This window comes from Cornus florida, unplaced genomic scaffold (genome assembly GCF_030987335.1).
Source record: "Cornus florida cultivar Cherokee Brave unplaced genomic scaffold, ASM3098733v1 CherokeeBrave_3.0.0_Hap2_Chr08, whole genome shotgun sequence".
NCBI classification, from domain to species: Eukaryota; Viridiplantae; Streptophyta; class Magnoliopsida; order Cornales; family Cornaceae; genus Cornus; species Cornus florida.
The window spans coordinates 77,385,639-77,529,817 of NW_026775578.1; the positions used below are offsets into that span (position 1 = coordinate 77,385,639).

The window sequence follows — 144,179 nt, forward strand, 5'->3', positions numbered from 1 at the left end:
AACTATAAAAGGACATTGTGAACTAGTCTAGTAAGGTTGATTTCATAAGAGACTGTTTTTCCTAGAAAGAATGATGTTTTATGTAGGGTTGTATTGTAGTGTATGTGCCTTATGTGTTTAATTTTTTTTCGTCAATTATTCAAGATTAGAGATGTGGTTTAGTTGGGGACAAAAGTGTGTGATCAACCAACTACTATTTTGGAGGAATAGCGTTAGTTACGCTAGGATTTTGAGTATGTGGTCATAGGATTTGCAAGATATATAAAATTCTAGCCAATCTATTGAACTTTTACACGCGTAATTATGGTATGTTTTTCGGATGGGATAATTAAATCAGTAGTACGAGTTAGATAATCTAGTACGATGGGTTTGATGTGCTTTAACGCTGTGATAGTTTATCAATGGTACTGACTTTGCTGAACATCTTCTTAGAAATTTCAAAAGTTGTTCCCAAGTTAGCAAATGGATTTTGTACTGGTTTAAGTACTTATCAGAATGACACAGACTTAAGATAGTAGATGGATTACCTATTCATCGGTCTATTCTTAATCAAGAATGTGATTCATGAGGGTGTGTCATTAGGAAGAGTTGCCGGGATTGCATATAGTGGAGTAAGTAAAGTCTCATTATTTGCACAAATAATGTGGAAATTTTTTTTTTTTAGGTCACAGTTCGCAACAGATAGTTGTTGCTAAGAAATTGTTGACTAATTGGAGGATGGAAAGTTTTCTTATTCTTTTACAGTTAGACAGGAAGTCTAAAAGACACTTACTGGTGTGAGAACAGTAGGATGTCAGAGTCATGAAAATATGACTGAACACCTAAATAAAGAAAAGCTACAGGATGTAGGTAAAAAATAAATAAAAGCTGTTTCTTATTGATTTCTGATAAATAGAATTACCGATTGACTTTCTATGTCGGTAAGTTTATCATGGATAGGAATGTATGGATATAGTTGAAAAGTTAGCTTTTGCTAATGCTCCAATTTAAACAATGGGTGCAGATGAAAGCTGGTGGTACCAGACTAACGGTACTTTCTGTAGCCAAATTTGGAAGGAGGATGTAAAAACTGAGTTACACAACTCTTAGTTTATTCTGTTGGACACATAATGCTTCACGAAATAAAGTAGATGTTGGGAGGATAGGCAGGAAGTGGGACACAGAGATTTTGTCTCAAAGTCTTTTATCTAGTAGATAATTCAGATGGACCATCAGAGATCGCTAGATTCTTGCAGCTATTTCTCATACTAGAGTGGGAATGACATAGTAGTTTCCACGGATTTAGTTGAGAGATTCTTGATTCTACGCAAGGGTCAGGATTCTGGTTGAGATAGTGCTTGACTGATAAAATTAAATCAGTTTCATTTGAGTCTATTTAGGAACTGATAAGATATAAGTTCATATGAATAGCACGAATCACGAGACGACTTGGATGCATAGAGGTGGTGATTCACACTTTACATTAAGTTTCATCTGGAGGAAGTTATTGGGAGAAGGATAATTTTATCAACCGATATGGTAATTAAACCTTCGGTGGTTATTGCGCAATCCGATGCATGTAAGCATTTGGAAATGATTAACACTTGCTATTACCAGGGGAATGGAGGTAGTCAACTTTGAATATTTGAGCTAACCCCACAGGAGGTAGTATCTTACTCAGTTGAGTTCAGGGTACTAAAGGAGGACGAATGGTTTGTCTTAATGATGTCGGGAAGGTTGGAGTGACTAGGATGTAAAATTTATAAAATTTTATAGGACAGTCAAATGGTTATGAGTTGTAGCACGACATACCAGGTTCATTTTGGTGAATCGATACGGATAGGGAAATGTACATCACTATCTCTAAGTGCATCACTTGTTAGCAGGGTTAAAAGTGATAGCTGGATATCACTGGAGGTATTAAGCACTTCGATATCAAAAGGGGAGTCAGCCTAATCAGGAGAGGATGGTTGATAGAAATTACCAACATTGATTGGAATTTTATTTCTATATGGATTATGAGTAGTGGATCAAGTAAGTTCGATTGTGGACATCATTGTTAGTCGTGGTTGTTTTGGCGTGTCATGTGAATGTTACATTGCACTGATAACGAAGTTATAGCATGTGCTTATTTCGTCTAGTCTATTAATGGTGTTGTGTCAAAGGACTTTTCTGAAGGTGGTGGAGCAACAACTATACTTCGCATCTCTAAACTGGAAATTTAATCGAGATATTATATTTGATCATGGTGAATGTGCTTAGGATATATGTCATTGGTTTGCACGGGTAATTAAAAGTGTTACTTCGTTTTTCAGTGATTGTTGTGCTATGGAGGGCATAAGGAGGTTAGTGCGACAAAGTTTGGGGTTTTGGTTATTACGTAGTGTAGATCTCTCACTGGTTGGTCTGCGATTGAAGCGAGGGTTAAATAAAAAGACCCTGACTTTATTTAAGGATACATCGGAGCAAAATACTCTCTTTTATAGAGGATTGCGCACGGTTTGAAGGTGGCAGTCGGATTTTGTTAATGGTTGAACTCGTGTATTTGAGTTTTCCAACCGGACATGGTTGGTTGGGATGTCTTCCATATTGGAAGCAATGTGTTCTGGAGGAAGGTCAGTTTTAAGTATTGCACTGACTTTTCACGGATTTTGTTTATCAATTTAGGCAGTAGCCTATTGCTTAGCGTTACCCATTAGTTTGCGCTGGATGCAAAGGAATTTTATGCGTCTGTTCTACGGAACTTGGAAGAATAGGGATCGTTACCTTTCACTAAATATTGGGTAGGATTGGCTCGTTGACAAATGCAACCTAGGAGTTGTACATGTAAGGTATTTCTTAAACATAGAAACCTGGTTATTGATGGTTGTGTTAGAATTTGGTGGAGCTCATATAAAACTGTCGTGCCACATAGAAACGGAAAAGAATTTTGTCAAGATATTAATTCAGAGTTTCGTGAATTCCGCAGATGGAATTCCTTTTGTTAGGGGGGAAGAATGTAATACCCCTAGTTTTCAAAAGGATAAAATGGGAATTTAATTTTGATTTTTATTGCATTTTTATTTAAATATGTGACTTATGTGTTTTGTTGCTTAATTGATTCAGTGTTTAATTGAAATGGTTTATTTGGTTTGCTTTAATTGTTGATTTGTTTTGCCGTAATTATTTAATTGTGATTTAACTTTATTTAAATTAGTTTTTTATTTGTTTTAATTTAATTAGTTGATTAATAATTTGTTTAATTAAATTAGTTTTATTTGTTTCAATTGTTTATTTAGGGTTTTGGTTCTGGGTAGTCACGTTTTTATATAGCCGACTTAGTGTAGAATTAATTATTTTGTCGATTGCATTCTTGTATTACATTTAGAATTAGGGTTGAGTTTTTATAAGCCTATATATATACATTTATAATCTGCCAAGGGTTTTAGAACCCTATACACGTACTAGAGGCAGAGCAAAACAGAGAGAGGTTTAAGAGGAAAACAGAGAGGAAACCTAGGGTTTGGCAAAGGAGTGTTTGCTCATGTGTTGAACCAAGGAGGAAACAGAGGAGTCGAGGACAGTAAGAGTCACTGGGGAATTTAAGAAGACGACGCAGAGGTTTTGAACCCAAACCTCAAAGGCAAGGTCTATTCCTAACTCTCTCCCTTTGGCTCATGTTCTTTGCATATCTAACACAATTCCAGGAACATATAAGGATTAAAAGTAAACTGGTTTGCATGTCTCTATTGTTCTAAAACTGGACGTAGCCATAAGTTATAATGCTTGTTTTATGATCTTTCGTGTTTAACTCTTAAATTAATTCACAGAACTGGATGTATAATGCAAGTGAGTTGATGTAAACAGAGTTAAATTAGCTTGTAACACATTGGAAAGTATTAATCTGGTTTGCATATTTAGGTTCGTCTGTTACTATATATGTTGGCATGTTTTGTGTTTGCTTGTTTTAATTCTTTCTTGTTTTTTTTCTGTTTTGTTGAGAGTGGATTAAAGATTAATGGTTTTAAAATATCTGGGATGTTGGAACTTAATTTTATTCAGTAAAATCATTAGAGCTGAAGACTGATCCAACTGGACGTCACCGGAGCAGGCGTAGTTGAAGAGAAAAAGCAGAGAGGAGGGAAGGAAGTTGGAGGCGGCTCCAAAATATTTTGGAGCTGGCTCAAAGTGCCTTGGAGGCGGCTTCAAGTGGTTTGGAGCCAGCTCCATCTTGTTTAGAGGCGGCTCCAACTTGTTTGGAGCAGGCTCCTTCAAGGTTTTTCCAGTTTGGTTCTTTTAGCGATAGTTTGGGCTACGAGACTTGGATTTTGGTAATTTTAGATTCTGTTGGAGGCTGAAATGGTGTGTTTAGTGATGTTCTAAAAGCTTATAAAAACTTCAAAGAACAAACTAAAACAAAATAAACCAGTTGAGGTTTATTCTTGAACAATAGGTAACATTTAACTAAACTAGATTACAGTTTCCGGATGTAAAAGGTGGTAAATTGCTGTGTCTTCATATGGCAATTCTAAATAATTTAGAATGCAGATATTATGGTTCAGAAATGCTACATAAGCATGCAAGCCTACAAATCTCTAATTTTGTTTGTTGTGGATAAATTGACAGTTGCATATATTGGATGTGTTAGCAATTATGAGAGGTTGTTGGAATAAACCTAAATCAGTATGTTCCTATATATATACTCTGCTCTAGTCTATCTTGTAGGGATTAATTGATGTTTGTATGCATGTTATAAATCATCAATTATTGGATCTTGGAAAGTAGCGTGTATAAGCATGTTAATTTACAGAATTGTATCATGCTTTATATGGAATCATTGATGCTTATACTTAATGTATTATTATCAATTGTGGATTTCCTGGAATGGTTGTATTTTATATATATATTTTGTATGACCAACACTGGATGGATGGTTTGTATGCACCGGTATGGGACGGTGACATACTTAGGGGATTAGCTCCAAAAACGCTAAGTCCTACTTACTCTGGATTAAGGAATGGATTAACTAAAAGTTAAATCCTATGGATTTGTAGTGTCATGGCAACAACTAATTGAGTGGCACTGCTATGGATTCTGATGGAATTTAAATATATTTTTATAGTGCCACAATATGAGCCTGAGTCTCAGAGTCGTTGGTTAGGGAGCGTATATACATTGGGATGCATAGCTAGCTATGATGGTTAGATGTGTATCCTGCTAGGTCTAGGTAGTCATGCCCACCTCAGGTGCGTTTTGCATGGTGCCTACTAGTCTGGTTCAGACGGGCCTGTAGTCCAGTGAGAGTCCTATAGTGTGAATATATATATATATATATATATATATATATATATATATATCTACGGACTATTTAGTTATTGTTGGATTGGTTAGGATATACATGCGTATCGAGTCTCTGTTTGGATTATAATAGGATAGAACTTGTTCATGGGCCTGACCTACTTCTATTTTTCGGGTGTTCGACAGTTCCAGTCGTAAACTTGATCGTGCTGAGTAGAGACTGTTACTCACTCTTCCGACTACATAGGATGTTCTTTCTTATTTTAGTTTCGGTTTTTAATTCTATAAATTTATTTATCGTTTGGGATTATTAGGGGTCCACTAGATGGATTCCCGAGTTGTACGGATTTGAAGGATTTAAATGATATTAATTTATTATTTAAAGTTTGGAGATTTTTATTTTAGATTTCTTTCAGCGTATTATTAATTTATGCTTAATTCAGTATCCAATACAACATTTAAGTCCTCTCAAGCCTGTGGTGGATTTTCATCTGCCAACTCTTTGCCATTCCCTGAAAAATGTTAAATAAATATGGGGTGAGCAAATTGCTCAGTAGGTGGTGCCTAAGACACATTTCTTGTGTCCCCGTGAACCCAAACAAGGAATAGAACAATAAGAGTCGGGATCATGCTAAGTCGGGATAGCACACATCATATCTAAGCTCAACATTAATAATTTATTGCAATGGAATGCAATGCATATCAATGTCGCTCCCCATTTTCAAAAAAAAAACCATTCATCTGTCACTTTTCAAACTGTTAATGTTACCCCCTTTGGTACCCCCTCAGCGCCGAGAGAAGGATTGGCTACTGTCCCTAGACTATTGGTGACTCCGCAGCGTCATTATGGGGCCCAGATAACTCAACCACGCTAGGGCAATCTCCCTAATTCCCTCTAGGTTACATCAACCTACCAGCCCTTTGGTGACTCCGCGGCGACCGGGTTTTCTAAAAATCTCTTTAATCAAAACTTCTTTTCCAAAATTCTCTTTTTCATTTCAAAACACTTTTTCCCATTTTCATGCCCAATGACATGCATGAACATTACATACTTTCTCAATGACATGATAATGAAAGACCTTTATACCAAATAATTTAACATGCTCCCATTCAACAATTCATAAGAAATTACTAACACCATAGATAAAAAGAATTTACTCATAAACATGTTTCCCACATAGCAAACTTTAACAAGGTTACAAATACTCAAGTATATAGATCAACAACTAAGCATGTTTTTCTCACAAATCCACATATACACATAATCATGAATTTCATATACAACACCAAATCATTTTAAAGGCATTCATCTCAAATCAAACAAGTTTAACTATAATTAACAAAGATTAATTCACAAAGGAGCAAGAAACTCATGGATTAGGAACCCCTACCTCAAAATTGTGCAAAACCCTCAAAATGGGTCAAGATTTTTAGAAATCTTAAGGAGCAGCAAAACTAAAATTGCTTGTAGGGATTCGAAGGCCTCGTTGTGGGCTTCGATTTGCCGCAAACGGCTTCCAAAATGATCAAGTAATGAAGGAGAAATCTTGATTCAAAGTTTGGTGTAAAATGAAAAAGAAAATGAAGGAGAAATGAGGGCAAGAGAGAGAACCTGCGGGAGAGTGAGTGAGAAATGAGACCATGTGTGGTCTCTAACTTGCTCTTAAGGGCTAAGGTGGGTCCAACCACTTTTGATTTTCTTTTCTCTTTTTCTTTAGCTTTATTTTACACCACATATGCATATACACATTTAAATGATGCACAACCTTATACAACACATTAATTAAATTAATTATGATGCAAATGGACTCAATTAAAATCCCCATGCACGACAATTCTGGTAACGGGTCCCACACGGGACCGTTCGGCCCAAAAAAATAGAAAATTGCAAAAACGACCAACCTTGCATTTCAAAGAGTGTCGAACTCAATGAAATGTCCCAAACAAATAACTGACATACCCGGCACACCCAACGGTGTCCGGTATGTGAAACGTGAAACGACGAAAATGCCCTTGTGGTGATAAAATTTTGAAAAAAGTGAAAAATGGTGAAAATTGGAAACATCACATAAAGTATTACACATTTTTGTGGTACACGCTCAAGTCACATCACCTGCCGATATGTGGGATTGGTTGGTTGCGACCTCTGCATTATCAGCATCCTATTGCTCTGGAGTAACGCGAGGTACGTTGAGGTTTGGTGGTTGTCAAGGGTCCTTGGTGGTTGTCGAGGGTCCTTGGTGGCTGAATGGGGTCGTTGACATGTTGGGCTAAAGGCGTTGGTTGTCGATTCTGTTATTTGTCTTACTACTCAAGTTGAAAGCCTGGAAGGGCTAACCGTACGGCTGTTGGGGGAGGGGGTGGCAGAGGTGCGATGACTTGCTAGACAGTGGCTCTGAGTTCCTCATTCTCCTAACGCAAGGCGTTGATTTGTGCTATGCTAGTTTTGCTGGCGTGTGTTAGGGCACTGATATGCTCGGCACTGGCTTCGTTGGCTTAACGCATTGCGTTGAACTTCTCCTGCATCTCTTCATGCATTTTCTGTATGATCTACAATTGCCGCATTTGAACGGCATCTGATCATGTTGCCATCCCGAAGCGATGTCGCGTGTATCAAAATTTAGAATGGAAGTGAGAGGCTTTTTGTAGCATTCCAATAGACGACGCTGAAGTGTAGGTGCGTAAAATCTCAAACCAAACACTAAGATTTAATCTAAGAATTTCAATGCCTGATCACTCAATCAGAGACAATAAAAAGTTGCTAAATATTCAAAAGTATACAGCAGAAAAGGAGACGAATCATGTGATCATGAGCCTGCCTTTATTTGGGTCTTTTGCCTATATTTATTTTTGTTTTATTGTTACTTACTAGGAGCCATCTCAGGGCTTTCCTTTTTGAATTGTAATACTGCTCCTAATCTCTTGCCTTTTTCCTCGTTGGTCATTACTCTTTACCGTGCTAGGCAATTTTTTGCTTTGGGTCATATGGGCCGTTTAAATGTTTATGGGCCTCTTTGGTGTGTGGAGCTTCCCTCTAGGCTTTGGGCTGGTTTAGAAGTTGGGCTTTCGCTCTCCAGTCTGAATCTTTAGGCTGTGTGGTAAATTTCCCTCCACACAATGAAATTTTGTGTTTGCACCCGTGTTGAGTAAAGTGTTCATTTGTATGAGTGTCGTAGTTTAGGCCTATGCAGCCTAAAAGATTGTTACGAAAACTGCTTCATTGCATTCCATTTGAACCTGTACAAGCTAACCTTGCCAGTGAAACTTGGCTATGCTTCATGGTGTACAAGCGAGGACGTTTATGCTAAGGCCATTGGGCAAATGTTGGGACAATGAAAAGGGTATGTCTTAAACAATTTGTCTTTAAGGCAGAGTACAAAAATCTATTGATAATATTTGTTATCAAAGATTGTATGTGATGCAGCCAGTTTTTTTTTTTTTTTTTTTTTTTTTTGAATAATGCTACCAGAATTATGATTGGAAGGTAACTAAACAATATGCAATGAAAAGGAGGTCATAGTTCATTAAAGCCAGCCATAATATACAATGTCTCTTGTGAGACTAGGACTCAAAATCTCAACCTCCCCCACCCCTTTGGATAGAAGAGGTCGCCCTTTGCTGTCAAAAATTTAATTTTCTCCACCATTCATCTCATAAAAATCCAGAACTAAAAAACAACAAATATACGAGAATTCATCCACTCACAGGTTAGAGCAACTCCAATGCAATGTTAAATGGGCTGTCAATTTCAAAATATAGCAGGTGGGTTTAACTTGGGCTCTCCAATGGGCTGCCAAAATATAACTTTGCCAAATCTTGTGCCAAATATAGCACAAACTATAGCTATTGCTATTACTTATGCCAAACTGAAATATATGGGTTTTGAACTTCTGATTCTTGTAGATTTTGTAGTTTGGTGTTGTGCTTGTGTGTATATATATATGTTAGTGTTGGTATATGTAATACCCCTAATTTTAAAAGGATAGTCCTGGTATTTTAATTAATTATTTTGTTTGCATTTTTAAGTATTTAATTGTCTTGTTGCTTGGTTAATTAACTTGTTTGGATTATTTGATTTAATTGCATTATTTGTTTTACTTGTATTGCTTGATTTAAAGTTTGGATAATTTGATTTAATTACATTATTTGCTTTACTTGTATTACTTGATTTAATTAAATTGTCTAAATTGTTTTTATTATTTGTGTGTCCTTAATTAATTAGTATAAAGGTTTAATTATGTTATTAGGTAAAATGAGTATTTAAATTACGTTAATAAATTCTTTAGAGATTCTGTTAGAAGTCTCGTAGGTGGAAGCAAACAAAGTTTAGAACGAGGGTTTTATCCTATGGGCTGACTAGGGTTTAACTTAGATTAGGGTTTCTGTCTTGGATTATCATTAGAATTAGGTTATACTTGTGCCTATATATGCACGGTTATAGTCTGTAGGAAGGGTTGGAAAAACCCTATTCACGTATCAAAGCACAGTGAGATACAGAGTGAGGTTTTGAGAGAACAGAGCACGTTTGGTGAGGATTTCGACTAAGGCTTCAAGGTCGGACCTAGGAGAAGGGAAGAGTAGAAGTAAGAGGAGGCTAGACAGTATTCCAGTGTTGCCGGAAACGTGGACACGACGCCGGGATTTCATAACTGAAATCACAGGCAAGTTCTTTTCCTCCTCTTTCCCGTTGGCCTGTGTTCTGTGCACCTAGATATGCTCTAGGGTTTTAATGGATCAATAACTGAATCGTGCATGCTTGTTATATGTCAAATTAATCATATGTATGCTTTGAATTAGTTTTGTGATGATTTCTGCAAGTTTGGTTACAGTATTTGTTTTCTTTAGCATGTTTTAATCAGTAAGTGTTAAAGAAGTTTAATGATGCAAATTGGTCTGAATAATGAAGTAGGATGATACTGGACACACTTAGGACTTCTAGGGTCAGTGTTAAAACAATCAGACAGGTTGGAAGCGACCGAGACGAAGCAGAAGGTCGCAGAAGTTGCGGAGGTTAAAGACGGCTCTCAGAGAGAGAAAGAGTCGGCTCCATGGAGGAGGGAGCCGGCTTCCTCATCTCCAGAGCCAGCTCTGGGGAGTCTAGAGCCGACTCTCGAGTTTTGAGAGCATGCTCTCCTATTTTGATGTGTACTGGGTTTTCGGGTGCACTGTTTGGATGATTTCTGAGTCTAGAACTGTGTAGGAAGTGGACTGAGGTATTTAACATGTAACATAGGTGTTTTATAAGCTCTCAATGCATAAGTGATACAATTATACAATTATGCAAATGGAAGGAACAAGAAGAACTTAAACAACTTTGCATGCTAGTTATGGATGGAAAGGATGTAACCGTCTAAGTCTAAATTAGCAATTTAATGAATTATAGCATGAGTTTAAAACTTATTTTAGAGGCACAGTAGGGTCTTCATTTAACTGACCTATGCATGATTGGGACTTTGGTTGCTAAGCTACTGTTCATAACTCTGTAGTTTACATGGTTAAGCAGCAAAGCCCTAATCACTAAGGATTTGCAGATATACTTCTTTTTATTTCCCTCAGCCATGCAGTGACCTTTATTTATATCTTAAGCTGCACTGAAAGATTTCCAAAATTATATTCCTAAACACTTTTCAACCTTGGAATAAAGATATACTAGTCTGGCTGTAATGCTAGTCTGCTTTTTTCCGAATGAAATGACAGAAACTACTAGTGGCTATAATGCTAGATATTTGCAGATATACTTCATGGAAGAAGTATCATTCAGTGAATGAAGTGGTCAACACGGCATGAACATGCCTTAGTGGACTGTCACATATAACAGGGGACCATAAGAGTTTTGTTTCTTGATGTAATGATAATATACATTTAAAACAGCATTAAATTAAATAGCACTTCCATAAAAACATATAAATGTATTTAAATGCATACACATATCCAACTTTTGGACACATATCTGGTACCTTGAAATTTGGATTCTAGTAGGTCGGACACCTAGACACACACCTGCATCCAATACAGTTACCCGAATCACCATCTAATTGCACCTAGAAAACCATGCATTCTCCCATTAAGACACTCCTTTTTGAAACAATAGAACTGATTTCCATCCCCATAACTCCCTATCCCTATCAACTAACAAAAATGTCTATGCCGAAAGTATTAACGCCATCTTCGGTTGCATAAAATTTGTGCCTTAGAATTGAATTCGAAGAAAATTTAGTTCAAATGCGTTTAATCACGAAAGCACCAATGAGTTCAGTCACTAGTGCTTGTTACTCTCAAATTCATTCTTATACTGGTCACTAGTTTGCAAATATACTGAGTTTTGCTGTAAAAATCAAAGTGTTCAGTCACTAGTTGAATTTCCTGCTCGTATAATTTTGGAAAATATACTGACCCTCAGGACTGGTTGGATTTCATGAACTACATAATTGTGGAGAATCGAATTTCACTAGAATTTACTGTTGGAATCGGATTTCAAATTTTCAAGGGCTTTACACAAACCCAGACCTTAAAACAAATTTGGTCAATTCAAATTCAAGATATTCTCACCGTTTACATACTCCTATATATTGTTAGAGGTATAAATTAAAAAGCAGGAAAACAGAGGAAGTTTTCATGAATTCATCTATAAATCTGGCTGCAAGACTAAAAATATATTCTATTTTGATCGAACACACTATAATTTTTCAAAAAACAACAAAAACTATGGTTAAAATGAAATAATCAGTAATACATTCAAATTAGGTTGTAAATTCAGTAACTTACATCAGATTGGAACTACACCAAAGTCTGACGATGACTCGCGAATTAAAACTATGGTTAAAATGAAATAATCAGTAATACATTCTCAGTCTGAGACCTTCTGTAAGCAATTAAGCAAGTTTCACCAAGGGCCTGTTTGAATTTCAATTAGAGGTTATTATTAATGGTTTAAGATTGTCTTACCCATAAATTCTGTTCGATCCAATAGACAAACTATTTTGACAAAACAAACACGAATAAGACAGCATAAAAGATGATTTCAGCTTTGGAACAACATTTCTAGATAAAGAATCAAAACAAGTGCAAGCAGCACACTACTTTGGTTGCGACTCACTGGAAGTGATAAAAGGCTCATCCTGTAGCCTCCAATGCGCCTGAGGTACCGCCTCCAATGTCTTGTAGAACTCCAGGGAAAGGACCTGGTTGGTGCAATGGAGCACCATTCTCCGTAACTTCACACTCATAGTCAGCAGGAAAACCCCACGGCCCACAGTAACCACTCTGCAATCCAACAAAACAAGAAATGCACACCAAAATGCAAGGGGGTTAGGGCTTCCAACCTTTGAACTAACTAACTAGGCAGCAATGTTAAAGCACATTTGGGCTCTATTATAGGTATATAGGTGCAGTGGGCGATAAGTTACCTGATGAAGAACAAATGCTTCTAGGAGCTGGAGAAAGATTCTGCAGCTAAGGAGGGTGGCATTCCATCATCTCAGAACTCTCTTCCATTCAAGCACCCTCACCAATTTTGAATGATACTGTTTCTTTGATGCAAAGATCAGGTTACTAATTAATAGTTGCACGTGCGTGAAGTTTGTGGTCTCAACTTCTTGAAGTAGTTTAAAGGTTCAAATTCCATGGACAAAATGAGTGAATGTGTTATTTTTCAGGAAAAAAATGATGGTTGCTTTTGTGCTTATAGGTGCTTCCTTATAATCATACTAATTTAGATTCATGACTACCGATACCAATTATTAGCATTTATGCAAAGGTTTGCCTATATTCAGTACCGAGAAGAACATGAGGTACAAAATAGTGAGATGAGTGTTTCTAGCTACAAACCATTTGAGGAGTACAAATTTGCATAACTCAACCAAATCTGGCTGCAAACAATCTTAACGTAACCCATGTGTTTTATAAATTTTAGAGATTGTCACACTTCCCAAGTCTTCTTTCCTGCTCTACTATGATATCTTCTTAAATTTTAGTTGTTAAGAGTATGTGTAGTTCAAATAATTTAAGAGCAATGAAATACAGGCCAACCACATATAAAGATGTACAATTAAAGGGGTACAATCATGCTATCTAAAGTAGCGATTTGAAGGAGTATTAAGTTTACTAAGTGCAGAGGTGGGTGTGCAAAACCCTAGGGGTTCAAGAGTGCACAAATGTTTACAAAGAGTTTATTAATTAGGTATGATTTTCATGTGCTAAAGAGTACATAAAAATAATGTATTATATGTATTGCATGAAAATTGTCAAAATTAAGCCATGGATGACCCTTGTGCACACTGAGATATATATATATATATATATATATATATATATATATATAATGTTACATTTTTCAAGAAATAGATAGGAGGAGCTAGTCATACATCTTTTTACTTCTGAAATCCTAGTCAAATTGATGAAGCAGAAGTGCTTATTAAGGGATTACTAATTCGGTAGAATTTAAAATTTGGAAACAGGGCATTAGGTTTAATCAAGGTCAATAATCCACAACTGCGAAGAGTACAAACATGAGATAGACAAACTATTTAATCATCAATCATCACACAAATGGTTCAAAATAAATTATGGAAGTCTTTAAGCACACACAAACTAGTTCCAAAATGAAATACATAAAAAATATTTATAAAATTATTTTCTTCAAGAAATACAGAAAGGAGGTAGCTGAACATAGATACCCAAAAGGCCGTTTCATGTTCTTCTAGAGGAACAAAAGCTCATTTTGTTGGGTGTAGTAGCTTGCACTGAAAAAACAGAGCAAAAAACAAGTAAAACAATGTTAGAATCAATTTAAGCAAAGTAAAAGCCGCCAACCATAACTAGTTCATAAACTGAGCAACAACTCTTTTTTATTCAGTGATAATCTGGTGGTGCTGTTATTAGTAGCCTTGACATCATGTAAAGCCTGAGATTTGAATGTGACATAGCCAAACAATGTTAAAATCAATTTAGGCATATTTAATTAGCCATAGTTTAAATTATGCAAAAGAACTACAGCGAAGCACACATTTGTCTGAGTTATGCAATATCAGATCCTAGTTTAGAATTTGAAAAAGTTCCTTTGACAACTTCACGTAACCCATAAAACAAAAGAAAAGAATAAAAGTGAAAAAGATGTTTACCAATTAGCTTTGAAGCCTCCTCTGCAGTCTAGCCATATTCACAGCTGCTGTCACATAGAGCCAATCTGTTATGTTGTTCAACAACTTGAAATAAGCATATCTCCATGTCCTTTTGAGCACTAAAGTCCCAAATAATCCCCCAAATCCAACACCAAAACCTAACCCCATGCTGATATAAAATTCAGGGGTTATGAAGCTGTCCTCTTGAATGTTGTTGTCTTTTTGGCAATCATCAATGGAAGAAGGATCTACAGCATCTGAATCATCTCCTGGGCACTTATTAGGTAGTGGAAGCCCGCAAAGTTCTTGATTCCCAGTATAAGAAGCAGCATCAAAGCTCTGCAGTTGAGTGCTTGATGGAATTTTGCCAGACAAATTGTTATATGACAAGTCCAAGACACTAAGAAAAGTTAGACGAGCAAGGCCTGAAGGAATCTCACCAGAAAGCTGGTTTTGGGACAAATCAAGAATTTCTAACTTTTCCAACTGCCCAACCTTTTGAAAAATGGTTCCTGTCAAATTGTTCCTCGATAGGTTCAAGAAGATTAATTCTGCAAGACTCGAGATTTCTTCAGGAATTTTTCCAGTCAATTTATTGCATGATAGATCAATGCCTCTTACTAGTCCTAGAGTATTTTGGTACTCATAGACTTGTCCTTTCCATAGCAACAATGCACTGTCCACATAATCCACATGATAAATACGATTAATTTGTGGATAAAGGATGGCAATTTCTTCATCATCATTATCCCTTTGAACCAAAGATGTGAAATTGTTGACGCATCGTGGTATATTTCCAGATATATTGTTTTGAGAGAGGTCCAAGATACGAATTTTGTTAAGATGGCATATATTAACAGGTACGCTTCCAGAGAACTCGTTCGATCGGAGACTAAGAACCATCATTTTTGTTAGGTTTGACCCTATCCACGCGGGTATTTTTCCGGATAATTTATTTTCTCCTAGATCCAAGTGTATCAAATTTCGGCAATTCTTCAAGGACGAAGGCAATTCCCCAATAAAATTATTGTTGCGCAAATTCAAGGTTTGAAGCTGATGGAGGAAGCCAATAGAGCTAGGAATTCTCCCAGTCAAATTATTGTTAGCAAAATCAAGAATGAGTAAGTTTTCCATATGCATCCAACAGTCAGGAAGCTCTCCTGATAGTTGGTTAATGCAGAGGTCTATAGCAGTAGTAAAAGACACACTTTTCATCTTGCATAAGGAAGAAACTGACCCTGAAAACGTATTGTTGTAGAGATGCAATGATGTCACACTGGGATCATAAAGTGGTATGGGACCTTCAAAATGATTACAGCTCAAATCTATCTCTATATGAAGTTGATCTCTATAGAGATTATTTAATGACAAATCGTACACCATTCCCTTGATCTGGTTGAATGAGAGATTTAGGTAAGCCAGTTTGGGGGATAAATCCCAAAACCGTTTAGGGACAGTATCTGAAATTCCAGCACCAGAGATATCAAGCTCAGAATAATTGTTTTGAGTTAGAAGCCAGTTTGGGAAACGAGGCCCCAACTGGCAAGAGCGCAACTTTATGACATCCAGCTGAAAAGGAGGAATCCAATCAGAGCTGAAGTTTAAAACCAACGAGTTAAAAGATAAGTCCAAGTGTTGTAAGTTGGAGAGATTGGAGAAGTGGGCTTCAGTTAGTGTCCCATTTATCTGATTGTTCGACAGATGCAACTCTCTCAATGATAAAAATACTGTAAGACGAGGCAATGACCCCGTAATACAATTTTCAGACAGATCTAGAACAACAATGGTGGAAATTTGTCCAAAACTTTCCGGGAAAGATCCATTCAATTGATTATAATCAAGATACAATTCCCTCAAGTTTGAAAATTTTGTAATATCCGGTAATGAACCACTGAGTTTATTCTCACTCAATTGCAAAATCTCTAATGTGTTCTCCACAGGCCCTGACAAGTTCTGAACAAACTTAGGAAGCTGTTCTGTTAAATTGTTTTGTGACAGATGTAATGTTTGTAAACTACTCAAGTTCCCAAAAGATTTTGGAATTCCGCCTTCAAGGTGATTGGAAGAGAGATCAAGATGGGTTAGGAACTTCAGGTTTCCAAGAGCATTTGGAATCAGACCTTGCAAGTTGTTCTGAGAAAGATACACTTCAACAAGACTGCTATTGAAGTTGCACAACCAGCTGAATATTGAAGATGTGAGAGAATTCACAGAGAGATTAAGGGAAGCAAGAGACTTTGAAGAATTAATCAACAAAAGAGTGGAGGGAATGACAGCACGCAGTCTACAAGAAGACAAGTGCAAGTCTGTTAAAAGAGGAAGATTACTAGTTGCCTCCATCCAATCAGTTGCTTCACTAAGGTCAACGGAACTCAGATCAAGGTATCTTAATGAAGAAAGATGAGAAAGCCACTTAAGATTTTTTACACTCAAATCATTACGGCTGAGATCAAGAGAGCACAATTCCGAAAGGTTCCCAAACTGAGAAGGAACTTTGCCGGAAAAGCCAGCCCCTGTAAGGTTGAGGTATTGTAATCTACTAAAGGAACCAATGAATTCTGGGATGCGGCTCCCTTCAAAATCATTGTAACTGAGGTCTAAATACTTTAAATGCTGCAAATCAAACAATGAAGGACTAATCTTACCTCTCAAAGGCTGATAAGCACCATACAATTCGTAGAGAGGGGGTGGGACATGAAGATCAAGCACAATGACATGACCAGTGCGGTTGCTACATTGGACTCCTCTCCATTTGCAGCAGTCTTTCTTCTCTCCTGTTGTGCTCCCCCAAGAAGAGAGAAGACCACAATCATCAATGAGCTCCTGCTTAAAATGAAGGAGAGCTTGTCTCTCCCTCTCTACGCATCTCACATTAGCATCATCTCCAATTCCCGAAGTGAATAACCCAGGAGCTGGTTTCATTTTCATGCATAGTAGAAGTAGCGCAACAACAATCATGTGGAGAAATTTAAGGAAACTCTCTCTATTGATCATTTTCAGTAACTGAAAAGATGACAATTGGGAATCAAAATAAAGCAGCAACAACACAAATTAATTATGGTTATGAACTTATGCACATATATAGAGCTGAGAAATGAAATACTGAAAATATAGCATTTTTCTTGAAGTAAATCATGGTTCCTAAGTCAAGGTCCTCGTCAAAGTCGTTTGTGGCAACTCAATTTCTTCATCAGTCATAGAAGTAATTTCCATTAACATGCCTTAATGGACAGTCTGTCACATATAACAGGGAACCAGAAGAATTTTGAGTCTTGTTGACGTCTTGTCGAACGACTGATATGCATTATATGGTAAACGTCTCAAGGATTTTCTAAGAAATCAAGTGGAAAGCATTTCTGAATTAATTCATGATGTCTAATCAATAAGTGGAAGATACGTATTGTAAAAGTGGATATATCGTACTGTTCTGATTAGTGCTTTGGAGTTCGAACTCTTGCTTTGGCTATGTATGACTTTGATTTTGTCACTTTTGCACAATTCTTCTATATTGGTATTGTTATCATCCTCTGCACGCTATTGCTCTCACAATGTTGAATGGGTATTTGGATCCTCGAGTTGCAAGGAATTGTTGTTTTGGCGTGCTGCAAAAATTTTCAACATATGCACTTAAAATATTCAAAATCTTATGTGTTGAATCTTTAACAAATGACTAAAAGATGTGTTGTATCGTAGTATTTTCTTTACTTCTTAAAAATGGAAGGTGCGAATTCAAGTACCAGTAAGAACATAAGAACATACAATGCCTGAGTTTTTGCCAATGAAAAATATAAAAATAAATAAATAATCTAAAACAAATGTATTGAAACAAAATTTAACTGTGTTAAAAGCTCTTTTTCATGATTATTATTTCGAGTTTCAACCATGGGCGTATTTTGAGGTGGGCACAAGCCCACCCAAAAAATAAAAAAAAAAATTATTATAGTCAATTTTTGCCAAACCAAAAAACAATTATTACTAGTATTAGCCCACCTAAAAAAATATTAGCTCATCCTATTGATAATTGTTGGACCCAAATGATTTTACATTCAAACACTTCATCGAAAAACATACAAACAAAAATAGAAGACTAAAAGATGTGTTGCTTTGTAGTATTTTCTACCCAAATGATTTTACACTCAAACACTTAATTGAAAAACATACAAACAGAAATAGAAGACAGGAAATTAGATCAAGGAAGAATAAGGGCTTATAGAATCGGGAATCGAATGCCTTTCCATTGGGTCTTGCCCCTGTATTTATATTCGTGGAGTGAGATTATTTTGGAGCCGTGATTGTGCCTTACATACAAATGGTATCAGAACCTGACCCAACTGAAAGTGTGTCGACGAAGACGTCGAGCTTCCAAGTGGGGTGGATTGTGATGACCTTATGGGCGGGTGTGCTGTGGGCGGGTGTGAGAGATACTGTCAGTCTACTACATTGGCGAGTTACGGGTGCACAGGTCCCACATCGCTTGGGAGAAGGAAAGGTGAAGTGCTTATATGTAAGTGTATCATCTCCAATTGGTATAAGGCTTTTTGGGGTGAAGTCTAAGAGCAAAACCGTGCGAACTCAAGTCCAAAGTGGACAATATCATACCATGTGGTGGAGTGGGTAGTTAATATATTCATTCAGCGTTACTCCCGACCATGTTGACCAAGGTTTTGAATTGGGCTGGTCTTTACTTTTTGGGTCGAATCTTCACTTGGTGTGATTCTTCTGGGCCTTTTATTATTTAGCTTGGTTTGGACTTCTCTCCTCGGCCCAATGCAGCTAACCACCCTTTTGCTTAGTTTGTTGCCACGTGGCGTTTTATGTGATGGAAAATTTTCCCTCCATATTGAAGTTTGAAAGTCGAACATGAGAGAGGGGTGTGTAGTCCACGACTTCGGCACTCCGTATCACCATTCTTCTGAAATTAGCATGCTTGTTCCATATATCATTCTATAATGAAACCAATATTCTTTTTTTTCTTTTTTCTTTTTTTTTCATAAGCAAACCAACATCTATTCAACTTACTCTTGGATGTGTCTAACCCCTCTATAAACCCTTTCCACACCAAATACACACACAAATAGTGTTAGAATCAATCAAGGAAACATTGAAGTCTTTACAAACCCTAAATCAATACGGCATTAAGAACATTTTCGAAGAGTCAGTACAGCATAAAGGCTAAAACATTCAAACATTTGGATTCAAATCTTGTTCCATTTTACGATATATATTTATGTATTTTTTTAACCTAATAAATGTGTATAATAATGTATATTTGCATCGGTTTGCAAATTTAGACCAAACCCATAAAATAAAATAAAAAAACAAAAATAGTGTACTACAAAGATTACACTATGTACAGATAGATTCAAGAATCAAGACTAAAAAGATAAGGGAGGGATGAGAGGAGAAACGTAGAAAGATAGAGAGAGATAGGGATAATTTCGGTAAGTTAAAGACATGAGTAATAGTAGGTTATCAAATCCCTTCAAATCCTCTCTTTTTTTTTTTCTTTTTTTTTTTTTCTGAATTTGTCTACGTTATAAAATTTCCAGTCAAAAAAACCCCATTCATTCCATACACCCAAAATCTATTTCAAAATTCAACTGCTTATAACTGATAAAACATTTACTAGGAATTGCATAAGTCAACCATAAATATGACTTAAACAAACAAACCAAAGATCGGACGTAGAGAACCCCTTGCTTTGAAGTCCTTAAAGCCCTAAATCAAGTCTGGTTGTCGGAAGAAAAGAGAAGACCAAAGTACCATAAAATAATTTTATATCACTGCTTGTGTTGCAGATGTACTGTTTTTCTTCAGAGGTAAAAATCATAGCTTTGAGTTTTACTTGTTTTCTTAAACGAGCCGAGCCTAAGTTTTTTTAAATCAAGAAGAGCCTGAGTCCTAGCCACAGCCTGTGCCCGAGCTCAATTTTTTGAACTCGTCACGAGCCAAGCTCGGCTTGACTTGATTCCTTTGCAGCCCTAGCCATGGACCATGATTTTGATCCCTAAGACTACCAAAAATTGAAAGACTATTAACCCCAAGGGGTTGACTCCAACAGTGAAGTCTGGGACTTAGTGCGTCATGAAACATTAAGTCTCAGATTTGAGTTCTCTCGAATGCGATCAATTTCTTAGGGGTTGCGGACGCAAACATAGTCCAATCCTTACCTGATGCGTGTGGAGAGGTACCTTTGCACGGATCCACAAAAGCCTCGGACACCCGGTTATCCAAATAAAAAATTGAAAGACCATTTGGTTCAGAAAATAGAGTTTTTGAAAAACAATTTTTTAAAAACTGCCAACCAAATAAATTCTGTACAAACTAGGGAGGAAAAAAAAAAAAAGTTTCTGTAGAGTTTTTAATTTTCATGTTCTCTTCTTCAAACAGAAAACTATTCTAGAATGCTGAACCAAATATGCCTTCGAATTTTTTCTTCAAATGGATTTTAGTATTAGTATTATTTTTGGAAAAGTTAAGCAAATGTAATGATATAAGAAACTGTACAAAGTCCAAAATTTGTCCAGGGAACATTGTGCCAGAGAACAAAACATGGGAGGGGAGTTCAAATGGAAATTTCAATAAATAAAAAAATTACGAGTCATTTGGCAACCAAAGTTGCTTTGTGTTTTTGCTTTGACCCAAAGCAGAAATAATGTTTCCGCTTTTAAAGTGTGTTCAACACAATTTAGAAGCTTGTTTGGTAACGTAAATTTGTTACAAGATTTTTAAAAGTAAAAACATGAAAGCATATTTGGTAAAAAAATGTTACAAGTTTGAAAATTTGAATGGTTAGTTTAAAAAGTTATTTTTAGAAAAAAATTTTCCTTTCTAAAATAACATTTTTAACTAAGCATTCAAATTTTCAAACTTGTAACACTTTTTACCAAACATACTTTCATGTTTTTACTTCTAAAAATTCTGTAACAAATTTACGTTACCAAACAAGTTTTTAAATAGTATTGAACACACTTTAAAAACAAAAACATTATTTCTGTTTCGGGTCAAAGCAAAAGCACATATTAACTGTGGTTGCCAAACAGGCCTTTTAACCAAACAAATTCGTGACTTTAGTGGGTACATACTTGTGTCCCGATTCACACAATCAAATAGAGTGTTACATGTGCCTAAGTTGGATTAGTCTCACCTGTAAAGTGTGGGGGGTTTTACCTCTTATGTGAGAAAAAAAAAAATTGGGAACAAATTTTATAATAAGAAAGTTTCAAATACAAGTACATATAATAAACTTAAATCAAAAGAATAAGCGTATTTATGCACACATCTCATAGCATGTTTAAGTGCTTGTCTGATTGTTTGACAATAGTACATGAAATTAGAATTCAAGTCAACTTGAAGCTCACCCTCTGATGGATCTGCTTCAGAACATGTATCAATTTAAAACATTAAAACTACACAGACCAAAGAGAAAAATAGCTAACACATCCATGAGCAAAAGAACCAAAACAAAGGACCAACATCAATAATATAAGATATCAATTGTTTGATTTTTCATGTTACAGTTTTATCATCCATGATAACAGAATATGAAAATGCTCTCATCTCAGGTAATAAGTTTCACACATCAGGTAGTACAATGATCCAACATGTAATTACATTTCATGTTCATTGCACAATCCAATGATGCCAACCAGAAATTTTTCCCCTTCAAGGAGGGAATAAGGATGGTTGGAGATATGGATTTACTGCGAGTTGCTGTCTGGTATCAGCACAACAGATCCGGATGTTTTCCGACTCTCGAGGTCGGAATGTGCTTGTGCTGCCTGAGATAATGGGTATGTGTGGTTTACACGGGCTCGTAGGATACCTGATGCAACATTAGCAAATAACTCTCCAGCAGCTTCCAACAGCTCCTCTCGTGTTGCAGTGTATTGCATGAGGGAAGGCCTAGTCAAGAACAGTGATTTTGGCGCAAGTGCTGACAGAGGAAGAGGGTCTGGTGTACCGGATGACTGCCCAAAACTCACCATATATCCACGAGGCTTTAAGGATGCTAATGATCCCTGAACACAATAACGTCTATATTAGAGACTACTACTCACAGAACTTAAAATCCAACATGCCCACCTGATCCATCTGATCCTGCTTAATGTGGGTCGAGTTTTTTTATGCCACCAAGCTGGCTTTTAAATTGAGAAATATGAAGTACAAATGAATTCTATAAGCCAAACCAAGCCTAGCTGAAATTAAGAAAACCAGGTTCGATTGATTAGGACCCGGGTTAAAAAGATAATAATTCACCAGGCCTATATGATAGTTCTTGTGTTTGGATTGTCCTTTAGTTGACGAGTCTTTAGTTGATCCTTGATTTACTTTAATTAGACGTAAAGCCACCTGGCTAAAACCAGTTTTCACCATTGTTAGATATATGCTAATAAGGTTAGAATAGCCATTACCTGAAAGGTGTCTCTTCCAACAGAATCATAGACAACGTCAACCCCTTTCCCGGAAGTTATCTCGTTGACACAGCTAACAAAGTCCTCTTCTTTGTAATTTATGGGATGGTGGCATCCATCATCTTTGGCTTGAGCAGCCTTCTCTTTGGTTGAGACGGTTCCAATAACAATGGCACCCAGGGCATTTGCCCACTGGCACAATAGAGACCCAACTCCACCAGCTGCTGCATGAACAAGGACTGTGTGTCCAGGCTCAACCTGTAATACCAGGAAATTTAGTATATCTTACAGGAACTGCAAACAAAGGCTGCAGTTTCCCCATTAAAAAAAATTAGGGTATATTGATAAAAAATAAAATAATAAACAAAACCTTGAACTATCATGATTTTGCAATTCAAAATATGCAAATCAGGCCAGGGCGTTAGATTTCCATTACCAATAATGCGAAATTAAATGTATGACTTTTCTTTTATTTAAATTAAAAAAAAAAAAAAAGAAGAAGAAAAAAGTAAAAGATCAGAATTTGTGAAATTAAAGTTACACCAGTAACTTATACTTGTATTTCTGATAAAAGATAGTGAAACCTGCTTCCTCTCTTTGCTGTTCTTCTCCTATCATTTTTCTCTTGGACCGACACCACCTCCCCTCACAACTATCACCCCTCCCTGTGCTATTTCAGCCATCGCCCCCACCTTGATTCACCACCATCGTCCATGTCCTTATCTTCAACTCCATATCAGCCGATTGCCATTGGCAACCAGAATTTTCATGTACACATCAAACAATCTGGAATATGTCTCCCTTGGAGTTTTGGAATAAAATCCTTTGTTTGCGAATGGCTACCAGAATTTTCATGTACACATTAAACAATCAGGAATATGACTCCCTTGGAGTTTCGGGGGAAAAAACCCGTTGTTTCAAGGCATACACTCCCAATCCATTCACTCAATTGAACTGCAAATTGCAAAGGATGGACTGTTAACACAAGCAGACAAGTAGATACTGACGTGGCTAAATAAGTAATTGGAGATTTGTGGCAGAGACTTGCTGGCTGAATTGGGCCAGTACATGAGTCAGAATGGTTGTTTCAGCCATAATAGTGAGTGCTTTCTTTGAGAAATGTGAGGTGCTTTGCTTTCTTTGAGAAATGTGAGGTGCTTTCTTTGAGAAATGTGATGTACAGTGGTGGTTGGATCTGATCAGGTATAGCCGTGTGATGTTGATGGGATAGCGAAAGTGGTATTGGATGCCGTTCCCATCTCCATCAACCACCATCCAGTACTTGCCCACTTTCAAGCGTAACCAAATTAACCTCCCTCGTTGACAACAATGCGAAAGTTATTTGCTGATGATCATAGTTATTAAAGGCCCAAGGTGCTAGAGGTCCTTTGGAGCCTAGGCGCATGGCGAGGCGCGCACCTGAGTGAAGTAAGGCGCACAATTGAAAATTTAAGTACCATACTAACATTCATATCTCATAAGTCATATCAATATTCTAAAAATTAATATCAAATATAAAAAAGTAAATCCATCAACTATACAAGCATCCAACAACCATAAAACATAGCACAAATTTGTTTTCTTGAAAGGCAAAGCAAAATGTGTTTTTTGAATGGCAAAAAAAATAAATAAATAAAAATAAAAATAAAATAAAAAATAAAAATTTGTTAACAAAAAAAAAAAAAACAGAGGAGAGAACTAGACGAAGAGAGAGAGATGTAAACAAAGATAAGAAGAGAGGAGAGATCTAGAGGAGAAGAAAGAAAAAAAAAAAAAAAAAAAAAAAAGAACTGATGTGGCTTCGTCATTCATCTCTGCAATTAGGGCTTCGTCTTCGTCTCACAATCTCATTCTATCGTTGTTCGGTTAACACTTTACTCTTGGGCTTTCTTTTTTTTTTTATTCTTTTGAACAAAAGTTCCTTATATCGTATGGTTGAGCTTTCTTTTTTGTTTATTAAGTTGCCAAAAGTACCCTTTTTGGCTTGAGAAATAGAACAATCGTATTTTTTTAAACAAATATCAGTGAGGCGCACCTCACAAACAGGACGAGGCGCAACCGAGGCGCGCGCCTAGTAAACATCAGTGAGCCTGGGATAACAACAGGCGCTAAACCTGAGCCTCAAGCCTAGGCGTGCCTTTAACAACACTGTTGATGATATTGTTTTAGTCGATGAGAGTAGAGGAGTTAATGCCAAATTGGAGGTTTGGAGAGAAGGTTTAGAATTAAAAGGGTTTAAGATAGGTAGAAATAAAACTAGATACATGGAGTGTAACTTTAATAAATTTAGAGGTACAAATGAGAATGTAGTGAGGATTGAGAATCAAGAGGTACATAAAAAGTGAAAATTTTCGATATTTAGGCCCAATAATTCATAATGAAGGAGAAATGACATTAATCATAGAATTATGGCAAGATTTGTCCATCGACTACGCCTTTCGGCCTGGACTAATGGAGGATTACATCTAGCATATTGTGTGATAGGCATGTCCCTTGAAAGGAAAGTTCAATCGAACAACTATTAGACTTTATGGCATAGAATGTTGGGCAGCTAGGAAACAAAATATGTAAACTGAGTGTGGCAGGAATGCAAATGTTGAGATGTATGGTAAGACTAGAAAGGATAGAATTAGAAATGATCACATTCGGAAGATAGTTGGAGTAGCACAACATGGAGATAAAATGAGAGAATTTAGTGGCAGATGCACCCTCCCGCATTCCAGAGCAAGCCGAGCTCCATAGCATATATCTACACCCACATGGTCTACTCTTGAGTTCATTAAGGAGGAGCAACAATGTGACCCTGAGCTTCAAAAGATTGTTCAGAGACTGACCTATGATCCCTCATCGGTCCCACGTTACTCCTTGGCTATGGACCATCTCCGCTACAAAGGGCGCATTATCTTGGTCTCTCATTACATGCAGCCCCTGGTGCCGGTCATTCGGGGTTCCTCCGAACCTATAAGCGTATCTCCAGACTAATTTATTGGAAAGGGACAAAGTGTGACGTCAAACAATTTGTGGCTGAATGCAAAATTTGTCAACGACAGAAGGGGGAAACCGTAGCAAGCCCAGGACCCTTGCAACCATTGCCTATTCCAGCCGACACTTAGACAGATATCTCGATGGACTTCATCAATGGTTTACCATCCTCCCATGGTAAAACCACTATCTTTGTTGTGGTGGACTGCATAACGAAGTATGCTCATTTTTGTTCCATCGGCCATCCCTACACGGCCTCAACTATTGCCCATCTCTTTATGGACAACATTGTCAAATTGCATGGAGTTCCCCAATCAATAGTAAGCGATCGAGTTAAGATTTTCACCTCTAACTTTTGGAAAGAGCTTTTCCGTTTGCAGGGCACTCTGTTGAAGATGAGCACCTCATATCATCCCTAGACTAATGGGCAGACTGAGGTGGTGAACCGGTGTTTGGAGAACTACTTGCGCTGTTTCACGGGAGATAAGCCCAAGGAGTGGGTACGATGGCTTCCATGGGCCGAATGGTGGTACAACACCACTTATCACTCTACTATCAAAATGACTCCCTTCGAAGCAGTTTATAGGCGACCTTCCACAATTCTCCCAACCTATACTCAGGCTCATCGCTGGTGGATCAAATTGACCATGTTCTTCAACATCGTACTCAAATTTTGCGGCTTCTTAAGGATAATCTTACCACCGCACAGTCTCGCATGAAGCATCAGGCTGATAAGCATAGGAGTGAACATGAATTCAACATTGGTGATTGGGTATTTCTCCATCTGCAGCCTTACCGTCAAATCTCTATCCAAGTGCGGTCGTCCATGAAGCTCTCACCTCGTTTTTATGGGCCGTATAAAGTACTGGAGCGCATTGGTCCTGTTGCCTATCATCTCGTCCTTCCACCGGACTCCAAGATTCATCCAGTCTTCCATGTTTCTTGCCTGAAAAAGAAGTTGAGCGAGCATGTATTTCCACAACATCATTTGCCCGATATTACTTTTACGGGAGAGGTCCATGCTCAGCCCACTACCATTCTGGATCGTCGACTTCTCAAACGTCATAACCGGGCTGCCATCGACATTCTCGTCCAGTGGGCACACATGCCTCCAGAAGATGCCACATTGAAACAATCAAGGAGCGATTTCCTGATTTCATTGGTGCTCAACCTTGAGGGCAAGGTTGTCTTTAAGGGCGGGGGAATGATAGGATTCTCAAATCTTCCCCTTTGCTTGGTCCTTACGCTTAGCGTTAATTTCCTTGAATTATGCTTAGCGATTGATTTCCTTCTTTCATATTTAGCTTGATTTGATTTCCTATTTCCATATTTAGCTCTATTTGATTTGATTTCCATATTTAGCTTTATTTTCCTCTATAAAAAGCTGTAGATGCCATATGGCTAAATCATCAAGGAAAATTACATTTGCTTGAAGCAAATATTGGAGGCCAGATCCCCTCGAAGTGATCAATCATTGTTCTCTTTTCTTATTTTATTGTTCTATTTTCTGATTTCTCTTGATAAAATCCCTTGGATCCTATCATTAAGTAGAAATATAAAAAGGAGAGAATTGTGTAAAGGCTTGAATGAGATGAATCACTTATTCATAGCTCTAATATTTATAGATAAAAAGAACACATGCTCTTATTACAAGAAAGGAAACTAAATCAAATCTAAATCAAATTACAACATATTCTAAAGCATATTCTATAGCATAGTCCAATCTCTACAATAATGGTAAGTCATTCTATAAATTGTGGCTATCATATATGCTAACACTCCCCCTTAAGTTGGTGCGTGGATATCTGAAACACTCAACTTGGATAATGCATTCTCAAAGACAATCTTGCTGACGCCCTTTGTAAAAATGTCTGCAAACTGCTGAGAGTTTGTGACAAATGAAGTGCAAATTTGACCAAAGATGATCTTCTCTCGAAAGAAGAGTCAGTCCACCTCCATATGCCTAGTCCTGTCATGCTGAACGGGATTTGCTACTATGCTAATGGCAGACTTGTTGTCGTAGTAGAGTGAGAATGGAAGCGAAACTGGAAGGCATAGGTCTATCATCAAGGTTTTCAGCCATAGCAACTCACATACCCCAAGAGCTATAGCCCTACACTGTCCCTCTGCACTAGATCGAGAGACGAACATCCTGCTTCTTACTGCGCCAAGTAACCAAGTTACCACCAATAGTGGTAAAATAACCCGAAGTTGACCTCCTATCTGAAACTGATCCTGCATAATCAGCATCTGTCCAAGCCTCAACGCGTAAGTGACCATGATTAGCAGACAAAATACCACGGCCCGAACACCCTTTTAAGTAGCGAAGGATCCAAATAGCTGCATCAAGGTGAGGGGTACGAGGAAAGTGCATGAATTGACTCACGACACTCACGGCATAAGCAATGCCAGGTCGAGTCATGGATAAATAGATGAGCTTCCCCATAAGTCGCTGATAATAACCAACATCAGACAACTCCTCCCCCTTAGAATCAGCCAACTGATGATTCTGCTCAATCGGAGTATCAACAGGACAAGCGCCAAGCTAACCAGAAGCAGAAAGCAAGTCAAGAACATACGTGCATTGAGAGATGAAAATGCCAACCTTGGAGCGAGCCACCTCAACGCCCAAGAAGTACCGTATGGACCAAGATCCTTAATCTCAAATTGACGGCTAACATAGCTCTTAACCTCAGCAATTCCGGTAGTATCATCGCCGGTAAGAACAATATCACCGACATACACAATGAGAGCAACTGTCTTACTGTCTGAATGTAAAAACAAGGTATGATCAACTGTAATTTGATGGAAACCAAACTTGAGCATGGCAGTGCCAAAGCGATCAGACCAAGCTCGAGTAGACTGCTTGAGGCCATACAGAGAACGACAAAGACGACATACCATACCAGAATGAGCAGGAGAATGAAAGCCCGGAGGAGGAACCATGTACACCTCCTCCTGCAAATCACCATTGAGAAAGGCATTCTTGACATCTATCTGAAATAGAGGCCAAGATTAAATAGCAACAATGGAAAATAATACATAGATGGTATTCATCTTGGCAACAGGGGCAAAAGTCTCCTGATAATCTATGCCATAAATCTGAGCATAACCCTTGGCAACCAACCGGGCCTTGTAACGAGCAACTGACCCATCTGAATTATGCTTAACTGTAACGACAACGCACAGCCTTTCGTCCAATAGGAAGCGGAACCATGTCCGAAGTCTGATTTTTCTCAAGTGCTTGTAGTTCTTCTGTCATAGCATCACGCCATTGAAGTTGTGCTAGTGCATCTACAACATTAGAAGGAAAAGAAATCGAGGCAACAAAAACAAGAAAACTCGGATAGGAGGGTGAGAGAGAATAATCAGAAACAAAATTAGAAATAGGATATGTACAAGAACGTTTACCCTTTCGAAGAACAATGGGGAGATCATCAAGCGAAACAATAGCTTGAGACGGCGGAGCTGGTGCCGAAGCAACAGGGTAGTCGATCATTGGAGTAGAAGTTGTCTCCGACTATAAACCTGTGAAAAAGGAACAATTCCCCCTGCTAGAGGGGGTATCACGAGGAAGAATCATAGAAGACGAAACAGGTAACGATAGAGGAGTTGAAAACGGAAGAAGGTGATCATCCATTATATTAAATAGAACCATTCACTTTGAGAACTAAACCACTATCGTATGGTGTATGCTCAAAGAAAGAAACATCCATGAATATAAACCGCCTACAACTGGGAGGATGGTAACATCTATAACCTTTTTTTTTTTTTTTTTTTTTTTTTTTTTGATAAGTAATAATAACATAAAACAGGCGTTCAAAAGGGGAACGCGTCCCTTAAACAAAAATGGAATCAGGACTAAGGCCCCAAAGAATCCAAAAAAATAATTAAATCATCAGAAGAAGAGTAAAAGCTCCTCTTCACAAAATTGAAAAGAGAACGAAGAATGTGATGTTTCACCATTGCCGTAGACGACTCTTTCTCTTCAAACATTTTACTATTTCTCTCCTTCCAAATGCACCACAAACACAATGTGGGACAACTCTCCAGAAATCGAACATCCCTTCTCACACAACATCTTCTCCATACATGAATCAATTCCTTAGTAGATCGTGGCATTACCCAACACATGCCAAACAAACCAAAAATAAGATTCCAACAGTCGTTTGCCACAGGGCAATGTATAAGTAGGTGATCAACAGACTCCCCATCTTTCTTGCATAGACAACACCAATTAACAATACAATGGCCCTTTTTCCTCAAATTATCAATTGTCAAAATCTTTCCCCAAACAGCAGTCCAAACAAAGAAAGCCACCCTAGTTGGAGCCATGGACCGCCAAATGGTTTTCCACGGGAAATCATGATTAACAAAATTAGACAGACATAAGAACAGGGATCTTACTTCGAAACGATCGTGGGAAGAAGGAACCCAAATCAAATCATCATTATCTCTTCCAACACCCTCCTGCCGATACAGAAGATCCAAAAAAACACATACCTCATCCATCTCCCAATCCTGAAAAGAGCGCCGAAAGTGCACATCCCACGTAATCGCACTACTATCAAGACGATAGCAATCAACTACATAGGCGTGTTTATCAACTGCAATACTAAATAATCTAGGAAGTGTACGAGATGGTGGCTGATCACCACACCAAAGATCTTCCCAAAACTGAACGCTACGTCCATCACGAACTTTGAATCTGATATGAGCAGAAAAGGCGTCCCAACCCTTCCGAATAGACTTCCACATCCTTACTCCTCCCACAAGAGTAACCGGACGTGTAGACCAGCCTCCATCTTTTTCCCCAAACCAACAAGAAACTAACCTGTGCAAAGGACGGTGTCTTTCCCTCCTATATCTCCATAACCATTTACCCAAGAGGGCTTGATTGAAAGGAACTATTAGTCTTATGCCAAGTCCACCCAATTTCACAGGCTTGCAAACTTGCTCCCATCTGACAAGGTGATACTTGAACTCATCTCCCCTTCCTCCTCATGGGAAATCCCTTTGAATTTTTTCAATCCTATCCGCAACGGAACAAGGGATTTGGAACATAAAAAGAAAATAAGTGGGAAGGCCCGATAACGTACTCTTAATAAGAGTAACTTTACCCCCCTTGGACAAATATTGCTTTTTCCATCTGCTAATCTTTTCGCATACCTATCAATCACTGAATCCCAACTCTCCACTATCCTTGAAGAGACCCTTAAGGGCAACCCCAAATACAAATAAGGAATAGGGAAAGAACCAACCTTGCATCCAAGAACTGCAGCTAAGGAGGAGATATCTTGAAGGGACAAGCACACTCTTAGCCACATTAACCTTTAGCCCGGAGACCGCCTAAAAACAAGTTAGGATGCACCTCAGATAACGAAGTTAAGACACATCAGCATCACAAAAAACCAGGGTATCGTTTGCGAAAAGTAAATGAGAAATCTCCATCTGATGGACTAAATCTCTACCCACTCTGAATCCTTTGATAAAGCCAAGGTTCTCTACCCTGCGCATAAGTCTGCTTAAACCCTCCATAACAACAAGAAAAAGGAAAGATGACAAAGGATCACCTTGTCTTATACCCCGGGTGCAAGCAAAGAAACCAGCGGGAGAGCCATTCACAAGAATTGAAAACTTGATAGATGAAAGACAAGTCTCGATCCAATTCCTCCATTTGCTTCCAAACCCCATTCTTTGTAACAAATAGAGTAGGAAATTCCAGTTCACATGATCGTATGCTTTCTCAATATCAAGTTTGCATAAAACTCCAGGAATACCAGTTCGCAATCTGGAATCCACACATTCGCCAGCAATAAGAACTGAAATAATCCCATCCAGTACTTTCTTCATCCTTAGAGCAAGCCTTAGCAATAAGTTTGTAAATACAACCCACCAAACTAATTGGATGGAAATACTTAATGTCAAAAGCGCCCCTCTTCTTAGGGATAAGGGCAATAAATGAAGCATTAAGCGACATCTCAAAGACGCCAGAAGAATGAAATTCCTGAAAAGTACCCATTACCTCATATTTTACTATAGCCCAACTTTTCAACAAAAAACGCATAGTAAAACCATCAGGCCCGGAGTTTTGTCCCCATTACAACTTGATAAAGCCTTTAGAACTTCTTCAGTAAAAGGATTCTCAATCCTATCTCTATCCAGCTCAGAAATAGCCTCAAAATGGAGACCATCAAGTTCGGGTCTCCAAACTAAAGGCTCGGTGTAAAGCTTCTGATAAAAAGAAGCAATCTCATTACGCACCTCATCCTCTCTCCACAGCTCCACACCTTCCACCTGAATTCTTCCAATATGATTACTCCTCCGCGTTAGCTAATCTGTGGAAGAATTTAGTGTTCCTATCCCCTTCTTTTAGCCAAAGAGCTCGAGATTTTTGTCTCCACGAAATCTCCTCCATACAAGCAATCTCAGCAAGAACTACTTGATAGGAGACTCTCCTAAAACGTAAAGACTCCACATCCCCACCCGCCTCCTCAAGACGATCAATCTCAGAAAAAAAATCAGCAAGGACTCTGTTCTTCCTCCATTCCAGATTCCCGAAAACATCCTTGTTCCACTGCTTAAGAGCGGATTTGAGAGCTCTTAACTTCTTTGTTATCATGAAACTGAGCGAACGTGAGTCACTGACTCCCTCCCACCAAGATCTGACTTGCTCTTGGAAATCCTCTGTACGAAGCCACATATTCTCAAATCTAAACGGGTTCTTCAAGAACACAAGCCCCCACAATCCAATACCAAAGGAACATGATCAGAGATGACCCTTGCTAACACCACCTGAATGACATCCAGGAATTTCTCTTCCCACGCCCCAAAAATTAAAAATCTATCCAGTCTTGAAAGAGTGATAGGATCCCTACCATTTGACCAAGTAAGTCAACTAGAAGATGCTCATCCATAAAATCAGAAAATTGATATATTTCCGATGACCTTCTTCCCTCTGTAGACCTCTCTGACGGGGACCTAACAGAGTTGAAATCTCCTCCCAAGCACCAAGGGAGAGACCACAATCCTTGGACATGACTAAGCTCCTCCCAAAAGATGGGTCGCTCATCATCAATAACCGGTCCATAGACTCCAGTAAAAACCCATCTGAAATTGTCCTCTTCCGTATTAAACAAACAAGACACAGAAAATCTCCCCATCCACACGTCCGTTCAAGATAATCATCTGCTGTCCCACACCTATAATCTTTTTGACCGTGCGAATAGCCCAAAAACACACACTTCAAAGCCTTGGGGTCAAGCTTTGTACGAGTCTACCCCAATTGTTGAACAAAGCACACACACCCGATGACTCGCGGAGGAATCAAAAAAGAGATGAATTGGGATGTAAGATTGAGAGTGGGGCTACAAAGTTAAGAACCCTAGAAGGAGTCCTATTAATGATGTAAACAGCTGTAAGAGCTGCATGTCCCCAAAATGACTGGGGAACATTCATGCTAATGCAGATTGCTTTGGCTAAGTCAAGGATGTGGCGATACTTTCTCTCGGAACGACCATTCTGTTGAGGAGTTTTAACATTAGTCATCTGATGCTCAATCCCAAATTCTGTACATAGCCGTTGTACCTCCCCATAAGCGTACTCCGTACCTGGTCAGATTTGAATTTTTTTATGGTACAACCATATTGAGTCTGAACCATTGTCATAAAATTTTAAAAAAATGGGGTATACCTCATTTTTTGTTTTCATAAGATAAACCCATGTAACACGACTATGATCATCAATAAATAACACGAAATATCGAAATCCAAGACTAGAAGTAACTGGGTAAAGACCCCACACATCTTAATGAACAAGATCAAAAGGTGTTAAAGCAAATTTATTACTACTAGCAGGATATTTAGAATGAATATGTTTAGCCATATGACATGTCTCACAGGATAAACCATAAAACATTTATTTCCTTCATTACAAAATAAGGAAGGAAATAAATGTTTTAAATAACCAAAATAAATGTCACAAACGCATGTGCCAACGCATAAACTGGGCTTTATTAGATGAAACAAAATTAGAAACTGAAGCTGAATGTGCTTGAGGTGACAAACAAGCCAACAGGTATAGACCGTCCACTTCATGCCCACTGCCAATCGTCCGTTTCGACACCAGATCTAAAAAATACAATGAGAGGGAAAGAACGTTACACTGCAATTTAATTGTTTGGTAACACTACTAACAAAAATAAGATTTGTAGTCAACTGTGGAACATGAAGTGTATCTGACAAAGTTAATAAGGGAGTAACTGATATGTGACCCTTCCCAGCAATGGAAGATGGAGAGCCATCCGCATAGCGTACCTTGCGATGGCTAAAGCAGATACTATAAATTTGAAAGAATGAGGACATACTAGTTATATTTTTTTAAGCACAAGAATCAGCGATCCATGGTGTCGAAGATGTAGATACACTACGTGCAGACGCAATAGTACCTGAGTTGGCATAAGTGGAGGTTGGCTGAGATGATGCCTCCATTTGGTTGAAGAATTGTTTGAACTTGTCCAAATCAGCTTGAGTCAAGGTAAATGTGACAGAAGATGTACAGGCAGAGTTGTCAGGAGTTGACAACAAGACTGGTTATGTAACAGAATGTGCAAAGGATTGAGGCTGTTGTTTCTATTGCGGTGGGCGTCCATGTAGAGCATAACAACGAGATTTGATGTGACCAATTTTTTCACAATGGTCACACCTTCCGCGTTGTCGTCCCAGAGGAGGACTGGTGGTAAAGCTCTGAACTGACTGGGATGGTGCAGTTCTTGAAAGGTTAGGAACCCGAACTGCCATAGCAAAACGATCAACAGAAGCAACACTTAATGGATGAGTTTGACGACTCTCATCTGACAACACATAGGAGTATGCATCATCAAGAGTAGGGAATGAAGATAAGCCCAATAAATGAACACGAGCATACTCAAACTCGTCGTTCAACTCGGCAAGAAACTGAAACACTCAATTCTTCTCCACAATCCTTGCATATAAAACTGCATCATCTAGATCCTTCCAAGAATGGAAGGAATCATAATATGACATGTCCTAGCTTGGCGATGTAACCTGAAACTGTCAAGTCACCATGAGAAATCCTGGTGATATCTCGCCCCAACTGGAAAATTCGTGCATTATTCTGCCTTTGAGAATAAGTGCGTTGAACTAAATCCCAAATCTGCTTAGTAGTCTTCATAAACACACAGCCAACAGCTATGTTTGGTTGCATCGAATTGAATAGCCAAGACATAACCATAGCATTATCTACAAACCACTGTGGATATGCCTTCTCTGACTGAGCTGGCTTTTTCTCACAACTAGTAATATAGCCAATCTTGCCTTTGCCACCAATGAACATCTTGGCAGACTGTGCCTAAATCAAATAGTTGGAACCATCCAACTTCACTGTGATGATTTGAAGTCCTTGATTTTCTATGAGTTAGTGGGAAAAATGGCACCACCACCCACATAACTTTAACCAAGAGAATTAACAGTCGAGGACCCTCAATCTGCTATAATCTGTCACACGACAATAAAAAAAAACTCCAAAAACACCACAAATTCTATTAATAAATCAAAGGGTCTCCTCAGACCATAAACAATACATTGTTTCCTCAGACCATTCTCGAAAAATCCAAATACATACATTTTTTAAGGAGCGCTACCCGCTTATATATAGCCAAACAGCCTCCTTAATATCCGGAACCTCTTTGTAGACTAATTTTTTTTTTTACCCAAGCCCTTCTAGGTGTTGGAGACCAACTATCCCAATTTACCCAACCCTAAAAGAGTAAAAAAGAAATTGTAAAACTTAAAAATACCTGTTTTCAATCACAAAACAGCAACACAGAAAAACATGTGTAGGCAACGTCACACGATGTCACAAACAGCCTAAAATAGCCTAAGGTGGTTGTCGCACAAGTAGCAAGGCTGCTAAAAGGTGTAGAAAGGTATTGGCTCTGATACCAAGTAGAAATATAAAAAGAAGAAAAATGAGAGAATTGTGTAAAGGTTTGAATGAGATAAATCACTCATTCACAACTCTAGTATTTATAGATAAAAAGAGCAAATGCTCTTTTTTTTTTTTTTTTTTGTTAAGTAAACAGAGCACATGCTCTTATTACAAGAAAGGAATATAAAATCAAATCACAACATATTCTAAAGCATATTCTATGGCATAGTCAAATCTCTGCTATTATGATAAGTCATTCCATAAATCGTGGATATCATATATGCTAACAAATTATCACATTCAGAAAATAGTTGGAGTAGCACAACATGGAGATAAAATGAGAGAAAATCGGTTAAGATGGTTTGAACATGTGCTAAGGAGACCTTTAAGTGTGCCAATTAAAAAGAGTGACATAGTCCATATTGAGGGTAATACTAAGGGAAGAGGAAGACCACGGTTAACGTGAGTAGAGTAAGAAAGGATATGATAGCATGTGGTTTAACTGATGCTATGGACTTAAATAGAACGAAATGGAAACATAGGATTCATACAGCCGACCCCAAGTAAGTTGTTGTTGTTGACACCAATGACAAAAAATTATTCCTGTTGCCTGAGAGAGAATGCGGGTTAAGTTTTACAAAATGGTTTTATTTTTAGTGGGAGAAAATAGAGAGCAAAATGTTGGTAGACTTTATTTTAGAGACTTTTCTTCCCTTCTTCCTTTACCTTCATTCCCATCCTGCCAATCTGAGGCTGCCAGCACCATTGAATCTAACCATACTGGCAAATCAATTACCTATGGCTAAACAGCTTGCTCTACCATACAAAGGCATCTCCGGAAGGCAAGTCTATGTATTGGAAGCGATTCTAGTGTCCGGCTATCCATGAAAATGGAACACCCTGGCCTTAAATGAAAGGCATGACTGAGTTGATGGTGCAATGACCTCATCATAAAAGGATGAGCTTGTCTATCAAACAAGTGGCTCACTTGTTTAATGCTTTAGATTATGGCAACTTCGTCAGAATATACAAATAACTAGCTAGTTATTTCATGAATATGTGATGTGACAGTTGCTATTATTTGGGTCTGGTTCTATTATATATAATATATTTATTTATATCTAAATAGAAAATATGTATATGCTGAGATAGAAGATGGAATGGCGACAGCGATAATGGACTATGACAGAGGAGGGCAATGGTGAATGAGGAAGAAGAAATAAAAAGATGAAGGGTAGATATGCGGTTAGAAGAAAATTATGGGTAAAATAGCCCTTTTAAATTAATTAAAAAGGGTAAATTTAATTTTTAACTTTTTGAGTTTTGGGTCAAAAACTCGTGACTGACCCTTTCAAATGGGATTAGGCAAGGATGAGAATGGCGATGATGAACCTTCTTATTTATTTAAATTGTTTTATCTTAATTTTTTTAGGTTATAAATTCTTCATTATATATGTTATATTAAGAACAAGAAGTTATTTTCTCACAAAGCTCACGCGCTATAAAGGTTAACCTCCAAATTTAACATTTAGTATTAAAGAAAAAAATATATATAATAGTTACAAGGATACAACCTAGTGAAAGTATCCTTATGATAAACATGCTCATAATAATTGTAGAGTTGCGGCCCAAATTTGGTGCCGGGTCGCATTTCGACTTGGAGACTCGAGGAAAAATTTTCACCAGTTTTTGCTTATGGGTCGTGGACCCCAATTAGTACTCTCTTGTAACCTGATATATAAGGGCGTTTAGAGTTTGGAGTGAGTGATAAAGAGACACTTAAAGTCGTAGAGAAAGAGAGTGGGGCTGAAACTAGTAATCTCCTATTTTTCACATAGAGAAAACTTTTGCCAGATCTCCACCGTGGATATAGGCTTTGCTGAACCACATTAAATCTTTGTGTTCTATGTGTGTGGTGTGATTACTTTTCAGTCATGTTTCTTAATTTATTCTTGGGTTCGCTGCGTTTGTCATAACATTAATATATATTAAGACATATTTTCAAAACAAAACAAAAGGGTATAATTTCGTAAGAGAATATTACTCATGTGCATTGCACATGGCTGCATTCTCTTATTTTTTAACAGCACACTTCCTTTCACAATATGTCTCCCTTTGAGTCTTCCTTTCAAGGCATACACTCCCTATCCTTTCACTCAAAAAAAATTTTGATAAGTAAAAATGTATTAAAAAGTGTTCAAAAAGGGAACGCATCCCGAAGACTATCGAACAGCCAAAGCCGAAGCCAAAGCTATCCATTCACTCAATTGAACTACTAATTGAAAAGGATGGACTGTCAACATAAGCAGACAAGTAGGTGTTGACGTGGCTAAATAAATATATTAACTGGAGATTTGTGGCAGAGACTCACTAGCGGAATTGGGTCAGTACGTGAGTTAGATTGGTAGTTTCAGCCATAATAGTGAGTGTTATCTTTGATAAATGTGATGTACAGTTGTGTCAGGGTCTGATCAGGTGTAAAGTGTTGATGGGTAGTAATAATGGTACTCGATGCCATTCCCATCAACCACTACCCTGTACTTGCCAACCTTTAACCATAACCAAATTAATAATCCCCCTCCCCCAATCTTTTTCTCAACAGTGATGAGAAAAAATGATTCCTGTTATGTGAGAGAGAATGTGGGTTTAGTTTACAAAATGGGTTTATTTTTAGTGGGGGGAAATAGAGAGGAAAGTGCCGCTAGATTTCATTTTAGAGAGGAATATATATATATTTTTCAATCCTGATTTTGGATACTTGGATTAGACAAACAAGTGGCTCACTTGTTTATTGCTTCAGATGATGGTGGAGGTTTCATAGATTCTAAAAATATGGAAGGTATGTGTAACGCCTCGAACCCGGGGGTCCGAATCATTATCTGGGTCCTTAACCGAACCCGAGGTCATCTAGGGGCAACACAGTCATTTCCATGGTCAAACTACAATTAATAAAGCTTACTAGTTTTTATAATGCACATTGGTAGTGTAACGACCCAAATCCGGGGAATCCGGACCGCTAACCGTATCATAACCCGACTGAGCTCCACAAGGGTAAAATGGTCATTTTACATCAAAGAGGAAATAATTTGACCCCAAGTAAGTCAAATAAGGTTTAAGTCATTTCATGACATTCTAAAAGGTTCCAAGGGACTTAGCCATGGCTCCTCCACAAATACTCCTCCTCGGTTTGAAATATTCTCCGACACCTCTTCACTAAATCAGCTATAACTCTCAGTGTGTTTGGAATTTGAGGATGAGGTTAACATCATTGGAAAGCTGACTTCGAGTTGGTCAATTTAGACTCGAGAATGACCCAATTTGGGTTTGAAATGAGGGAGTTATGGCCGTTCGAAGTTTGGATTAACAACCAGTGGACAAGTAAGAGTGTGAGATTGATCGAGCCTAACACGACCGATCGAGTCCAAGCTCGAACGGTGGAGCCGAGAGCAAGAAATTTGAGGTTTTTCTCAATTTTTCTAAGTATGAGAGGTTCGATTGATCGAGAGGGGACTCGATTGATTGAGCTGAACCTTGAAAATGGCCATTGACCTCCAATGAAGCCTTGGTTGGTTCTTACATTGAAATTAAAGACAAATGACACGCTCATACACTTAAAATGTCCCAAAACAATCCTAAAAATATAGATACACTCCCAAAACATCATCCATACATTATGATGGTTCAGAATGTGCGAAGTATCAAACTCTAGGTGGTAACTAACTTATGCCCAAGTTACCATCTTGCCCTCACTCATCCATTGCATTGCCATCCATGTCCCATAAAATATATTCCCAATGTATAGATATATGAATATGTATGTGTGAGTGAAATGTCTACAATGCCCCTCAATGAAAATGGCAAAACTAAGAGAAGTTCCTTAGCCCGAAAATCGTTCGAACTTCCGAAAAATTCTAAAATTGGTCCCGTCACTCCCAATTGACTTAAAATATTTAAAATGCACTTTTAAAACCCTCGACTCAAGAAAATGGCCTAAACGGACCACGGGGCCCGCGTGGCACGCAAAACGATGCATGAAAAATTAATAAAATTAAAATTCAAAAACAATCCGGGACATTACAATACGTTTAATTGATATATATATATATATATATGTATGTATGTATGTATCAGTTATGGAACCTATTTATTTATATATAAATATTGTATCTGTAGAGATAAAAGATTGAATGGCGGTGGTGATAATGGATTGCGACAAAGGAGGAATGCAGTGGTGAATGAAGAAAAAGAAAAATATGAAGGATAAATATGAGGTTGGAAGAAAATTAGGGGTAAAATAGACCTTTTATATCAATAAGGGTAAGTTCTGTTTTTTAAACTTCGTAAAAAATTCACGTGGCTGACCCCATTTATATGGGATTAAGGCAAACATGTGACTGACCCCATTAATATGGGATAAAGACAAAGATGATGATGACAATGACAATGAAGATGATGAACTTTCAGGTCAAAAATGGATACTAGATTGGTACCATATTGTGGGTCATCACAGCTGGTCAAAGGCATAATTGTCATCTGTAAGGGTATAAATGTCATAAGAGAAAATATTACTCATGTGCTTTAGAGAAAATATTACTCATGTGCTCTGCACATGACTGAATTATGTTATTTTTTAGTGGCACACTTAATGGTAGGGAGCTATTTGCAAAATTTTGAATAGTTCATGGGAGTTTTATGCAAAAACATGATAGTTGAAGGAGTTTTTTTTTTAATTAATTAATTTTTATTTTATTTTTAGTTTTTTGCATTTTACCCATCATAAAGGAACAGGATCGTATCAGAGTAAATAATGAGGTGCCTACCAATAGTATGGAAAGGATGTTGTGATATTATACTGGTACAATAGTAATCACTATTAAAGAATGCAAGGAGAGGGGACGTGTGGCCAGATTATATTAAGGGAGTCTTCAAAGCGAGACCAGACTTTAATGACTCAGGTTTCTGGGCACCGAAATCTATGATTCAAGTGGAAAGGATAGCATGTGAAATATTAGAAATATATATTTGAATCATAATATCAAGCAATTTATGTACTCTCACTATTATCAAAATACTGCTCATAATTGTATGGCAAAAGTTTATATTAATTTATTGACAATTTTTGGCTTACTTTTTGTGCCATAGACCATCAATTAGAACTGGATGGTCAAACTATTTGACCACTGAACCAACCCATACAGTCTGGTGAGGAGTGGCTCTAAAGTGTGCGTATTGAAATCACACTTCCACTAATGGACAGCAAATCATATTATTCCTTCATTTGGATGATTTAGGGTAGATCAGATATACCCTAATTTAGATGACCTCATTATGCTTTTATGTAGCATAATGGATCAATAAAACCAGAAGCTGCAGTCACAACTAGCAATATTAGGTTCACTTGAATGACGATCTTTCAAAGTTTACCATTATTTGTGAAGTTAAAGAAGTTAGGGTTTGTAGAAGTAGAGAAGAAGAAGAAGAAGAAGAAGAAGAAGAAGATGATGAGAGAAAGAGAGGAGTATTCTATGAAAGGTGAGACGCAGACTAGGGTTTTCCCCACACCTCTCACCTACTATTTATTAAGTAGACATAAAGACAATAGTACCCTTAATAAATAAAAGAAATAACAACAACGTGCTGAAAAGCGCGGGCTAACGGCTTCGTAAGAACATCACCCAGTTGATCTGCAGAGCAAATATAGGGAGTAACAATCTGTTTTTGCATAAGCAAATCTCGAATAAAATGACAATCCACCTCAATATGCTTGGTATGCTCATGAAAAACTGGATTCCTAGCAATAAAGATAGCCACCTAATTATCACAATGCATCGACAAAGGAGTAGGAACGTCAATACCCATCTCCCAAAGAAGAGAGCGAACCCATAACATCTTAGAGGCAGTGTGAGCCAAAGCACGATATTCGGCCTCAGCACTAGAGCGAGTAACTACAGTTCGCTTCTTACTGCGCCATGTAACCAAATTACCACCAACAAAGGTTCAATAACCAGATGTAGAGCGCCTATTAGAACGACAGCCGGCCCAATCAGCATCACTAAAACCGGATACAAATAAGGAAGAAGAGGGTGTATACAACAGGCCATTCCCAGGCACACCCTTCAAATAACGCAAAATACGACAAACAGCGTAAAAGTGAGGTTGACGAGGAACATGCATATACTGACTAACCACATCAACAGCATAAGTAATATCAGGACGAGAAACAGTAAGATAGACCAGTTTTCCAACTAGTCGTCGGTATCGGCCAACAGCGGCAAACAAATTCCCATTTTCACCATCTAGTTTGACCGTTGAATCCATAGGATTATCAACAGGTCGAGCACCTAAGAGACCGGTCTCAGAAAAGAAGATCAAGAACATATTTCCATTGAGACAGTGAGATGCCCTTACAAGAACTAGCAACCTCAATCCCAAGGAAGTAGCGAAGAGCACCCAAGTCCTTGGTATGGAAACGATGACCCAAATGTCGCTTCAACTCGGCAATGCTTGTTGAATCACTCCCAGATATAATGATATCATCAACGTAAACAATCAAAACAATAGTACCAACAAAAGAGTGACGAACAAACACAAAATGATCAGAAGTAGAGCTCTGAAAACCAAACTCAATCACCACAGCACTGAATTTATCAAACCAAGCACAGGGAGATTGTTTCAGACCATATAGAGCCTTGCGCAAGCAACAAACGAGGTGCTCACTGCCAGCAACAGCATAACCAGGCGGTTGATCCATGTAAACTTCCTCTTGTAAGTCCCCATAAAGAAAAGCATTCTTTATATCAAGCTGATATAAAGGCCAAGAACAACAAACACCCATTGACAATAAAACTCGTACTGAGTTTAGACGACCTACAGGAGAAAAGGTCTCTGAGTAATCAACTCCATAGGTCTGCGTGTACCCTTTGGCAACCAAACGCGCCTTAAGACGCTCAACCCTACCATCAAGAAGATACTTAAGAGTGTAAACCCAACGACAGCCGACAGTTCGTTTCCCAGAAGGGAGAAGAGTAAGCTCCCAAGTCCGATTCTTGTGAAGAGCACTCATTTCCTCATCCATAGCATGTTTTCATCCAAACATAGATAAGGCCTGCTTATAAGATGAAGGGGTAGAGACAGAGGACGGGGTAAAGGCAAAAGACTACAAGGAGGATGAAACACGATCATAAGAAGTAAAATTAGCAATGAGATGCAGAGTGCAAGTACGTTTACCTCGACGTAATACAATTCGTAAATCATTGGTGCCAGAAGTGGATGATGGAGAAACAAGAAACTCTGGTTGAGAAGATGATATGTCCGAAGATATCAGATCAGAAGACAAATGTAGACCAAACGATGTAAAGAAAGCAGTGGACTCAAAAAAGATAACATCAGCACTCACAAAGTAACGCCAGGACTCGGGACTGTAACAACGATACCCCTTCTGAATGTGGGAGAACCCTAGAAAAACACACTTACGAGCACGAGGAGACACTTTGTCATGACCTAGATCTAGAATGTGAATAAAGCTACACAACCAAAGACACGAGGGGTAAGTTTTATTTTTTTGATAAGTATTAATCGATTAAAAAAAGCGTTCAAAAGGGGAACGCATCCCTTATACAAAAGCGGAATCAAAATCTAAGGACCCAAAGAGTCCAATAGATTAACTAAGTCATCGGAAGAGGAGCAAGAATCACGTAACTAAAGATAGAGCGAATAATATCAAGTTTCAGCGTCGCCATGGACGACTCCTTCCCTTCGAACATTCTGCTATTCCTCTCCTTCCAAATACACCACCAAACGCAATGTGGAACTGTCCTCCAACAGTCGTGTACGCGCTTCTCACGCGGCATCCCCTCCACGCGTTAATCAGACCCTTAGAAGATCGAGGCATTACCCAAAGCATACCAAATAAGCCAAATATAAGGTTCCAACAGTCGTACGCCACCGGACAATGTAGGAGGATATGATCCACAGACTCACCATCTCGTTTGCAAAGGTAACACCAATTAACAATATTGTTTCCTCTCTTACTCAAGTTGTCAAGTGTCAAAATCCTACCCCATACGGCAGTCCATCCAAAGAATGCTACTCTAAGTGGAGCCTTAGAGCGCCAGATGGTCTTCCATGGAAAATCAAGGCCAACGAAGTTGGAGAGGCATAGAACCATGGACCAGACATCAAATCTACCCTGGGTAGAGGGGACCCACAGAAAATCATTACTGTTGACCTTAATGATTTCATCCAAGGACAATCTAGAGGTTTTGATGATAACAAACCATTAATGGTGTTTAAGGACTAATATTTACATTGAGTGTTATAGATTATTCACATTCAAATGATGACCTCAATGAAGATCATAAAGTCAATTCCAAGTATTCCATTATTCAAGATCAAATCAAGGAAAGCAATGGATACAAAGAAGTCATGAAGTTGCAAAGAAGCAAATGCAAAGTCCATCCAAAAATAACTTGGACTACAATTCAAAGAAAGGAAGAAAGCAAGTCTACCTAAAAGCCTACATGATCATGGACAAAGCTTGAAAAAAAGGGGTAGATAGGATGGTGAGTGTTTATGATTCAATGTCAAAGTATTTATGAATCCATTTGAAACTCATCTCTATAGGACCATGCATATCATATCATCATTCATATGCTCTTATATCCATTAGCAATAGACTATGCACTTCATTCATATACAATTGACATATGGAGTCTTTGCTAAAGAGTGAGTGAGTTCAAGCTTGCATAAGCTTTGAAAGAACTCATCACTTGTGCTAGAAATGCTAAGACCATGCATATCATTCATATAATTCATATTGGTCAATAATTAAGGCATGAGAAGCCTTCATTACCATGAGTTGGTAACAAACATTAGGACCCCAGAATGCGCGTCATGAAAAACTGTGTTTTGACTAAGTGTGAAAAATGGATTTTTGAAATAATGATTATTTCAAAATAATTTTTCCCGGTAATAACTCTTTATACTTAAACTAGCCTAAACTGATTTTATCAGAATTTTTAACCAAGTCTACGTTGGTCTACATAAGGATTCAATTTTACCAAAAATGTCAGAAATCCAAATTTGTACTAAAACTGAATTTCTACATTTAATTTAGTTGGATTTCAATTTTCTAGTATTTTTTATTGAATCCAAATGGAGGGTACTTCCTTATTTACATTGTAAACTTAAAGTAAATGGACATATAAATTAAAGTAAAGACATTTACTTAAATGTTTTCAATGAAAATAAGGTATGTGCAGATGTCCTGTGCACCGACTGTCACACCTGTTAACTTAGAACAATTCATGAGGCAGCTGGTCTATTTTGGTCTACCGAAATTCAGGACCATTATATTTCGGTCTACCGAAATTCAGGACCATTATATTTCGGTCTACCGAAATAAGGAATCATGGCCAACCTGAACCATTTCAGTCTACCGAAATAGAGATACTGAGGATGATGACCAATCTTAAAACCATTTCAGACGACCGAAACACAAGGGTGTTTCATTTCGGTGGATCGAACCTTGCCCAGATCTGAATCTGAACGGCTATTTTGCCTTGAACTCCGTGCACAACAGCTATATTTTTGAATAGCTGCATCAGAACTCTATAAATAGAGTTAGGGACTTCAGGATTTGTTGTTGCTACACTTGAAAGACATCTTCTAGCATCCAAAGAGCTTTTGTTCTTCATTCATATCATACTCTCTCATCCCATATCATTCATAGAGTGTTGAGCTTCAATCTATTCATATATATACTCTAGAATGAGCTTGTGAGCTTAAACTTTGCACTACAAATCTATGAGAGATTATCTTGTATTAAAAATCTGATATTCAAATCTATTGTAAAGCCTAAGAGGAGGTGTTCTCTTAGCAAAGGAAGAAGAAGCTAGTTCGCTTCAAATTTGTAAGGGTTGGTGTGACCCAAAGGAAGACTAAGGGAGGTTGTCTCTTAGCAAAGTGAAGTAAGGTGTTGCTTCATGTAAAGGTTTGCTCTCCACCCGTAAGGAGGTGCACTAGTGGATAGGGAAGTCTCAAGAGGGGTCTTGAGCCGAGGAGTAGGAGTTTCCGAACCTCGCTAAAATCGCTGTGTGAATGTTTGCAATCTCTCTTCCCTTATCTCCTTTATATTTATGCTATTAATTGCTTATGTTTATATCTTGATTATAGCATAATTGTTAGAAGGGTTTAGTATAATTTGCAAATCCGAAAATTGGCCATTGCCCCCCCCCAACCCCCCCCCCCCCCCCCCCCCCCCCCCCCCCCCCCTCTAGAGTCTATACTTGGGCAACAATCACTACCTCTGCCAACTGCCTCCTGCTGATAAAACATATCCAGAAGAACATGTACCTCGTTCATCTCCTAATCCTAAAAAGAACGCCTAAAACGCACGTCCCACGTAATCCCAATGCAATCAAGCCAATAACAGTCAGCTACGTAGGCATGTTATCGATGGCAATACCATACAATCTAGAAAGGTGCAAGATAACGGCTAGTCACCACACCATAAATCCTCCCAAAATCGAACACATCTACCATCACAAACTTTGAATCTGATATGGGAAGAGAAGACATCCCAACCATTCCAAATGAATTTCCACACACCAACTCCTCCCGCAATAGAGACTAGACAAGTAGACCAGCCACCACTCTCCCACCAAAAATGACATGAAACAATCCTTCTCCAAGGGTGATGCCTTTCCCTGCCGAATCTCCATAACCATTTGCCCAAGAGAGCTTGATAAAAGGGAACCAACCTCCGAATATCTAGACCACCTGACTTCATAGGCTTGCAAACTTGCTCCCACCTGACGAGATGATACTTAAACTCCTCGTCCCTTCCGCCCCAGAGGAAATCCCTTGGGATGTTTTCAATCCTTTCAGTAATAGAGCATGGGTGGCATTTGGAACACAGATAAGAAATTAGTAGGAAGGCTCGAGAGAGTGCTCTTTATGAGAATAACTTTCCCCCCCCTTCGACAGATATTGCTTCTTCCACCCTACCAATCTCTTCACGTACCTATCGATCACAGGATCCGAACTCCCCACCCTCCTAGAGGAGCCCCCAAAGGCAAACCCAAATAAGGGTTAGGGAAAGAGCTTACCCCACACCCAAGAACTGTGGCTAAGGAGGAAGTATCCTGAACATCCCCAACCGAGACAAGCACGCTCTTAGCTATATTGACCTTCAGCCCAGAAACCGCCTGAAAACAGACTAGAATACACCTCAAATATCTAAGTTAAGACACGTAAGCATCACAAAAGACCAAGGTATCATCCACGAACTAATGAGCTAGATCTCTGCCCACCCTAAAGCCCTTGATAAGACCGAGATCCTCTGCCCTACTCGTAAGTCTGCTCAAGCCCTCCATGACGATAAGAAAAAGGAAAGACAACAAGGGATTTCCTTGTCTCAAACCCCGAGAACACCTGAAGAAACCAGCAGGAGACCCATTCACGAGAACTTTACGAACGAAAGACATGTCTCTATCCATTTCCTCCATCTACTTCCAAACCCCATTCACTGAAGCAAGTACAGCAGGAAATTCCAATTAACGTGATCATAAGCTTTTTCAATGTCAAGTTTGCATAAGGACGCCACTTCTCAACCTGGAGTCCACACATACGCCTATAATAAAAACTGAATCTAGGATTTGCCGTCCTCTGACAAAAGCATTCTGGGAATCCGAAATAATCCCATCCAGAACATCCCTCATCCTAAGAGCAAGAACCTTGGTAATGAGCTTGTAAATGCAACCCATTAAGCGAATTGGTCTAAAGACTTTAATATCAGAAGCGCCACCCTTCTTAGGGACACTACAAGTAAGTTGAAAAGGAGAGCGATCAGAATATAAAAGAGAAAAAGGAGACCGATTATTTAAAACAACAGAAGGCATGCAGTTAATGAGATAACAAGCAATAAGAACTGCATCAGCCCAAAACTGTTTTAGAACCTGCATATTTAATAACAAGGTTCGCGCAACATCCAACAAATGGCGGTGCTTTCGTTCAGCAACACCATTTTGTTGAGAGGTGTGAGCACAACTAGTCTGATGTAAGATACCACGATCAGCACAAAAGGAATCCATGATCAACTGTGTATATTCCAAAGCCTTGTCAGATCGAAGAATTTTAATGCCTTTACCAAATTGAGTAAAAATTTCATTATAAAATTTAGCAATATTACTAGGTAACTTAGATCTCTTTTTCATCAAAAATAACCATGTCATTCGGGAATAGTCATCAACAAATATAACAAAATAACGAAATCCATTCAAACTAGTGGTTCGAGAAGGACCCAAATGTCAGTATGGACTACATCAAAAGACTCAGTTTGACGACTATGACTACTATTAGGGAAAGAACTACGGTAATGCTTGCTTAATTGGCCAGCTTCGCACTCTAAGGCAGACACATGACTTAATGTAGGAATAGCTAATCGTAATTTTGCCAATAACAGGTGTCCCAAACGAAAATGCCATTGAAGAGGCAAGACTGTAGCACTCAAAGCTAATGATAAGGTAAAAGGAGGTTCACCAGGATCCAAATAATATAATCCATCCTTCTCATACCCCGAACTAATCATCTTCTTCGTCTTGAGGTCCTGTAAAACACAAGAGTCGAGAGAAAAGGTTATTAAATAGTGCAATGCCTTAGTCAGCTGACTTACAGAAAGCATATTAAAAAGGAAAATTAGGAACATAAAGGTTGGGAGATAATGACAATGACTTGGTAGGGTGAAGGATACCCTCCCACAAACAGGACGAGAAGAACCATCAGCTAAAACTATATGATGTTTAATATATTTGAGATCATAAAAAGAGAGATGATATACCAGACATATAAGAACTAGCTCCAGAGTCAATGACCCAGGACGGAGAAGATTGGGCCACACATGCAATATTACCTAAGTTGGCCAAGGTAGAAGTCGATGTATGTGGGAGAGTAGATTGTAGTGTTTGGAGGAGCTCGCTAAGCTGAGTAGTGAGTCTATCACAAGGACCAAAATCGGAAGTCACGTGTCCAGATTTAGTATGAGGCAACAGTGGTTGTGCAGTACCATCCATAACTCGATGTGCTTGTTGTGGTTTGCCACATTTCACCCTTTATACCAACAATAAGGCTCAGTGTGATTTGTACCACCACAACGATCACACTTTCTGGGACCACATCCATTAGAACAGCCACCACCACTGGAACTACCATGAAAACCACGACCACCACGGTTACTACGAGAACCACCAAAACCTCCACTATTAGAGACTAATGCAGAAGACTTTATGGGAGGTACAGTGGAGCTTTGCCCCAAAGATGACCGTAATAGACGAGAATAAGCATTAGCAGCTGTAGGTAACTTCTCGCTAGTGAGAATCTGATCTTTGAAGCCATGAAGATCTGTATCTAAACCAGATAGCAATGAAGCAATCATAAATTCCTCCTTGGTTATGCCTCTTCTGCTGCTCTAAATCAGTACCAAATGGTCGATGTTTAGTAACTAATCCCACAAATTTTTCAAGGTACTATAATATTCAGACAATGGTTTCCCGGACTATTAGTAGGAAAAATTTTCTCAGACAACTCATAAACTCGAGAAACATTACTTTGGTGTGAAAATGACTCTGCAATAGAGTCCCAAATCTTCTTAGAAGAATTACATAATGCAACTGTACTAGCAATTTCGGGTTCCATACTGTGCCAAAGCCATCCCATAACAACACTATCCTTACACGCCCAATCTTCAAGTTGCTTCTCATCAGAGGGAGGATTTTTAGTCCAGTATTTCAATTTCCTTCGCCCATGTAGAAAAACTTGAACCGCTTGAGCCCAAGAATGGGCAATATTTAAACAAAATAAACCAGCAGCTGAACAGTGTATAGGTCCAGAATCAACACAAAAAGCAAGCACACGCAAACAGTAACAATCAAACCAAAACAGTAACAACAGCCTGCAGCCTAAGAACCCAAACAGGGTTTTACAAACAGATTTTACCACCAAACTCACAAAAACAGTACCAACAGCCTGTAAACAACCTCAGCCGAACCTCCTTTTGGCCAAAAAACTCAACCTAAATGCAATGAATCAACACACAACCAGCAAGCAATCTCCTCTAAGGCACAAGCACACCCTTTAGAAGGGATTTCAACAAAATAAACAACCAAAAATGGCTCCAATATCCAGATCAAAATCCATAAGGCCGGAATTTAAAAAATGTTTCAAAAATGGAAAACAACCCTCAAAAAGCATCAAAAGTCAACAAGAATACTATTATAATTACCAGAAAGTTCAGATGATCCAGTTTCTGTAATTCGCGACCTGTATATGACGTCAGAATGACATCAGCGAACTGACGCTGACGTCAACCACTTCTGGTGTTGGATAACTGAATGTCAATGAGTTCTAGACTTGATTTGGCTCTAATACCAAGTTAAAGTTGAAGAAGTTAGGGTTTGTAGAAGTAGAGAAGAAGAAAGAAGAAGATGAGAGAAAGAGAAAGGAGTATTCTGTGAAAGGTGAGACACACGGATTAGGGTTTTCCCCACACCTCTCACCTACTATACATTAAGTAGACATAAAGACAATAGTACCCTTGATAAATAAAAGAAATAACAACCACGCTCTCTAACAGATTGCCACAATTTTCTATCATGGCTTTAATGATTCCTGCAATCAAATGCCATGTAAAAAATAATTCAAAATCTATGGGACATGCATACTACAACTTAAAAGCATGTGATGCTGCACTCATTTTTGTTTTTCCTCTTTTTCATTTTCTGGGAGTTCCTCTTATCTTTGGGCTCCCAGTATAATTTCTTAGAGATCTGTGTTTGTGGCAGCCTTTCTGTGTTACCAACTTCGGTGTTTTTATATTATAGGAACTTCTTACCATTCCAATGCTCCCAACAAGGGATCACAATTTTCTGAAGCCAAATCCAGGCCTATACTTTCAAAGCACTAAATCCTACCTGAGAAAGAATAATACTGGGCAAAGGCAAGAAAAAATTTCATTCCACAATTTTCTCCTCTTCACATATCCTTGACTCCTCTAATAATTTGCTGCGGCCATGTTTCAGCAACTTTCTAGATAACAGAGAATTTATCAAAAAATTGACTTTAGCTGAAGATAGGACCTCCATAACAATGGATGATAATGATGATGCAAATGTCATGCACATAAATAAACAATGTGTACAGTCCCTTGGATAATTATTGACTAATAATGAAATGCACATAACAAATAGATTTTTTGCATGTATGTGTACATGATGTTATTATGAGTTTCATGTAGTATATTTTCTGTATCAAGTAATGTACATCAAAATGTCACACAGGAAAGATCTTCTATTTATACGTTAACAACCCCATTTCTAGTATCTCTATATCAGCATCAACAGAAGTCCAAATGTTGAATACAATATTTTTAAAATGCAAATAGAAGATTATAAAGCATATCTATATTTGATATTATTTTAAGATTTGATAACTCTGAGATGGTGTCAATTTTAAGATGCAACCTACCTTGAAGCAACGACGGACTAGGAACTGAGTTGTCAATCCCGTAAGCAAGACAGATGCTGCTACAATAGGATCAATAGAGGAAGGAATTGACACCACTTTATCTGCAGGAAGGATCTGCTCTTCAGTATATGAGCCCATTGGATTACCAGCGTAGCCAACAAGATCTCCCACATTCCTACCAGTTAGTCCAGGGCCCACAGCAGTCACCACACCAACTGCCTCCATACCTGCAAATGAAGATCTAGAGTAACTCAATTCTCAACCAACCCAAATCTGTAATAACCCCTTGTACGTTACAATTCAATGGGGCAAGTGAGTTTTTCTGGTTTATTGCTAATGCAACTATGAGTTTGAAATAAACATACCAACAATCATGACTCCTGCCGTTGGCAGGAAACTCACTGTGCAACAAATTCTCTCTCTACATAGGGTTCTTGTGGTGTACATTCTCTTTACATAAGGATTTGTGTTTTTTGTCTAAGAAAGAAAAAAAGGTTCATTTTATTTGTTGTGGTGAGAAGAGGAGGGAGGGGGAGATATGAGAGGCTATATGAGGCTCTTTTGGTGATGGTGCTTGGGTGTACAGTTGTGGTTCTCCCATTGATGAACTTGATTTCTCCCCTCTGCTACCTTTTTTTCTCTAAAAATAGCACCTTCATGGCAACATGGAATCATATCTGGATAATAGTTACGGTCTTCAGAGCAGTAGCGTCTCATAAAAATATTATCATTACCTCTTCAAGATCCCAATCCAACTACTGTGGTGATTTCTTTCTAAAATGTGATTTTTGGCCACTGGTTTTGTTCGGGTTTGGCAAGAGAAAGTGTGACAGCGGGGAAAAGGGAGTTTGTGGCATTTGTTTAGCAACTGGAGTTGTCGAAAAGGAGAGTGGAGAGAACATTAAGAGATGGAGAGAGAGGAGGGACAGAAGAGAGTGAAAGAGAGATGTATACATATACATACTATAGATCACTAGTGGACTTGTATATGTATATTTTTTTTGAAAAGTAATAATTGAAATAAAAAGGCGTTCAAGAGGGGAACGCATCCCTTATACAAAAGTGGAACTAGGGATTAAGATCCCAAAGAAGCCAAAAAAAATAATTAAATCTTCGGAAGAAAAACAGGACTTCCTCTTCACATAACTGAAAAGAGAGCGAATGATGTGAAGTTTTAGAATCGCCGTGGACGATTCTTTCCCTTCGAACATTCTACTATTCCTCTCCTTCCAAATGCACCACCCAACACAATGTGGTACAACTCTCCAATAATCGCGAACAGTGCTACTCACTCGGCATCCTCTCCATATACGAATCAAATCCAGACTTGTATATGTATATTAATATAATATATATTGATATGTGTTGTAAATAATGAAATAAAAGTGAAAAGAGAAATGAAACAAGAAGAACACATATATTACGTGGTTCAGTTACTAGGGCCTACATTAACGGCACAAAAAGCCCAAAGGGCTAAATCACTTTTATAATGCTCCCTCAACTCATTCACAGTACAATACTAGAGGCTCCTTTTTAAAGGAGAATAAATGATGAGAATGGAAAGAGATGTAAAATAGGAAACAAGGAGGATTTTTCTCCACGGATTCATCTAGTAACAATAAATCTTTAATAATAGAAAACAACATAAATTACTAGAAGATTTTCCACCACTGATTCCTCCATCAAATCTTCAATACTCCCCCTCAAGTTGGATCATGAATGCTCAACTTGCCATTGAGATGACGAGTGGCAACAAGTGTGAATGATGAAAAGAGAATGCGAAGAGCAATGCTACCGAACACATCGGCAGTCCAAACATTTCAACAAATAACTGCCGGAGACACAGCAAAGGCGAAGACAATGCTACCGAATACACTGGCAGCCGAAACAAATCAATAAAAATGCTGGAGACACGGCAAAGGCGAAAACAATTCTACCGAACACACCTGCAACCCAAACAAGTCAATAAAAAATTGCCGGAGACACGGCAAAGGCGAAGAACAATACTACCGAACACAATGGCAGCCCGAACAAGTCACAAATAGCACCGAGAAACCCTTAGCAACATTTCAGATGCTAAGGGAACAGCCTAAAATAGAGGTCCGAACCTAGGAAGAGAAATTAGGCTATAATACCATGTTGTAAATAATAAAATAGAAGTGAAGAGAGAAATGAAACAAGAACACATATATTACGTGGTTCAGCCGTTAGGGCCTACGTCTACGGCACAAAGAGCCCAAAGGGCTACATCAATATGTGTATACACTACATGTTATACACAGATCAATAATTGGTGTGTGTGGGTGGGTGGGGTGGGGTGGGGTGGGGTTAACAGAGACTATGAGGAGTTTAAGAGAGGTTGTAGCATTGCTGATGCCAATCAAACAGTCAACCCACAATAGTAAAGAAAATCGAAATGAATGAGTAAATGGACCATAGATTTCTTCTAAGAATCAATAGACACACTTCAAATTATGACAATAAAAAGATGTCTCCAATTGACCAGGTCCACCATTAAGTTTCTATTTAAAGATGATATCTGCACAAAGAGAGGGACTAATGGTATACTAAGAATTACTTATCAAAAAAATGGTATAGTAAGAATTGGAAGGAAGATGATTGCTGGAATGGCGATGAAGAGAAAGGAATGGTTGTGAGGGGCAGAGGAAGGATAGGTTGAGGGATGTGTGGTGGAAGAAACTGGGGGTGGCTAGGGTGGAGAGTAATATGGGAGAGGAGATGGGCGGAGGCTAATGGCAGCATTTGGTCGGTTTATGAGTTTTCATTGGCTTAGAGAGAATGAAGAAGTAGAGAAAGAAAATAGAAAAACATAAAATAGGTACAATGGCTTTTTTATCATATTTTGATTTATTTATTATTTTTAATAGAAAAAAGTCTTAAAAGGTATTAAGGGAAAAAAGTCATTTCCATCATACGAGTCCCTCTGTTTATCCAACAAATTCTAACAGGATAATTCAATATACAGGCAAGTAACATTTATCCTTGTGTAATTAGGCCAAACCACAAAGGTCAATGTAATTTACCCTTTATTCTATAAAATATCTAATTAGTGATTATATACATATTTGTGATGTTGTGGCCCGAATTTTGTTCCAGCCTGGGTCGCACTGCAACCTAGAAAATAGGTTTTGTGTGGGCCCAAACCCACCAAGCCACGGGGTCCCCCCAACCCAAAAAAAAAAATGACCCATTTTTTTAGCTTGCGGGTCTTGGACCTTGTTTAGGACTCTCTTGTAGCCAGGTATATATGGGCGTTTAAGATTTGAAGTGGGTAACGAGAAAACACTGAAAATCACAGAAGAGAGAAAGAGAGAGCGCTAGGGTTTGGGGACTGAAACTTGAAATCTCTTGATTTTGGCACACCGTGGACGTAGGCTTGGTCTTAAACCAAACTATGTAAATCTTTGTCTTTTTTGCACGTGCCGTGTTTACTTTTTTGACATGATTCTTATTTTGTTCTTGGTTCCTTGTGTTTGGTGTAACAATATTAAATATAAATTTAACTAGTAAACTTTAAAATATGCAAAGTTTAAATACTATAAAAATAATAAAGTTTACTCTATAAATGTATAACTAGATTTTTTTTATTTTTTTTGGTAAGTAATAATCGATTAAAAAAAGCGTTCAAAAGGAGAACGCATCCCTTATACAAAAGCGGAACCGGGATCTAAGGACCCAAAGAGTCCAATAGATTAACTAAGTCATCGGAAGAGGAGCAAGAACTCCTCTTCACGTAACTAAAGATAGAGCGAATAATATGAAGTTTCGGCGTCACCATGGACGACTCCTTCCTTACAAACATTCTGCTATTCATCTCCTTCCAAATGCACCACCAAACGCAATGTGGAACTATCCTCTAATAGTCGCATAAGCTGCTTCTCATGCGGCATCCCCTCCACGCGCTAATCAAACCCTTAGAAGATCGAGGCATTAGCCAAAGCAAACCAAATAAGCCAAATACAAGGTTCCAACAGTCATACGCCACGGGGCAATGCAGGAGGATATGATCCACAAACTCACCATCTCATTTGCAAAGGCAGCACCAATTAACAATATTGTTGCCTCTCTTTTCAAGTTGTCAAGCATCAAAATCTTGCCCCATACAGCAGTCCATACAAAGAATGCCACTCTAAGTGGAGCTTTAGAGCACCATATGGTCTTCCATGAAAAATTAAGGCCAACGAAGTTGGAGAGGCACAGAAACAAGGACCGGACATCAAATCTACCATGGGTAGAGGGGACTCACAGAAGATCATCAATACCTCTGCCAACTGCCTCCTGCTGATACAACATATCCAGAAGAACGCATACCTCGTCCATCTCCTAATCCTGAAAAGAACGCCTAAAACACACGTCCCACGTAATCCCACTGCTATCAACCAGATAACAGTCAGCTACGTAGGCATGTCTATCAGCGGCAATACTATACAATCTGGGAAAGGTGCAAAATAACGGCTGGTCACCACACCATAAATCCTCCCAAAATCCAACACATCTACCATCACGAACATTGAATTTAATATAGGAAGAGAAGACATCCCAACCCTTCCGAATGAATTTCCACATATCAACTCTTCCCGCAATAAAGACTGGACGAGTAGACCAGCCGCCACTCTCCTCCCCTAAACGACATGAAACAATCCTTCTCAAGGGCGATGCCTTTCCCTACTAAATCTCCATAACCATTTGCCCAAGAGAGCTTGATTAATGGGAACCAACCTTCAAATACCTAGACCACCCGACTTCATGGGCTTGCAAACTTGCTCCCACCTAACAAGATCATACTTAAACTCCTTGCCCCTTCCACCCCAGAGGAAATCCCTTTGGATCTTTTAAATCCTTTCGACAACAGAGCATGCGATTTGGAACACAGATAAGAAATAGGTAGGAAGGCTCGAGAGAGTGCTCTTTATGAGACCAACTTCCCCCCCCCCCCCCCCCCCCCCCCCCAATCAATAGATATTGCTTCTTCCACCCTGCCAATCTCTTCACATACCTATCAATCCCAACTCCCCACCCTCCTAGAGGAGACCCCCAAAGGCAAACCTAAATAAAGGATAGGGATAGGGAGGAAATATCCTGAACATCCCCAACCAGGACCAGCACGCTCTTGGCTACATTAACCTTCAGCCCAGAAACCACCTAAAAAAAGACCAGAATGCACCTCAAATATCTAAGTTGAGACACGTCAACATCACAAAAGACCAAGGTATCATCCGCAAACAGTAAATAAGAGATCTCCATCTGTGAGCTAGATCTCTGCCACCCAAAAGCCCTTGATAAGACCGAGATCCTTTGCCCTCCTCATAAGTTTGCTCAAGCCCTCCACAACGATGAGAAAAAGGAAAGAGTGAAAGACGACAAGGAATCTCCTTGTCTCAAACCCGAGAACATCCAAAGAAACCAGTAGGAGACCCATTCACAAGAACAGAGAACTTTACGAACGAAAGACATGTCTCTATCCATTTCCTCCATCTACTTCCAAACCCCATTCTCTGAAGTAAGTACAGCAGGAAATTCCAATTAACATGATCATAAGCTTTTTCAATGTCAAGTTTGCATAGAACTCTAGGGACACCACTTCTCAACCTGGAGTCCACACATTCACCTGCAATAAGAACTAAATCTAGAATCTGCCGTCCTCCGACAAAAGCATTCTGGGAAACCGAAATAATCCCATCCATAACATCCCTCATCCTAAGAGCAAGAACCTTGGCAATGAGCTTGTAAATGCAGCCCACTAAGCTAATTGGTTTAAAGTCTTTAATATTAGAAGCGTCACCCTTCTTAGGGATGAGGGCAATGAAAGAGGCATTTAACGACTTCTCAAAGACGCCATGAGAATGGAACTCGTGGAAGCTACCCATCACCTCGTTTCTCACCAGCTCCCAACTTTCCATTAGAAACCGCATAGTAAACCCATCTGGCCCCCGAGCTTTGTCACCATTACAACTAGAAATTGAATACATATTTAACATAGATTATATACACATATATATATAGATAAAATCACTGCAGCCACCACCTCCTCCAACAACCACCACCTTCTCATTCTCTTTCCTCTCCATTTACTTGCACATTCGCCTCCATCACCCCACCACCATCGCCCCCACTATCTCTCTCTGTGTCTATTCACCAACACCACTATCATTGCCTCCATCCCTTTTTCAAATTTAATGCGACACCATCACCGCTCCAACCTCTCTCTTATCTCTCCACCATCCAGAGCCCCCTCCCACCACCATCACCACGCCATATCTTCCCACAATGCCACCTTCATCACTACCAACCATGGGCCTGCCAGCTGCCACGACCTTCCAATATTATGACAGAAACCATCCACCACGGATCGAAACTATCTAAGTTGGGTGGGTGGGTGGGTGTGTGTGTGTGTGTGTGTGTGTGTGTGTGAGAGAGAGAGAGAGAGAGAGAGATGATGGTGGTGGAGGGTGTAAAAAATCATAATTCCCCAAGTGGATTTTTCAACTACCACAGCGTATAACCGCGGATTCAGCAGAAATAACACTAACTTTGCCGCATCGACAATGAAACCGCTCCATCTCTCAAATCAATACAATCACACAATATTATATCTACATTAATGCAAATCTTAAAAGATTATGTACCATTTATTAATGTGTTTGTAACTATGTGCAGGTTCCTCAAAGTGTTAAGGCCTTTTGTTATATTGTTGTGCAAATTGCAAAAATTCCCCTAGAGTATCAATCTGCTACAACAAATTCCCTAAACTATTTTTGAGGCAACAAGCCCTCCATCTTTCAAACTTGATAAAGAGTATAGAGAGAGGCGAAGAAAAGAGGAGGGATCTCTGACAGTAAAAAGGAAGGTGGGACTTGTAATGTACATATACCTAAGGGTATGAAAAGAAAATTAGATTGTTAAGAGAGAGCTTATTGGGTTTTACATTTTACTCATTTTTGCTAATTTCTCATCTAAAAACTATTAAACAATTTGTGGTAAGATGTCAATCACATTAACAATTTAACACAGTCTTCTGAAAATCTCTGATAAATGGTGCCAGAGTTATTTTCGCAAAAGTTCCATTCAAGGGTTATAGGCCAAAGCTCGGGGAGGTCTGGATGATTTATTCTTAAAATAACAATATAAAGGATCACAAAGAAATTGAACTTGAGAATAACTGTACTAGAAGTGTGACATGGTTTAGGGTAATGCTAGGAGAAGGGGAGGAAAAACACTAACATGAGTCATGAAAATAAAGAAAGATATGGTAGATTATGATTTAACTAATATAATGGCCTTAGGCAAAACAAATTCGTGTAGCCAACACAAATTGTTGAGACAAAAATTTGCTGAGTTGATTTGTTTTAGGTTGGAAAGTTACATGCACTTGGGTTGGTTAAAATCATTGAAAACCAAATTTCTTGAGTACTTTGTGAATATTCAAGGGTGAAAATCCCAATGTGTAACATCAGCTTTTTGAGAGACAATAAACTCCATCTTTAAGGTTGTAAGAGAAGGGAAGAGGACCTCGGTCTTATAAAGGGCTTTAGGGTGGGTAGAGATCTAGTCTATCAGGTGGAGATCTCTTATTTACTTTTTGCGGACGACACCCTGGTTTTCTATGATGCTGATGGGTCTCAACTTAGATTTTTGAAGTGCATCCTGGCCTGTTTTCAGGCGGTTTCTGCACTGAAGGTCAACGTGGCTAAGAGCGTGCTTGTCCCGGTAGGGATGTTCAAGATATTTCCTCTTTAGCTGCAGTCCTCGGGTGTAGGGTGAGTTCCTTTCCCATTCCTTATTTGAGTTTGCCCCTAGGGGTTTCCTTTAGAAGAGTGGGGAGTCGGGACAAAGAGATTAGCAGGATGGAAAAAGCAATATTTGTTTGGGGGTGGGGGGAAGTTACTCTTATAAAAAGCACTTTATCGAGCCTTCCCACATATTTTTTATCTATGTTCCAAATTCCATGCTCTGTTGTTGATAGGATTGAAAAAATACAAAGGGATTTCCTTTAGGGTGGAAGGGGCGAAGAGTTTAAGTATCACCTTGTCAGATGGGAGCAAGTTTGCAAGCCCATAAAGTTGGGTGGTCTTGGTATTAGGAGATTGGTCCCCTTTAATCAAGCTCTCCTAGGTAAATGATTGTGGAGATACAGGAGGGAAAGACATTGCCCTTGGCGAAGGCTAGTTTCATGTCGGTTTGGGGAAGAGAGTGGCGGTTGGTCTACTCGTCCAATTTCTCTTGTGGGAGGAGTCGGGGCATGGAAATTCATTCGGAAGGGATGGGATGTCTTCTCTTCTCACATCAGATTCAAAGTTCGTGATGGCAGATGTGTTCATTTTGGGGAGGATCTTTGATGTGGTGACCAGCCATTATCTCGTACATTTCCTATATTATACGGTATTGCAGTTGATAGACATGCCTACATAGCTGACTGTTATCGGCTTGATAGTAGTATAATTGTGTGGGACGTGCACTTTCGGCGTTCCTTTTAGGATTGGGAGATGGACGAGGTATGTGTTCTTTTCGATCTTTTGTATCGGCAGAAGGCAGTTGGCAGAGGTAGTGAGAATCTGACATGGATCCCCTCCCATGGTCATTTCGAAATTCGATCCTTGTTCCTATGTCTATCTAACTTTGATAGCCTTAACTTTCCGTGGAAGACCATTTGGCGTTCTATCGCTCCAACTAGGGTGGCATTCTTTATATGGTCTGCTGTATGGGGTAAGATCCTGACGATTGACAATTTGAGGAAGAGAGATAACTGTTTTGTTAATTGGCGTTGCCTATGCAAACAAGATGGTGAGTTAGTTGGTCATATCCTCATGCATTGCCCCGTGGTGTACGACCGTTGGAATCTTATACTTGGTTTGTTTGGCATGTGTTAGGTAATGCCATGTTCTTCTAAGGATTTGATTCATGCTTGGAGAGGATGTCGTGTGAGAAGTGATGGACGCGATTACTGGAAAATTGTTCCACATTGCGTATGGTGGTGCATTTGGAAGGAGAGGAATAGCAAAATGTTCAAAGGGAATGAGTCGTCCACGGCGACGCTAAAACTTCATATTATTCGCTCTCTTTTTAGTTATGTAAAGAGGAGTTCTTAATCATTTTTTTGGATTCTTTGGGGCCTTAGACCCCAGTTCCACTTTTGTATCAGGGACGCGTTCCCCTTTTGAACGCCTTTTTATTTAATTCTTACTTATCAAAAAAAAAAGGTTGTAAGAGAAAAATTACCCAAAAGATGCATTTCCAAACATAATTTTCTTTAAGGGTCCGTTTGGTTAGCAAGAAATCGATGGTGAAAAGTGAAAGGAAAAGGAAGTGAACTGAAGGGAAAGAAAATTAACTTTCTATTATGCATTTGGTTAGCATGAATTTTTTATAAGAAATTTGTGGGAAAATATTGTTTCATTAGTTTGGATAGCATGAAAGTGAAAAGAAAATAATTTGACATCCCAAAACTACCCTTATGAATTCCATACTAAGAATATACATCATGCAATACGCATAAAATCAAAAATAAAATAATATATACAATTAGATTTATATATGTGCATACATATATGATCAAACACATATTTAGTAATATTTTTTTTTTTTTTTATGCTTGTATTATATATTAGGACTCTGCTATTAAATTAGCTTACTTCTTTGTGAGTCTGAAAAAGAGTCCTAATTTAAGGGTAAAGAAATTGTAACCTAATAAGAGTCCTAATTTATCAATGAAGAAAACTCACTTCTTTTGTGAGACTGGATAAGAAAGAAGAGTAACAACTGATGAGGGCATAGCAGGAAATTAGTATAATATAATGATACAACTCTCACGGGAAAATAAAATTTTAGTGTGTTTTGTGGATGAAACATTTTGAGGAAAATCAACTAGTTGCAAGAATCTTATTTTCCTGAAAACTTTCCTTTTCAGACTAACCAAACCACAAATTTATTTTTAAAAAATTTGTTTCTTTTCCTTTCTAGTTAGTTCACACTAACCAAACGAAGCTTAAAGGAATTCCTCATGCTGGGACATTATTCTCAGATATCCTTATTTCAGGGATCATAATACTATTGCGGAAAAAGTTGTCTCAATTTCTCATTTTGTAAATAAAGCAAAAATAATATACATATATATATATATATATATATATATGCTACACAATAACAACTAAACTACAGGGGGTTGTAGATTATGTAGCTGCACATGTTGTGTGCTCCAAAATAGAACATTTAAAAAAAAATTAGTTATGTCCACAAAAATCATTCAATAAATGAGAGAGGAGTTCCAAAAAATTATGAATATTTTCTGTTCCTATCATTGTCAAATAATAATCCAGGGAGTCATTTTTAAATGCTATGGAATTATATATTCATCATTTAATAGGAGAAATAAAGCTATATTGTATGAAATAGAGTGTTGGGCATAGAAAAAGACACAAGAACGACACATCCATATAGCGGAAATGAGGATGCTATGTTAGATGATAAGAGGAACTAGAAAAGATAATGAAGTAATGAACATGTGAGGGGAACATTAAGCATAGTTCCTATAAATGATAAAATTAGAGAAAGAAGACTTAGATCTTAGATGGTATGGCCATATTCATCGTAGACCCCATGATGCACGAGTTAGAAGAGTAAGAATTGTTTGCCTAGAAGGTAAACGACAAAGGGCCAACCAAAAATTACATAGGAGGAAGTGATTAAAAACAATTTTAAAAAATTTAATCAAAGAGAAGACATGGTATATAATAGAAAATAATGGGAAAAGGAATTTATGTGGCCGACCCCATTCACATGGGATAAAAGTAAAGATGATGATGATAGGAGAAATAAAGCCAAACCTGGAGTAAAGGGCATAGTAGCCGCCTTATAAACTCCTTTCCGGAAGTATACATCGATGAAGTTTAGCCCAATGGCTTTGTTTTTCACTCGGATCTCCCCATCCTTTGGCTCACCTATTTCCACATCCTCCCACTGTAGAACCTGTCATCATTTTGACTTTGTAATGAGTAAAAGTCTTTCACCAACATAAATGGGTGCTTAGAAACTAATTTCAACCTAATCATAAAATAAATGAGAAAATCAACTCAACAAAGTCTTTGGATTCAGCTACTCAAAAATAAATGATACAAAAACTAAGTTTGATGTATTATTTACAGACCATTAAAGTGAAATCAAATGAACCGAGAATTCCAGAAAAATAGCAATGAATAAGATGTAATTCACCCTCTGTACAGAATGTAAAATAAAAGGGATAAAGCTCCTTCAATGATGATGACAATAACCGATTGTAGCTAATCATTTGTGCTAGTCAAAGGAAATAACCACGAGTTATATGCACAATCTAAAACCCGCACAAGCAATTAAAAAAAAAAAAAAAAAGCCCCACATAAGCATCTAGCTAGCGTTCCTATTTGACCCGGGATCCGTTCTCTCTCTTTTGACTTGCACCGGACTTACTAACTTGTCCTATCTGACGAAGCCCCTGATGCGCTTCTTGTTTTATAGTCCCTACGCCCCCTTATACATCGATCGAAGGGGCAAGGCTCCTTCCCGGCCCCTATCTTCATCTCTTTCTTATATAAGAACTGATAATTGGAATACAAGAAGGAAATATATCAATCTCTCAAACCAATATTCAAACAGTAATCATACAATACAGCAGCAAACCCAATTGAAGCATGATTGAAAATAAACACTTGATGTAATAATCCGTTCAAAAGAATACTAACATGAACTCTTATGAATTCACCATCTGAAGAGATCATCAAAAATAAAAGCAAATACTGTAATTAAATAGATAAAACATAATTAAAGTGGAAAAATTAGAAGATGGAATTGGGCAGGTAGATGATTACAAGAACCAATCTCGGATGATCCCAATTAGCACCGACAATAATGGGTAGTTAACATTTGATCAAATAATCTCTCTCTCACTCACACACACACAGAGGTACCTCTGGACCACCAAGTTGATGAACCCTAATGGCTTTGACCATTGTTGCTGCTGATGATGATGTAGAAAATGCTCTCACGGCTGGTTTGTTTATGAGAGTGGATGGTAAGTGAAGGCTTCTGTAATGATTGTTATTGATATTACTATTGCTCTCTCTTTGTAGTTGAAGAAATGGTGGTCTTGTCCTGCAATCGCGAGCACATGAGAGAAATGGGTTGGGTAGTGGTGATATACGATGGTGATGCTGATGATGGAATCTTAGCCTTGATAAACTCATTTTAGTCAAATTATACTCTTTTGTTTTTTTGTCTTGCCCTATGTAACACCAAGACTATGTTTGGTACGATGGGTTCAGCCATTCGTGCTGTGATGCAACCAACACAAAGGTTATATGAACAGCGAGCAAGAATGGATAGTCGCCAATCGTGGAAGGAAACGTAGTAGGAAATAGCTCATCAGAAGAAAGGCATCGGTCAACGCTAGAGGCATTAGAAGGGAGTAGCCACCAGTACAAGAAATATGACTTTATGAGGGCTTGTTGAGTCAAAAGTGGACTTTGAAGATATGGTTAAAGGAAAATGATAAAATTAGTTACGAAGGAGAAGAAAAAAAAAAATGACGGATAATTTTAATTTTTTATCATGTTTGATTGATTAATAAGAGAAAGATATTAATCATGTTTGAAAAAAAAAAGAAAAGAGAATTATTTTAATAAATTTACTATTATATCTTTTTATATTTTAAATAATTATTATTTATTTATTTTTACCTGTAAGGAGGAAATATAATTGGATGCCCTTGGTCTTCCTCTCTTAAAAATTTGGGTGCCCTTGGGCCCAAACTCAAATTTCAAATTTGACTTATTTAAAATTCAATTGGTTTCATTATATTTTCAATGTGGGACAAACATTTTTCATATTTTGCATGCCCATTTAAGCTTATCAAATGCCTTACTTTGAAGCTAATTTTTCATCCTGAAACGGATCAATTTTAAAAAATAAATATACTAATTTTTCATCTCCTTGCGGAGAAGAACGCGTTCGTCTATAGATTTACAAAAAATTCTTAGCGGAACCTACTCTAAACTTCATCCAAAAAAATTTTTTTGTATATCCGGTTTCCAACACTAAGAACATAGAATTTTAGTGCAATATAGAAGATGATGCAAAATTCTTTCAAATGTACTGCTTTATATTTATATTCATTATTACTTAAAATTAAATTTAGTTAAATATATATTATTCAATATTATAAATTAACAAAATGCATGGTTCAATTGTGCAGGTTCATGATGCAGTTTCATGATGCAGTTTCAAGTCAAATAATCAAATATCAATGATTCCTTGTATTGTAAAAAATTACTATTAACTTAATTATTTAGCCAATTTTATTTGAAGTTCATTTGTTGTGTTACATGTTAGTATGTAATTTTATTGTTATTATAAATATTTTATATTTTTATGATTATTTCATCACGTGCATTTACATAGTTAAATAAGAAAATACCATCATTAATGGGATAGAAGTCCATTAAAAATTTAAATAAAAAATTAATTGACATCCAGATGATATGATCTATATTTCCCTCGAGTGTATGAAGCTGCCAGAGGCAGTATTGTGGTTAATAAGCATGTGCATTGTGGGTAATAAGCTGCCATAGACAATATTGTGGTATCATTTACTTAACTTAAAAAAAAAAAAAAAAAAAAAAAAAAAATGCAAAAAAAAGGGAGAGAGAAGTAAACCTAGCTACACCAACTAAATAAAGGAAAAATTACCAGCTAAACTTATTTTGCACCTTAAAAGACAATCAACAAACAATCCTATTTTTGAGATATATTTTTAAATAAGTTCAAATTTAAATTTTTTTCAGTATTACCCTTATTATTAAAATGCTAATATATTAAATTATTAATCATCTCTTCTCGTCACACACACATATAACACATACGTTGTTGAGAGAGAGTGAAAAATAGGAGAGTAGAATTCTACTAGTTTGATTGCTTCTTTCACTAAGCTTGCAATTCTGCTTATGAAGAATCAGTGTGTCAAAATGGATCAATTCAAACACCTTTGGATTCAGCTTGGTGGTCTGAACCAAACCTGATTGAGCTACTGTGGCTAAAGAATGAAGTGACCTCTAAAGAGTATATATCGAGGCAAAAATAAATAAATAATCTAAAAATTTAATGTCAGTTTAGTAACGGCAATTCGGCCTCATTTCAAACAAAATTTCATTTACACATATGTATAATATATGAATTCAACACACAAAAATGACAACTTTTTATTAATGTTTATGAAATTTTGTTTTGTTAAGATGGCAACTTTAGGCATGAATGGAGTATAGTTCCTATAACTTACAAGCGGAACTGCACAAAAACTGAACAAAGGAGTGGGCCTGCTGGTAACAAACCGTCAAAACATTTCAAAAAGAAAAATATCACTGAACAAATGGATGTGTGATGGATAGCAATGGTACTCAAGCCACAATGAAGATATTGCACTGAAATATATATATATAACACACACAAAACAATTCATGATTACAATCCACTATTTTTGAGTGGAGGCGGCCAAGACAGTCTCCTGTGGCTCATGCCATCAACCTGCTGAGAGTCGCCAACTTCGCTTTTTACATCTTCCACTTCTTGCCGTTCCATTTCTTGCCTTCCGATGCTTCTAATGGCTAAATCATCAAAGCTTGATTTATTTCTCCAAGGTGGTGGAGTCATGTATTCAGAAACCCCTACCGTTCTTTGAGAAGGATTCTTGGCTGGAGTTGCGGGCAAGGAGGAAGAGGAATGATCTACTCTCAAATTTTGAAGTGTAGAAAATAACTCTCTCATTGCAGACATTGCTTCCAAAAACCGAGTACAAGATGCTAACGCAACAGGAATTGGGCGCACCATTTTCTACTTGCCTTAAGGTGTTGATGTGTTCTGTCCTAGCCTCGTCCACCTGGCGCATAGTATTGAATTGTTCCTGTATCTCTTTGCGCATTTTTTGTATGATCTAGCTGTTGCATTTGAACAGCGTCTAATCCTGTTGCTATCCCGGAGCAGTGTCTCATGTATCAAAAAGCTCGAGAACGGTGATGAGAGGCTTTTAACAAGCTTCCTAACTAAAGTGTTGGTGCATAAAATTTCAAATCGAACATAGTAATTCGACCCGAATGATTTTACACTCCAACACTTAATCGAAAAACATACAAACAGAAATAGAAGACTGGAAATTAGATCAAGGAAGAATAAGGGCTTATAAAACTGGGAATCGAATGCCTTTCCATTGGGTCTTGCGCCTGTATTTATATTCGTAGAGTGAGATTATTATGGAACCGTGATTGTGCGTTACATATACTTTACCAATGTTCATATTGTTAGGATATGTGTGCCCTAGCATAGCAAATTCTAATTTTGGATTGTAGAAGTCATGGTTTCTTGTCTGGATATTATTATTAAAGCATTATACAATTGGTGAATGGAATGTATTAGTTTTCGATTCTTTATGGAATTGATGGTGTCCGCTTGATTACAAAATATATTTATATATGTATGTAATGGCAATTAATACTATGATATAAATTAGTAATCATAAATGGTTTAAAGTCGGTAATTATGGATGGACATTTAATTAGTTAAGACTTAAACCGAGTCCACGATAGATTGAGATATATTGCGAGAGCTGTCGTATTCAATTGCTCTCTATCACAGTCATGGCTTTTGACTCTCAAGCATGAGAGAAGTATAGACTCTTTTATTAATTAATAATTACTTTGATTTGCTCGGCGGATACCTCGGGATCCTTAGATCGACACTTTGGGTAGTTATGTAATTAATAATTAGAGGTCTATATTCTCAATATTTGCATCAGTGCTATTTGTATTTATTTTGTTTTGATTATGGTTGATCACAAATTAAATTCGAAGGCCTTCGTATATTTTAGACAAATGTTTTATATATATATTTATTTAATAAATTATTATTATTTTTTGTCAAATAAATATTTTATTGTGATCGAGCCGGAAATAATCAAAGGTAACAAAATAATTATATTAATTATGTTGTCGGATTGATGGCTTTAATTATCCGATAAATAATTAAGCATAGAGGGGTCAAAGTGCAACATTGACTTAGAGGTTATTTACTATTTAATTGGAGTGCAATTAATTTCTTTTAGTGGAGTAGAAATTAATTTATGAATTAATTGAATTGGGTCCATGGTTTAATGGACCGGACCAATTATTAATTTATAAGAGCCAAGAAAATAGTAAGCCCAAAAGGATTCTCACCAATAGCCCAAGTTGATATTGGAGTCATGTTAGGATTGAGAAAGTTGAATTAGAGATGGAGAAGGATTTATTGTTTCCTTATTCTTATTTTATTTTGCCTATATATACATGAGTTCATGTATATTTTAGGTGTGACTTGGAGAACAAGAAAAAGGAATACACTTTCTCTCTCTAGATTTTAGGGTTTTGTTTCTCTTCTAAAGGAGGCTACCACCAGCCTAGATTCCAAGGTCATTCATCAAGGCATATTGGTGATTCCCAAAGGGAAGATAATAATCAAAAAGAAGGAGAAAGGATCTTGCTAAAGGGATCTACAATAAGTGAGAACATTCACTTTAGAGGAAAGTTCAAAAGGTTTACTCAGACCTTTGATGTGAGTATTCAATCTGTTTATTGAATTATGCATCATCTTTTATCTATCTTTGCATAAAACTTGTCTCCATGTAATGAATCAAGATCTATGATTGCAAATCCCTCAAAAAGTTTTAAAAATTTGCACGTTTCCCAACAGTGGTATCAGAGCACATGGTTTGATTCATTACTAGAGAACATGTGTTTATAAAAATCATATTCATGGATCCAAATTATATATACATATATAAAATTATTGATATATGTTGATGTATGATTTATTATGTTGATATATATTAATACATGTTGATGTATGTATAATTGTGAATGGATGATGATGTGTGTTTGGGCCATGGATGAAGCTTATAGGTATATGGAATGTAATTTTATTTTTGGATGAATGTAATTAAGGCTTTGTTTTAGCCGTTTGAAAATTCAATGATGTAATTTAATTTTTTCCATTGTATTTCAAATTGTAAGTATTAATTAAAGCCATGTAATATTCATCAAAGGATGCTATGAAGCTTCAAGAGGGTCCGAAAAGGTTAAATTATGCTTCAGTAATTTTCTGGAATTTTTTCGAATTTTTCGGGAATTTTTTGAGGCTTAATTTAATTTTCTGGGATTTTTTCGGATTTTTTGGAATTTTTTCGGCGTTTTTCCGGTGACCGGAGCTTCGCCGGCGGCGAGAAGAGGCGTCGGAGGTGGCCTGGATCACGTGTGGCAGTGGCTTCGTGAGCCTGGCGCGTGTTCCACACGCGCCAGGAGTGGGCTGATCAATGACAAGCTGGCGCGTGGATCTCACGCGCCAGCCAAGGAGTTGGTACACTCCACGCGCGGGAAGGCGCGTGGAGGCGCGTCCCACGCGCCCCAGGCGCGTGGGAGCGCGTGAGGGTGCATTCCACGCGCCCCAAGCGCGTGCCAGCGCGTGGAGGCGCGTGGGAGCGCGTGCAACTTGCCCTAGGCGCGTGCCAGCGCGTGTGGGGTCCTCCGGGCTCGTTCCGAGCGGCGTTTTGCTTCTCCTGACGCGTACAAGCTTCCTATGGGTGTTTACAGACAGTTGAAGGATGCCAGTACAGCAAGAATAGTTTTTAAATGTTAAAAGCTGAATCCATTGGCCATTTATATTGCTTCTGTCTATTATTTGATGCATGGAATAATTTAATAGTTGTTATAATTGTTCATGCATTGGATCCATGATTTTTAATTAAATGGCTTGATTTATATTAATTAAATTATGAAGATAAATTGGATTAGATTGCTAATTAATTTGAGGGCATTTATTGGGAAACAGAAAAATTATTTTTAAAAATTATTTTTTGCCTCAAATTAAAGATTAGTGAATCATTTAAAATCCATATATATATTTTCTAAATTTAATTGGATTAAAATCAAGGCGTTTTGCATGCATTAAATCATGAATTAAAAACCCTAGTTTTATATTATTAAAAATTGAGTGGGAGCGGGGATTTTTATACATTACCCCATGGCCTTCGTAATTATAACCATTATGATTAGATCTTTAAAAATAAGGCTCCACGCATGATTTAAAGAGTCTAGATTACAAGAATGGTTGTCTCACGAAAATATATTTATTAAATAACCATTATAGTTAGATCTTTAAAAATAAGGCCCTACGCATGATTTAAAGAGTCTAAGCTATTAATGGCAATATATTTAATATTTGTGTTTCCGTTGGAGCATTAATTATGTTATACACTCAATCTAAAATCAATAGTATTAGCTCCCCAACGGAGTGGTCTATACCAGGTGATTTTAGAAAGGCTAAATCTAATCGGGAATTATTTCATATTTAGATAAGGCATTGTCTAAAGAGATATGGAAATAATGAGTTATTCTCGTCAATAAGCAATAATGAATTCCGCCAACCGGATAAGTTATTGGCATATTGATTGTCCGATTTTTCATGCAATGTGGTTAAGGGACCCACAATTAATTAATTGTTTTATACTTGCATGATTATTATTATTCACTTTATTTATTGTATGAATGCTTTTATTTTCAGATTTATCATGACTAGTCCATTCAGTCCACTTGCGAACATACTAAAAGAAAATCGATTAACTGGACCTAATTATATCGATTGGAAAAGGCAACTAGATATTGTACTCACATATGAGGGGTTGAATTATGTGCTTACTACTCCTAGACCTTCTCCGCCTTTGCCTGAGGATCCTCCTGAGGAGCATGAAGTATTTAAGAAATGGAATAAAGCAGATGAGATGACTAGGTGCTACATTCTTGCTTCACTCTCGAATGTACTCCAAAGTCAACATCTTCAATATCTCACTTCTGCAGACATTATGCTTAACCTTAAGGAAATGTTTGGGCAAATTGGTAAGAGCGCACGCCAAAATGCTATGACAAATTTGATGACCATTAAGATGGTCCAAGGTACTTCAGTTCGGGAACATGCTTTAAAAATGATTGGTTTTTTAAATGAACTGGAGATCCTTGGATGCAACTTGGATGGTGAACTTCAGGTTGACATGATTATCGCTTCATTGCCAGACTCATTTAACTCTTTTAGGGTTAATTATTACATGAATAAGCTTGAGTACACACTCGCTGAACTATTGAATGAGTTGGTAACTTTTGAAGGGATAAACAAAAGCAAGGGTGCATCTATCAACTACACTCAGTCTGCTGGACCATCTACTTCTAGGCCCAAGAGGAGGGGCAAGAAAAAGAAGAAGGATGGTGCCAAAACTGTGGTTGTGCCAAACAAAGTAATCCAAAAGGATAAGGGAAAGAAGAAAGTGCGGGTTGAAGGCGAAGGAAACTGCTTCCATTGCGGTCAACCGGGTCACTGGAAACCTAACTGCCCAATACTTCGCACACAAGGCAAAGGAAAAGGTATATTCATTGTTGAGGCATGTAATGTGGTTGAATCTATAGATTCCTGGTGCATAGATTCTGGAGCCACTAATCATGTTTGCAATTCATTGCAGGGATTCCAGGAGTCCAGAAGCCTCAATGAAGGAGAGATATACTTGCATATGGGATCTAATGCCAAGGTGGAAGCTAAAGCAGTGGGAGTGGTTCATATGCAGTTTGATAGTGGGAGGAGTCTTATTTTAGAAGATTGTCTTTATGCGCCAAATGTTAGGCACAATTTAATTTCAGTTTCTTCGTTGGTTTGCAAAAATTATATTTTTACTTTTGGAAAAAATGTTTTAATTAAATTAAATGGTTGTGTTATAACTTCTGGTGCATTGAAAGATAATCTATATGTTTTAACTCCTAGCTCATATCAAATGCAACATTATGAATTAAATGCAACTTCATCTAGATTGAATGTTAAAAGAAAAGCAGTTTCTCCAAACTCATTGTATCATTGGCATCTACGATTGGGTCACATCAATCAAAATAGGATTCAAAGGTTGGTTAAAGAAGGTTTATTACCTGGTGAGGCAGAGGAGCCTATGCCAACTTGTGAATCCTGTATTGAAGGAAAGATGACTCGAAGGGCTTACTCAGCCAAAGGAGATAGAGCCAAAGAACAATTAGAGTTGGTGCACACAGACGTGTGTGGTCCCATGAACACCCAAGCGAGAGGAGGGTTTGAGTACTTCATCACTTTCATTGATGATTATTCACGTTTTGGATATATTTACCTAATGCGACACAAGTCAGAAGCTTATGGAAAATTCCGTGAGTTTCAGGCGGAAGTGGAGCGTAAATTAGGTAAACTTATCAAAACACTTCGATCTGATCGAGGAGGTGAATACCTCTTGGGGGAGTTCAAGGATCATATGGTCAATGAGGGTATTGTGCGCCAGTTATCCGCACCTGACTGCCCTCAACAGAATGGAGTGGCAGAAAGGAGAAACAGAACTTTACTTAACATGGTTAGATCTATGATGAGTTTTGCTACATTACCTCTATCATTTTGGGGATTAGCCTTAGAATCAGCGATGTATATTTTGAACTGTGTTCCATCCAAGGCTGTTTCAGGAACGCCATATGAGCTGTGGTTTGGACGTAAACCTAGTTTAAATCACATGCATATATGGGGGTGTCCAGCACACGTGCGAAAGAAACAGGCAGACAAGTTGGAAGCAAGATCAGATGCATGCTTATTTGTTGGCTATCCTAAGGGCACTAGAGGTGGATTATTTTATGATCCCAGGGACAATAAGGTTATTGTCAGCACTCATGCTGTTTACCTGGAGGAGGATTATATTATGACTCACAAACCTAGTAGCCAGATAGTGTTAGAGGAGATGGTTGGCACGTCAGAGATACCCCCAGTGGACACACCTAATATAAATACTGAGAATGATGAGACACAAGAAGTCCCTGTTGAATTACCATCATCTAGTACATCGATTCCTGCACCGGTCCTTCGGCGTAGTGGGAGGACTATCATCCAACCGGAAAAACTCACACTTTTGGGTGAGGTCTATGAGGCCGTCCCCGATAAGCATGAGTCGGACCCAGTAAGCTATGCGGAAGCGTTGACCGATATAGATGCGAATCGTTGGAAAGATGCCATGAAATCAGAGTTGGAATCGATGTATTCTAACAAAGTCTGGGATGTTGTAGAACTTCCTAGTGGGGTTCAGCCCATTGGTTGTAAGTGGATCTACAAACGAAAGAGAGGAATGGATGGGAATGTTGAGACATTCAAAGCTAGACTGGTTGCCAAAGGCTTCACTCAACGTGAAGGTATTGATTATGAGGATACATTCTCACCAGTTGCAATGCTTAAATCTATTCGCATTCTTTTGGCCATTAGTGCTTATTATGACTATGAAATATGGCAGATGGATGTTAAGACGGCATTTTTAAATGGCCATCTTGAACAAGACATCTACATGAGGCAACCAGATGGTTTCGTGGTTAAAGGTCGTGAGGACTGTGTATGTAAGTTGAATAGGTCTATTTATGGACTTAAGCAAGCTTCACGCACATGGAACATTTGTTTTGATCAGGCAGTCAAATTATTTGGCTTTGAACAAAACGTGTTTGAACCTTGCGTTTACAAGAAAAAACAGGGTAATGTCATCATGATTCTCGTTTTATATGTTGATGACATCTTGCTCATTGGTAATGATGTAGAAGCATTGTCATCAGTTAAAAGGTGGTTGTTCAATAAATTTGAGATGAAAGATCTTGGAGAAGCAAGCTATATTCTTGGGATCAAGCTTATGCGAGATCGGGTTAAAAAGAAAATAGGCTTGTCTCAAGAGTCTTACATTGACAAAGTTCTGATCAGGTTTGGAATGGAAAACTCTAAGAAAGGGTTTTTGCCATTTAGACATGGGTTGGCTCTTTCTAATGACCAGTCTCCCAAGACTGATAAGGAAATTGAGCAAATGAGGCGGATACCATACGCTTCGGCAGTTGGTAGTCTCATGTATGCCATGGTCTGTACCAGACCGGACATCTGCTACTCAGTAGGGATTGTCAGTAGATATCAGTCCAATCCTGGACTTGATCATTGGTCAGCTGTGAAGAATATCTTAAAATACCTTAGAAGAACTAAGAATCTAATGCTCATTTATGGAGGTGATGATCTGGTTCCAGTCGGATATACGGATTCTGATTTTCAATCAGATCCAGATGCCAGGAGATCTACATCTGGATATGTGTTTAAGTTCAATGGAGGGGCAGTTAGTTGGAAGAGTGTCAAGCAGGGTTGTACTGCTGACTCAACCATGGAAGCAGAATACATTGCAGCCTCTGAGGCAGCAAAAGAAGCTGTTTGGTTGAGAAACTTTCTAATTGAACTGGAGGTTGTGGAGCATATAGATCGGCCTATGACGCTTCATTGTGATAATAGTGCAGCTATAGCCCAAACCAAGGACCCAAAATTTCATAAAGGAACAAGACACATTCAGAGGAAACATCATGTGGTCCGTGATATAGTAAAGCGAGGAGATATACTTGTGGCCAAGATTGCATCGGAACATAACCTTGCTGATCCATTCACAAAGGCTTTACCGATCAAGATGTTTGATCGTCATATGGAGAACATGGGAGTTAGATGTGATTTGAATTGGCTATAAGTGCAAGTGGGAGCTGTTAGGATATGTGTGCCCTAGCATAGCAAATTCTAATTTTGGATTGTAGAAGTCATGGTTTCTTGTCTGGATATTATTATTAAAGCATTATACAATTGGTGAATGGAATGTATTAGTTTTCGATTCTTTATGGAATTGATGGTGTCCGCTTGATTACAAAATATATTTATATATGTATGTAATGGCAATTAATACTATGATATAAATTAGTAATCATAAATGGTTTAAAGTCGGTAATTATGGATGGACATTTAATTAGTTAAGACTTAAACCGAGTCCACGATAGATTGAGATATATTGCGAGAGCTGTCGTATTCAATTGCTCTCTATCACAGTCATGGCTTTTGACTCTCAAGCATGAGAGAAGTATAGACTCTTTTATTAATTAATAATTACTTTGATTTGCTCGGCGGATACCTCGGGATCCTTAGATCGACACTTTGGGTAGTTATGTAATTAATAATTAGAGGTCTATATTCTCAATATTTGCATCAGTGCTATTTGTATTTATTTTGTTTTGATTATGGTTGATCACAAATTAAATTCGAAGGCCTTCGTATATTTTAGACAAATGTTTTATATATATATTTATTTAATAAATTATTATTATTTTTTGTCAAATAAATATTTTATTGTGATCGAGCCGGAAATAATCAAAGGTAACAAAATAATTATATTAATTATGTTGTCGGATTGATGGCTTTAATTATCCGATAAATAATTAAGCATAGAGGGGTCAAAGTGCAACATTGACTTAGAGGTTATTTACTATTTAATTGGAGTGCAATTAATTTCTTTTAGTGGAGTAGAAATTAATTTATGAATTAATTGAATTGGGTCCATGGTTTAATGGACCGGACCAATTATTAATTTATAAGAGCCAAGAAAATAGTAAGCCCAAAAGGATTCTCACCAATAGCCCAAGTTGATATTGGAGTCATGTTAGGATTGAGAAAGTTGAATTAGAGATGGAGAAGGATTTATTGTTTCCTTATTCTTATTTTATTTTGCCTATATATACATGAGTTCATGTATATTTTAGGTGTGACTTGGAGAACAAGAAAAAGGAATACACTTTCTCTCTCTAGATTTTAGGGTTTTGTTTCTCTTCTAAAGGAGGCTACCACCAGCCTAGATTCCAAGGTCATTCATCAAGGCATATTGGTGATTCCCAAAGGGAAGATAATAATCAAAAAGAAGGAGAAAGGATCTTGCTAAAGGGATCTACAATAAGTGAGAACATTCACTTTAGAGGAAAGTTCAAAAGGTTTACTCAGACCTTTGATGTGAGTATTCAATCTGTTTATTGAATTATGCATCATCTTTTATCTATCTTTGCATAAAACTTGTCTCCATGTAATGAATCAAGATCTATGATTGCAAATCCCTCAAAAAGTTTTAAAAATTTGCACGTTTCCCAACACATATACTTTACCAATGTTCATTCAGCGTCACTCCCAACCATGTTGACCAAGGTTTTGAATTGGGATTGTTGGGCTGGTCTTTATTTTTTGGGTCGAATCTTTGCTTGGTGTGATCCCTCTGGGCCTTTTATTTTTAGCTTGGTTTGGGCTTCTCTCCTCGGCCCAATGCAGCTAACCAGTCCTTTTGCTTAGTTTGTTGCCATGTGGCATTTTATGCGATGGAAAATTTTCCCTCCATATTGAAGTTTGAAAGTCGAACAGGAGAGAGGGGTGTGTAGTCCACGACTTCGGCACTCCGTATCACCACTCTTCTCAAAATTAGCATGCTTGTTCCATATATCATTCTATAATGAAACCAATATTTATTTTTTTATTTTTTTATTTTTTTCATAATCAAACCAACATTCTATTCAACTCACACTTGGATGTGTCTAACCCCCCTATAAACCCTTTTCACATCAAATACACACACAAATAGTGTTAGAAACAATCAAGGAAACATTGAAGTCTTTACAAACCCTAAATCAACACCGGATGACAAACATTTTCGAAGAGTCAGTACCGCATAAAGGCTAAACATTCAAACATTTGGATTCAAATCTTGTTCCATTTTACAATATATATATATATATATATATATATATATATATATATATATATATATATATATAACCTAATAAATGTGTATAATAATGTATATTTGCATCGGTTTGCAAATTTAGACCAAACCTATAAAATAAAATAAAAATAAAAAAACAAAAATAGTTTACTACAAAGATTAAACTATGTAGAGATAGATTCAATAATCAAGACTAAAAAGATAAGGGAGGGATGAGAGGAGAAACGTAAAAAGATAGAGAGATGAGGGATAGTTTTGGTAAGTTAAAAACATAAGTAATAGCCGGTTACCAAATCCCTTCAAATCCTCTCATTTTTATTTCCCGAATTTACAAAATTTCCGTCAAATTTTGATTCGTTTAAAACCCCATTCATTTCAAAATCCAAATTCCGGAGAAATCCTCCCATTGCTTATAATTGATAAAACATTTACTGGGAATTGCGTGTCAACCATAAATATGACTTAAACAAACAAATCAAAGATCGGACGTAAAGAAACCCTTGCTTTGAAGTCCTTAAAACCCCAAATCAAGTCTGGTTGTCAAAAGAAAAGAGAAGACCAAAGTACCAAAAAGAATTTTATATCACTGCTTGTGTTGCAAATATATTGTTTTTCTTCGGAGGTAAAAACCCTAGCTTTGAGTTTTACTTGTTTCCTTAAACGAGCCGAACCTAAACCAAGTCCAAGTTTTTTAAAATCAAGAAGAGCCTCAGTCCGAGCCACAGCTTGATGCCCGAGCTCAATTTTTTGAACTCATCATGAACCCAGCTCGAACAACCTAAAGCTCGGCTAGACTCAATTCCTTTGCAACCCTAGCCATGGACCATGTTTTGATCCCTAAGACTACCAAAAATTGAAAGACTATTAACGCCAAGGGATTGGCTCAAGGGGTTGGCTTCGGCGGTGAAATCTGGGACTTAGTGTGTCATGAGCATTAAGTCTCAGGTTCGAGTCGTCTTGAGTGCAATCAATTTCTTAGGGGCCGCGGACGCGGACATAGTCTGATCCTTACCTGATGCGTGTGGAGAGGTAGCTTTGCACAGATCCACAAAAGCCTCAGACACCCGATTATCCAAAAAAATTTGAAAGACCCTTTGGTTCAAAAAATAGACTTTTTGTTTAATTGAGTTTTTGGAAAACAATTTTTAAAAAGGGCCAACCAAATAAATTCTGTAGAAAAAAAAAAAAAAAGATTCTGCGGAGTTTTTAATTTTCATGTTCTCTTCAAACAGAAAACTATTCTAAAATGCTGAACCATAAATGCCTTCGAATTTTTTCTTCAAATGGATTTTATTATTAGTATTATTTTTGGAAAAGTTAAGCAATTGTATTGATATAAGAAACTGTACAAAGTCCAAAATTTGACCAGGGAATATTGTGCCAGAGAACAAAACATGGGAGCGGTGTTCAAATGGAAATTTCAATAAAAAAAAATTACGAGCCGTTTGTTTGGCAACCACAGCTGCGTAAATTTGTTACAAGATTTTTAGAAGTAAAAACATGAAAGCATGTTTGGTAAAAAGTGTTTTCCAATGCTATTTAGAAGCTTGTTTGGTAACGTAAATTTGTTACAAGATTTTTGAAAGTAAAAACATAAAATTATGTTTGTTAAAAAATATTGCAAGTTTGAAATTTTAAATAGTTAGTTAAAAATGTTATTCTGAATGGTTAGCTAAAATAACATTTTTAACTAACCATTCAAAATTTTTAACTTAACACTTTTTACCAAACATGCTTTCATGTTTCGACTTTTAAAAATCTTCTAACAATACCAAATAAGTTTCTAAATAGTATTGAACACACTTTAAAAGCAGAAATATATTTCTACTTCGAGTTAAAGCAAAAATACAAAATAACTGTGATTGCCAAATAGGCCCTTTAACCAAACAAATTCGTGACTTTAGTGAGTACATACTTGTGTCCCGATTCACACAATCAAATAGTGTTACCTGTGGCCTAAGTTGGATTAGTCGTGTAGGGGTTTTACCTCCTATGTGAAAGAAAGAAAAAAAAAATGGGAACAAATTTTCTAATAAGTAAGTTTTAAATACGAGTATATATAATAAACTTAAATCAAAAGAATACGCGTATTTATACACACATCTCATAGCATGTTTAAGTGCCTGTGTGATTGTTTGACAATAGTACATGAAATTAGAATTCAACTTGAAGCTCACCCTCTGATGGATCCGCTTAAGAACATGCATCAATTTAAAACATTAAAACTATACAGATCAAAGAGAAAAATAGCTAACACATCCATGACCAAAAGAACCAAAACAAAGGACCAATATCTATAATATATGATATCAATTGTTTCATTTTTCATGTTACAGTTTTATCATCCATGATAACAGAATATGAAAATGCTCTCATCTCAGGTAATAAGTTTCACACATCAGGTAGTACACTGATCCAACATGTACGTACATTTCATGTTCATTGCACAATCCAATGATGCCAACCAGAAATGTTTCCCCTTCAAGGAGGGAATAAGGATGGTTGGAGATATGGATTTACTGCGAGTTGCTGTCTGGTATCAGCACAACAGATCCAGATGTTTTCCGACTCTCGAGGTCGGAATGTGCTTGTGCTGCCTGAGACAATGGGTATGTGTGGTTTACACGGGCTCGTAGGATACCTGATGCAACATTAGCAAATAACTCTCCAGCAGCTTCCAGCAGCTCATCTCGTGTTGCAGTGTATTGCATGAGGGAAGGCCTAGTCAAGAACAGTGATTTTGGTGCAAGTGCTGACAGAGGAAGAGGGTCTGGTGTACCGGATGACTGCCCAAAACTCACCATATATCCACGAGGCTTTAAGCATGCTAATGATCCCTGAACACAATAACGTCTATATTAGAGACAACTACTCACAGAACTTAAAATCCAACATGCCTACCTGATCCATCTGATCCTGCTTAATGTGGGTCGAGTTTTTTTTGGCCACCAAGCTGGTTTTAAATTGAGAAATATGAAGTACCAATGAATTCTATAAGCCAAACCAAGCCTTAAGAAAACCAGGTTCGATTGATTAGGACTCGGGTTAAAAAGATAATAATTCACCAGACCTATATGATAGTTCTTGTGTTTGGATGGTCCTTTAGTTGATGGGTCTTCAGTTGATCCATGATTTAATTTAATTTAATTAGACATAAAACGACCTGGCCAAAACCAATTTTCACCATTGTTAGATATATGCTAATAAGGTTAGAATAGCCATTACCTGAAAGGTGTCTCTTCCAACAGAATCATAGACAACGTCAACCCCTTTCCCGGAAGTTATCTCATTGACACAGCTAACAAAGTCCTCTTCTTTGTAATTTATGGGATGGTGGCATCCATCATCTTTGGCTTGAGCAGCCTTCTCCTTGGTTGAGACGGTTCCGATAACAATGGCACCCAGGGCATTTGCCCATTGGCACAATAGAGACCCAACTCCACCAGCTGCTGCATGAACAAGGACTGTGTGACCAGGCTCAACCTGTAATACCAGGAAATTTAGTATATCTTACAGGAACTGCAAACTCAGGCTCCAGTTTCCCAATTAAAAAATTTAGGGTATATTGATAAAAAATTTAATATTAGAAAAAACCTTGAACTATCATGATTTTGCAATTCAAAATATGCAAATCAGGCCAGGGCGTTAGATTTCCATTACCAATAATGAGAAATTAGTTGTATGACCTTTCTTTTATTTAAATTTAAAAATAAAAAAAAAAAGAAGAAAAAGGTAAAATATCAGAATTTGTGAAATTAAAGTTACACCAGTAACTTATACTAGTATTTCTGATAAAAGATAGTGAAACCTGCTTCCTCTCTTTGCTGTTCTTCTCCTACAATTTTTCTCTTGGTCCGACACCACCTCCCCTCACAACCATCACCCCTCCCTGCACTATTTCAGCCATTGCCCCCACCTTGATTCACCATCATCGTCAATGTCCATATCTTCAACTCCGTGGAGACGTGTGTGTGAGTACCCAACTAGGAAAAAAAAAATGGAATATATCTCCCTTGGAGTTTTGGAACAAAATCCTTCATTTGCCAATGGCTATCAGAATTTTCATGTACACATTAAACAATCTGGAATATGACTCCCTTGGAGTTTCAGGGGAAAAAACCCGTTGTTTCAAGGCATACACTCCCAATCCATTCACTCAATTGAACTGCTAATTGCAAAGGATGGACTGTTAACACAAGCAGACAAGTAGATATTGATGTGGCTAAATAAGTAATTGGAGATTTGTGGCAGAGACTTGCTGGCTCAATTGGGCCAGTACATGAGTCAGATTGGTTGTTTCAGCCATAATACTGAGTGCTTTCTTTGAGAAATGTGAGGTGCTTTCTTTGAGAAATGTGATGTACAGTGGTGGTTGGATCTGATCAGGTATAGCCATGTGATGTTGATGGGGTAGCGAAAGTGGTATTGGATGCCATTCCCATCTCCATCAACCACCATCCAGTACTTGCCCAGTTGCCCACTTCCAAGCGTAACCAAATTAACCTCCCTCATTGACAACAATGCGGAAGTTATTTGCTGATGATATTGTTTTAGTCGATGAGAGTAGAGGAGTTAATGCCAAATTGGAGGTTTGGAGAGAAGGTTTAGAATTAAAAGGGTTTAAGATAAGTAGAAATAAAACTAGATACATGGAGTGTAACTTTAATGAATTTAGAGGTACAAATGAGAATGTAGTAAGGATTGAGAATCAAGACGTACATAAAAGTGAAAATTTCTCGTATTTAGGCTCAATTATTCATAATGAAGGAGAAATGACATTAATCATAGAATTAAGGCAAGATGGGCTAATGGAGGATTACATCTAGCATATTGTGTGATAGGCATGTCCCTTGAAAGGAAAGTTCAATCGAACAACTATTAGACTTTATGGCGCAGAATGTTGCGCAGCTAGGAAACAAAATATGTAAAATGAGTGTGGCAGGAATGCAAATGTTGAGATGTACGGTAAGACTAGAAAGGATAGAATTAGAAAAGATCACATTCGGAAAATAGTTGGAGTAGCACAACATGGAGATAAAGAGAGAATTTAGTGGCAGATGCACTCTCCCGCATTCCGGAGCAAGCCAAGCTCCATGGCATATCTACACCCACATGGTCTACTCTTGAGTTCATTAAGGAGGAGCACCAACGCGACCATGAGCTTCAAAAGATTGTTCAAAGACTGACCCATGATCCCTCATCAGTCCCACGTTACTCCTTGGCTGTGGACCATCTCCGCTACAAAGGGCGCATTATCTTGGCCTCTCACTCCACTCACAAAGCTCCTATTTTGTAGGAATTACATGCCCCCTACTGCCGGTCATTCTGGGTTCCTCCGAACCTATAAGCATATCTCCAGACTAATTTTATGGGAAAGGGATAAAGCATTTGTGGCTGAATGTGAAATTTGTCAATGACAGAAGGGGGAAACCATAGCAAGCCCGGGACCTTTGCAACCATTGCCTATTCCAGCCGACACTTGGACAGATATCTCGATGGACTTCATCAATGGTTTACCATCCTCCCATGGTAAAACCACCATCTTTGTTGTGGTGGACCGCCTAACAAAGTATGCCCATTTTTGTTCCGTCAGCCATCCCTACACGGCCTCAACTATTGCCCATCTCTTTGTGGACAACATTGTCAAATTGCATGGAGTTCCCCAATCAATAGTAAGTGATTGAGATAAGATTTTCACCTCTAACTTTTGGAAAGAGCTTTTCCATTTGCACGGCACTCTGTTGAAGATGAGCACCTCCTATCATCCCCAAACTGATGGGCAGACTGAGGTGGTGAACCAGTGTTTGGAGAACTACTTGCGCTGTTTCACGGGAGATAAGCCCAAGGAGTGGGTACGATGGCTTCCATGGGCCGAATGGTGGTATAACACCACTTATCACTCTGCTATCAAAATGACTCCCTTCGAAGCAGTTTATGGGCAACCTCCCACAATTCTCCCAACCTATACTCCAAGCTCGTCGCTGGTGGATCAAGTTGACCGTGTTCTTCAAGATCGTACTCAAATTTTGCGGCTTCTTAAGGATAATCTTACCACTGCACAGTCTCGCATGAAGCATCAGGCTGATAAGCATAGGAGTGAACATGAATTCAACATTGGTGATTGGGTATTTCTCCGTCTGCAGCCTTACCGTCAAATCTCTATCCAGGTGCGGTCGTCCATTAAGCTTGCACCTTGTTTTTATAGGCAGTATTAAGTACTGGAGCACATTGGTCCTGTCGCCTATCGTCTCGACCTTCCACCGGACTCCCAAGATTCATCCGGTCTTCCATGTTTCTTGCCTGAAAAAGAAGTTCGGCGAGCATGTATTTCCCCAACAGCATTTGCCCAATATTACTTGTACAGGAGAGGTCCACGCTCAGCCCACGACCATTCTGGATCGTCGACTTGTCAAACGTCATAATTGGGCTGCCGTCGATGTTCTCGTCTAGTGGGCACACATGCCCCCAGAAGATGCCACGTGGGAACCTTATGAAACAATCATGGAGCGATTTCCTGATTTCATTGGTGCTCAACCTTGAGGGCAAGGTTGTCTTTAAGGGCGGGGGAATGATAGGATTCTCAAATCTTCCCCTTTGCTTGGTCCTTACGCTTACCGTTAATTTCCTTGAATTACGCTTAGCGACTGATTTCCGTCTTTCATATTTAGCTTGATTTGATTTCCTATTTCCATATTTAGCTCTATTTGATTTGATTTCCATATTTAGCTTTATTTTCCTCTATAAAAAGCTGTAGATGCCGCATGGCTAAATCATCAAGGAAAATTACATTTGTTTGAAGCAAATATTAAAGGCCAAACCCCCTCGAAGTGATCAATCATTTTTCTGTTTTCTTATTTTCTTGTTCTATTTTCTGATTTCTCTCGATAGAATCCCTTGGATCCTATCATTAAGTAGAAATATAAAAAGAAGAAAAATGAGAGAATTGTGTAAAGGCTTGAATGAGATGAATCACTTATTCATAGCTCTAGTATTTATAGATTAAAAGAGCACATGCTCTTATTACAAGAAATGAAACAAAATCAAATCTAAATCAAATTACAACATATTCTAAAGCATATTCTATAGTATAGTAAAATATCTGCAATTATGGTAAGTCATTCTATAAATCATAGATATCATATATGCTAACACTCCCCCTCAAGTTGGTGCGTGGATATCCTGAAACGCCTAACTTGGATAATGCATTCTCAAAGACAATCTTGTGGACGCCCTTTGTAAGAATGTCTGCAAGCTGCTAAGAGCTCGTGACAAATGGAGTGCAAATTTGACCAGAGATGATTTTCTTTCGAATGAAGTGTCGATCCATCTCTATATGTTTAGTCCTGTCACGCTGAACGGGATTTGCTGCTATGCTAATGGCAGACTTGTTGTCGTAGTAGAGTAAGAATGGAAGCGACACTTGAAGGCACAAGTCTGTCATCAAGGTTTTCAGCCATAGCAACTCACATACCCCATGAGCTATAGCCCTATACTCTGCCTCTGCACTGGATCGAGAGACAACATCCTACTTCCTACTACGTCAAGTAACCAAGTTACCACCAATAATGGTACAATAACCCGAAGTTGACCACCTATTTGAAACTGATCCTGCATAATCAGCATCTGTCCAAGCCTCAACATGTAAGTGACCATGACTGGCAAACAAAATACCACGGCCTGGACACCCTTTTAAGTAGCAAAGGATCCGAATAGCTGCATCAAGGTGAGAGGTACGAGAAGAGTGCATGAATTGACTCACGACACTTATGGCATAAGCAATGTCAGGTCGAGTCATGGATAAATAGATGAGCTTTCCCACAAGTCGTCGATACTGACCAATGTCAGACAACACTATCCTCACACGCCCAATCTTCAAGTTGCTTCTCATCAGAGGGAGGATTTTCAGTCAAGTATTTCAATTTCCTTCGCTGACGTAAAAAAACTTGAACCGCATGAGCCCAAGAAAGATAATTAACTCCGTTCAATTTTTGCGAAGTAATGGACTTAGGCATATCATCATCCTTGATAGTTTGTGGCTTAGTCTCAGCCATGGGCAATATTTAAACAAAATAAACCAGCAGCTGAACAGAGTATAGGTCCAGAATCAACACAAAAAGCAAGCACAAGCAAACAGGTTTTAATATCAGTTTTATAGCACCAACAACCCAATTCCAATATTTAACAGCAGATTTCAGCCCCAATCAAACCAAAACAGTAACAACAGCCTGCAGCCCAAGAACCCAAACAGGGTTTTACAACATATTTTGCACCAAACTCACAAAAACAGTACCAACAGCCTGTAAACAACCTCAGCCGAACCTCCTTTGGGCCAAAAAAACTCAACCTAAATGCAATGAATCAACACACAACCACCAAGCAATCTCCTCCAAGGCACAAACGACACCCTTTAGAAGGGATTTCAACAAAATAAACCACCAAAAATGGCTCCAAAATCCAGATCAAAATCCATAAGGCCGGAATTTAAAAAATGTTACCCTCAAAAAGCATCAAAAGTCAACAAGAATACTATCATAATTACCAGAAAGTTCAGGCGATCCTGTTTCTGCAATTCGTGACCTGTATATGCTGACGTCAACCTCTTCTGGTGTTGGATAATTGAATGTCAATGAGTTCTAGACTTGATTTGGCTCTAATACCAAGTTAAAGTTGAAGAAGTTAGGGTTTGTAGAAGGAGAGAAGAAGGAAGAAGAAGATGAGAGAAAGAGAAGGGAGTCTTCTGTGAAAGGTGAGACACACGGATTAGGGTTTTCCCCACACCTCTCACCTATTATATATTAAGTAGACATAAAGACAATAGTACCCTTGCTAAATAAAAGAAATAACAACCACACTCTCTAACAGATTCCCACAATTTTCTATCATGGCTTTAATGATTCCTGCAATCAAATGCGATGTACAAAAAAATTCAAAATCTATGGGACACGCATACTACAACTTGAAAGCATGTGATGCTGAACTCATTTTTCTTTTTCCTCTATTTCATTTTCTGGGAGTTCCTCTTATCTTTGGGCTCCCAGTATAATTTCTTAGAGATCTGTGTTTGTGGCAGCCTTTCTGTGTTACCAACTTCGGTGTTTTTATATTATAGGAACTTATTACCATTCCAATGCTCCCAACAAGGGATCACCATTTTCTGAAGCCAAATCCAGGCCTATACTTTCAAAGCACTAAATCCTATCTAAGAAAGAATAATATTGGGCAAAGGCAAGAAAAAAATTTCATTTCACAATTTTCTCCTCTTCACATATCCTTGACTCCTCTAATAATTTGCTGCTGCCATGTTTCAGCAACTTTCTAGATAACAGAGAATTTATCAAAAAATTGACTTTACCAGAAGATAGGACCTCCATAACAATGGATGATAATGATGATGCAAATGTCATGCACATAAATAAACAATGTGTACAGTCCCTTGGATAATTATTGACTAATAATGAAATGCACATAACAAATAGAATTTTTGCATGTATGTGTACATGATGTTATTATGAGTTTCATGCAGTATATTTTCTGTATCAAGAAATGTACATCAAAATGTCACACAGGAAAGATCTTCTATTTATATGTTAACAACCTCAATTCTAGTATCACTCTATCAGCATCAACAGAAGTCCAAATGTTGAATACAATATTTTTAAAATGCAAATAAAAGATTATAAAGCATATCTACATTTGATATTATTTTAAGATTTGATAATTCTGAGATGATGTCAATTTTAAGATGCAACCTACCTTGAAGCAACGACGGACTAGGAACTGAGTTGTCAATCCCTTGAGCAAGACAGATGCTGCTACAATAGGATCAATAGAGGAGGGAATTGACACCACTTTATCTGCAGGAAGGATCTGCTCTTCGGTATATGAGCCCATGGGATTACCAGCATAGCCAACAAGATCTCCCACATTCCTACCAGTTAGTCCAGGGCCCACAGCAGTCACCACACCAACTGCCTCCATACCTGCAAATGAAGATCTAGAGTAACTCAATTCTCAACCAACCCAAATCTGTAATAACCCCTTGTATGTTGCAATTCAATGGGGCAAGTGAGTTTTTCTGGTTTATTGCTAATGCAACTATGAGTTTGAAATAAACATACCAATAATCATGACTCCTGCCGTTGGCAGGAAACTCACTGTGCAACAAATTCTCTCTCTGCCATTCTTTGTAGGGTTCTTGTGGTGTACATTTTCTTTACATAAGGATTTGTGTTTTTTGTCTAAGAAAGAAAAAAAGGTTCATTTTATTTGTTGTGGTGAGAAGAGGAGGGAGGGGGAGATATGAGAGGAAATATGAGGCTCTTTTGGTGATGGTGCTTGGGTGTACAGTTGTGGTTCTCCCATTGATGAACTTGATTTCTCCCCTTTGCTACTTTTTTTCTCTAAAAATAGCACCTTCATGGCAACATGGAATCATATCTGGATAATAGTTATGGTCTTCAGAGCGGTAGCGTCTCATCAAGAAGTTGTTTGCATGCAACACTACCTTGTTGCTGCTCAATCTAAATATTATCATTACCTCTTCAAGATCCCAATCTAAGAATTGAGGTAATTTCTTTCTAAAATGTGATTTTTGGCCACTGGTTTTGTTTGGGTTTGGCAAGAGAAAATGTGTCAGCGGGGAAAACGGAGTTTGTGGCATTTGTTTAGCAACTAGAGCTGTGGTAGAGCTCGGTGGTATAATTGTGAAAAGGAGAGTAGAGAGAACAGTAAGAGATGGAGAGAGAGAAGATAGTGAAAGAGAGATGCATACATATACATACTATAGATCACTAGTGGACTTGTATATGTATAGTAATGTAATACATTTTGATATGTGTTGTAAATAATGAAATAAAAGTGAAGAGAGAAATGAAACAAGAAGAACACATATATTACATGGTTCAGCCACTAGGGCCTACATTAATGGCACAAAAAGCCCAAAGGGCTACATCACTTTTATAATGCTCTCTCAACTCATTCACAATACAATACTCGAGGCTCCTTTTTATAGGAGAATAAATGATGAGAATGGAAAGAGACATAAAAAAGGAAATAAGGAGGATTTTTCTCCACAGATTCATCTAGTAACAATAAATCTTCAATAATCGAAAACAACATAAATTACTAGAAGATTTTCCACCACTGATTCCTCCATCAAATCTACAATACTCCCCCTCAAGTTGGATTATGAATGCTCAACTTGCCATTGAGATGACTTACAACAAGTGTGAATGATGAAAAGAGAACATGAAGAGCAATGCTACCAAACACATTGGCAGTCCAAACATTTCAACAAACAACTGCCAGGGACATGGCAAAGGCGAAGACAATGCTACCGAATACACCGGCAACCGAAACAAGTCAATAAAAATGTTGAAGACACGGCAAAGGCGAAGACAATTCTACCGAACACACCGGCAGCCCAAACAAGTCAATAAAAAATTGCTGGAGACACGGCTAAGGCGAAGAACAATATTATCGAACACAATGACAGCCTAAACAAGTCACAAATAGCACCGAGAAATCCTTAGCAACATTTCAGGTGCTAAGGGAACACCCCAAAATAGAGGTCCAAACCTAGGAAGAGAAATTAGGCAATGATACCATGTTGTAAATAATGAAATAGAAGTGAAGAGAGAAATGAAACAAGAACACATATATCGCGTGGTTCAGCCGCTAAGCCTACATCCATGGCACAAAGAGCCCAAAGGGCTACATCAATATGTATATACACTACATGTTATACACATATCAATAATTGGTGTGTGGGGGTGGGGTGGGGTGGGGTGGGGGTAAGAGAGACTATGAGGAGTATAAGAGAGGTAGCATTGCTGATGGCAATCAAATAGTCAACCCACAATAGTGAAGAAAATCAAAATGAATGAGTAAAAGGACCATAGATTTCTTCTAAGAATCGATAGACGCATTTCAAATTATGACAATAAAAAGATGTCTCCAATTGACCAGGTCCACCATTAAGTTTCTATTAAAGATGATATCTACACAAAGAGAGGGACTAATTGGAAGGAAGATGATTGCTGGAATGGCAATGAAGAGAAAGGAATGGTTGTGAGGGGCAGAGGAAGGATAGGTCGAGGGATGTGTGGTGGAAGAAACTGGGGGTGGCTAGGGTGGAGAGTAATATGGGAGAGGAGATGGGGGACGCTAATCGCAGCATTTGGTCAGTTTCTGAGTTTTCATTGGCTTAGAGAGAAAGAAGAGGTAGAGAAAGAAAATAGAAAAACATGAAGAGGTACAATGGCTTTTTTATCATATTTTGATTTATTTATTATTTTTAATAGAAAAAAGTCTTAAAAGGTATTAAGGGAAAAAAGTCATTTCCCATCATACGTGTCCCTCTATTTATCCAACAAATTCTAACAAGATAATTTAATATACAGGCAAGTAACTTTTATCCTTGTGTAATTAGGTTAAACCACATGGGTCAATGTAATTTACCCTTTATTCTATAAAATATCTAATTAGTGATTATATACATATTTGTGATGTTGTGGCCCGAATTTTGTTCCGGCCTGGGTCACACTGCAACCTGGAAAATAGGTTTTGTGTGGGCCCAAGCCCACCAAGCAACGGGGACCCCCAACCCAAAAAAAAACATGACCCATTTTTTTAGCCTGCGGGTCTTGGACCTTGTTTAGGACTCTTTTGTAGCCTGGTATATATGGGCGTTTAGGATTTGAAGTGGGCAACGAGAAAACACTAAAATCACAGAAGAGAGACAAAGAGAGCGCTAGAGTTTGGAGACTGAAACTTGTAATCTCTTGATTTTCGCATAGTGAAATCTTTCACCATGGACGTAGGCTTAGTCTTAAGCCGAACTATGTAAATCTTTCTGTTTTTTGCACATGGCGTGTTTACTTTTCTAATGTGATTCTTATTTTGTTCTTGGTTCCTTGTGTTTGTCGTGACAATATTAAATATAAATTTAACTAGTCAACTTTAAAATATGCAAAGTTTAAATATAATAAAAATAATAAAGTTTACTCTATAAATATATAACTAGATTTTTTTTTATTTTTTTTGGTAAGTAATAGCCGATTAAAAAAAGCATTCAAAAGGGGAACACGTCCCTTATACAAAAGCGGAACCGGGATCAAAAGATCCAAAAAGTCCAATAGATTAACTAAGTCATCAGAAAAGTAGCAAGAACTCCTCTTCACGTAACTAAGATAGAGCGAATAATATGAAGTTTCAGCGTCACCATGGACGATTCCTTCCCTTCGAACATTCTGCTATTTCTCTCTTTCCAAATGCACCACCAAACGCAATGTGGAACTATCCTCCAATAGTCGCGTACGCTGCTTCTCATGTGGCATCCCCTCCACGCACTAATTAGACCCTTAAAAGATCGAGGCATTAGCCAAAGCAAAGCAAATAAGCCAAATATAAGGTTCCAACAGTCGTACGCCACGGGCAATGTAGGAGGATATGATCCACAGACTCACCATCTCGTTTGCAAAGGCAGCACCAATTAACAATATTGTTACCTCTATTCCTCAAGTTGTCAAGCGTTAAAATCTTGTCCCATACGACAGTCCATACAAAGAATGCCACTCTAAGTGGAGCCTTAGAGCGCCATATGGTCTTCCATGAAAAATCAAGGCCAACGTAGAAACATGGACCGGACATCAAATCTACCATGGGTAGAGGGGACCCACATAAGATCATCACTACCTCTGCCAACTGCCTCCTGCTAATACAACATATCCAGAAGAACACATACCTCGTCCGTCTCCTAATCCTGAAAAGAACGCCTAAAACACACGTCCCATGTAATCCCACTGCTATCAAGCCGATAACAGTCAGCTGCATGTCTATCGATGGCAATACTTTACAATCTGGGAAAGGTGCAAGATAACGGCGGGTCACCACACCATAAATCCTCCCAAAATCGAACACATCTACCATCACGAACTTTGAATTTAATATAAGAAGAGAAGGCATCCCAGCCCTTCCGAATGAATTTCCACAAACCAACTCTTCCCACAATAGAGATTGGACGAGTAGGACTAGCCGCCACTCTCCTCCCCAAAACGACATGAAACAATCCTTCTCAAAGGGCAATGCCTTTCCCTGCCGAATCTCCATAACCATTTGCCCAAGCGAGCTTGATTAAATGGAACCAACCTCTGAATACCTAGACCACCCGTCTTTATGGGCTTGCAAACTTGCTCTCACCTGATAAGATGATACTTAAACTCCTTGCCCCTTCCACCCTAGAGAAAATCCCTTTGGATCTTTTCAATCCTTTCGACAACAGAGCATGGGATTTGGAACACAGATAAGAAATAAGTAGAAAGGCTCGAGAGAGTGCTCTTTATGAGAGTAACTCCACCACCCCCCCCCCCGGCGATAGATATTGCTTCTTCCACCCTACCAATCTCTTCACATACCTATCACTCCCAACTCCCCACCCTCCTAGAGGAGACCCTTAAAGGCAAACCCAAATAAAGATAGGGAAAGAGCTCACCCACATCCAAGAACTGCGGCTAAGGAAGAAATATCCTGAACATCCCCAACTAGGACAAGCACGCTCTTGGCTACATTAACCTTCAGCCCAGAAACTGCCTGAAAACAAACCAGAATGCACCTCAAATATCCAAGTTTAAACACGTCAACGTCACAAAAGACCAAGGTATCATCCGCAAACAGTAAATGAGAGATCTTCATCTGGTGAGCTAGATCTCTGCCACCCTAAAGCCCTTGATAAGACCGAGATCCTTTGCCCTCCTCATAAGTCTGCTTAAGCCCTCCACAACAATGAGAAAAAGGAAAGACAACAAGAGATCTCCTTGTCTCAAACCCCGAGAACACTCGAAGAAACCAGCCGGAGACCGAGAACAAAGAACTTTACGGACGAAAGACATGTCTCTATCCATTTCCTCCATCTACTTCCAAACCCCATTCTCTAAAGTAAGTACAGCAGGAAATTCCAATTAACATAATCATAAGCTTTTTCAATGTCAAGTTTGCATAAAACTCCAGGGACACCACATCTCAAAACATGTCTCTATTCATTTCCTCCATCTACTTCCAAACCCCATTCTCTGAAGTAAGTAGAAAATTCCAATTAACATGATTATAAGCTTTTTCAATGTCAAGTTTGTATAAAACTCTAGGGACACCACTTCTAAACCTAGAGTCCACACATTCGCCTACTATAAGAACTGAATCTAGGATTTGCCGTCCTCCGATAAAAGCATTCTGGGAATCCAAAATAATCCCATCCATAACATCCCTCATCCTAAGAGCAAGAACCTTGGAAATGAGCTTGTAAATGCAGCCCACTAAGCTAATTGGTCTAAAGTCTTTAATATTAGAAGCGCCACCCTTCTTAGGGATGAGGGCAATGAAAGAGGCATTTAACGACTTCTCGAAGACACCATGAGAATGGAACTCCTGGAAGGTACCTATCACCTCATTTCTCACCACCTCCCAACTTTCCATTAGAAACCGCATAGTAAACCCATCTGCCCCGGAGCTTTGTCACCACTGCAACTAGAAATTGAATACATATTTAACATAGATTATATACACATATATATAGATAAAATCACTGCAGCCACCACATCCTCCAACAACCACCACCTTCTCATTCTCTTTCCTCTCCATTTACTCGCACATTCGCCTCCATCACCCCCACTGTCTCTCTCTGTGTCTATTCACCACCACCACTATCATTGCCTCTGTCCCTCTTTCAAATTTAATGCGACACCATCACCGCCCCAAGCTCTCTCTTATCTCTCCACCATCCAGAGCCCCCTCCCACCACCATCACCACGACATATCTTCCCACAATGCCACCTTCATCACTACCAACCATGGGCCTGCCGGCTGCCACAACCTTCCAATACTATGACAGAAACCATCCACCAAGGATCGGAACTATCTAAGTTTTGTGTGTGTGTGTGTGTGTGTGTGTGTGTGTGTGTGTGAGTGTGTGAGAGAGAGAGAGAGAGATGATGGTGGTGGAGGGTGTAAAAAATCATAATTACCCAAGTGGATTTCTCAACTACCACAGCGTATAACCGCGGATTCAACAGAAATACAACTAACTTTGACGCATCGACAATGACACCACCCCATCTCTCAAATCAATACAATCACACAATATTATATCTACATTTATGCAAATCTTAAAAGATTATGTACTATTTATTAATATGTTTGTAACTATGTGTAGGTTCCTTAAAGTGTTAGGGCCTTTTGTTATATTGTTGGGCAAATTGCAAAAATTCCCTTAGACTATCAATCTGCTACAACAAATTCCCTAAACTATTTTTGAGGCAACAAACCCTCCATCTTTCAAACTTGATAAAGAGTATAGAGAGAGGTGAGGAAAAGAGGAGGGATCTCTGACAGTAAAAAGGAAGGTGGGACTTGTAATGTACATACACCTAAAGGTATGAAAAGAAAATTAGATTGTTAAGAGAGAGCTTATTGGGTTTTACATTTTACTCATTTTTGCTAATTTTTCATCTAAAAACTATTAAACAATTTGTGGTAAGATGTCAATCACATTAACAATTTAACACATTCTTTTGAAAATCTCTGATAAATGGTGCCACAGTTATTTTCGCAAAAGTTCCATTCAAGCGTTATAGGCCAAAGCTCGGGGAGGTATGGATGATTTATTCTTAAAATAACAATATATTGGATCACAAAGAAATTGAATTTTAGAATAACTGTACCAGAAGAGTGACTTGAATTAGGGTAATGCTAGGAGAAAGGGAGGAAAAAAACTAACATGAGTCATGAAAATAAAGAAAGATATTGTAGATTATGATTTAACTAATATAATGGCCTTAGGCAAAACAAATTCATGTAGCCAACACAAATTGTTGAGACAAAAATTTGTTGAGTTGATTTGCTTTAGGTTGGAAAGTTACATGCACTTGGCTTGGTTAAAATCATTGAAAACCAAATTTCTTGAGTACTTTGTGAATATTCACGGGTGAAAATCCCAATGTGCAACATCAACTTTTTGAGTGACAATAAACTCCATCTTTAAGGTTGTAAGAGAAGGGTAGAGGATCTCAGTCTTATAAAGGGCTTTAGGGTGGGTAGACATCTAGTCTATCAGGTCGAGATCTCTCATTTACTTTTTGCGGATGACACCCTGGTTTTCTATGATGCTGATGTGTCTCAACTTAGATTTTTGAGGTGCATCCTGGCTTGTTTTCAGGTGGTTTCTGGACTGAAGATCAACGTGGCTGAGAGCGTGCTTGTCCCGGTAAGGGATGTTCAGGATATTTCCTCTTTAGCAGCAATCCTTGGGTGTAGGGTGAGTTCCTTTCCCATTCCTTATTTGGGTTTGCCCCTAGGGGTCTCCTCTAGAAGAGTAGGGAGTTGGGACAAAGAGATTGGCAGGATGGAAGAAACAATATTTGTCTTAGGGGGGGAGGGGGGGGAATAGAAAGGGATTTTCTTTGGGGCAGAAGGGGCGAAGAGTTTAAGTATCACCTTGTTAGATGGGAGCAAGTTTGCAAGCCCATGAAGTTGGGTGGTCTTGGTATTAGGAAATTGGTCCCCTTTAATCAAGCTCTCCTGAGTAAATGGTTGTGGAGACACAGGAGGGAAAGACATCACCCTTGGCGAAGGCTAGTTTCATGTCGGTTTGGGGAAGAGAGTGGCGGTTAGTTTACCCGTCCGGTTTCTCTTGTAGGAGTCGGGGCATGGAAATCCATTCGGAAGGAATGGGATGTCTTCTCTTCTCACATTAGATTCAAAGTTCGTGATGGTAGATGTGTTCGTTTCTGGGAGGATCTTTGGTGTGGTGACCAGCCATTATCTCTTACATTTCCTAGATTTTACAGTATTGCAGTTGATCGACATGCCTACGTAGCTGACTGTTATCAGCTTGATAGTAGTGGGATTATGTGGGACGTGCACTTTCGGCGTTCCTTTCAGGATTGGGAGAAGGATGAGGTATGTGTTCTTTTGGATCTGACATGGATCCCCTCTTTCCATGGTCGTTTCGAAGTTCGATCCTTGTTCCTATGTCTATCTAACTTTGATAGCCTTGACTTTCCATGGAAGACCATTTAGCATTCTATCACTCCAACTAGGGTGGCATTCTTTGTAAGGTCTACTGTATGGGAAAAGATCCTGACGATTGACAATTTGAGGAAGAGAGGTAACTGTTTTATTAATTGGTGTTGCCTATGCAAACAAGATGGTGAGTCAATTGATCATATCCACATGCATTCCCCGTTTCGTACGACCGTTGGAATCGTATACTTGGTTTGTTTGGCATGTGTTGGGTAATGCCGTGTTCTTCTAAGGATTTGATTCATGCTTAGAGAGGATATCGTGTGAGAAGTGGTGTACGCGATTACTAGAAAATTGTTCCACATTGTGTATGGTGGTGCATTTGGAAAGAGAGGAATAGCAAAATGTTCGAGGGGAAGGAGTCGTCGACGGCGACGCTGAAACTTCATATTATTCGCTCTCATTTCAGTTATGTGAAGAGGAGTACTTGCTCCTCTTCCAATGATTTAATCATTTTTTTGGATTCTTTGGGGCCTTAGACCCCGGTTCCACTTTTGTATAAAGGGACACGTTCCCCTTTTGAACGCCTTTTCATTTTATTGTTACTTATCAAAAAAAGGTTGTAAGAGAAAAATTACCCAAAAGATGCAATTCCAAACATTATTTTCTTTAAGGGTCCGTTTGATTAGCAAGAAATTGATGGTGGAAAGTGAAACGAAAGGAAGTGAAGTGAAGGGAAAGAAAATTAACTTTGTATTATGCATTTGGTTAGCATTAATATTTTATAAGAAATTTGTGGGAAAATATTGTTTCATTAGTTTGGATAGCATGAAAGTGAAAAGAAAATAATTTGACATCCCAAAACTACCCTTATGAATTCCATACTAGTAATATACGTCATGCAATAGGAAAAATAAAATAATATATACAATTAGATTTATATATGTGCATACATATATGATCAAATACATATTAGTAATTTTTTTTTTTTTTTTAAGCTTGTATTATATATTAGGACTCTTGTGAGTCTGAAAAAGAGTCCTAATTTAAGGGTAAGGAAATTGTAACCTAATAAGAGTCCTAATTTATCAATGAAGAAAACTCACTTCTTTTTTTTTTTTTTTTGATAAGTAAGAAGAAAACTCACTTCTTTTGTGAGACTGGATAAGAAAGAAGAGTAACAACTGATGAGGGCATAGGAGGAAATTAGTATAATATAATGATACAACTTTCACGGAAAAATAAAATTTTAGCGTGTTTTGTGGATGAAACATTTTGAGGAAAATCAACTAGTTGCGGGAATCTTATTGTCCTGAAAACTTTCACTCGAACCAAACTCCTAAATTATTTTAAAAATTTTTGTTTATTTTCCTTTCTAGTTAGTTCACGCTAACCAAACGAAGCTTAAAGGAATTCCTCATGCTGGGACATTATTCTCAGATATCCTTATTTCAGGGATCACAGTACTATTGCGGAAAAAGTTGTCTCAATATCCCATTTTGTAAATAAAGCAAAAAATAATATACATATATATATATATATACGCTACGCAATAACAATTAAACTACAGGGGGTTGTAGATTATTTAGTTGCACATATTGTGTGCTCCAAAATAGAACATTTAAAAACTATTTAGTCATGTCCACAAAAATCATTCAGTAAATGAGAGAGGAGTTCCAAAAAATCATGAATATTTTCAGTTCCTATCATTGTCAAATAATAATCCAGGGAGTCATTTTTAAATGCTATGGAATTATATATTTATCATTTAATAGGAGAAATAAAGCTATATTGTATGAAACAGAGTGTTGGGCATTAAAAGACACAAGAACAACACATCCATGTAGTGGAAATGAGGATGCTACGTTAGATGATAAGAGAAACTAGAAAAGATAATGAAGTAATCAACGTGTGAGGGGAACATTAATTATAGTTCCTATAAATGATAAAATTAGAGAAAGAAGACTTCGGTGGTATGGCCATATTCATCGTAGACCCCATGATGCATGAGTTAGAAGAGTAAGAATTGTTTGCCTAGAAGGTAAACGACAAAGAGCCAACCAAAAATTACATAGGAGGAAGTGATTAAAAACGATTTTAAAAAATTTAATCAAAGAGAAGACATGGTATATAATAGAAAATAATGAGAAAAGGAATTTATGTGGCCGACCCCATTCACATGGGATAAAGGCAAGGATGATGATGATAGAAGAAATAAAGCCAAACCTGGAGTAAAGGGCATAGTAGCCGCCTTATAAACTCCTTTCCGGAAGTATACATCGATGAAGTTTAGCCCAATGGCTTTGTTTTTCACTCGGATCTCCCCATCCTTTGGCTCACCTATTTCCACATCCTCCCACTGTAGAACCTGTCATCATTTTGACTTTGTAATGAGTAAAAGTGTTTCACCAACATAAATGGGTGCTTAGAAACTAATTTCAACCTAATCATAAAATAAATGAGAAAATCAACTCAACAAAGTCTTTGGATTCAGCTACTCAGAAATAAATGATACAAAAACTAAGTTTGGTGCGTTATTTACGGACCATTAAAGTGAAATCAAATGAACCAAGAATTCCAGAAAAATAGCAATGAATAAGATGTAATTCATCCTCTGTACAGAATGTAAAATAGGAAGGGATAAAGCTCCTTCAATGATGATGATAATAACCAATTGTAGCTAATCATTTGTGCTAGTCAAAGGCAAGAACCACGAGTTATATGCACAGTCTATATTCTATAACCATGTGATTCAATTGAAAATTGCCTCCAAAAAAAAAACCCACATAAAAAAAATAAAAATAAAAATAAATAAATAAAAACCACATAAGCATCTAGCTAGCGTTCCTATTTGACACCGGGATCCGTTCTCTCTCTTTTGACTTGCCCCGGACTTACTAACTTGTCCTATCTGACGAAGCCCCTGATACGCTTCTTGTTTTATAGTCCCTACGCCCCCTTATACATCGATCGAAGGGGCAAGGCTCCTTCCCGGCCCCTATCTTCCTCTCTTTCTTATATAAAGACTGAAAATTGGAATACAATAAGTAAATATATCGATCTCTGAAACCAATATTCAAACAGTAATCATACAATACAGCAGCAAACCCAATTGAAGTATGATTGAAAAGAAACACTTGATGTAATAATCCTTTCAAAAGAATACTAACATGAGCTCATATGAATTCACCATCTGAAGAGATCATCAAAAATAAAGGCAAATACTGTAATTAAAGTGGAAAAAATTAGAAGATGGAATTGGGCAGGTAGATGATTACAAGAACCAATTTCGGATGATCCCAATTAGCACCGACAAGAATGGGTAGTTAACATCTGATCAAATAACAAAACACATACATTTATGTGACATCAATAGCATTCTCTCTCTCTCACACACACAGAGAGGTACCTCTGGACCACCAAGTTGATGAACCCTAATGGCTTTGACCATTGTGGCGGCTGATGATGATGTAGAAAATGCTCTCACGGATGATTTGTTTATGAGAGTGGATAGTAAGTGAAGGCTTTTGTAATGATTGTTATTGATATTACTATTGCTCTCTCTTTGTAGTTGAAGAACTGGTGGTCTTGTCCTGCAATCGCCAGCACATGAGAGAAATGGGTTGGGTAGTGGTGATAGACGGTGGTGATGCTGATGATGGAATCTTAGCCTTGATAAACTCATTTTAGTCAAATTATACTCTCTTTGTTTTTTTTTTGTCTTGATAATGAGTAATTGAATAGGGGCGGCAGAGAGCCAAGTGTACCGGGGGAGCTTCTCCTTTGTAACACCAAGGGATTGGGATCACATGCACTCGGCTTGGAATCAATTTTTTTTTGGCACCAGGAACTCCCCTAGTTATGGCTCCTTCAAGACTCATTTTAAACTACAAACCTAAAAATGTTGTCAATGGTCTCACACCTCAGCGCGCTCGAACCTAGGACATTTGACACCCGAGGTCGTTGTCTTACCAATTCTACCAAGCCCCGTGGGGTAAGAAATCAATTTTTTTGAGGTTTAGAAAGAGAATTGGAATAATAATTGGAATTAAAATGAAATTTTATTTATATATTTGGAACTAGTTAGTAGGGGTGTTCAAAAAATTCGATAAACCGAAAAATCAGATCGGACCGTACTAAATTGGGCAATTTGGGCTAGTTGTATAGCGATTTGATTCGGTCCTGGGCTCAAAATTATAGAACCGTAATTTTTCGGTTCAGTCCTGATTTAGGGTAGTCCTGGACCGGACTAACCCGAACTGAACCATTATTGTGTTATATATATATATATATATACATATCATAAACCTAAATCAAGTAAAGTTATCACGTGCCTCCTTATTTTCTTTTGTTCTTTAAATTTCTTTTTAAAAAAGTCAAATTTTCCTTTTCCAATATATCTCAATTTTCTTTCCTTTATTTCTTCTTAAAAATTCTTTTTTTCCCGTGTTATATAATGTTAGTTGATTTTTTTAAAAAAACAACTTTGTCCCCCTCTAAATTAAAATAAAATAAAAAAGAAATCAATTGAAACCGACCAATCGGACCGAACTGTTATGCATGGTTTGGTCCCAACTAGTTAGTAAATTTGTGAATGATAGGCCAATTATTTGTAGAGGAAATATAATTGGATGCCCTATGTCTTCCTCTCTTAAAATTTTGGGTGCCTTGGGCCCAAACCCAAATTCCAAACTTGGTTTATTTAAAATCCAATTAGTTTCATCATATTTTCAATGTGGAACAAACATTTCCCATATTTTGCATACCCATTTAAGCTTATCAAATATCTTATTTTGGAGTTAATTTTTCATTCGCCCTAAAACGGATTTAAGAAAGTAAATATATCACGTTCATCTCCTTGTAGAGAAGAATGCGTTCGTCTATAGATCCGCAAAAAATTCGTAACAGAACATACTCAAAATTTCATTCAAAGTTTCTATTTTGTATATCCGGTTTTCAACACTAAGAACATAGAATTTGAGTGCAACATAGAAGATGATGCAAAATTCTTTCAAATGTACTACTTTATATTTATATTCATTATTACTTCAAATTAAATTAAATTAAATATTATAAATTAACAAAATGCATGGTTCATTTGTGCAGGTTCATGATGCAGTTGCAAGTCAAATAATTAAATATCAATGATTCCTTGTATTGTAAAAAATTACTATTAACTTAATTATTTAGCCAATTTTATTTGAAGTTCATTTGTTGTATTAAATGTTGGTATGCAATTTTATTGTTATTATTAGTATTTTATATTTTTATGATTATTTCATCACGTGCATTTACATAGTTAAATAAAAAAATACCATCATTAATGAGATAGAGGTCCATTAAAAATTTAAATAAAAAATTAATTGACATCCAGATGATATGATCTATATTTCCCTCGAGTGTATGAAGCTGTCGGAGGCAGTATTGTGGGTAATAAGCATGTGCATGAGCCTGCTATAGACAATATTGTGGTATCATTTACTGAACTTTAAAAAATAAAAATGCAAAAAAAAAGGGAGAGAGAAGTAAACCTAGCTAACCAACTAAATAAAGGAAAAATTACCAGCTAAACTTATTTTGCACCTTAAAAGACAATCAACAAACAATCGTATTATTGAGATATATTTAAATAAGTTCAAATTTAAACTTTTTTCAGTATTACCCTTATTATTAAAATGCTAATATATTAAATTATTAATCATCTCTTCTCTTCACACACACATATATTATCCAGGGAATAGAGCAATATGTCGGAGTGAGAAAGAGTGCGATGTTGCTCTGAGAGAGTGAAAAATAAGAGAGTAGATAATTCTAGGGTTAACTTCAGTTTAGAGACAAAGTTTAGAGAGAGAAATGTGTTTGCACACAGAGAGACAGAGAGAGAGAGAGAGAGAGAGAGAGTTTTGAGGGGAGTATTTGGTTAGATAGATAGTATGTAAAACATAACCCTTGAACGAGGGGGGAGATTGATGTTTGTCAGAAAAAGTAAAAGGTTTACTGAATTTTTACAAATGTAAAAGGTCTCCTTGAAGATTGGACAAAGTACGGAGAGTGTAACTGAAGTTAACCCATAATTCTACTAGTTCAATTGCTTCTTTCACTAAGCTTGCAATTCTGCTCATGAATAATCAGTGTGTCAAAATGGATCAAAGTCGATCAATTCAAACACCTTTGGATTCAGCTTGATGGTCTGAACCAAACCTGATTGAGCTACTGTGGCTAAAGAATGAATTGACCTCTAAAGAGTATCGAGGCAAAAATAAATAAATAATCTAAAAATTTAATGTCACAGTTTATTAACAGCCATTTCGGCCACATTTCAAACAAAATTTCATTTACACATATGTATAATATATGAATTATACACACAAAATGGCAACTTTTTATTAAAGTTTGTTAAATTTTGTTTAGTTAAAATGGTAACTTTAGGCATGAATGGAGTGTAGTTCCTAGAACTTTCAAACATAACTGCACAAAAACTGAAAAAAAAAGTGGGCCTGCTAGTAACAAATTATCAGATCATTTCAAAAAGAAAAAACATATCACTGAACAAATGGATGTGTGATGGATAGCAATAGTACACACACAACAATTCATGATTACAATCCACCATTTTTGAGTGGAGGCGGCCAAGAGAGTCTCCTGTGGCTCATGCCATCAACCTGATGAGAGTCGCCTACTTCGCTTTTTACATCTTCCACTTCTTGCCGTTCCATTTCTTGCCTTCCGATGCTTCTAATGGCTAAATCATCAAAGCTTGATTTATTTCTCCAAGGTGGTGGAGTCATATATTCAGAATCCCCTACCGTTCTTTGAGAAGGATTCTTGGCTGGAGTTGCAGGCAAGGAGGAAGAGGAATGAGCTACTCTCAAGTTTTGAAGTGTCGAAAATGACTCTCTCATTGCAGACATTGCTTCAAAAAACCGAGTACAAGATGCTAACGCAACAGGAATTGGGCGCAGCATTTCCTACATGTAATAGATTCTTACTCAGTATCAAAAATATAAGATCATAACATTATGCCCTCACCAAGTGTAACTAACAAGGAAATGAATAAACCCCATCATCTTTAGCACGTCATTCCAAATAAATTGTTTTATAGCTTTCAAATATTCTCTATAATTTTGTGAAATAATAACATTTTATTTCTGGAGTAAAAACAAAAAAAGAAAAAAGAGAAAAATAAATAAATAAAGAAACCACACACTGGTTTTCATCCAGATATTTATTAAAGCCACGGTGAAAGTCATGACCACAAAGGAAAGTGATATTTTCAGAAACCTCACTAGGCACGAAATATTTAACATTTAACTTTTTTTAACAATTTTTTTATTATTATTTTTATTTTTATATCATCTTCATAACATTCCAGCTATTACCTAATTATCTTCAGTGTACACTAAAAAAACTCAGAAGGTTGAGTAATATTATATTATATATAAACAGGGCAACAGACCTATAAGTGAGCTGAAAAAATGCTGTAAGAGCTTGGAGGAGAATATTATTGTATACCCATTCTAAACTTATCGCAAGAGATGTCAGGTTTCCTGTAAACATACCCCCCACACCGAAGGTGGTTCCTTGAAGTTGACACTCCACTGAAAATCTGAAACACATGCTGTCAGCGCACTGTAATCACTTGCAGCCTTCATCAGCAATTCTGAAAATTGTTTCTGTATAAACGCAGAACATGTCATACATATTAGGAATGTAATATTTTCAAATGATAAAAGCCTAAAAAACCACTAAAATTTTGCAGTGTGTCTTTACTTTCAACTAAATTCATAAATTTTGACGATTAGCATTGGTATTGATTCTATTGAAGTTTTGATTTACAATTTGAGTTTAAAAATCAACAAATCTACATGTTCAGAGTGAAATTATCAACTTTAGTTCTACGGCATATTTCTTTCTTCTTTTATAGTGAAAAATTAGAAAAGTGAGAAAATGTTTATCGTAAAGTGGAAATACAGGGAAGATCAGATATTCATCAAATTATTTAAAAATTAGCAAATGGTGGACAAAGCTGTTACTGTAAGATTTTGCTCAATTAAAGCCTTACAATAGGAATCACCTGATCAAAATAGACTTGCATGCCATGTACATTCTATGGTAAAACTTCAAGAAGTTACAACAAACTATACAAAACCATGGAAAACGTATAGGCAGAAGCAGTGGGTTCTCAAATCTAAACAACCAATGTAATACTTGAGACAAATTAGAGAAACAACACAAAATTTTATTTCTCTAGTTTTCAGAATGAGTCCATACTTAGATTCAACTTGCCGAATGCATTACTTACCAAAAAAGAATGAAGATATTTTTTTCATGCATCAACTTAATAATAGGATAATATTATCTTTGTACTATGAGAGCAAACCAACCTCTCTGATCACTGATCCAGATTGTGGACTTTAAATTCTATTCAAACCCTGATCATGGGATTAAAATCCATCCAAAAGAGCTACATATGCCACCTTTACGTCACCTAGTATTTCATGTCCTCTTTTACTTGGACCAAAAAATCAATTGCCAAAACAAAGACTAAGACCAAACCTCAAACGCAGCGTAATGATATTGTGTGAGCGAGAACACATCTCAGGAACATTCCTACTCTAATATTTGATTGAATCAGAAAATTCTACCATAAAGTAACCTATTCTTTCCACTAGGGGGGAAAAAAGGCACCAAGCATGGATGAATCAAATGAGTTAAGTTTCAGAGCTGAACTAATATCACCACATATACAAATATTTATTTACATGGTAAAATATTTAAAAGAAAAAAGAAAATCGCCTAAATATAATATGACAATCTATAAGATCTGATATGTAAACAACCTGATATTCTGCTTCCACAGGAATGCAGTCTAATGAATATGGTTGCTGAAGACGAGCAATGATGCGGTCCTGCAAAAATAAAAATCGAACAGGTTGGAGAAGTATGTCATACAAACTAATTTGAGTCATTTTATTTGTCTTACGAAAAACAATGAGTAAAGAAAAACTCAAGAAAGTATATTTAAAATCAGGAGGAAGTTTGACAGGGCAGTTAAAAGAGTTCATCTTTAGAGGTTTCAACTTGCAAGAGTAGTGATGTTAAAATATTGAATTCCCCAAGTACTTTAGTGTTCTTTCTAATAGTTTATTTGAGTTGAATAGAAGTCTTTTCTTTAGTTGCAATCCAGCATGTCAGTGACTTAGCAACTTACGTCCCACTTGGTTACAGCATTGAGTGGGTAGTTTTGAAAGTTTACCTGTGCCTTCGGGACAACTAGAATCTATTAAAGCAAGGCAAATCACTGTAAAACAAGATCAAATTTGAATAAATGGTCAATTTTTTATATGGATTGAGTGTAGAACTCTTCTACAAGTATGGTGTGCATGTCAAACAAGCACTGTGGAGTGTGGACCAGGTTGCCTTCCTCTCTATTTCTATCGTGTTTGCTAAATTATTTTTTCCTCAAATTTCAGTACCAGGAAAAACTGAACCAAAAGTTCCTAATACATTCCTTTCACAAACCCTAACCCTATGCCCCATGTTTTGATTATTTCATCTACCACTTTTTCCTAGTGGTTTAGTCCTAGAAACTAAAGAATCTAGGTTGTATTGCATCACTTAGATATAATAGCGAAGAAATCCTAATCATAATTGACTGTTTGTATTGTAAATTGTCCTTATTTTATTTTAAAATCATCGGATTTTCCAATAACGACATTTTTTGTTCAGTTGCCATTTTAAGGAAGAGTTTCATGGGATTGAAAGATACATCCATAATCTAGGAGGCATGTTGATACTTCTAGAGTTGAGAATTGAGATGCGACACTTGTTTGAAGGAAATTAGTCAATACAAGTATTCAATAAATCGTAAATCACCAAAGTGTGTGAGTACTTGCTCCCACACACAAAATAAAATTTTAAAAATCAAATCAATTCCAAGCCAGACTACTCCAGACCCTCTCGTTCTTCCCATGAACAACAAAAAGTTCATTAAGTTGAAGAGAAAGACTCAAGTTCTGAAAAGTATGGTGAAGGAACGTCTAGAGGTACTTAATTGGAAAAGACCATAAACTCATTATTTCTTCGATTCTGACAAAATTTGGATAGCAAGATAATGATATGATTGGGATTAGCAGAGTAATTTAAAGTAAATTGTGCTGATGAGCGCCTCAAATTTTCTTACGGGGTCAATCAAAATAAATAACATTCATTTTTTATTGTATATAGAATTTACAAGATCCACTTTACAAAAGTCTCCTGAAGAACAAAATTATGAAGGCTAGTAGAACTCATTATAGGTATTGCACCAACATCAAATAACATAACTAATCTACAATGAACCTGAGATTCTAAAGGAGCTGTGATGACCGGGATTTCCTATTCCCTTTCCTTTCATTTTCCTTCATATGCATTCATATTTACGTGGTGTGGAGAGGTGCTTTGAGGACATGTTTGGTATTTACTCATTTGATGGGGGACTTATGTCTTATGTGTACATATACGTAGATATTTATCTTATGGCATATGTGTGTGCATAAAAATATATATATATATTCTTTTCCTACATGGTATACTTGTAGTTGCACTTAGAGTAAGGGAGTAAGGGGTATATTAGTCTTTAGTACATAAAAGTGGAGGAGGAGGGGGGGGGGGGGGGGGGGGGGGGGGGGGGGGTTAGTTTGGTTAGAGAGCAGATTTCTGCTCTCTTTTTCTGGCCGCAGGTTCTTCTTCCCCTTTTCTTTTCATTTTCACTTTTCTATCTAGTTTTCTAATGCCTATATCATCACCTTCCACTTGGATTTTGGAGGAGCCATAGTTGGAGAAGTTGGAGAGCTCGACAAGAGGAGTATTCCTACAGTTTTAGCTTTCCATTTGGTGTATTTCTACTTTGCTGGAAATTCTGGTTTTGTTTATACTTGAGGTAGGGGGTTTGTTATACCTTTAATCTATGGTTCTTTGAATTTTATGAGCATGAGGGTGTGTGAAGCATGCTTGTGTGAGTTTATATTATGATAAAATAGATAGATTGAAGTGTGTGTATGTGATGACATGAAAGCTACATGGCTGCAATGATGTATTTTATGTTTAAGAATGTAAGACAAACATATTAGCATGATTATATGTTGTATCATTCTTCTTGTGGTACTCATGGTATGTTTGGTGTTGTGTTATTATGATAAATGTTGAGATATTTGTTGATTTAAATTATGGAAAGCATGCTAGTAGGTTTAATGCACACCAAGTGTTTGATGAAATGTCTAAGCGAGGTCCTCTATGTATATAAATTCTGTTTTGTACTGGAATTGATGCCGTTTGCATTGGAAGGCATGCCATGATAGTAGTGTGATACTAGGGCATGACTTGTGTAGAACATTACTCACTTACATGTTCTTGTGAAGTGTTTAAAGTGGCATATGGTATGTGTATTACCTTTTGGATTATTTGTGATTTTTGGGATATACTCGGGTTATTTAAGGAGAGAGGGCATGGCCCTCGGGGCTGGGCTGGAAATCCCCACAAATTGGCCAATTATGTCACCGGCGGGTTAGTAGCCCGGGAATGACAATTATGGCAAGGGGCTTAAGCACGTGTTCACGCAGGTGTGTGTGAGTCACGAGGTATCCCGGCTTGTTGATTTCAAACTCTATTTGTCAAGTTGATTATTTGGATTATAATTGCAACTTGTATTATTCTTATATTTCATCATTCTGTATATGCCTACTTGTGATGGAATAGGTTCATTTCCTTGTTGAAAGCATGTTCATGTATGCGCTAGTCTAGGGATATTGCCTATCATGTTCTAGAATGTAGACGTTAGGGAGCGTGACCCCTTTTGCATTTCCTAGCATACTTTTGTGTTTGTAGGGTCCAAAGAATGTAGCTTATTTGTATACCAATCTTTCCTACAGGGCATATTTGCTCACCCCTTTATTTTTCAGAAAAGGGACTTGCTTTGGAGGACACAACTCATCCTTACCTTGGTGTAGCTTGGTGAAGTTTTTGTACGTTCTTTAATGATATTCGATATGCTAGTTGTAGCCTTTTGTTAAACTTGAATCACATGTACAAGTGATGTACCTTTTTGTGACATGTGTATGTGTAATTTTAAAGAGGGAAATGGCTTAGAAACTCAATACCATCTTTTGGAGTTCCAGCGCTATTTCCACTCTTCTTCTTTTTTTCATTTCATATGTGCTGTAAAATGATGTAATGTGACCTGGTTGGCTATCTACCATGAGTATGCATGCTGTTGTGTAAGTTTCTTTTCAGTGTGATGGCTTAGCATTCATTCCAAAGTTGTACTCGTCATGTGTGGACTAGTTCAGGCTAATTGAACCTTCATGGTTAATCACAAAGAATTACCATATCATGTTTACTTCCGCGTTTGGAGCTAGGATTAGAGCCGGGTAATCTTTCCTTTCTCATGCACCAAGTTTCTAGAATTCGGGGCTTGACAGGAGCTGTAATGACCCGGTCTTTTTCCTTTTCCATTTTCGGCGATTTTCTTTTTTTGTCTTTTACCTATTTTGTCTTTTCCTTATTTCGTCTTTTAGTCGTTTTTCATTTTTCCTTGCACAACCTCACTTGTTGTGCTCGGATTTGATTCCGATTTTGTATGCATTCATGATATTTGATTTTCATGACGTTGGTATTTTTACTTTTCTTGAAAAGCATGCTAGATTAGTACTTTTCTTGTAAAGGGCATGAATGCATACTTTAGTGTAATTATTTATAACTTTTGGGGTTTTAGTGTAATTATGTAAAATAATTATTTTTCGTTTTGGGGACTTTTTTGCAATTTATTTTGGAAGATATTTTGAAAAAGGACTATTTTGCAATTTTTGGAAAGTGTGACAAGTGTCATACTCTCATGGAGCCATTTGTTGGCATTTAGGTGAAGAGACTTGGCACCATGACTTATTGACATTTGGTGGGGGGAGATTCATCCATGTGTTGGCCTTAGATTGGTGCACATGTAACCATTGATTTTTGACAAGTGTGGGTATAGGATTAAGTCTTGGAAGGGGCATTGGATTAGTGACAAGTGTAGGTTCACCATTTAGTCTTGCATTGTGTGTGTGAGAGAGGTAGTGCAAGAGCATATATAGTGAGTGGAGGATTTCTAGCCCTTCCACTCACCATTTTACACTTTACTTTCTTCACTTCATTATCTCTCATGAACCCTAGCAAATCCACCATTGGAGGAAAGCTTAGTTTATAGCTTCTTCCTTCAATTTGGCTCACTTCCTTTCACCTTAGAGTAAAAATCTTGGGAGAGAAAAGATTCCTCTCACTCTCCTCTTCAATAACCCTAAACTTTGTTTTCCATTTTGTGTTTGGTAGCTTAGATTATAGAGATTCAATTCTCTATTGAGGTAGGGGTGGTAGTATGTTTATATTCTAAGTGTTTTATAATCCTCGTGGTTTAATATATATTGTGTACATGCTTTTGATATGATAGTATTGCATATTATAGGAAACCCTCACTTCTTGACTTAGGTTTATTGATTTAAGCATGTATGATATGTGTAAACCATGTGTAGGAGGATTATATAATTTAGTAGCATGCTAAATTCTAGAAATTTCACATGTATTAGTGATGTGGGACACTTGTAGAATTATTGATGTTATATGCAATCTCTATTGATATGAATTGCTATATTTGTTGTTACAATAATTCTATGCCCTTATGAATTACTAATTGTAATTATTTAGGAGCTTATTACTATGATGTTGATAATTAGTATATAGAGCTTGTTATTGAGGCATGACTTGAATTGATAAATTTGTGATATTGTATTGTGCATAATATCATGATGCGAATTTATCATTTGGCATGCCATTCTAGATTTGGAACCCTAAGACATGGTTTGTATGGTTTCAAAATACTTGTGCATGGAAGGTGGTTTGTATGCCTTATTATATATATATATAAGTTTTGAACTTGATATATATTTTGGAATCTCTTAGGACATTGTTACATGTGACATGACTAAAGTTTGGCTTTAGTGCGGGAGGTATGAGTTCTCCCCAATAGAGATAGTGTGCACTAGGGTAGTCTTCCCAGTGGGTTAATGCCCGGAATAACCGTATTGTTCTTGGTTAAGTCCGAGACGTAATGTCCAAGTCTTCCATTACGTGTTTTTGCATTAAATTTCAAGTTGACAACCAATGCTTAATTGTAGCTTGAAATTCTTGTTATTGGCGAATTGATGTTGTTGAGTACATTGATAATTATTTGTGTTGCTAAAGAATCATTTAAGTTAGTTTAAGATGATCCCTTAGAACACCTCGAACATAGACGTTAAGTGGAATGATCCCTTGTATTCGTCTATATTGATCTTGCAATGATATTGAAACTTTAGGGTATACGCATATGCTTCTCCTACGAGTAACTTGATTACTCACCCTAGTGGTTTGGGTTGTTTTTCAAGTAAGGAGACCATGTTCATGGATGCTCATCATCCTTAGAAGCTTTTGAGCTATTTGAAGCATTTTTGTATATTAACATGCAAGTGTTTAGCATGACTTGACTTTTGATATCATATTTTGAATGCCATGGGTGTATGGTACTTTTGAAGCTTTAGTAGCTTTCTTGATATGTAATAACACTCAAATATTTGCATTTGACATTTTAGGTATGTATGTAATGAGGCCAAGGGCCAAACATGTCTATTTTTGTACTTAGACACCCTTGGTAACAAAGTTTTGCTTCAAATACCTCTTAATCAAATTTTGAGGTTTGACATGTGAAAATCTTGTAATTGATGTGTATAAGGCCATGGGCCATTAGTTTGCATTCAATTACTCATAACAAAGTTGTTGACATGTTCACATTCTCAAAACTTCATGAAAAATCAGTTCTACCTTAGCACCTTAGGCTCATAGCAGGTTCAACAGCAGGTTTTCGAGGTGTTTCGGTCGACCGAAACTCCATTTCGGTCGACCGATGGTTAATGGTTTGGTATTTGTACAGTAATTTCACATTCCAGTAGCCAAAAACACTGTTCAAGGGTCATTTCGGTTGACCGAACCTTTATTTCGGTTTACCGAAGCAATTGGAACCTTTTCTTCATGATTTCAGGTCTCAGCATCTTCATTTCGGTCGTCCGAAACTTCATTTCGGTCGACCGAAATAGCTAGAACCCGAGCCTTGCCTCTGTTGAGTTTCAGCACTGATCATCCGACTTCAACGGGTCATAACTTCTTCGTTTCTAATCCAAATGGGGTGATTCTTGAGCCTAAACTCAAGGATTTTGAGTCAGCTTTCCAATGGTACCAATTCCATTCTCAAATTCCAAACACAGTGGGAGTTGTGTATGTTTTAGTGAAACAGTGTCAGTTTTCACTTCAACCGGGACGGGGCATTTTGTGGGATTCTTAGCCAAAGTCTATGAAACCTCTTGGAATGTTTCAAAATGATTAGATTAGGTTGTATTAACCTTGTTTGACTTGTTTATAGTCAAGTTTCTCCTTTTAATAGTGAATTGACCATTTTGCCCCTTGGATAGCAAATTTTGTCCTTTTTGACCTTTGTTTCCGTTTTTGTCCTCTTTAAGTTCCTTGATCTCATGGAGGGTCACATTTGTGTTATGGGAGTGACTCCTATCTCTAGAGACCTTGGTTTACCTTTAGCTTCCGCAATTCGGATTCGTTATCGGATCACTTTCGGTTCATCATTGACGCACCGGGTTGAAAAACTTGGGCCGTCACAGGAGCCCCACTACCAATTGATAAATCTGCAGCGTGGCCAAATCTCCTGGTTAATAAATTTTTATTCTTGAATCCAAGGGGATAAAGCAGGTTAGTGTGCTTGTGTGTCAAAGGATGCATTATCAATGTGTGTGAATAAGAATGAAACATAAAAAAATTAAGATGAAGACATAGATTTCAATCCTGAGTGAATGAAATTTGTCAAGTCAATTAAAACTAAAAATTTGCTTAATTCAAGAATGCACTAATTGAGAAAATCAGAACCTAACAATTTACCTTGTTCTGAATAACATCTTTTAATATTGCAGTAATCCTTGCCAAAGTCTCGATCTTCTTTTCCATTTCACTCACATGAGTCAGATGTGCTACATTTCTATCCTCCTAAAGTGTCCACACATGCAAGTCAGTTAAACAAGTACCAAATACAAGAAGTTGAGTTAATCTAACACAGTTTTTGCTGCTGTGAGAACTTCCAAGTAAGTTTTAAGGCTCAAGTGCTCAGCTAAAGAGACAAAAATAGCTTATTGATATCGACATAAGGTGCATCCAACATATTTTACATTGTAATTCACTTTCAGCAGTAATAGAATTGACTCTCAATTATGCAGTAAAATTAAAACAAATAGCAAACGAAGTACGAAACCCAGAAAAGAGTAAAGTTAATTAAAGGATAGTTAAGGGAATAAAAATTAGAAGTAAGAAGCACGTACTTATAAAAAAAACAGATGAGTAATATCTAAGGTCCACTGCATTGACCATAAAGATATCCAGAATGCACTACACTTGTGCAAACATGCAGTAAGATGGAACCATCTTAAAAAAATCTTCCACATTTAAAGTTTATATGTTAAACCAAATCAAGGAGAATGCTTGTGGAACTGAAAACTTGACCAGCCATATCAGTTCAAAAGGAAATCCTTATGAACACAAAAGGCATGCACATACTTATGTTTTACTATTTGAAAAATAGCTCAGAGAGCATTCTAGACATAGAAAGCGTGCTGCATATATGTCTCTAAAGATTCTCCTTGCCAAATCGTAGATCAGATTACTTCCGCATCAAATAGAAGGCATGTAAAGGAATGAAACAGCATGTAACTATGAAAGAATTAGAAGAGGCAAGAGAAATAGATATTGACTGTCACCTTTCGACCTTGAAGTTCCACTTGCAAATCTGCTGTTTTTCTTTGTACAGTGGTTAGTTCTCTTAAAACCTTTATCAATTCATCACCCTTTTCACCAGTACTGGCAACTAAGTTTTGGAAGTCTTCCTGCACAAATGAAACAAGATCAACTAAAAGTTTCCAAGAATGTACATTATAGTTCACTAAATAATAATGTCACTGGCCCAAACACTTGGATGCTCAACATTTACCTGTTAAAAAAATATGCAACCACAACATTCAATAAATGATTTCAAAGAAACTATTTAGGCATCTTGACTACTCCAAATATGAGTAACAGTTCATATATCTCAAGTATTCATTCATATAAATAATGATACACCCACACATTCTGCAATATGGTAAAAGAGCAAGGTATACAGAAAGCCCAAGCTTCCTAGAGACAGGTCATCAGACAATATCTGAGATAAGATTCTCTTCCTCTCTAAGTCACTCTTTAAAACACATATCTTGATAAATTAATTCTTTGTTTGAAACACCAATCCACCAAAGGCACAAAGGGGGTATGTATAATTATGTATGCATAATGTACACACAGAAAAGAAACAAAAGAAAAGTACAAAAGAATACTGAGACCACCCATGCCTATACTCCCATCTCATAAAAATATTTTGACAAAAAAATCCAAATAAAAGAAAAGAACGACTCCCTATTCCAAAAACAAAGGGAGATCAAAATAATTTTTTGAACTTCAGACTAAAATGTTCCTCTCCTTCAAAAGGTTTGTCGATTCCACTGTCCAAATACATCGCAAGATACATAAAGACGCCACTACCTGCACCTTCCTCACTCCCAAGGACAACCCATCTCCATCCCTCCCATAGCTCAACCATATTAGGTGACACCCAATGATTCAGAATAAGTAAAAGAAATGCACCACAAACCCCTCACCATTGCACAATGTCTCAACAACTGATCCACTATTTGCTGTGTGTAACTAAACATACTGAACTCAACGAAGTGTTGTAAAGCTATTTGTAGTTTAAGTATGCACAAGGAGCCAGGCTCAGCCCACAAATTGGGAATCCAGACCTCAGCCCAGTGCACTTTGATTGGTCAACAGGCCAAGTCAGGGCCCAGCCTAAAACAAAAGTTAGAAACCCAAGCCCAGACCATGGGCCTTGAGATAACAGGCTATTGGCCTCTTAAGGGGCTGCTCTACGGCTTCAAACAGTTTTTTAAAATTTATCCTCTGTTCGTGCTACATCGGGCCGGGCTTGAATTTGAAGAAAAATAAAACAAAACAAAATGCTTTAACATAGAATGCAAATTGTATCCAGTTTGAATTCAGTTTGTGTTTGATATGGCGGTGTAATGGGTCCTTGGGGTTTAGATGAAGGTATATATACTACATACATATATATATATATATATATATATAATGGAATACGCTAATAACTTGGTATAATATAAGTATACAATAGAGGTACATAATATAATGTACTTAGTAATATAAGTAATTAAGGCCCAAAACCAAGATACATAATACAGTAATACATAACATAATATACTAATATATGCATATTATATATATATATATATATATATATATATTAAATATGTATAACATACTAATAGGGGGCAGGCGGGCAGGCCAACCTGAGTGGTGGGACCTAAGTCCAAGCCCTACCCAATCCTTTGAGGGCCTGACTAGGCTAGCCGGCCAGCAGGCTTGAGCTGGGCCTGAGAAGCATGGACACGGCCATGTCGACACGTCAAATTCCAAAAAAGTAAGACAAGTGCACTGCGTGGGCATGACTAATATAAATAGAAATTTGCATTTATATATCAATTGATTAAGACAGTTACAGAATTTTAATTAATTTATAATTTCTTTGCTAAAGTTGAATAAGTCAGAAGATGAAGCTATTCAAATCTCAAAAGAATATATCATATTATACATGAAATTGCTCTCCTATCTTGTCATTATAGTTATGCTTTTGTTGATTACATACTGTGACATGTGTTTAATGTCAATTTTTAAAGAAGAAGGGGTTGGACACTTTGATGTATGTTCATAATGTTGTTTCCAAGGCTATCATGTGTTTGTTTATATAACCAAAGATTGTAGGATGTGTTGGTCGAGTGCCAAGAATGCATTAACCAACTGTCCGAGATACGTGGTTCAAGTGTCCGAAAAAATAGAATTATTTACTAACAAGCCAGTGGCCTAGCAGTACCAGGCTTCTACTTCCCAAAGGGAGGTCAGGTGTTTGAGTCTTGGTAGAGGCATATGTATGTGAGTACCAACTAAGAAAGAAGAAAAAAAAATAGAATTATTCTAAAATTATAAACATGGCCATGAAGTTTTCGGACAAGTGTGCCGGAGTGTCCATGAAATGTTTGTGCCTGACACGAACATGACACCTTCATAGAAGTGGTAGAAGTGTCTGTGCTTCTTAGAGCTAGGCTTTAGGACTCAATTTTTATTTTATACACATATATATATATATACTTATTTGTAGTCCATTACATGAATCATTGTTCCTGAGTCCTTCTATTAAGGGTTATAATTTTATTCAAACTAGGTATTTCCACGAATCTCCCAACATCAATTAGGAAGAATTTTCCTTTGTGCACAGATTGATAGTTACAATCTTCTTCAATGGTACAAGTCCACCCCCATCAACCCAACCTAAAAAATAAATAAAATGAGGAGCCCTTTTCATTCACCAAATAGACCTTAAGGAAATTAGGGGTACCTAAACAACTTGGGAAGAATGAAGAGCCTAAGTTTCACGAGAAAGCCAAGCTAATGAAGATTATGGCATTACCAATCATTGTCCTTTTGTCTTGGGAAAAAACACTATGAAGATAGCCAACCATTATCACAAAAAATCTACTTGAGTGCACAAAGTGGGGCTTTGGAGGTGAGTAAAAGAGACCTCTCAATGGGGAAGAAGTTGTCCCTCTCTTGCCAAAAAAATCTGTTCTCTCACTAGCTGACCAAGGGAAGCTGAAAAAATGCTCCAAGAGTGGAACGATGACTTCCACCGTGCACCGAATAAAATCAAGAAGTATCTGTTTAATCCTCCCATTATAGTCCCACCACAGTCGGAATATCCTCTCATCATTTACCACTCAATCCTGGATTAAATAATGAGGTGTGTGTCTTGGGCTACCACAATGCCACTAGCTAAGAAGCACAGACACGGATACGGGATACAGATACGACACAACACCGACACGACGACACGGCAAATCCAAAAAAATTAGGATACAGACACGGCGAATAGTATCTATATATATATGATGTAGTACCTTAAAAATTATTGAGTGTTACTATTTTTCATCAACCTCACAATGAAAAAAAACACAAATCATAACTCATAACTAATGAACTACAAAAGAACAATGTTGCAGAGTTATAAAACCAAATAAAAAACAAGACATTAGAATAATAACTAGTATCATTTAATCATCATTGCAACTTTACTCCAAATACAAAAACATAGACAGAAAGGACTATTAGCATTCATGACTGTTTAACATTCAGGGCTTTACTGTTAGCACTTAACATTCACAAAAACCTGAAGGCTAGTCACCAAAAAAGATACAAAAACCAAGTCAATGTACTATCATCTATTCCCATCCATCATTTGACCTAGGACTTTTACCATTTACAATACCAAAATGGTAGTACAAAACAAAAAAAAAAAAAAAGAACATATCAGCATTCAAAAAAAAATATATTCCATAAGTGTCTGTGCCGTGTCCAAAAATTCAAAAAAAATAAAAAATTCCAGACATATTTTTTGGCGTGTCCGACACGTGTCGAGGTGTGTCCGACATGTTTTCGTATCCGACACGTGTCGGACATGGATTCTTCGCCCATTTTGGAGTGTCCGTGCTTCCTAGGGAAAGGAGGAGCATGCCATATATTACTTAAACAAATAATTTTATGAATATGAAGCAAAAAATTACTTCTTGAGAGAACTGCGACTTGCATGGGCTGCTCATAGGCTCTACACATTATGCTTCACTATGTACTTGGTGGCCCTCATGAATCCTCTCAAGTACATCTTTGGTCGTAACTCGTAACACCAACTAGATGATCGTGATCTAACAAATACAACAAGGAAAACAACTTCAACTTTAAACAAAAGGTTCTCATGTGAAGAGATAGGGGAACTCTCTCCCACTACTACTAAGATTACATTCACATAAGTTCTTATGACCTATAAGTTCTTAACAGTATAAAAAGAATTCAACTAAAAGATCATTTGTTATGTACAAAAATAGTTAAGCAGGAAAAATAAAACATAAAAAGAACAACCATAACTTTACACCAATGCTTATAAGATTTCCTCCAGTTGACAAAATTTAGCTAAAGCTAGAACTTAAAATTTCTAATACAAAGTTGTGGATTGAAAAAGCACTTACAAGTGTAGGAAAATAAACAGAACTTTATCACCACCTAAAGGTAAAATAATGAACTGAATAACATGGATCTGACGGTCTAACAGCATGTTTTCCTATGTTATTTTCAGTATTCTTGCTGACACATGTACCACACAATAAAATAATATGTCCTTTGCACTGTAAAGTTTACACTAGATGAATAGCTGCTCTCATTCACATAACAAATCGCAATCCAGAGGCAATCTAAGCCTAGAAGTATGTTATTCGTTAGCCAAAAAACAAACAAAAAAAAAGACTCTACAATGTATGCCTTAGCATGCCGAACAAAGTTTGATCTATATGAGCACACAGGTCAAGATGACTGGTCGATTCCCTATCTAACTATAAATGCAATCCCCAAGTCCCACATGCTCCAGTCAAATTCAATCCAAGAAAAAAAAAAAGGTGTAAGTATCCAATCCTACATTTGGATACTCTTAAGCATCGCAAAATTATCATATTAAATTTCCATTCGTTGAAATAGAATTTTTAAAAAATTCAAATTGAAGAACACAATCTACACAAGAATTGACAAAGGGAATCAAACTTGTTTATCCATAGAGCATAGAGCATAGAGCATAGGTCAAGATCAAACGGTCACAAAACAGCCTAAGATTGTGAAAGAGACAAACTTCGTCACTGAAATGTGGAGATTCGTTAGAGGATAGTAGTGGGATGAAAACAAGAACAATATAAAATTGTATATATAGAGAGAGAAAGAACCTGGGAAGGGGGAGGGGGGACTGAAAAGCCAAGATCAGCAGCGATGGAGAGGGCATCGGACATCCCTCCGAGGCGTCTCAGCGGCCTCTTTCCAACCCAAGTCATGTCGCTTCCCGTCCACATTGAGTGTGAATGACTTGAAAACCTAGACATTGATAGCAAAAGAAGACCCATCACACTAATCAATTGAATTTCACCAACGAAATGAAAAAAAGAAGTTACATTTTTTCACCAATGAAATAAAAAATAAAAAGTTACAATTTTCTTTTCAATTGAATTTCCTTTTCTCCTTGAGGACTCCATATTAATGGGTCTCCCTCTGTTTGGATTAGTAATTTGTGTGTTGTACAAAAGGGCAAAACAGAGAATGGAATTTGAACTGAATCGTGAGAGAGAAATGAGGTCGTACCTGATCGTACTTAGAGTGAGAGAGAGGGGAACGTTGGTGACAGAGTACCGGTGATGCGGAGAGAGAAGACTGAGATCGCTTCTGGGAGAGAGGGGAGTGAGAGATCGCTGCTTACAGGAGAGAGAAAAATGCTAAACAGATATACTGCTACAGTGAATTTTATTAAGAAAATAAAAAAAATAAATGAGCTGTGATCGAAGCCCAGCCAAACAAAACAAGCGCCCTAGATTGCATTAGTTAAGTCGATTATTTGATTTTATTATACAGATTATCTTCATTTGTGCATTTTTGTTTATTTTCAATTTCAGTGGCTTTAAAGAAGCAAGAATGATGTTTTTATTGAAATTTTGAATGCAAAGTGCTCAATGCTGAAGCTTGGCAACAGTGGAACTTAACTTTTGTCACCATTTTTGACCTAGCAAACTCAAGAACTGGACTTCCATCATAACATGACATATTTAGAACTTCGATTTAACTTTCAAAATCTTCAAACGGTTCGTCATTTGGAAATCGGAGCAAAAAGTTATGGCTGTTCTACCAAAGTTGTGCACAGCAGGTTAAGAGCAAGGAGCTCACTGGACTAACTTCGAGCGCTCGAAGTGCTAGTTCGAGCGCTCGAAGTCCTTAGTTCGAGCACTCGAACTCCGGGCAGCTTCCTATCCGAGAACCATCACTTCAGCCCACTTGCACCTTGTTTCTCTCATCTCTGATTTCCATCTTTATAGGTTGGTTGGAGATGTCTTTTAGTGGGTTTCTGTGCCTTGTTTGGTGGAGAAGATGCCTACACAAAGGAGGAGAACCACACAAACAAGAGATCATCTCACTTTTGGATCAGATTTTTGGAGAGAGAAAGAGGAGCAAGAAGAGAGTTCTTAGAGCAAAAGGAAGGGAGCTCGAAAATGGAGGAAAAGGGCAAGCTTCTTCCTTCATCTAGGGCCACCATGGGTAACTAAACCCTCTTCTAGGGAGGTGATGAAACTCCTCCTTGTAAGCATGTCTAGTTTTTGATTTATTTTGGGGAATGAAATGTGTATTTGACTAGTTCCATAATCTAGAGCATGTTACATAATGTAATGGATGTTTTAATGTTCTAAAGATCATGTTGCATTAAATACTCTTGTCTTAGATGATTTAATCTCATGGTTGTATGGCTTGTAGTTTCATAGTGACAATGGAGCTAAGACTATGGAATGGTTTTAATGGCATGATTTTGAGTAGCTTGTTAATTCATCGCTTAAGAATTTCTTTTGATGGATTAACCTTGTGACTTGTTATCATGTGCTCTCATCAATTGATTACTTGTTTGACAATCTCTAGCTTAGTGAGCATGTTGAGGATTGCACCATAGTTTAGGTAATTTAAGCATGTGGAGCTTTGATAGGTCGTTCTTTCATTTTAATTAATTGAATTTCTTGAAGATGTTATAGTAGTCATGAATTACTATTCATCAAGGTCATTTCTACATTAATTCCCCAAATCAATCATATAATTAGCTTGTGTAGAGGTTTGGAGTGGATTCACTTCCCTAGACTTCCTTCTCTAAATCTTCTCTTTTAATCTCCTTCAATTTATTGTTTTATGTATTCTGAATTTGTAGTTTAGTGACAAACAAAACAAACCCTCTATGAACACCCCTTATCACTCTAAAATGATTCTAGACACTTAGGTTGCCATAGATTAGCGCAGTCCCAGTGGTTCGACTTACCCGTCCAATAACCCTATTTTACAATGATTCGTGCTATTGCGAAGGTTGATGTTTAATTGACCAACCGATCAATTTTTGGCGCCGTTGCCGGGGACGGCAAACGGTTTAGCAACCAAAGTTTATGGTTAAATTTAGTTTGATTGTGCATATTGTGTTTTGTGCATATTTTTCGTGTGGTTTAACCATTTTCGTGTTGTAAGATTCTAGGGACTCGACTCCCGCCGTGGGAACGCTAGCAAAGTGTAAGTCTAGAGGACCCTAGGTAAGCTTCTTGACCTTTTAGTTTCGCATTGTTATATATTGTGCATGTGTTAAGCTTAGAAGTAGTTAATTTATTTGCAAGCCCTTGTTGAGGCTATATTATTGTTTTAATTTCGTGTTCAAGCATCGGTCCTTGTCGTGGCCATTTATTTTCTGTCGTGATAATTGAGGAGAAAGGGAACATCGTATGTGGAGTTGTGGATAATGAATTGCTTTGTTGATTATATGCTGTGCTGTTGATGTTCGGTCGTAGGTCACTCTCTCTACCCACAATCGATTCGCCCATTGATATCAATTCTCTTGAAAGAACTCTTAGAAGAAACCTTAAGGAATCTACTCTTATAAGGGATCTAGAAACTGAATTTAATACAATGGGAGATAATATAGGAAATCCGGGGAATGAAAGGGCTGAAATTCCTAATATCGAGCCAATGACTCTTAGAGATCATTTCATCCCTACCACCTATGCTTCTCCTTCTTGCATAGTAATGCCAAACATCGATGCAGCTCAATATGAGATCAAATCAAGCACTATCCAAATGCTTCCATCATTTCATGGCTTTGATAATGAAAATCCATATAAGCATCTTGATGAGTTCCTCGAAATCTGTTCGACCATCCGGTTGAGAGGTTTTCCAGACAATGCACTCCATCTCCATCTTTTCCCATTCTCCCTAAAGGATAGGGCAAAATATTGGTTGAACTCCCTCGCTCCCAATTCCATTACTTCTTGGGCTCAATTGCAACAAGAATTCCTTAAGAAGTATTATCCGGTGAGTAAAACCAACCAAATGAGGCGTTCCATTCTAAGCTTTTCTCAAATTGATGGAGAACAACTCCATGAGACTTGGGAAAGGCTACAAGATCTTCTTCGGAAATGTCCTCATCATTTGATCCCAAAATGGCAATTAGTGCAAGCTTTCTATGCCGGCTTGACCAAAACCCATAGATTCATGGTTGATTCTTCTTGTGGTGGGATGTTCATGTCCAAGAATGCGGATGAGGCTTGGACCCTACTTGAGAATTTAAGCGAAAATTCACTTCAACATAATTCTCGTAGGGCTCCGACCTCAACCATTGCAAAGAACACCAACCCTTGTCAACCAAAATCAATAAGGGAGGAATCATCTCAAGTGGATGCCATAGCTCATAAATTCTACCAATTGATGGCACCACATCTTCCTCCTTCATTGTCTCAAAATTCGGCAAGTTCGGTTTGTGCTTCATGTACTAGTCCATTCCATCTCTCGGAAGATTGCCCCACACCAGAGCAATTTCCCAATCCCAACCAAGAGCAAGCTAATGCCATGTTCTCAAGGCCCGGGCATAACCCGTATTCCAATACATATAATCCGGGTTGGAGAGACCATCCGAATTTTTCGTGGAGGCAACAAGCCCCACAAAATTCCCAATTTCAAAATCAAGGGCCTCAAAATCTACCCTCTTCTCAATATCAAGGTAGGCCTTTCCAAGCCTCTTCAAGCTACCGTCCTTCTTACAATCCAAATGTTTCCAATCAACCTCCTGTGTGTCCAACTGAAGAGATAGTAGTTGCAAACAAGCAAATGATGGAATCATTGAACAAGCAAATCATGGATTCCAATAAGCAACTCTTGACATCTTTGCAACCTACTCTCCAAATGGTTCACTCCTATACTCAATCCATAGCTAAGCTCGAAAATCAAGTAGGCCAAATAGCTAATTCGGTGAACCAATTGCTTCAAAAGGACAAGGGTAAGCTTCACGCTCAACCATTTGAAAATCCTAGAGGGATTCATGCAATTGACGAAACCCCTTCTCCGAGTGGGCCGAGTTTTGAGCATGTTCAAGCTATCACTACCCTTCGGAGTGGTAAAGTGGTCGACAACAAGGTCGATGGAGACAAAAGTGAGGAAGTTTCTCCTTTGAAAAATCCAAATCCAAGCTCTTCCAATCCAAATTCTTGTCCAAATACCATTCACGGAAATCCCACACATGTCACCCCAAATGTGAAAACTACTTATGAGCCAAAAGCTCCGTTTCCTCAACGTCTTCAAGAGTCGACACATTTTGGGAATAAGAATTGTAAAATTCAAGACATGTGGGAAGTTTTCAAGCAAGTGAAGATTAACTTGCCCCTCTTGGATGCTATCAAGCAAATCCCTCCCTATGCAAAATTTCTCAAAGATTTGTGCACTCAAAAGCGCACTTCTAAAAATCATTTGCCGAAAAAGGTGAGGTTGACCGAAAATGTTAGTGCTATCATTTAGCACAGCACTCCTTCGAAGTATAAGGATCCGGGTGCCCCCACAATCTCTTGCGTCATTGGTGACAGAAAAATCGAGAGGGCCCTCCTTGACTTAGGAACTAGTGTGAATTTAATTCCATATTCAGTCTACCTACAACTTGGTTTGGGAGATCTTAAGCCGACTTCCGTGGTTTTGCAACTTGCCGATAGATCGGTCAAGCATCCACGAGGTATTCTCGAGGACGTTATCATCAAAGTGGACAAATTCTACTTCCCGGTAAATTTTGTGGATCTTGATACGAAACCGATCCATGACCCAAAAAAACACATTCCCGTGATCCTTGGTAGGCCATTTTTAGCCACGGCTAATGCATCAATTAATTGCCGAACCGGGGTGATGGACATTGCTTTTGGAAACATGCAAGTCAAACTCCACATCTTTCATGCAACTCAACATCCCTCCAATGAGGATGATTGTTTTCTTGTGGATGTCACTGATGAAGTGGTCGAAGAATCTTTCCCCTTCATTCTAAGCAAAGATCCTCTTGAAACTTGCTTGTCCCATTTTGACTTCTCAAACTTTGATGTTGATCAAGCCATTCAAGAAGTCAATTCCTTGCTTGATATTAATGCTATCATGGATGTACCTCCTTGGAAAATTCCAAAAGAACCACTTCCCCAACTTTCCACTACTCCTCCGGTCCCATCATTGCTATCTCCGCCACAACTTGAGCTTAAGCCGCTCCCGACCCATCTCAAGTATGTATTCCTTGGTCCAAAGCAAACCCTTCCGGTCATCATTGCCTCGGACCTTCAAAAAGACCAAGAGACCAACCTTTTAGCGGTGCTCCAAGAGTATAAAGAAGCTATTGGTTGGACAGTGGCAGATTTGAAAGGAATTGACCACTCCATTTGTATGCACTGCATTCATATGGAGGATGACGCAAAGCCTACTAGAGAGGTCCAGCGCCTGTTAAATCCAAATATGAAGGAAGTGGTCATGAAAGAGGTGATCAAATTGCTAGATGCGGGAATCATCTACCCTATCTCTGATAGCAAGTGGGTGAGCCCCACACAAGTTGTTCCCAAGAAATCCGGTCTCACCGTTGTTGAAAATTCGGCGGGTGAGCTCGTGCCACAACGAACTACCACCGGGTGGTGTGTGTGCATTGACTACCGGAAACTCAATTCGTCAACTAGGAAGGATCATTTCCCACTCCCATTTATTGATCAAATCCTAGAAAGGCTAGCCGACCAAAGCTTCTATTGTTTTCTTGATGGTTATTCCGGTTATAACCAAGTGGCAATCGCCCCGCAAGATCAAGAGAAAACAACATTCACATGTCCCTTTGGAAATTTTGCATATCGACGCATGCCTTTTGGGCTATGCAATGCTCCTGCAACGTTTCAAAGATGTATGATGTCCATATTTTCCGATATGGTTGAAAAATTCTTGGAAGTTTTCATGGACGATTTTTCCGTCTTCGGCTCCTCCTTTGATTCTTGTCTCAACAACCTATCTTTTGTACTCCAAAGATGTAAGGAGACAAATCTAATTCTAAGCTAGGAGAAGAGCCATTTCATGGTCCAAGAAGGCATTGTTCTAGGTCATGTCATCTCTAAACGGGGAATCGAGGTAGACAAGGCAAAAGTTGAGTTAATTTCTAAACTTCATCCTCCGAATTCCGTCCGTCAAATCCATTCTTTTCTTGGCCATGCTGGTTTTTATCGCTGCTTCATCAAAGACTTTAGCAAAGTCTCATGGCCCTTGTGCAACCTCTTAGCCAAGGATGTTCCATTCGATTTTGATGAGGCTTGTATGGAAGCTTTCATTAAACTTCGCACTTTTCTCTCATCCGCCCCAATTATGAAACCGCCTAATTGGTCTCTTCCCTTTGAGATCATGTGTGATGCATCCGACTATGCATTAGGGACGGTTTTGGGCCAACGTGTGGATAAACTTCCGCATGTCATTTATTATGCCAGCAAGACTCTCTGCGATGCCCAATTGAACTACACCACCACTGAAAAAGAATTGCTAGCTGTGGTGTACGCCTTGGATAAATTTCGCTCTTATCTTCTTGGTTCTAAGGTCATCGTCTTTTCGGATCATGCCGCTCTTAGGCATTTGTTAGCGAAAAAAGAGGCAAAACCCCGTTTAATTCGATGGATCCTCTTACTTCAAGAGTTTAACATTGACATCCGGGACAAAAAAGGGACCGACAATGTTGTCGCCGATCATCTCTCTCGCTTACTTATTGAAAAATCTTCCGAATTCGCAGCCATCCGTGATTCCTTTCCGGATGAGCAACTTCTTCAAGTTTCACATTTCAATCTTCTATGGTTTGCGGATATTGTCAACTATCTTGCGGTTGGCAAAATCCAACTCATTGGTCCAAACAAGAGAAGGACCGATTTTTCTCCCAAGTCAAGCATTTCATTTGGGAAGATCCGGAACTATTCATGTATTGCCCGGACCAAATCATCCGGTGATGCATTCCTGAAACCGAGACGACAAGCATTCTAAATTTTTGCCATATTCTTGCTTGTGGAGGCTATTTCAGTGCCAAAAAGACCGCTAACAAAGTTCTTCAAAGTGGATTCTTTTGGCCTACCTTGTTTCGGGATGCATACAATTTTTGCAAATCGAGTGAACGATGTCAAAAACTTGGATCCATGTCTCGAAGAGACATGATGCCCCTCACCAACATTTTAATTGTTGAAATTTTTGATGTGTGGGGGATTAACTTCATGGGACCATTTCCATCTTCTTATGGCTATGAGTACATCCTTGTAGCGGTGGATTATGTGTCTAAATGGGTTGAAGCCGAGGCTACCAAAACCGATGATCATAAAGTCGTGATCCAATTCATTCAGTCCCATATCTTTAGTCGTTTTGGTACGCCTTGAGCAATCATTAGTGATGGCGGATCTCATTTCCGAAATCGTTATCTTAAATCCGTCCTTACCAAGTATTCTGTCATTTATAAGGTTGCTACACCTTACCACCCTCAAACGAGTGGTCAAGTAGAGATTTCTAACCGGGAGATTAAACACATTTTGGAAAAAATGGTTAGACCGTACCGCAAAGATTGGTCATTAAGGCTAAACGATGCGCTTTGGGCTTACCGGACAGCTTATAAGACACCCATTGGCATGTCACCATATCGACTTGTCTTTGGCAAAGCATGTCATCTCCCGGTAGAATTAAAGCACCGTGCTTATTGGGCCATAAAAAGGTTCAATTTTGATCTCAAACAAGCCGGCTCTAATCGTGCGTTGCAATTAAATGAACTTGAGGAATTGCGTAATGACGCGTATGAAAGTGCAAAAATCTACAAGGCAAAGACTAAAGCGTTTCATGACAAACACATCGTCAAGAAGTCTTTTGCCCCCGGACAAAAGGTTTGGCTTTTCAATTCCCGCTTGAAACTCTTTCCCGGTAAACTCCGGTCAAGATGGGATGGTCCATATATCGTCACTACTGTCTTCCCTCATTGAGCAATCGAACTCCAAGATCCGGCGAGAGGATCGCTCTTTAAAGTTAATGGCCAACGGCTTAAGCCTTGCATTGATGGCATAGTCCCAACCCGAAAAATTGAGGAAGTCCTCTTGACAGACCCAATTTATGAGGATTGATGCCTGTTCTAGCTTCGTCTAGCTATCGACTTTAAATTTAGCATAGCAAGAGAAACACTTCTTTCTATTTCCAGGCTTCTCTGCATTCTCATTGCCTGGGCTTTGAAATTTTCTGGGAAATTACTAAGGAAAGCCAAAATTTAACCTTTTCTGGAATTATCTTAAATTGTGTCCAACAATTTAAACTGGTTCCCTGAGGCTTTCTATAACCCTTGTTTTCATACTTGGAAATTTTCAGCTCCATCCGGCAATTTTATTGGATTGTTGGAGTGCTTCGCATGTGTATGACCTCTATATCTTTTTTATGCATTATGGGAAAATTAACTCCAAATTCCACTCATGCATTGAAGAGATGTTGGCAAATAGGAAATTTCAGACATTTCACCCAAGCTTTGCTCCCTAGTCCAAGTTCGAGCACTCGAAGTCCTTACTTCGAGCGCTCGAAAATCCATCGAAGCTCACTGCCTGAACTTCGAGCGCTCGAAGTGCACACTTCAAGCGCTCGAAACTCACTGCCTCAAGTTCGAGCGCTCAAAGGCCTAACTTCGAGTGCTCGAACCCCCATTCCCCAATTTTTAAAAAACCTTCACTCCCCCTCTCGGCTCATCTCTCTCTCTCTCTCCCTTCAGCCGAAATAACTCACCCAAACCTTACCTCTCTCTCTCTCAACCATCACCACCTCCATCAAGCCTTTCCACCACCTTTCCTCTCTCCTCAATCCTCTCGACATCAACCACCTCTCTGAATCCTCTCATCACCTCCACCCACAACCACCACATTTCTCTCACCCCACGCAAGTCACCATACTCACCCACCTACCCTCATCAACCAACCACCACCCCATCATCTTACCTCCCTCTTCCTACCATTCTTCTTGCTCCAGGATAGAGTGCAATTCAGGTCAGTCTCTTCTACCTTTGTTTTTCCTGCCTTTGTTCATTCATGATGATTTTACAAGGAGGATGGGCTTGCAATGTTGGTGTTTTGTTGTGTTGATGATTTGTTGATGCTAGCTCCATGCTAGAGCTTGGTTTGCTTGTCAAAATTTTTGGGTTTGATCATCCATCCCACTCATTTTCACCTTCTCTCTTTTGTGGAGCACGCCAGGTGCTCGCTGAAAGTCCTCAACCAAGTCCGCCTCTCTAAATGTCTCATGCTGGCCCTTCTAGTCATCCTAGATCCTCTGTCGGTGCCCCTGCTATTCTTCGTGAGCAACCATATGATCCTTGGGTTGACAAAGAGCTCAACTACGAGCTCTCATTTCCGCTCACGGATACCTTTGACATTCTACCCACTACTTCGTGGGCTGTAGCCGAATTGACTAACCGGCGTCTTCAGCACATTTGCCAACCTGTTTCCAAGGTCACCTACCCCCGTGTGGTGCGGCTTTTCTTCCAGAATCTTAATTGCCCTGAAGAGCCGCCGGTCACTCTCACCACATCCATTGATGGCATCCCTTTTTCCTTAACTCTTGTGGACATGGTGGCCGTCTCTGGCTGTCCTCTGGAGTGCCCCGATGACATTGTCAATCGTGAGAATCTCCCTTTATATGAGGAGCCGGATACTTTAACTGTGGAGCAGGTTGTCGCTGCTATTTGTAACGTGGATGACCTTCATCGCCCTCGGAGCTTTACCCTCAAATCCACCCTTCCGGAGCGAGTTTGGTTCCTTGACTCCATTCTCAAGCATAATGTTTACCCTTTGGCGCATAGCACCGAGCGCCGAGGCCTAATGTTGCAAGCCTTGTATGCCATGGACCAAGGCAAATGGTTCTCTGTCCCCGAACTCATTTGGGACACATTCATGCGGTTTTGGGACGAGTGTATCAACGCACGGCAGCAACGTCTTAAAAATCGGCCTTTGCCATTACCATTCTTTGTTATCAAGCTCTTGAAGTACAAGGGCTTCATGGTTCCTCCTAATGAACCAAAGGGCAAAAAGATTCAAACTTTTACTCTCCACCGGTGGACCAATGTTCTCAGCCATTCTCGGAACCTTCGGCTCGCTGCTCCTCCTTTGCCCCATTCTCCATCTCCTCCTTTATCTGAGGATGACCCCATGGCAGAGGACGCTGCAAGGGATGAGCCTCCTGTTGATCTTCCGCCTAACCAAGCCTTCTTCCAGGATAGTCTTGCCCGTCTCCATGAGCGGATGGGAAGTTTTGAGCTTTCTTTAGCCGACTACACTCGGACTGTGCGGGAGGACTACTTCCGTGCCGAAGAAGATCGTCGCCTTACTGCCGACGACAGCCGTGTTGTGGCGGAAGACCGTCGCATGGCTCAGGAGGACCGACGTGAGACTCAATCCCTCCTCAATGTTATCCTCGCCCGTTTTTCCCCGGCCCCGTAGCTAGTTGCCAATGTTGAACTTTTTCATTTTGTTTCGTACTTGTGTTTGTTTTCTTTCTGTTTTTCTTTTACTTTTCACCTTTAGGATTGTGCTATGCACAAGTTGCTCTGGTTCAACATGATTGACTCTCAGTTCCTTTTGTAATCATGTTTTTATGAATAAAAATACTTTAGCTTTTCTGTTATCTTCTTTTTCGACATTTTCCGTCCATATTTTACTGTTTGTTACTAGTTTTGTCGCTATTCTGCTTTTTCTTTATGTCCCATTCCAGGTGGCACCTTTTAAGTTTGGGGGACGCCTTTTGCGCTTGTAAATAGTTGGACGCCTTTGCCTTCGTCGCTCCACTGGGTATTTTTGTTCCTTTTTTTTTTTTTTTTTTTTTTTTAATCCCCTTTGCCCTTTATTTTTTCCATCCATGTCCCACATTGAGGACACTGTGTCGTTCAAGTTTGGGGGTGCATTATTGCATTCTTGGCATAGTTTTGGTATCATATTTTTGTAAAGCAATGATAGTGTAACTTGGAACTTGTTGGAGATGAAGCATATGTTTAAAACTTTGTGTATAGAAGCAATTGACATTTTTGAAAATAAAGAAAAATTTGAGTTGAAATGATTATGTGGATTCAAATTAATCTGTATAAATGTCTCAATTAGATTCTTGCTGGACTTTACACTCTTATAAGCTTCACAATGTACAGATGCACATTGGAAACTTAACTGTGAGGCATGCAACTTGATTGACCTTGATCTTGGCCTAGTTAATCTGATTTGATGAACCTAATGGATGAATATCTTTGGCATGATTCTTAAAAAAAATAAAAAAAAATAAAAATAAAAATAAAAAAATTGAGAAAGATAGAAAATAATGACCAGTTGAAGTTCGTAGCCTTTCCAACTCGAGCTATTAAGCCCTATAGAGTGTCTCTACACTTAGCACCCTAAAGCCGTCTTGTTTAGGAGTTGTTGGCCTAACGCTTGCTATATGGGTTGGTTAGAAAGTTTAAAGGACTTAAACATTGCACGGTCATTCAAAAAAATTTGTAATAAACATGGTTTGTTGGAGTTCGTAACCTTTCCAACTTGAGCTATTAAGCCCTATGGAGTGTTTCTACACTTAGCACCCTAAAGCCATCTGGTTTGGGAGTTGTTGGCCTAACGCTTGCTACATAGGTTGGTTAGAAAGCTTAATGGATTTCAGCACTACACAACCATTCTATGTTTCATTTTTGAGCTTTAATAAATTGTTAGCAGGCAACAAAAGTTGTCTTGTAAATAAAATCATGCCTTAGGGACTTCATTTAAAGGGGAATTCAATGATTTGAAAACTTGTGCCTTGGAATTGGAAAAGAAAGTAAAAGCCGCATGTTGAGAATCCAATTCACTTTCACTGAAGTAGAGTTGATTTCCATTTAAGAGATGACAATTGAGTTATTTATATGGACGATGATGTTGATGCATGCATGTTGAAATGGTTTTTGTCAATTTTTGTATCAATGCTTCATATATGCATGGTAGTTTTCCCAATGACCCCGTCTCCAGCTCTTTGTCTGTTTCAAGTTGTATTTGAGCTATGTATATATTTATTTTTGCCATGGTTGATATTTTTGTTTTAGCATTCCCATGTTTTTCATTCCATCAAGTTTTTCATTCTGGTTTTGCTAAGGGACTAGCAAAATATAAGTTTGGGGGTGTGATAAGCGCCGAATATTGCATATTCAAGTGCCCTAAATTGCATTAGTTAAGTCCATTATTTGATTTTATTATACAGATTATCTTCATTTGTGTATTTTTGTTTATTTTCAGGTTCCTTAGCGTAAAAGAAGCAAGAATGATGTTTTTGTTGAAATTTTGAATGCAAAGTGCTCAATGCTGAAGCTTGGCAGCAGTGGAACCTGACTTTTGTCGCCATTTTTGACCTAGCAAACTCAAGAACTAGACTTCCATCATAACATGACATATTTAGATCTTCAATTTAACTTTCAAAATCTTCAAACGGTTCGTCATTTGGAAATCGGAGCAAAAAGTTATGGCTATTCTACCAAAGTTGTGCACAGCAGGTTAAGAGCAAGGAGCTCACTGGACTAACTTCGAGCACTCGAAGTGCTAGTTCGAGCGCTCGAAGTCCTTAGTTCGAGCGCTCGAACTCCGGGCAGCTTCCTATCCGAGAACCATCACTTCAGCCCACTTGCACCTTGTTTCTCTCATCTCTGATTTCCATCTTTATGGGTTGGTTGGAGATGTCTTTTGGTGGGTTTTTGTGCCTTGTTTGGTGGAGAAGATGCCTACACAAAGGAGGAGAACCACACAAATAAGAGATCATCTCACTTTTGGATCAGATTTTTGGAGAGAGAAAGAGGAGCAAGAAGAGAGTTCTTGGAGCAAAAGGAAGGGAGCTCGAAAATGGAGGAAAAGGGCAAGCTTCTTCCTTCATCTAGGGCCATCATGGGTAACTAAACCCTCTTCTAGGGAGGTGATGAAACTCCTCCTTGTAAGCATGTCTAGTTTTTGATTTATTTTGGGGAATGAAATGTGTATTTGACTAGTTCCATAATCTAGAGCATGTTACATAATGTAATGGATGTTTTAATGTTCTAAAGATCATGTTGCATTAAATACTCTTGTCTTAGATGATTTAATCTCATGATTGTATGGCTTGTAGTTTCATAGTGACAATGGAGCTAAGACTATGGAATGGTTTTAATGGCATGATTTTGAGTAGCTTGTTAATTCATCGCTTAAGAATTTCTTTTGATGGATTAACGTTGTGACTTGTTATCATGTGCTCTCATCAATTGATTACTTATTTGACAATCTCTAACTTAGTGAGCATGTTGAGGATTGCACCATAGTTTAGGTAATTTAAGCATGTGGAGCTTTGATAGGTCATTCTTACATTTTAAATAATTGAATTTCTTAAAGATGTTATAGTAGTCATGAATTGCTATTCATCAAGGTCATTTCTACATTAATTCCCTAAATCAATCATATAATTAGCTTGTGTAGAGGTTTGGAGTGGATTCACTTCCCTAGACTTCCTTCTCTAAATCTTCTCTTTTAATCTCCTTCAATTTATTGTTTTATGTATTCTGAATTTGTAGTTTAGTGACAAACAAAACAAACCCTCTATGAACACCCCTTATCACTCTAAAATGACTCTAGACACTTAGGTTGCCATAGATTAGCGCAGTCCCAGTGGTTCGACTTACCCGTCCAATAGCCCTATTTTACAATGATTCGTGCTATTGCGAAGGTTGATGTTTAATTGACCAACCGATCAGTATCCTAAAATAAGGTAAAGTGCAATAAACATCCCCTTCAACTATATTTCAATTAGCAAAAAATCCCCTTCAACTATATCTCAATTAGCAAAAAACTTCTAAACTTGGGTGTTTGGTTACAAGTTACCCAATTCTGACTAGGGCTGATCACGGATCAGATCGGTTCGATTTTGGGTAAAATTCAAACCAATCCGGCCCTCACGGATTGACTAAATCTGAAACCGAACCGATCCATGGAAACTATCAATCCAAACCGTGAAATAATGGATTGATTCTATTCGGTTCCCACGGATTGAGCATTTTCAAATAACTCAATATAATTATATTGTAGTTATGTCCAACCCAATATATGATTATATTTTACTATTTTAGTTATGACTCAGTCAAATAATAAATCTGTCAAAACCGTGTGTTGTAACATATTTAATCTAAAAAAAAATTAGTAAGAAAGTGAGTGATGGAGATTTGCAAGAATTTTTCAGATGTTATAGTAATAAATTAATAATATAGTTTCTTCTGGAGATGAGGAACGAAGAGAGAGTCGATAGACGAGTTAGAAAACCTAGAGGAGCTAAAATTTTAAAGCAAATAATGAATAAATAAATAGAAATAATATATTACAATATACATATAATTATATATATATATATATATATATTATAATATAATTCACGGATCGGTTAACAGATTGGTTCGGTTTTTTCAAGGTTCAATCCGTTAACCGAACGGCTCATTGCGGATTGCTAATTTTTAAAACCATCACCGAACCATTAGATCCAAAAATCGAACCGAACCACACGGATCGGATTGGTTCAAATCGATCAGACGGATTATTTGAACACCCCTATTTCTGACCACCGACTGGTCACCTAACAACCTAATTTTTATTAAATGACCATACAACCCTTAGAAGCATAAAGACCAAATTGTCATTTTTATTACTGTAGACCCAAACCCACCCAAACGTTGCCCTATTTCTCTTTCCAAAAAATTCCAAACTCCCTTTCAGGCATCTCTTACGCCATCTTGCTCGATCTATCATTAAACTTACAAGATTCTCTTTCAATCATTTATCTCTCTTCGTCTATATATACATATATATATATATTGTATCATTCAGTCTTTCAATTTTGCGAAGGGTGTGTGACTGTCTCTTTCTGTATATATCTTTCTGTGTGTACATACATGAGGGATGACAACGAAATAAGTGGGAATCACACAGGAGATTTGATTGTCATAGGAGTTTAGTATAGTGTGACTCAATTTGCTGATGTCGTAGGGAATTGCGTCGGTCAATCGGTTTCCAAAGAGGTCAAGAATTCTAAGATTAGCAAGGGAGGTGAGGCACCTTATCTTTCTCCACCTCCATCACCTCTCCATCAGCACTTTTCTCTCTATTTGAAAAATTCTCTCTTGGCCTTAAATACAACCATCTGTCATGCCAATGACCAAAAAAATTTGTCACCCCACTCCAATCCATTGACAGAATCCATGTTTCGATGGTGAAACAAACCCAAAAATTACAGGTGAGCACTTGGGTCTTGAGTTTTGACAACCAGTATATGAATATATTGGTGTTGAAAAATTCATCACCCCACTCTAATCCATTGACGGAATCCATGTTTCGATGGTGAAACAAACCCAGAAATTGCAGGTGAGCACTTGGGTCTTGAGTTTCGACAACCAGTATATGAATATATTGGTGTTGATAGGATTTGGTGGAAGATGTGGGTTTGCTATGTGATTCAAGGTTGTTAAAATCGGGATTCTACCTAGAATCGTTTTGGATTCCGTAGAATCGGAATCGTAGAATCGGATCATAAATCGTAAGATTCTACCAAACTAATAAAAATACAACTTAAACTAACTTTCTTAACAAAAATTATCTTCAAAATAAATAAAAAATGAGCTAAAAACACACACACACACACACACACACATATATATATATAAAACAGAATAAGTTCATATAAAATTATTAACAATTCTTTTAAAATTTGATTTATTTATTTAGTTTTTGGAATGTAAGACAAATTTTATATAAATGTAAATATTACATTGGGCTTCAAAAAATTGAAGTTTGCAAAGCCCATTTGGCCCAGTAGTACAATAGAACGAATAGATCACAAGAAAAGCCCAAGACCAATCTTTTTTAGGTAAGTCTAACGTAGTTCAACTTGCCCATCGGAAGAGAGCAAAATTCCCTAGCGGCGGCAACAGACAAAGAGAGCAAAAATTCCTGACGAACCTTCCCCTGTTGCAATTCCCCAGTCGGAAGTGACAGCTTCTCTCGTCTTTTTCGGTAAGCTCTCTTAGCCTCTCGTTCCCTCTCTCCTCCTCTTCTGCTTCTTCTTCACCAAAACCCCAACATTCTTTTTGTCCTCTGCATCTTATCTCTTCTCGGAGTTGTGCTTAGGCTACGAAAGAGAAGGAATTGTTGCACTGTGGTAATCAATTTAGGGCTTCTTCACAACTCTTAAACCCAAAACAAGACCACAATCATAGATAATTTAGAATCGTTGGAATCGTATAGAATCGTACGATTCCACGATTCTACCTGCGATCCCGGCGATTCAACTCACGATTCTGCACAAGCCACGATTTTCCTACGATTCAGATCGATTTGGGTATGTTGGATTGCAAAATCTCACGATTCTACGAGTTAGAATTGCGATTTTAACAACCATGACGTGATTAGATTTGATTTCGTTCTTAATCGAGATTTGGGTTCCTTTGTTTGACAAGCTAGTCAAACAAAACACTATGTGGTCAAACAAACCTTATCCATTGCAATGCGTTGTCAACATTTTATTGGCGTATTTTACACGTAGCTTGCCACTGCAAAAATAGCATGGTTTTAATTAGGCCTGATCACGGTTCGGATTGGTTCGGTTTGGGGATAAATCCCAAGCCGAACCAGTCCCCACGGATTGGTTAAAACTGAAACCGAACCGATCCGTGGGGGCATTCAGTCCTAACCAAACCGATCCATGAGTCAATGGATCGGATCGGATCGGTTCCCCGGATTGGGCTGATTGGGCTTTTCAAATAGCCTATTCAATTATGACCCATTATCAGCAATATATTAGATTTGTTAATCGATATACCTAATAACAATTATAACAGCAATAGATTTATATAAGAGCAATAAAATTTTAAAATATATTTGGCACATATAAATACCACCATAAACTTAAATTACCTAATAAAAAAAAAATTGTAAATCATCCGGAAGAGAAAATAATATTACAGTACCAAATATAAATTATCCAAATAGAACAAAACAAAATACTTAAATAGTAGCCCAGTAGCTCATTAGCATAAAAAAAAAATAGCACAATAAAACATCAAACAACAGTCTTAACTAGCAGCAAAACAAGTCTGAAAATGGCAGCATATCAAGTCTAAAAATGGTAGCAAAATAAGTCTGAAAATGGCAGCAAGCAAGGCTAGCTCTCAATCTGAATCTGAAACTGTAGTCACATCTACAAAATAACATAATTTAATTAAAAATCCACAATATGATATTTATTTATAAATTGAATAAAATATAACAAATTATTAACACTTACCAGAGTCGTATTGTTCAAGTTCGTCCAACTTTTCTTCAATATCAATTGGTATTGGTGAAGCCCGTAACCAATCTTGTGTACAAATTAAGCATTCCACAAGCTTTGGAGTTAAAGAACTACAGAATTGATCAAGCACACGACCTCTAGTGCTAAAAGCGGACTCCGAAGCAACAGTAGAGACTGGAACAACTAGAATATCTGTTGCAATTTTAGAAAGTATTTTATACCTACTTCCGTTCACCTTCCACCAATTCAAGATGTCAAATTCTGGAACAACATCTTCATAAGCTTCCTCCAAATATTTTTCCACTTCCGACTTGGGAGTAGAACTTCTTTTTGTATCTTGCACTTTATGTACAAAGAGGAAAAATCATCTTCCACATTTCCATCATCAACTCCCACCTCATTTGTAATATTACTTGTTCCACTAGAGCTTGAAGTAAGTGCATGAAACTTTGCATATTCACTAAAAATGCGGTTGAATGTATCAATTACCTTCTTACTAAGGTTTTGAACCATTTCAAGAGAATAAAGTTGGGAATAGCAAAATTCCACAAATTCCAATTTATAACGAGGATCCAACACAATTGCAAGCACCACCAACATGTTCACTTTTTCAATGCTTCCCCAATATTTGTCAAATTTAATTTTCATTTTTGATACCATATTACTTAACCAAATATCGGGACTCTTTGACCATGTATTTTATGACTTTTCAATTCCCAACACTTCATGAAAATATCTATTGGAAGTAACATACAAAGATCTGGAAAGCTTGTTAGTGGTGTCATAAATTTTTTTGAAAAAACAATCAAAACTCGAGCATATTCCCAATCAGTACTAAAAGGAGCTTTATTATTAACTTCCAGTAGGAATTGAATATCATCATCTTCTAACCTTTCAAAAGCTTTTTGAAACTTTACGGTCACCTCTAACATAAGGTATGTGGAATTCCATCTAGTTGAAACATCTAGGCACAAATGTGACTTAAATGTTATATTCTCCCTCTTCACACATGCTTGAAAACGTTCTCCCCATTGTGGAGAACTCCTAACATACTTCACAGCCTCACGAATTCGAACTATTGAACCATTTACATCACTCAAACGATCTTTCACAATCAAATTCAATATATGTGCACAACACCTCATATGATAACATTCACCACCTAAAAAGAAAAAGCCAACATTCCTAGTAAGCTTCTTTTCTTTCAAATATGCAACCGCAAGATCATTTGAACTAGCATTATCAATCGTGAGTGTGCACAATTTGTCTATACCCCAATCAAGCAAACAAGTCTCAACTGCACGACCAATTTCCTTACCCTTGTGACTAGGTATTATACAAAAATTCAGAATTCTTTTGTGTAAGGTCCAATTCTTATCAATGAAATGAGCCGTGAGACAAATATAAGAAAGATTTTGAATTGATGTCCATATATTAGTGGTGAAACAAATTCTTTGATTGAGTTGATTCACTAAGGTTTTCAACCTCTTCTTTTCTATAGCATACAATTTCAAACAGTCCCTAACCACAGTAAAACGTGACAACAATTTGAATTTTGGCTGCAAGACACTAAGAAAATAACGAAAACCTTCATGCTCAACAAACTTGAAAGGTAATTCATCAATGATAATCATTTTAGTAAGTGCTTGTCTACACAACTCCTGATCAAATTTCCAAGATACCATAACACCCCCTCCTTCAGTAGTTGACTGAAACGAAATGAGTTTTTGTTTCTTGTCAACATTAAATGGATATTGTTGGCATCTACTTATGTGGTTCCTCAATGTACTTGTCCCATTTCCACTAGACCATGAATAAGATGCACTACAATAGTTGCATTTCACATTACATTTTGACTTAGTACAGTTAGGGCCTTTCTATTTTTGTGAAATGGTCCCAAACATCAGATATGAAACGTTTTTTGGTAGGACATACCTGTGTGTTTAAATCATCATCATTGGTGCCAGCAGCAGTAACTTCAGGCCTTGGAACATTAGTATCTTCTGCAGTTGTCATCTGCCAGGAAAAGAAATTGTTACAAAAAATTAGTGGAAGATTGCCATATCACATCAACAACAGTGAGAATTAAACATGGATGTAAATAAGTGGGACAATGAGAATTAAACATATATGTAAATCAGTGGAAGATTGCTAGATCACAGCAACAATAGAAAATTTAGCCCTAAAAGAAAAAAAAGTAATTATAATGAATCATATTCTAGAGATAAATTGATAAGTAATTATATAAGTGGACATAAATGTTCTAAAACAAGATGAGCGATAATAATTAGATTTAGAACTTTCTACATTAAAAAAAAAAATTAAATAAAAAATACCAAAACTGTTTATCTACGAAACTGAAATAGTGGATGTTAAATTCATAAAAAAAATACTGAAATAAAATCATTACAAAAAATGTTCTATACAAAACAAAAATTAAAATTTTATTTTTGGTAATTCATATTACAAAAAATACCAAAACTGTTTATCTATTTTATCTACGAAATATGATCAATATCTTTCAAAATTGTTATCTCATATTTGGTAACTTAAATCTAAAAGTAACAATATATATATATATATATATATATATATATATATATATATATATATATATATATATATATTAGATAAAATCATTACAAAAAATTAAGTAAAATATTTGGTAACTTACAGGAACTTCTATACAAAACAAAAATTAAAATATGGTAACTTACAGGAACTTCTATACAAAATCATAAAATTAAATAGATCCACGTAAAAAATTAAAATATGTAGATAAAATCCTAAAATTAAGTAAATCCATGTAAAAAATGTTCAGAGAAGAGGAGAATAAGTAGATCCATATAAAAAATGTTCAGATAAGAGGAGAATAAGTACATCCATGTAAAAAATGTTCAGAGAAGAGGAGAATAAGAAGATCCATTCAAAAATCTTATGAACTCACCGGAAAAGAGGTAGATCCAGTCGAAGAGGTCGCCGTTGCTTCGAATCTGGTGAACGATGGTTGAGAGGTGTTGGATTAAGAGACGAGAGATTGGGAGGCGAGAGATTGGGAGAGGCGAAGAGTGTCACAGACTCACAGTCACAGAGGCGAGAGATTAGGAGAGGCAAAGAGGGTGAAGAGAAGAGGCTCTGAGGGAGGCGCAATTGAAAGTCTGAAATGAGATTGGAGACTTGGAGTAATGTCGTAATGAAGAGACGAGGCTGAGTTAGGGTTAAGTTAACATTAAAAAATAATGAATAAAGAAAAAAACAAAAAACAAATATGATATATCATTATATTGTATATATATATTAATATATTATTTACTAACGGATCGGTTTGGTTTGTATAACGGTTCGGATTGGCAACGGTTCGGTTCGGATCGGTTAACGGTTCGGATCAGATTTTTTAGCCTCCAATCCGTTAACCGAACCGTGGACACCGGATTGCAGATTTTTCAAACCATCATCGAACCATGAGATTTGAAAACCGAACCAAACCAGATTGACGGATTTTTTGCTCACCCCTAGTTTTAATGGATCAAAATCGTCTCCGGCGCAACAGTAAATCTGTTGCAGCTGGTGAGCGATGTGTGCTGGAAATTATGCCACGTCACTTACTAATAAAAGACAAAAACAAAGTAAATCGTTTTTTACCAAATACGTATTACAAGTGTATATACACAGACAAATCTATTGGATACGTATTACAAGTGTATATACACAAACAAAGTGCACTATTTGTATTTGTTCGTTCTCGTCTTCGGATACTAAGACGATTTTGAAGCAACTGAAGGTGGTGTATGAACTGAAGAAGAAAATTCTGATTTTGAAGTGTCTGAAGGTAGATGAACTAAAGAATCCTTCGATCCTAAGGAATTTGTTTCCAATCTTGAAGTCGTATGAAACTTAGAAGGTATGATTTGTATCAAAATTTGTCTTGTGAGTGGTGTTAGGGTTTCATTTAGAGAGAGATAGTAAGCTTAAATCTATTGTATTTTGTTCCCAATCTTGAAGCCATATGAAACCAGCAAAGAAAAAGATCGAAACCCTCTCAAATTAGCTCTCCAATCCCCAAAATCTCCAATCAGAAACCCTAATTCAAACAGATATTTCTACCAAACCCAAAATCTAATTTAGAAAGAGAGAGAGAGTGAATAGAAAGAGATGGAGGGGAGAGAGAGAGAAATAATTGAAAAGTGGATTTGTAGAGATAAGGAAAGGATGAAGAAAATTTTGGAGATGCAGGGTGTAAGGCTCGTGGGATGTTGAAAGCACTCCAATATAAGTCTAATAAGAAAATGAGAGTGTGTGTTGTGGGACCAAAATTGTTGTGTGCCGTGTGAGTCATTTGGGTGTAATTTGTCTTTTTCGTTTGAAATGCCATATATATATATATATATGTATGTATGTATGTATGTATGTTTATCGTCTTTGCTTTGTTTTTATGCAAAAACCGTTAGTAAAAGATATTTTGTGGTCTATTTGAACGCACATAAAAAACTTTTTCTCAGATGCTGTTCTCTTCTACAAGTGAAGCAATATTGCACTTTCATCATTCTTGGCTTTTCCTTTTGATTTCTGAAGCATCAATTTCTTTGTACTGTTAATTACCTTATTTGTTCTGCGTTTATTAATTGGACAAAAAAAGGGTCTGACCCCACTAAACCTAATATACATCATAAGTATATATCACTTTCAAGTAATTGGATTCCATTAACAAGTGAAAGTATTTTTTGAACTTACTAGTCTTAATTGTAGTGCACAAGCCTCCTTGTGAACGATTCAAGTTTGGGAATCACTTAGAATTAAGGGGTAAAAAAAAAAAAGGGAAAAAAACAGTAACTGAGGTAGAAATTAACTTCTAAATTGTTTTGTCTAGAAATTGCTATAAATTATTCAGTGAAAAAAAAAAAAAAAAAAAAACACACACACACACACACACAATTAACATATAGTAAGAATATCTGAACAGAACATGGGGTTGAAAAATCTTTCCGTGGACCTAATGGTGGTCGTTGGCCTATTTATTTATTTATTTGCTATTGAATTACTATGTTGTTAGGGTGGTAACCTCTTGGACCTTGGTTGTTAGTTTGTTGCCTATTTGTAGATCTTGATTGTAACTTTTTATGAACTGATGAAAGAAAATAAATCCAATATTTGATTTTATGGGTTTTTAAAAATATTTCTCTTATTTTTTAATGAGAAATAAGGTTTGTGATGTAAATGAAGGAATTGAGTTATATGCCCCCATAGATTCTTATATTCATTACAGGCTTGGTTAATGTTATTATACTTTAATTTCATTATCTGGTTGTTCCTTTTTTTTTTCAACGAGATGGTGCCTTTTTACAGAAGGATTGCGCTTTTAGTTTAATGTGAAACTTATGGTGGTCCTCCATGCTTAATCGTGGCATGTAGACCACTAAAAGTTTATTTCGCTTTAGTGAAATGACCATTCCTTTTTCCTCACATTTTAGAAGACTATTCCTTTTTCCTCACATTTATAAGACTATTCCTTTGTTCTTACATTCATAAAATTCTGAAAGCCGGAATGTTTTGGGAACTTATTCAGATTTGAACTGCTTTAGAAAACTAAGGTAAAATATTTAAATGATAAGAAAATATTGTCCGCAATGGGCGACTGTTGTTTACTTGTGTATCTATTTTTCTTTTACTTATATTCTCCTGGATTATCAGAAGATGATGGGGAACGACCTAGCAACTCATCTGTAAAAAAAGACTGAAGAGGAGGGTATTAAGGTAGTACATGAAGTCAAATGTAAGCTTTATGTGAAGGTAATTATTAATACGAATTTATGTGATATCATTCTTTAAGAAGGTAATTAGTGAGTTGTGAGAGTGCATTTCTAGCCCGCCCTTACTTTTACTTTCAATTTCGATGTAGGAGACTAGCATGGCAATGTTTACATTTTATATACACACTCATATCTTTAATTGTATTTATGAATTCCTACAATAATCATGCAGTTATTAAGTTTTAAATTATGTATATAAAATTATAAAAATATAGGATACTTCTATTGTAATATTTCCATACATTGTAATATATTCTTGCTGCTTAACTTATTTCTTCTTTGCTTTCCACTGTGTTTCAGGATTGGAGTAATTGAAAAATGTTTTAGGCAGGACACTGTTGAGTAATTGCAATCCATCAAAAAAAATTTATATTAACTTTACCTCTCATTACAAATTGAAAAACCATATCTTTTAGGGTTGTAATGGGTAAGAAGACGGGAAAGAAAAAAATTTGAAAAAATAAGGTAATATTTTATATGATATGTGATTTTATTTGAAAACATATAATATCTGATTCTTAATAATAATTAATTTTTTGATTTAGAATGAAGAGTTCAAATTAAAAGTTGGGTGGTATAGATGCTCTTTGTCGAAATTCATTGAAGTAGTATCCAATTTGAACGAGGAAAAGAGGAAAAATGTTGAGGATATTGGTTTTGGCAGTATGCTTAACCTGAAATGTTCATTTTTGTCAACTAAACTCTTCAATTACTTTGTAGAAAATTTTGATGGGCAAAAATGTCAGATTAGACTTCAAGAGGAGAATGTGTATCTGCCTATTAATGCAATTGATGTCCAGTCCATTCTTAGCATACCTGCTGGCATTATCCCAGTGCCTATTTGTAAAATTTTTGATTCTAATTGGGTAGACGAAGGTGGGTATCGCAATGATAAAGAAATGCATGTGGACTAACTGATGGATAGGGTAAAGAATTTGGAGGCTGGCAAAGATTTCAAGAGAGCGTTTGTACTATTTACTTGTACAGCTGTATTATCTTCAAATGGATGATATCATGCACAGGTAGGCTTATGGAAAGCTGTTGACGATGTGAATGCAATTACATCTTACAATTGGTGCACATATGTGCGTAATTGTTTGGTGAAACAGTTGAAAACCACTAAAGATGGGGATGGGAAACAAATGTACATTAGATGCGTGATTTTCTTGCAGGTATAAATTAATGGATATATTTACACTAGTTAGATCATTTTATGACTGACGTTATTTGCTAATATTAATCATGTCTCATATGTTTTGTTAAATGAAATTCAGCTTCTTTATTTAACGAGATGTGAAGTGGAATACCCATATTATGACACGAAAGATACCCAAAGCCTTGGATTTTGGGACACAAAGCTTGTATGTGAACAATTAAGATGGGAGCATGACATGGGAGGTTTTTGATACGGTCAGGTATTAATAAAATTAATTTATTTGCATGTACCTACAATTTGCATTATGTATATTTAATTGTATAATATGCAGTTCAATACATGACAATGACATTTGGTCATGATTGAAGATTGACTAATTTTGTTTTAATAACATAAAAAAAGTTGGTCACAATTCGGGCGAGACTATATTGCAGGAATGCTAATGTTAGCCCATCTCTACATGGGTTATCCCCTTCTCAGTTTGAGTCATACAATAATAGTTGTTCGGACACCGTGTTAGAGGTAAAAATACATTCAATTACGTTAACAAACTATTAATACATTTTGTTGTCAATTTAAAATTAATACAATGGTCTCTTTATACAGCATTACATCAAAGATCTTTAAATGGAAATAATGCAGAATGCGAAGAAATCGAAAAAGAAGCTTCACAAACTAGAGTCTTTGTTGAGGCAGTGTCGTACCCAAAAAAGACCAAGAGTGTTTGGTAAGAAGAATGGGGAGGGCATAGCTAATGGGGATGGGGAAGGTTTAGTTGAAGGGAAAGACGCGTCGGACTATGAAAAAAAGACATATATGAAGGAAAGCATTGCTTCCCCCATTTACACATGTGAGGGGGAACAATTCGTTGGGGAGAAGATGGACACAATTGGTGATGAACAAGATGCACCTCTAAATTTTGAAGAGACATGCACGAAGGAAAACATTACCTCCCCCATTGATACATGTGAGGGGGAACAATTCGTTCGGGAGGAGATGGACAGAATTGGTGAGCAACAACATGCACCTTTAAATAATGAAGAGACATGCATGAAGGAAAACATTGTCTCCCCCATTTACACATGTGAGGGGGAACAAATTGTTCCGGAGGAGATAGAGACAATTGGTAAGCAACAACATGTACCTCTAAATGATGACGACACATGGGATATACCCATCAGTGGACTATTTAAGATGATGTATGGAGTCGATATGCGCAACAAGGAAGAGAGATTAATTATGGATCAAAAGGCCGTTCAGAATGATGTTGTTTCCACCAATGTTCCTGTAAGATCGTTACTTTTTATTTGCTTTGATTTAGTTATTTATTAGCTATTATGTGATTATTATTGTATATTTAAGCTTGAATTATGATTATTATTGTATATTAGCTGTGGTAATTTAAAAAACAGTTTATATCATTCCAATTTTTAAATAATAGCAGAAAATAGAATCGTAAGAGTAATGACATTATATAATAACGAAACCTTCTTTCAAAGTCCTATGATCATGACAGGTCTTTAACATAGTAACAATTTATTTAGGATATTTTTGACTAGGTACTTCTCATTATAAGATTTTTTAACCTATTAGAATCAGCAGAAGGCATAGTAGACCATTTGTTTTTTAGTAATTTGAGTGAGAATAAAAGCTTTTTTATTCAAACCTACTGTTTTTTCATACAAATTCCTAAATCCCTCTAATCATAACTCAGGTATCAGTCGCGACAATCCCTGGTGTGACATTTCCTGTACATGAAAGAGTAACTGAATCCCCTCCTAACACAGAATTTGAGCAAAGTAGTACACCATCCTAATATGTAATTGCAGTATTAGACTCTGAAGTTGCTGAAAATATTAAAAAGTGTGGAAGAGGCACTAGGATATTAAAGCTTGGACTATATTCCTTCTCTCCTTGGGCCATTCAAGATGGTAAATGTAATGACCCGGTCATTTTCCTCCCTTTCCTTTTTCCTGAAATTTTATGGATAATTTTTTTTTCATTTAATTTTCTTTTCTGAGTTCTCTTTCTTGTCACATAGTGTCGTCTCGAGTGCCCAAAAATGGTTTCTGAGACTCTTTCAATTGGATTGACAACTTCCTTTGAGGACCAAGTCATTTCCATATTTTCACTTTTCGAACACTATTCATTTTTTGTCCTTTTCCCTATTTCGTCCTTTTCCCTATTCTGTCTTATCTCCGTTTGTTAGTTTTTGGTACAACCTCACTTTTCGTGCTTGGAGTTAGTTTTTGACTTCATGTGTCTTCATTCTAAGTAATTTCCATGAAATACGTATCTTTACTTTTGTAGAAAAGTACTCTGGTTGCTCTCGGTGTCCATAGGGGCATGGATGCATAGTTCTTTGAAATTATTTTCTTTTCTTGGAGTGTTTTTCATAAATATATTTTGAAGATATTTTATTTCAAGGGTATCTAAGAAAATATCTTTTGGAAGATATTTTCATTTAGGGGCAGTTTTGCAGTTAACCCTTTTTGTAGGGGCCATTGTGCAATTAACGAAAGTTATTGCAAAATATCTCGTCTGGAGCCTGGATCCTCGTATGGGATTCATTTTCACATTTCGTCGAGTCGTGTACTCATAGAATTTCCTTCTAGTCATTTTTCTCCAATTTCAGGGTTTCTGTACCTAATTGTCACCAAACTTGTTTGGGGCATATCTCTCTGCTTGAAACTCAGTTTTTAACGCCGTTTCTTTCGTTATTCATATTTTCTCATTTTGAACCTTTTTCGTTCACGGAGTTTTGCCGTTTGAGCGCGTTTGCTCAAAATCCACTTTTTTGGGCTCGGCGGGACCCTTTTGGAGCACTTTTTGAGATTTTTTTTAAATAGGGGGACTTAAAATTAAAAAGTCATCTTCTCCCCTCTCCATGCACGACCAGAACCTGCTATGGCAGCCTAAGGGGGCTGCCACCCTTCTTCTTTCATTTTAACCTTCTTCCCTTTGTTAAAAATTCGATGTGCCTTCGCGTTTTGTGTTTGTCTTGACCACGCGCATCTTTCCCCCTTATTAGAACCCGTTTTTAGCCAAATTTTGAATTCAAGTTTGAGGTCAAGTTGTGATTTTGATGGAGCTTCTTGTGGGTTCATGTAGATTGTATTATCCCCGACAAAACCCTTCGGTATCATCGGATTCGGAGTACCATTTTTTCGGTGGGCTTTTGAGATTTTTATCTCAAATTGAGGTAAGGGATGTATTAGGTTTATATTATTGTTATATTGATTGTTTTATAAGCATATACAACTTGTGAGCATGCTTTGTTCAAGTTTTTAGAATTTAATTTATTTATTTTCTTTGTCTAGGATTTAATTCTAATGATGGTATATAGTTTAGAATTAAATTGTGGCATGCTAGTAAATTAGGCCTTGGTGAGTTGTGTAACATATATTAAATTTGGAGCATTTGAATAAGAATTGCAAAATTTATTTAATATTTATCTTTTGTGAAAGATTAATTTACATAGTTGTATCAAGCATGAAACCAACTTGTAATGTGATATTAAAGTAAGCCTTGGTGAGTTCTTTAACATATATTAAATTGAGGACATTTGGATATGTTTGAAAATTTAGAGAAAAATTAATTAATGAGCTTAATTAATTTTATTTTAAGTATGTTGGTCACTTAAATTGATATTGGAGGTAATAGGTTGATAATCTCTTGAAATGTAGTCTGTTTAATCACCTTGTGAGCATGTTACTAATTTGATGTAGAATTAGTACCTGAGACATCTTGAAATGGTAATTGGACTTAGCATGATATAGAATATCATTGACTTGCATAGCTTGTTTA

The 144,179-nt window shown here is 37.5% G+C and overlaps 5 protein-coding genes across 8 annotated transcripts; all 5 read right to left on the minus strand.

Annotated features, from left to right (window-relative positions):
- Positions 1-13,553: 13,553 nt before the first annotated feature.
- Positions 13,554-17,423, minus strand: LOC132268154 (receptor-like protein EIX2). Its single transcript, XM_059768917.1, has 2 exons — positions 14,376-17,423; positions 13,554-13,997 (listed from the first exon to the last, which is right to left on the minus strand). The coding sequence occupies exon 1, from the start codon at positions 17,367-17,369 to the stop codon at positions 14,379-14,381; it is 2,991 nt and encodes a 996-aa protein (XP_059624900.1). The 5' UTR covers positions 17,370-17,423; the 3' UTR covers positions 13,554-13,997; positions 14,376-14,378.
- A 4,400-nt stretch (positions 17,424-21,823) lies between these two features.
- Positions 21,824-63,688, minus strand: LOC132268155 (uncharacterized). 2 transcript variants are annotated; one of them, XM_059768919.1, is made up of 5 exons: positions 63,196-63,688; positions 62,080-62,221; positions 51,239-51,465; positions 22,790-23,047; positions 21,824-22,396 (listed from the first exon to the last, which is right to left on the minus strand). In XM_059768919.1, the coding sequence occupies exons 1-5, from the start codon at positions 63,469-63,471 to the stop codon at positions 22,076-22,078; spliced, it is 1,224 nt and encodes a 407-aa protein (XP_059624902.1). In that variant the 5' UTR covers positions 63,472-63,688; the 3' UTR covers positions 21,824-22,075. The 2 variants fall into 2 exon arrangements, with proteins under 2 accessions (XP_059624902.1, XP_059624903.1); XM_059768920.1 differs by lacking the exon at positions 63,196-63,688 and adding an exon at positions 62,400-62,555.
- Positions 63,689-65,740: 2,052 nt separating this feature from the next.
- On the minus strand, positions 65,741-66,106 carry LOC132270489 (AUGMIN subunit 2-like). Its single transcript, XM_059771671.1, has one exon. The coding sequence runs from the start codon at positions 66,104-66,106 to the stop codon at positions 65,741-65,743; it is 366 nt and encodes a 121-aa protein (XP_059627654.1).
- Positions 66,107-78,191: 12,085 nt separating this feature from the next.
- LOC132268156 (uncharacterized) lies at positions 78,192-97,702 on the minus strand. The gene is made up of 5 exons (XM_059768921.1): positions 97,351-97,702; positions 96,168-96,309; positions 85,683-85,909; positions 79,155-79,412; positions 78,192-78,766 (listed from the first exon to the last, which is right to left on the minus strand). The coding sequence occupies exons 1-5, from the start codon at positions 97,624-97,626 to the stop codon at positions 78,446-78,448; spliced, it is 1,224 nt and encodes a 407-aa protein (XP_059624904.1). The 5' UTR covers positions 97,627-97,702; the 3' UTR covers positions 78,192-78,445.
- A 2,598-nt stretch (positions 97,703-100,300) lies between these two features.
- On the minus strand, positions 100,301-116,531 carry LOC132268157 (AUGMIN subunit 2-like). 3 transcript variants are annotated; one of them, XM_059768923.1, is made up of 7 exons: positions 116,383-116,531; positions 115,964-116,108; positions 110,801-110,926; positions 109,932-110,036; positions 102,782-102,850; positions 101,501-101,614; positions 100,301-100,909 (listed from the first exon to the last, which is right to left on the minus strand). In XM_059768923.1, exons 2-7 carry the CDS (start codon positions 116,084-116,086, stop codon positions 100,541-100,543), a joined length of 906 nt encoding a protein of 301 aa, XP_059624906.1. In that variant the 5' UTR covers positions 116,087-116,108; positions 116,383-116,531; the 3' UTR covers positions 100,301-100,540. The 3 variants fall into 3 exon arrangements, with proteins under 3 accessions (XP_059624906.1, XP_059624905.1, XP_059624907.1); XM_059768922.1 differs by having other exon boundaries at positions 116,373-116,531; XM_059768924.1 differs by lacking the exon at positions 116,383-116,531 and adding an exon at positions 114,764-114,901 and having other exon boundaries at positions 115,964-116,094.
- Between the last annotated feature and the right edge of the window lie 27,648 nt (positions 116,532-144,179).

Coding starts and splice junctions, on each gene's coding strand:
- LOC132268155 (XM_059768919.1), bottom strand. CDS start 63,471: ATGAGTTTATCAAGGCTAAGATTCCATCATCAGCATCACCATCGTATA. Junction 62,222..63,195: donor ATCAACTTGGTGGTCCAGAG/GTACCTCTGTGT, acceptor AAATGATGACAG/GTTCTACAGTGGGAGGATGT. Junction 22,397..22,789: donor TTGGAAGAGACACCTTTCAG/GTAATGGCTATT, acceptor TATTGTGTTCAG/GGATCATTAGCATCCTTAAA.
- LOC132268156 (XM_059768921.1), bottom strand. CDS start 97,626: ATGAGTTTATCAAGGCTAAGATTCCATCATCAGCATCACCACCGTCTA. Junction 96,310..97,350: donor ATCAACTTGGTGGTCCAGAG/GTACCTCTCTGT, acceptor AAATGATGACAG/GTTCTACAGTGGGAGGATGT. Junction 79,413..85,682: donor TAGTCCGTCGTTGCTTCAAG/GTAGGTTGCATC, acceptor CTGGTATTACAG/GTTGAGCCTGGTCACACAGT.
- LOC132270489 (XM_059771671.1), bottom strand. CDS start 66,106: ATGGTGCGCCCAATTCCTGTTGCGTTAGCATCTTGTACTCGGTTTTTG.
- LOC132268157 (XM_059768923.1), bottom strand. CDS start 116,086: ATGTGGACGGGAAGCGACATGACTTGGGTTGGAAAGAGGCCGCTGAGA. Junction 110,927..115,963: donor TCCCCCCTCCCCCTTCCCAG/GTTCTTTCTCTC, acceptor TCATTTGTGCAG/GAAGACTTCCAAAACTTAGT. Junction 110,037..110,800: donor TGGAACTTCAAGGTCGAAAG/GTGACAGTCAAT, acceptor TGGACACTTTAG/GAGGATAGAAATGTAGCACA.
- LOC132268154 (XM_059768917.1), bottom strand. CDS start 17,369: ATGATCAATAGAGAGAGTTTCCTTAAATTTCTCCACATGATTGTTGTT.